The sequence below is a fragment of the Abramis brama genome (genome assembly GCF_963993115.1).
Source record: "Abramis brama genome assembly, chromosome: 13".
In the NCBI taxonomy this organism is placed as follows: Eukaryota; Metazoa; Chordata; class Actinopteri; order Cypriniformes; family Leuciscidae; genus Abramis; species Abramis brama.
In genome coordinates, this window is record NC_139975.1 from 37,665,731 (window position 1) to 37,809,909 (window position 144,179).

At 43.1% G+C, this 144,179-nt stretch overlaps 2 protein-coding genes and 2 long non-coding RNA genes across 7 annotated transcripts; 1 reads left to right on the plus strand and 3 right to left on the minus strand.

Moving 5' to 3' along the window:
* Positions 1 to 53,842: 53,842 nt before the first annotated feature.
* LOC311095595 lies at positions 53,843 to 56,404 on the minus strand. 2 transcript variants are annotated; one of them, XR_014608869.1, is made up of 7 exons: positions 56,246 to 56,404; positions 56,054 to 56,121; positions 55,739 to 55,782; positions 55,226 to 55,609; positions 54,872 to 54,952; positions 54,684 to 54,764; positions 53,843 to 54,464 (listed from the first exon to the last, which is right to left on the minus strand). It is a non-coding gene; the product is annotated as an uncharacterized lncRNA (long non-coding RNA). The 2 variants fall into 2 exon arrangements; XR_014608870.1 differs by having other exon boundaries at positions 54,872 to 55,609; positions 56,246 to 56,372.
* Positions 56,405 to 78,203: 21,799 nt separating this feature from the next.
* Positions 78,204 to 80,782, minus strand: LOC311094558. Its single transcript, XR_014608686.1, has 3 exons — positions 80,683 to 80,782; positions 80,522 to 80,604; positions 78,204 to 78,287 (listed from the first exon to the last, which is right to left on the minus strand). It is a non-coding gene; the product is annotated as an uncharacterized lncRNA (long non-coding RNA).
* Positions 80,783 to 87,456: 6,674 nt separating this feature from the next.
* LOC311095084 (uncharacterized protein) lies at positions 87,457 to 90,154 on the plus strand. The gene is made up of 3 exons (XM_084133415.1): positions 87,457 to 88,296; positions 88,580 to 89,106; positions 89,329 to 90,154. Exons 1-2 carry the CDS (start codon positions 87,479 to 87,481, stop codon positions 88,800 to 88,802), a joined length of 1,041 nt encoding a protein of 346 aa, XP_083989541.1. The 5' UTR covers positions 87,457 to 87,478; the 3' UTR covers positions 88,803 to 89,106; positions 89,329 to 90,154.
* A 3,111-nt stretch (positions 90,155 to 93,265) lies between these two features.
* LOC311095068 (uncharacterized protein) lies at positions 93,266 to 95,675 on the minus strand. Of its 3 annotated transcripts, none has more exons than XM_084133403.1 (7): positions 95,315 to 95,675; positions 94,978 to 95,019; positions 94,708 to 94,872; positions 94,273 to 94,584; positions 94,036 to 94,080; positions 93,800 to 93,880; positions 93,266 to 93,658 (listed from the first exon to the last, which is right to left on the minus strand). In XM_084133403.1, the coding sequence occupies exons 1-7, from the start codon at positions 95,388 to 95,390 to the stop codon at positions 93,621 to 93,623; spliced, it is 759 nt and encodes a 252-aa protein (XP_083989529.1). In that variant the 5' UTR covers positions 95,391 to 95,675; the 3' UTR covers positions 93,266 to 93,620. The 3 variants fall into 3 exon arrangements, with proteins under 3 accessions (XP_083989529.1, XP_083989528.1, XP_083989527.1); XM_084133402.1 differs by having other exon boundaries at positions 94,708 to 94,875; XM_084133401.1 differs by having other exon boundaries at positions 94,708 to 95,019.
* Positions 95,676 to 144,179: the final 48,504 nt, after the last annotated feature.

Here is a 144,179-nt window from a genome sequence, read left to right on the forward strand (position 1 = left end):
ACTTTTAATGAATAAAATATCTCTGAAGTATATTCCCATTAATATTTACCTTTTTTTTAGCACACCAGGGTGACTAGGAACATGAAATTGTCCAGCCATGACTTCTTGTTTCACAGGAGTTTAAATATGAGGAAACACAAAGGCCAAATTAGTTGAGTCAACAGAGATTAGTTGAGTCTTGGGGTCAGAAAGCCTATTAAAAAAAAATCAAACAACCCCTACATCCCCACATGTTGTTTGGGAGGTTTTCAAGAAAAATGCTCCTCACTCATCCAAAAACAAACTCCAGCATATTCAGTTGTCAGACACGACTGGATCTTGAGACGGCACAGGGTTCTGTGGTCAGATGAAACTAAAAAAAGAGCTTTTTGGCAGCAAACACGCTAGATGGGTTTGGTGAACACAAGGATAAAAAGTACCCCATGTGTACAATTTAATATACCATTTGATCTTTAATGTTGTGGGCCTATTGTTCTGCTGGAGGTCCTGGACTTCTTATTCAGATACATGGCATCGTGGATTCTATCAAATACTATCAGATAAAAAATCAAAACCTGACGCCTTCTGCTAGAAATCTTATAATGGGCCGTGGTTGGATCTTCCATCAGGACAACGATCCAAAACAAACATCAAAATCAACACAGAAATGTGTTAGGGAGCACAAAATGAAGCTTCTGCCATGACTGTCCCAGTTCCCTGACCTGATGAGTGGAGTGAACTGAAGAGAAGAAGCACCAACATGGATCTGGGAATCTGAAGGATCTGGAGAGATTCTGTATGGAGGAATGGTCTCTGATCTCTTGTCAGGTGTTCTCCAAACTCATCAGGCATTATAGGAGAAGACTCAGAGCTGTTATCTTGGCAAAAGGAGGTTGCAAAAAGGTATTTAATAAAAGGGTATGAATAATTGTGGCCAACGTGTTTTGGAGAAAAACATTTATTGTATAATGGGATTCCCCCTTCACTTTCAATTCTTTTACTTCAATGAAAGGTTAGGATTTTGCCCATTTTTTGAATGAAAGATCAAAAGGATAAACGATGCAGATTTATTTTTTACAGCCATTTTTGATCATATTTACCAGGGGTATGATTAATTCTGAGTACGACTGTATATTTATATATATATGTGTGTATGTGTATATATATATATATTCGTTGAATGCTTGAATCTGATTGGTTGACGAACGTTCTAAGGTGTGCATTATTTTCAGGGAAACGCACGGCTAAAGTAGTTCCAGGCAGGTCTTGACCGCATTACAGTTCCATATCACTTCGCCTAGTCAACTGTAATAACGGAAAATAGGATTCAATTCATAACAAGAAAAAGCATTTAGCCCCATGCTTTTTCTATTGATTATAGATAGGACTATATACTTTATTTATTAAAATTAAACTGCATGTTTCTATTGATTGTGAAGCTAGACATTGAAAATTGCAGATCAACCATCTGCAATTTTCAATGTCTAGCTTCACAATCAATAGAAACATGCAGTTTAATTTTAATAAATAAAGTATATAGTCCTATCTATAATCAATAGAAAATTAAACTGAATATAGGCTAAATAAATGGATAGTCCTGCAGCACGGATTTTTATTGCAGATAATATAACAAATAAATAATTATTGATAGGCCTACTTGTTAAAATGGCTTCGTGTTTCATTTATTTGGCTATAGTCTACTGTCATCTGTCAATAATGAAAAAAAAAAAAGAATGAACGAATTAATTAAACCGAATTGAATTAATAAATAAATAATAATATTGACGCACATGCTTTTCTGTCTCATTATTGCAACATCTCTCTCTAATAACTGCATTAATAACCGCATGATGAATGTAATTTGATACTTATGACTGATCATGCCCAATGCGACTTTTCAGTCTGTGCTCAAAGTCGGTGTTTAAAATCTGCTGCAGTCGATGAAAACAGTCAGAGAATGTGTCAGCTAGTCGTGTGTCCCCAGCATTAGTCTGCTATCAGTGGCTCAAACCTCCGTTACTAACTCTGAAATGACGTTCTCTTACGAAAGGTTCTCTCGTATTGCGTAAGTTAGCTTACGCTACGGTAAAGTCATCTTTTCTCGAGATATGAAGGCAAAAAATTATCCTTAATTTTTGATATATTGTCAAAGCAGTGCAGCAGCTAGCAGACCTAGAGCGGGCTATCTAGCGCGCTCATTGGCTGCTCCGCGGCAACTGCAGCAGCCTACCACTGAGCCTGGTGTGACGTCACGGCCAAAACGGGAGTGGCTTAGCGTATATAAGGAAGGGCTCGGGGGCTGCTAACCTGATTTTCGTCTCTTCAGCGAAGCTCTTCGCATCGCTGGACTCTGAGAGAAGCCACTGTCGAAGCAAGCGACCAGCAAGCTTAGGACAGTGTCTGAGGAAGCCGGTCGTTTTCGCCGCCTTCAGCCATCCGTGCCTGCTACGCTATCCGGCGTCATATCCTTTTTCTGCTGTCTCTAGACACTCTGTCTAAAAGAGATATTTCCATCGAGGTGTTGTTTCAAATGCCTCGCACCAACTTCTCACTCTCCCTCCCTCTGTTAGAGCCGCGCAAACTGCGCCGTTCACAAGGGATGTCAGAAGCGGACGGTCACGAGGCTAGCTTTCTTTACGTTACAAGAAAGCTACCCCGCCCTCGCGTGCCATTCGCGCGCGAAAGGAGGAAAGAGAGTGTTTTGGTCCCGCCGAGGCCGGACTAACCTCCATTTCTCACACATTTCTCAGTCCCCTCTTGGTCAAACTGCTGATCGCTGCCTTATCTGCCCCTTAATAGAACATTCACATTAGAACAGTTCTTCAGTTAATCATGTACACTGAAAAATTTCCACAATAAAAGAAAATAAAAAAATGAGGCTGGTAAGTTTCTGAAAGTCTCTTTCACTCACCAAGCCTGCATTTATTTGATCGAAAATACAGTAAAAACAGAAATATTGAGAAATATTATTCTAATGTAAATCAGCTGTTTTCTATGTGAATATACAGTACAGGCCAAAAGTTTGGAAACATTACTATTTTTTATGTTTTTGAAAGAAGTTTCTTCTGCTCATCAAGCCTGCATTTATTTGATCAAAAATACAGAAAAAAATGTAATATTGTAATATATTATTACAATTTAAAATAATTGGTTTTCAATTTATTATACTTTAAATTATCATTTATTTCTGTGATGCAAAGCTGAATTTTCAGGATCATTACTCCAGTCTATCACATGATCCTTTAGAAATCATTCTAATATCCCATACTTTTTTTCTTTGTTTGTCTTAACGGCCCATAAAACTGTACATTCGTTTTGTTTTGTTCTGCTTAATCGGCGGCGCTGGGTTAGTGCCGGTGTAATGCATTGGTCAAAAAAAGTCCGCGTTAGTTTTTTTTCTGAAACACCGGCCCATGAAACAAGTAGATCAGCGGCCCATTGGTTCTTTGGAACTATACGGTTATCCGGACCAGTGACGGGTAGGTTTAGGGGCGGGGTTAGGGGTAGGCCATCGTATGGTCCAGATAACCGTATAGTACCGGTTCTTTTCTTGATGGTCACTGGGCTGGCCCAATCACATCTTTAATGTGAAGTATAGAAATATACTCTTTCAAGTATAGAAATTAGTACAAAACTAATTATGAAAGTTTCCTTTATTTTTCAGTGCATTTGTTTTACAATATATGGCTATTATATCATGGGATTAATATTATAACTATTATCATGTAGTAGTGTAATGTAGACAGACACTGTAACTAAAAGAGGTTTTAATTTTTAATTTGCACACTGAATATGGGTTGGAGTTTTTCATTTTGAACTCTCAAAGTGCACCAGATTGAAGAATTTAACATTAAAAAGCACAACATTTTCTTACGGGGGGTGCCCCCCTACCCCCCTACCCCCCTAGAGGTACAGAGGTCCACTCACCACAGCTTTACCAAAAATCCTGTAAGAAACACTGGTATTGCTATGGCAATGCAGTTTATATATTTATTTATTTGATTCATCACTGTGGAGTATAGTTCAATTGTATTAATAAATTACATTTCTTTACTTATTTCATCTATTAACTCTCACTCGTTCCTACTCACTCATTACATGGCACACTTATTTATTTATTTGTTGTTTTTTTTGTTTTGTTTTGTCACTCAGTGACAGCAAAATTGTTGCTGCATACCCTTCTGACACGGGGTAGTTGCGCCCCTGAGTCTCTCTCAGTTAAATGTATGTGTTAATGTAGAAGAGAGAGAGAGAGAGAGAGAGAGAGAGAGCACACGCATGATATGAGTAGCCTATAGCAGATTTGGGGAGGGCCCATTCACTGGACCTTTTCAGGGGCCCAGTCATTTCTGTGGGCGGGCCTGGCCACATCCATGAGTAACTTACACAAGCCCGTAGGCAGGGGGGGTTCGGGTGGTTCGAACGAACCCCCCCTCACTGCCAAAGTGAGGTCCAGTCGTTTTTTAACGGGGGGTAATTCTCGCTAATTGGGCTTAAGCCCCGAATGTTTTGTCAAAAGCCCCGAATCTTTTAGGTTTTTAAAATAACTTCAACTTTGTTTCATTTCCTCTCAGTCTTTCTGACTGGAGCGGCAAAAAATGAAACACAAGCTCCATTACCGTGCGTGGTGGCGGACGGTAATGCATCGCGCATCACTCAGCTTGTTTGCCAACTGCCATAAAAACTAACGAACGTCGTTGTCATCAGGGGCTGGCGGGCTGTTGTATGTTTCACCGGCGTCGTAGCGAGCTTACTGGCTAACCAGCTGAAGTTAATATGGACATATCAAAGTTTTTTATACGGAACACTAACAGTAAACCTCACCGGCCGGAGAGAGATTCAGAAGCAGCGTCAGACGAACCGCGGACAATGTAATGATATGATGTAATGATGTTTACACCAAATTCCAATTTTACCTATGTAGGCTAACTTAAAAATAGTCAGATAATGGTTGCCTCTTTTTAGTTGCCAGGGGTGAAAATGAGTCATCCTTAACATTTTTGGTGTTTTGGATTCACTACAGCTGAAGAACAATTAAATACAAAATAGGTTGTAGGCTCTACTGGGTGATTTTTTTTTTTTTTTTTTTTTTTTTTTTTTTTTTTACTGAGTAACTATCATCATTTTCCCAGATAGTGTATAGATTTTTAGGCATTCTATTATCTAAAACAGCCTGAAAAATAGTGCATTTAGCTGACGTAAATGGGAAAAAAATCTCCCCGGGGAGTATGCCCCCGGTCCCCCCTAGGTTTGGGCTGAGCCCCGATTGTTTACATCGTCTGGCTCCGCCCCTGGGTTTATATATATATATATATATATTTTAATTAAAAGGATTTCTATATTTTATCCACTCAATAGTCTACAATATAATAGCCATATAAACGTAGCATAATTATAATAATAAAACATAGTGGGATATTCAGTGATATTGGCTGTGCAATATGATTGGAACTGACCAGTGTACTAAATCCATAAGTGTCAAGACAAATACAGCAACAAGCAAAGAGGCATTGACAGAGAGTCAAGAAATGATGATGAGAAGAATTATTATTAATATTTCAGTAAAGTTCATTAAATCTATTCTGTTGTTAGTGTGGTCTTTAAACTTAAGAACTGTGTATGGACTGACAAAGGTGTTACATGAGGAAGCAATTTGACAACAATGCAGTAAATATTTTAGGTGCATCAAAAAGAGTGCTCGTTAAGATACCAGCAGACAAGCTAATCCAGCACAAATTAGTGCATAAAAGGTCACCAAAATGAAGTATTTGAACCTCATAATTAAATACTAAAGGAGGAGAAAAACTGCAAAAAGGTCCACTTTTTTAAAAAAAGAACCCCCCCCTTTCAATAGGCTGGCTGCGGACCTGTTACATGTCATAAACTATGGTGTAAAATCTTGGGGAAATCACCATAAAATCTTCTCTACAGAAAACTACACAATCAAACATTTTCCTGCAGGAATCCTATCCGAAGTAGAGAAACATTAACAGCGGCATCCAAGATTCCAGGTGTAATGGCTACGGTAAGTACTCCGTGTAACTGCTGTTTATACCTGTCTTATAACGTTAGCTAATGTTAGCTTAGTGCATGAACTCTGTAAACCGTTAACATATAACGTTATTCCGTTTTATGTTTGTATTTACAGGTAACGTTACACTTATATATATATATATGTGTATGTATGTGTATATGTGTATATATATGTGTATGTATGTATGTATATGTGTATATATATGTGTATGTATGTACGTGTATGTATGTACATATGTATATGTGTGCGTGTGTGTGTGTGTGTGTGTTAATTGACGACAGGCCGTTGAATTATTAGAAAAATAATGTTACTGCTGAGCCCTAATGGTATGCTTTTATTATTCATATTGATGCAAGGTGTGATTACTGTATGCATTTTAATCTGGGCTCATCTAGTTACTCTTACTTTTTTTTTGTAAGTGCCTCATAAATGTAAATCCTCATTTATTAGACCGTGAACCAATAATTTTACTACACTGTTTACAACTCTGCTAATCTGTTTCCCCAGGTAATCCCAGATCCTCAGCCCTGCTGTGAGACGACATCTTGACCTGATCTAAGCCCTGACACATCTATTCTGCTGAAACAATGAAAATGCCCTTTGTTTTTCACGGTTCATCATAAAACTCCTTTAAAGGGTTAGTTCACCCAAAAATGAAAATTCTGTCAGTATTCACTCGCCCTCATGTTGTTCCAACCCCGTAAGACCTTCGTTTACGTAGTGTTTTAGCGCAGCGTTTCTGTGTTACACGTCACCACGTAGGCTCACTATTGGCCGACGCTGGTCATGTGTGTGATGTGTGTGACGTGCAACACAGACGCGCTACGCTAAAACACTACGTGAACTAACTCGAGGCCTAGAGAGAAGGAAATGAATAGTGGAATAAAGTCGTTATTTTTGGGGGGTTTTCGCGCACAAAAAGTATTCTCGTCGCTTTATATACTTAAGATTGAGCCTCTGTAATCACTTGGACTATATTAACGATGTCTTTAATAACTTTTCTGGGCCGGCAAGTTTCGATCACGTAGAAGCCTTTCATCAAAAATATCTTAATTTGTGTTCCGAAGATGAACGAAGGTCTTACGGGGTTGGAACAACATGAGGGTGAGTAATTACTGACAGCATTTTCATTTTTGGGTGAACTAACCCTTTAATGTTTTGCTCATCTGATTGGTGGAGCACATTTTCAGTCGCTATATGTTGAAAAATGTGTCCACTAGATGTCGCTGTGTCTATAGTAGCCTTTTATAAGAATAAATATATAATAATTAACTTAATATATATGTTATTACATTATATAATTATATCTGTATGATTTTTCACTATTTCTGAGATGTAAATATCAATAATTTGTTTGGGGTTAAAAAGGATTCTAAGCATTTACACCATGATTTATCCAAACGTATGAGGTCAAACAACTACACTTAGGCTAACCACTATAATCCTGAGACCCAGAAAAAAAAAGTTTTTGAATTTAGGTTTTTTCATGTCATCACATTGTTTAGAGCATAAGAAACAAATGGTAAAAAAAAAAACATTTTTGAAAAATAATATTTTATTCATACGTTATGCTATGTCCTCTGTAGTGGACACCAGGACGAAGTTGTTTTAAAAATAAAATGACATAATTATAATGTATAGGCAAAAACAATGGGATTTTTTTTTCAATCACCAATAAATTTTGGGGTTTCAGGATTTTTTTACAAAAAAATTGTATAAAGATAATTCTCAACTATGTTATGAAAGATATAACGGAATGCATTGATACACCATTTTACTTTATGCAATATGTGGGTAAAATGGCCGTAAATTAATATTCCCATTCAATGCAATGTATACACTGTATCTAATGCGCACATTGATGTGTTCTTGGAGCAACATTTAATGAATAAAGAAGTGTAATAATTGGAGTAATAATTAGCAACATTTTAATAATAATATATTTCATAGGAATATTGACGTATAATTTATTTCCATATTCACTTGTTGTGTCTCACAAAATGCTTGATAAACAACATTTAAGTCCTGGTGTCTCTACAGTGGACATGTGTGAAATCAAAGCCCTGTTCTGTAACAGAAAGTCATTTTTTGATTTGAAACCCCATAACGTTTTCCTGAGATGCTGGTTTATGAAATACAGTTTGAAAAGTAATCCGATTTAAATTATAATTACAATATATCATCATATTTCCATACATGTGCTACATTTGATCACTAAATAAATGTCAGACATTTTTAAAGACAAAGGAGAAGTTGTTTTCATGGTGAAACCTCCAAACATTTGGTATCTCTGAAAAGCCCTGAATGTGCTCTTTACAGGACACCCAGGTTGTGTCATGTGACATGTATGATGTCAGAGAAATTCACTAAAAAATAATGTCCACTACAGTAGACAAAAGTCTATTCCTTGGTCCCAGGAGGATAAAGATGCTTTACAAACCTTAAGCTTCCTGTACTGTCTTTTCTTTCTTCTTGCTGGCTCTCTCAATATTTCTTTTGTTAGCATACTGCATGTAGCATTCTCTATGGTAGCCAACATGAATTGGCACATCTGGAATGTGGCCTTCTGTGATTTTATATTTTTCCACAGATTTTTGGGCGATTTGGCTTTCTTTTGTATTTAAATTCACCCACTCTAAAGAACATTGTACAAACTTGATCCAACTTGTTACTGAAAAGGGTATGATGTTTGTTGATGTACAGCTAGTAACATGCACACAACACTCCATATCCAAGATAAATCTAGGGTTGTTCCGATACTAGTATCGGAAATACCGCCGATACCAATAAAAATTCTGGCATCGGTATCGGCGAGTACATCTACCCATGTACCGATCCGATACCATTTTATTAAACAATACCTAGTTATGCACGCTAGCTTTGCTTAACGGTGCAAATCGGAGATCAATTCTTCTTCGCTGCTCTAACCCAGTTAACAATTTTTGGTTCCCAGAACGTTATTTTCAGGTTCCCATAACGTTCTCAGAACAAACATTCTAACGTTCCCCGTTAGTTAGCTAGGAAAGTTTTCTTTACGTTAATAGAACGTTCCCTACAGGTTAGGGGAATGTTCCGGGAACGTTGCCGAAAGGTTCTCGGAACGTTATAAAAAATAAATTAAAAATCTTTAATATTTATATAATTTCTATATTATAATTTATAATATAACATAAATTATAAATCTAAATTAGGTTGTAAAGTGAGTGTCTTTTTCAGGCCTAATTTCAACCGTGAATAAATGATTATATTTAATATTCATAATAAAACAATTCATAAAAGATTTGCAGACCATTTATTGACACATCAGATACATCTTTCACATAAAAAACACTTTCCTGATCACATCTTAAGCCTGCATTTGATCAAGCATACCCTAAAAACAGTTATATTGTGAAATATTACTACAATAAAAATAACTTTTCATAAATATACATGTAAATATATAGTAATGTGTAATTTATTCATGTGATGCAAAGCTGAATTTTCAGCATCATTACTTCAGTCTTCAGTGTCACATGATCCTTCAGAAATCAGTCTAATATGATGATTTGATTCTCAAAAAAAATTGATTATTATCAGTTGTACGGCTTCATATTTTTGTGGAAACTACGATACAGTTTTCAGTATTCTTTGAATAGAACTTTCAAAAGAGCAGCATTTATTTGAAACAATTTTTTTTAAACAATTTTAAAGTTTTTACTGTGACATCAAATTTTTCTTTTCTGTATAAACATTTTTTCAAAACAATAAAGCTTAAAAATATTGAAAATGTTTATAAAACAGAACAATGACCAATTATAACCACATTAGAAAACAGTAAAGGGATAGTTCACACAAAAATGTAAATTCTGTCATTAATTACCTCATGTCGCTCCAAACCCATACGACTTTTGTGGAGAACACAAATGAAGATATTTTTAACAGATGCCTTATGTGTGCGCAAACAAACAATTACGTCTTTATTCACAAATGATGTATCTCCGACACATGAGATCGCCGGCTCTCTCGCCAACACAACCCTGATGAATTGTGGTGCTCCGTGAACGTGTCAGAGATGTATATTTTGTGAATAAAGATGCAATGGGTTTTTTTTGCACACACAAAGCATTCACTTCGCTTCATAAAGTTGAGGTTAAACCACTGGAGTCATATTGATTATTGTTATAATGTCTTTACTACCTTGAAAGTTGTAGTTGCATAAACTGTGAAATGGAGGGACAGAAAGCTCTCAGATTTCATTAAACATTTGTGTTTCACAGATGAACGAAAGTCTTACAGGTTTGCAACGACATGAAGGTGAGTGATGAAAATGTTTGGTAATGTTTGACGCATTAGGTAAATCAGTTCCTCAGGGGCTCGAGTAGATCTCTTCCTGATCTCTGATCTGCTCCTTCCACCATCCCAATCCTGGATTATTGAGCCACGACAGAAGTTTCCACTTTGAATGCTTTAGCCTGGCTGTTTTTTCTCCAGCATCTAAAGTGAGAAAGAGAACAATAACCAAAATGTAAAAAAACAATGGTTGTCCAAAATGTGAAGTATTTGGAGTTTTCTTGAGTTTTCCCTCTACATATTTGTGCAAGATTTCAGTCATAGATAAATTGTGAATGTTAACTTGATTAGACATTATGCCGAGTTCAGACTGCACGATTTTAGCCCCGATTTTGGCTCGCCGACAGGTTTTGAGAAATCGCCGACAAATGCCCGAAATCACAGGCAAATCGGTGCTCGTTCACGCGAGTGACAATCAGGCAGTGTGAATGAGCAAAGACGCGATCTGAGAGAATCACCGACGAGTCGCCGACGCCCGTGAGATATTTGGCATGCTAAATATCTGGATCTGTCGGCGATTCAAAATCCTGCTGTGTGAAAGTGTTCTGACCATAGACTGTAAAAAGATATGGACGTAGTGTCCGTGACGTCACCCGTAGGTTTCTGAAGAGCATTTTTGAAGCCTAAAGTAGGCGGAGCCGGCCGTCGCCATCTTGGCCTCGCGTCACTCCCAGATAACAGAAAATAGGCAAACAGGCTTATGTGAGTGGAGCTGAGGAGCCGAAATCACCTAGCTCGACGTCATAGATATAAACACTGTTTTATATCTATGATATATCTATAAACACTGTTTTATATCTATGATATATCTATAAACACTGTTTATATCTATGGCTCGACGTGATCGAGTTAGCTGATGATGTAAAGCCAATTAAAAGTTCTACCAGAAAGACTCGGGAGAATTAATACTGTGACAATAAACATTTATTTAAGAGCTCAGCAAACAATCAAATTCTTTGGCGTAGGCCCCGTCCATAAATCGCATTCCGAGGGTACGGAATCTGCATATCCTGCCTGAAGACGAAGGCAGGGGCGCAGCTCACCCCCAAGATAGGTGGAATTAAGGATCCACCGGAACGGGGCCCACCCCCAAAGAACGGTTTAAAAATGAACTCACCGGTCATGAATCCTGGAGTTCCTAACATAGATGAGAAAGGAAGAGAGAGAGAAAAAAAAAAAAATGTTAGATTTAGACGAGTACCATCCTTGATTATATCGAATAAGCCACTGCCGTCATGGTTCTGACATATTATTATTATTATTTTATTTTTTTAAGTAATATATATATCAACTATCGTGATACATGGACATATGCTGCTGGTATTTTTGGTTGCACGCATGAAACAGAGCCGCCTTTAGATGGACCTATAAGCACAAGCCGTCCTTTGATAGAACACATGGGCCACAGGCCATCTTTTGATAGGACACATGGCCACAGGCCGTCCTTTGATAGAACACATGGGCCACAGGCCATCTTTTGATAGGACATATAGGCCGCAGGCCATCTTTTGATAGGACACATGGCCACAGGCCGTCCTTTGATAGAACACATGGGCCACAGGCCATCTTTTGATAGGACACATGGCCACAGGCCGTCCTTTGATAGAACACATGGGCCACAGGCCATCTTTTGATAGGACATATAGGCCGCAGGCCATCTTTTGATAGGACACATGGCCACAGGCCGTCCTTTGATAGAACACATGGGCCACAGGCCATCTTTTGATAGGACACATGGCCACAGGCCGTCCTTTGATAGAACACATGGGCCACAGGCCATCTTTTGATAGGACACATGGCCACAGGCCGTCCTTTGATAGAACACATGGGCCACAGGCCATCTTTTGATAGAACACATGGGCCACAGGCCATCTTTTGATAGGACATATGGCCACAGGCCGTCCTTTGATAGAACACATGGGCCACAGGCCATCTTTTGATAGGACACATGGCCACAGGCCGTCCTTTGATAGGACATATGGCCACAGGCCGTCCTTTGATAGAACACATGGGCCACAGGCCATCTTTTGATAGGACATATGGCCACAGGCCGTCCTTTGATAGAACACATGGGCCACAGGCCATCTTTTGATAGGACATATAGGCCGCAGGCCATCTTTTGAAAGGACACGTAGGCCGCAGGCCGTCCTTTGATAGAACACATGGGCCACAGGCCATCTTTTGATAGGACACATGGCCACAGGCCGTCCTTTGATAGGACATATGGCCACAGGCCGTCCTTTGATAGAACACATGGGCCACAGGCCATCTTTTGATAGGACATATAGGCCGCAGGCCATCTTTTGAAAGGACACGTAGGCCGCAGGCCGTCCTTTGATAGAACACATGGGCCACAGGCCATCTTTTGATAGGACACATGGCCACAGGCCGTCCTTTGATAGAACACATGGGCCACAGGCCATCTTTTGATAGGACACATGGCCACAGGCCGTCCTTTGATAGGACATATGGCCACAGGCCGTCCTTTGATAGAACACATGGGCCACAGGCCATCTTTTGATAGGACATATAGGCCGCAGGCCATCTTTTGAAAGGACACGTAGGCCGCAGGCCGTCCTTTGATAGAACACATGGGCCACAGGCCATCTTTTGATAGGACACATGGCCACAGGCCGTCCTTTGATAGAACACATGGGCCACAGGCCATCTTTTGATAGGACACATGGCCACAGGCCGTCCTTTGATAGAACACATGGGCCACAGGCCATCTTTTGATAGGACACATGGCCACAGGCCGTCCTTTGATAGAACACATGGGCCACAGGCCGTCCTTTGATAGAACACATGGGCCACAGGCCATCTTTTGATAGAACACATGGGCCACAGGCCATCGTTTGATAGAACACATGGGCCACAGGCCATCTTTTGATAGAACACATGGGCCACAGGCCATCTTTTGATAGAACACATGGGCCACAGGCCATCTTTTGATAGAACGCATGGGCCACAGGCCATCGTTTGATAGAACGCATGGGCCACAGGCCATCGTTTGATAGAACGCATGGGCCACAGGCCATCTTTTGAAAGAACACATGGGCCACAGGCCATCTTTTGATAGAACACATGGGCCACAGGCCATCTTTTGAAAGAACACGTAGGCCACAGGCCGTCCTTTGATAGAACACATGGGCCACAGGCCATCTTTTGAAAGGACACGTAGGCCACAGGTCGTCCTTTGATAGAACACATGGGCCACAGGCCATCTTTTGATAGGACACATGGCCACAGGCCGTCCTTTGATAGAACACATGGGCCACAGGCCATCTTTTGATAGGACACATGGCCACAGGCCGTCCTTTGATAGAACACATGGGCCACAGGCCATCTTTTGATAGGACACATGGCCAAAGGCCGTCCTTTGATAGAACACATGGGCCACAGGCCATCTTTTGATAGGACACATGGCCGCAGGCCGTTCTTTGATAGAATACATGGGCCACAGGCCATCTTTTGATAGGACATATAGGCCACAGACCGTCCTTTGATAGAACACATGGGCCACAAGTCATCTTTTGATAGGACACATGGCCACAGGCCGTCCTTTGATAGAATACATGGGCCACAGGCCATCTTTTGATAGGACATATAGGCCGCAGGCCATCTTTTGAAAGGACACGTAGGCAGCAGGCCGTCCTTTGATAGAACACATGGGCCACAGGCCATCTTTTGATAGGACACATGGCCACAGGCCGTCCTTTGATAAAACACATGGGCCACAGGCCATCTTTTGATAGGACACATGGCCACAGGCCGTCCTTTGATAGAACACATGGGCCACAGGCCATCTTTTGAAAGGACACGTAGGCCACAGGCCGTCCTTTGATAGAACACATGGGCCACAGGCCATCTTTTGATAGGACATATAAGCCGCAGGCAATCTTTTGAAAGGACACGTAGGCCACAGGCCGTCCTTTGATAGAACACATGGGCCACAGGCCATCTTTTGATAGGACACATGGCCACAGGCCGTCCTTTGATAGAACACATGGGCCACAGGCCATCTTTTGATAGAACACATGGGCCACAGGCCATCTTTTGATAGAACACATGGGCCACAGGCCATCTTTTGATAGGACATATAGGCCGCAGGCCATCTTTTGAAAGGACACGTAGGCAGCAGGCCGTCCTTTGATAGAACACATGGGCCACAGGCCATCTTTTGATAGGACACATGGGCCACAGGCCATCTTTTGATAGAACACATGGGCCACAGGCCATCTTTTGATAGAATACATGGGCCACAGGCCATCTTTTGATAGGACATATAGGCCGCAGGCCATCTTTTGAAAGGACACGTAGGCAGCAGGCCATCTTTTGATAGAACACATGGGCCACAGGCCATCTTTTGATAGAATACATGGGCCACAGGCCATCTTTTGATAGGACATATAGGCCGCAGGCCATCTTTTGAAAGGACACGTAGGCAGCAGGCCGTCCTTTGATAGAACACATGGGCCACAGGCCATCTTTTGATAGGACACATGGCCACAGGCCGTCCTTTGATAAAACACATGGGCCACAGGCCATCTTTTGATAGGACACATGGCCACAGGCCGTCCTTTGATAGAACACATGGGCCACAGGCCATCTTTTGATAGGACAAATGGCCACAGGCCGTCCTTTGATAGAACACATGGGCCACAGGCCATCTTTTGATAGGACATATAAGCCGCAGGCAATCTTTTGAAAGGACACGTAGGCCACAGGCCGTCCTTTGATAGAACACATGGGCCACAGGCCATCTTTTGATAGGACAAATGGCCACAGGCCGTCCTTTGATAGAACACATGGGCCACAGGCCATCTTTTGATAGAACACATGGGCCACAGGCCATCTTTTGATAGAACACATGGGCCACAGGCCATCTTTTGATAGAACACATGGGCCACAGGCCATCTTTTGATAGAACACATGGGCCACAGGCCATCTTTTGATAGGACACATGGCCACAGGCCGTCCTTTGATAGAACACATGGGCCACAGGCCATCTTTTGATAGGACACATGGCCACAGGCCGTCCTTTGATAGAACACATGGGCCACAGGCCATCTTTTGATAGAACACATGGGCCACAGGCCATCTTTTGATAGAACACATGGGCCACAGGCCATCTTTTGATAGGACACATGGCCACAGGCCGTCCTTTGATAGAACACATGGGCCACAGGCCATCTTTTGATAGAACACATGGGCCACAGGCCATCTTTTGATAGGACACATGGCCACAGGCCGTCCTTTGATAGAACACATGGGCCACAGGCCATCTTTTGATAGGACACATGGCCACAGGCCGTCCTTTGATAGAACACATGGGCCACAGGCCATCTTTTGATAGGACACATGGCCACAGGCCGTCCTTTGATAGAACACATGGGCCACAGGCCATCTTTTGATAGGACATGTAGGCCACAGGCCGTCCTTTGATAGAACACATGGGCCACAGGCCATCTTTTGAAAGGACACGTAGGCCGCAGGCCGTCCTTTGATAGAACACATGGGCCACAGGCCATCTTTTGATAGGACACATGGCCACAGGCCGTCCTTTGATAGAACACATGGGCCACAGGCCATCTTTTGAAAGGACACGTAGGCCGCAGGCCGTCCTTTGATAGAACACATGGGCCACAGGCCATCTTTTGAAAGGACATGTAGGCCACAGGCCGTCCTTTGATAGAACACATGGGCCACAGGCCATCTTTTGATAGGACACATGGCCACAGGCCGTCCTTTGATAGAACACATGGGCCACAGGCCATCTTTTGATAGGACACATGGCCACAGGCCGTCCTTTGATAGAACACATGGGCCACAGGCCGTCTTTTGATAGGACACATGGCCACAGGCCGTCCTTTGATAGAACACATGGGCCACAGGCCATCTTTTGATAGGACACATGGCCACAGGCCGTCCTTTGATAGAACACATGGGCCACAGGCCATCTTTTGATAGGACACATGGCCACAGGCCGTCCTTTGATAGAACACATGGGCCACAGGCCATCTTTTGATAGGACATATAGGCCGCAGGCCATCTTTTGAAAGGACACGTAGGCCGCAGGCCGTCCTTTGATAGAACACATGGGCCACAGGCCATCTTTTGATAGGACACATGGCCACAGGCCGTCCTTTGATAGAACACATGGGCCACAGGCCATCTTTTGATAGGACATATAGGCCGCAGGCCATCTTTTGAAAGGACACGTAGGCCGCAGGCCGTCCTTTGATAGAACACATGGGCCACAGGCCATCTTTTGATAGGACACATGGCCACAGGCCGTCCTTTGATAGAACACATGGGCCACAGGCCATCTTTTGATAGGACACATGGCCACAGGCCGTCCTTTGATAGAACACATGGGCCACAGGCCGTCTTTTGATAGGACACATGGCCACAGGCCGTCCTTTGATAGAACACATGGGCCACAGGCCATCTTTTGATAGGACACATGGCCACAGGCCGTCCTTTGATAGAACACATGGGCCACAGGCCATCTTTTGATAGGACACATGGCCACAGGCCGTCCTTTGATAGAACACATGGGCCACAGGCCATCTTTTGATAGGACATATAGGCCGCAGGCCATCTTTTGAAAGGACACGTAGGCCGCAGGCCGTCCTTTGATAGAACACATGGGCCACAGGCCATCTTTTGATAGGACACATGGCCACAGGCCGTCCTTTGATAGAACACATGGGCCACAGGCCATCTTTTGATAGGACATATAGGCCGCAGGCCATCTTTTGAAAGGACACGTAGGCCGCAGGCCGTCCTTTGATAGAACACATGGGCCACAGGCCATCTTTTGAAAGGACACGTAGGCCACAGGCCGTCCTTTGATAGAACACATGGGCCACAGGCCATCTTTTGATAGGACACATGGCCACAGGCCGTCCTTTGATAAAACACATGGGCCACAGGCCATCTTTTGATAGGACACATGGCCACAGGCCGTCCTTTGATAGAACACATGGGCCACAGGCCATCTTTTGATAGGACAAATGGCCACAGGCCGTCCTTTGATAGAACACATGGGCCACAGGCCATCTTTTGATAGGACATATAAGCCGCAGGCAATCTTTTGAAAGGACACGTAGGCCACAGGCCGTCCTTTGATAGAACACATGGGCCACAGGCCATCTTTTGATAGGACAAATGGCCACAGGCCGTCCTTTGATAGAACACATGGGCCACAGGCCATCTTTTGATAGAACACATGGGCCACAGGCCATCTTTTGATAGAACACATGGGCCACAGGCCATCTTTTGATAGAACACATGGGCCACAGGCCATCTTTTGATAGAACACATGGGCCACAGGCCATCTTTTGATAGGACACATGGCCACAGGCCGTCCTTTGATAGAACACATGGGCCACAGGCCATCTTTTGATAGGACACATGGCCACAGGCCGTCCTTTGATAGAACACATGGGCCACAGGCCATCTTTTGATAGAACACATGGGCCACAGGCCATCTTTTGATAGAACACATGGGCCACAGGCCATCTTTTGATAGGACACATGGCCACAGGCCGTCCTTTGATAGAACACATGGGCCACAGGCCATCTTTTGATAGAACACATGGGCCACAGGCCATCTTTTGATAGGACACATGGCCACAGGCCGTCCTTTGATAGAACACATGGGCCACAGGCCATCTTTTGATAGGACACATGGCCACAGGCCGTCCTTTGATAGAACACATGGGCCACAGGCCATCTTTTGATAGGACACATGGCCACAGGCCGTCCTTTGATAGAACACATGGGCCACAGGCCATCTTTTGATAGGACATGTAGGCCACAGGCCGTCCTTTGATAGAACACATGGGCCACAGGCCATCTTTTGAAAGGACACGTAGGCCGCAGGCCGTCCTTTGATAGAACACATGGGCCACAGGCCATCTTTTGATAGGACACATGGCCACAGGCCGTCCTTTGATAGAACACATGGGCCACAGGCCATCTTTTGAAAGGACACGTAGGCCGCAGGCCGTCCTTTGATAGAACACATGGGCCACAGGCCATCTTTTGAAAGGACATGTAGGCCACAGGCCGTCCTTTGATAGAACACATGGGCCACAGGCCATCTTTTGATAGGACACATGGCCACAGGCCGTCCTTTGATAGAACACATGGGCCACAGGCCATCTTTTGATAGGACACATGGCCACAGGCCGTCCTTTGATAGAACACATGGGCCACAGGCCGTCTTTTGATAGGACACATGGCCACAGGCCGTCCTTTGATAGAACACATGGGCCACAGGCCATCTTTTGATAGGACACATGGCCACAGGCCGTCCTTTGATAGAACACATGGGCCACAGGCCATCTTTTGATAGGACACATGGCCACAGGCCGTCCTTTGATAGAACACATGGGCCACAGGCCATCTTTTGATAGGACATATAGGCCGCAGGCCATCTTTTGAAAGGACACGTAGGCCGCAGGCCGTCCTTTGATAGAACACATGGGCCACAGGCCATCTCTTGATAGGACACATGGCCACAGGCCGTCCTTTGATAGAACACATGGGCCACAGGCCATCTTTTGATAGGACATATAGGCCGCAGGCCATCTTTTGAAAGGACACGTAGGCCGCAGGCCGTCCTTTGATAGAACACATGGGCCACAGGCCATCTTTTGAAAGGACACGTAGGCCACAGGCCGTCCTTTGATAGAACACATGGGCCACAGGCCATCTTTTGATAGGACATATAGGCCGCAGGCCATCTTTTGAAAGGACACGTAGGCCGCAGGCCGTCCTTTGAAAGAACACATGGGCCACAGGCCATCTTTTGATAGGACACATGGCCACAGGCCGTCCTTTGATAGAACACATGGGCCACAGGCCATCTTTTGATAGGACACATGGCCACAGGCCGTCCTTTGATAGAACACATGGGCCACAGGCCATCTTTTGATAGGACACATGGCCACAGGCCGTCCTTTGATAGAACACATGGGCCACAGGCCATCTTTTGATAGGACACATGGCCACAGGCCGTCCTTTGATAGAACACATGGCCACAGGCCGTCCTTTGATAGGACACATGGCCACAGGCCGTCCTTTGATAGAACACATGGGCCACAGGCCATCTTTTGATAGGACACATGGCCACAGGCCGTCCTTTGATAGAACACATGGGCCACAGGCCATCTTTTGATAGGACACATGGCCACAGGCCGTCCTTTGATATAAAACATGGGCCACAGGCCATCTTTTGATAGGACATATAGGCCGCAGGCCATCTTTTGAAAGGACACGTAGGCCGCAGGCCGTCCTTTGATAGAACACATGGGCCACAGGCCATCTTTTGATAGGACACATGGCCACAGGCCGTCCTTTGATAGAACACATGGGCCACAGGCTATCTTTTGATAGGACACATAGGCCGCAGGCCATCTTTTGAAAGGACACGTAGGCCGCAGGCCGTCCTTTGATAGAACACATGGGCCACAGGCCATCTTTTGATAGGACACATGGCCACAGGCCGTCCTTTGATAGAACACATGGGCCACAGGCCATCTTTTGATAGGACACATGGCCACAGGCCGTCCTTTGATAGAACACATGGGCCACAGGCCATCTTTTGATAGGACACATGGCCACAGGCCGTCCTTTGATAGAACACATGGGCCACAGGCCATCTTTTGATAGGACATATAGGCCGCAGGCCATCTTTTGAAAGGACACATAGGCCGCAGGCCGTCCTTTGATAGAACACATGGGCCACAGGCCATCTTTTGAAAGGACACGTAGGCCACAGGCCGTCCTTTGATAGAACACATGGGCCACAGGCCATCTTTTGATAGGACACATGGCCACAGGCCGTCCTTTGATAGAACACATGGGCCACAGGCCATCTTTTGATAGGACATATAGGCCGCAGGCCATCTTTTGAAAGGACACGTAGGCCGCAGGCCGTCCTTTGATAGAACACATGGGCCACAGGCCATCTTTTGAAAGGACACGTAGGCCACAGGTCGTCCTTTGATAGAACACATGGGCCACAGGCCATCTTTTGATAGGACACATGGCCACAGGCCATCTTTTGATAGGACACATGGCCACAGGCCATCTTTTGAAAGGACACGTAGGCCACAGGCCGTCCTTTGATAGAACACATGGGCCACAGGCCATCTTTTGAAAGGACACGTAGGCCACAGGTCGTCCTTTGATAGAACACATGGGCCACAGGCCATCTTTTGATAGGACACATGGCCACAGGCCGTCCTTTGATAGAACACATGGGCCACAGGCCATCTTTTGATAGGACACATGGCCACAGGCCGTCCTTTGATAGAACACATGGGCCACAGGCCATCTTTTGATAGGACACATGGCCACAGGCCGTCCTTTGATAGAACACATGGGCCACAGGCCGTCCTTTGATAGAACACTTGGGCCACAGGCCATCTTTTGATAGGACACATGGCCACAGGCCGTCCTTTGATAGAACACATGGGCCACAGGCCATCTTTTGATAGGACACATGGCCACAGGCCGTCCTTTGATAGAACACATGGGCCACAGGCCATCTTTTGAAAGGACACATGGCCACAGGCCGTCCTTTGATAGAACACATGGGCCACAGGCCATCTTTTGATAGGACAGATAGGCCGCAGGCCATCTTTTGAAAGGACACGTAGGCCGCAGGCCGTCCTTTGATAGAACACATGGGCCACAGGCCATCTTTTGATAGGACACATGGCCACAGGCCGTCCTTTGATAGAACACATGGGCCACAGGCCATCTTTTGATAGGACACATGGCCACAGGCCGTCCTTTGATAGAACACATAGGCCGCAGGCCATCTTTTGATAGGACACGTAGGCCGCAGGCCGTCCTTTGATAGAACACATGGGCCGCAGGCCATCTTTTGAAAGGACACGTAGGCCACAGGCCGTCCTTTGATAGAACACATGGGCCACAGGCCATCTTTTGAAAGGACACGTAGGCCACAGGCCGTCCTTTGATAGAACACATGGGCCACAGGCCATCTTTTGATAGGACACATGGGCCACAGGCCATCTTTTGAAAGGACACGTAGGCAGCAGGCCGTCCTTTGATAGAACACATGGGCCACAGGCCATCTTTTGATAGGACACATAGGCCGCAGGCTATCTTTTGAAAGGACACGTAGGCCGCAGGCCGTCCTCTGATAGAACACATGGGCCACAGGCCATCTTTTGATAGGACACATGGCCACAGGCTGTCCTTTGATAGAACACATGGGCCACAGGCCATCTTTTGATAGGACACATGGCCACAGGCCGTCCTTTGATAGAACACATGGGCCACAGGCCATCTTTTGATAGGACACATGGCCAAAGGCCGTCCTTTGATAGGACACATGGGCCACAGGCCATCTTTTGATAGGACACATGGCCACAGGCCGTCCTTTGATAGAACACATGGGCCACAGGCCATCTTTTGATAGGACACATGGCCACAGGCCATCCTTTGATAGAACACATGGGCCACAGGCCATCTTTTGATAGGACACGTAGGCCGCAGGCCGTCCTTTGATAGAACACATGGGCCACAGGCCATCTTTTGATAGGACACATGGCCACAGGCCGTCCTTTGATAGAACACATGGGCCACAGGCCATCTTTTGATAGGACATATAGGCCGCAGGCCATCTTTTGAAAGGACACGTAGGCCGCAGGCCGTCCTTTGATAGAACACATGGGCCACAGGCCATCTTTTGATAGGACACATGGCCACAGGCCGTCCTTTGATAGAACACATGGGCCACAGGCCATCTTTTGATAGGACATATAGGCCGCAGGCCATCTTTTGAAAGGACACGTAGGCCGCAGGCCGTCCTTTGATAGAACACATGGGCCACAGGCCATCTTTTGATAGGACACATGGCCACAGGCCGTCCTTTGATAGAACACATGGCCACAGGCCATCTTTTGATAGGACACATGGCCACAGGCCGTCCTTTGATAGAACACATGGGCCACAGGCCATCTTTTGATAGGATACGTAGGCCGCAGGCCGTCCTTTGATAGAACACATGGGCCACAGGCCATCTTTTGATAGGACACATGGCCACAGGCCGTCCTTTGATAGAACACATGGGCCACAGGCCATCTTTTGATAGGACATATAGGCCGCAGGCCATCTTTTGAAAGGACACGTAGGCCGCAGGCCGTCCTTTGATAGAACACATGGGCCACAGGCCATCTTTTGATAGGACACATGGCCACAGGCCGTCCTTTGATAGAACACATGGCCACAGGCCATCTTTTGATAGGACACATGGCCACAGGCCGTCCTTTGATAGAACACATGGGCCACAGGCCATCTTTTGATAGGACACATGGCCACAGGCCGTCCTTTGATAGAACACATAGGCCACAGGCCATCTTTTGATAGGACACATGGCCACAGGCCGTCCTTTGATAGAACACATAGGCCGCAGGCCATCTTTTGATAGGACACGTAGGCCGCAGGCCGTCCTTTGATAGAACACATGGGCCGCAGGCCATCTTTTGATAGGACACATGGCCACAGGCCGTCCTTTGATAGAACACATGGGCCACAGGCCATCTTTTGATAGGACACATGGCCACAGGCCGTCCTTTGATAGGACACATGGCCACAGGCCGTCCTTTGATAGAACACATGGGCCACAGGCCATCTTTTGATAGGACACATGGCCACAGGCCGTCCTTTGATAGAACACATGGGCCACAGGCCATCTTTTGATAGGACACATGGCCACAGGCCGTCCTTTGATAGAACACATGGGCCACAGGCCATCTTTTGATAGGACACATGGCCACAGGCCGTCCTTTGATAGAACACATGGGCCACAGGCCATCTTTTGATAGGACATATAGGCCGCAGGCCATCTTTTGAAAGGACACGTAGGCCGCAGGCCGTCCTTTGATAGAACACATGGGCTACAGGCCATCTTTTGATAGGACACATGGCCACAGGCCGTCCTTTGATAGAACACATGGGCCACAGGCCATCTTTTGATAGGACACATGGCCACAGGCCGTCCTTTGATAGAACACATGGGCCACAGGCCATCTTTTGATAGGACACATGGCCACAGGCCGTCCTTTGATAGAACACATGGGCCACAGGCCATCTTTTGATAGGACATATAGGCCGCAGGCCATCTTTTGAAAGGACACATAGGCCGCAGGCCGTCCTTTGATAGAACACATGGGCCACAGGCCATCTTTTGAAAGGACACGTAGGCCATAGGCCGTCCTTTGATAGAACACATGGGCCACAGGCCATCTTTTGATAGGACACATGGCCACAGGCCGTCCTTTGTTAGAACACATGGGCCACAGGCCATCTTTTGATAGGACATATAGGCCGCAGGCCATCTTTTGAAAGGACACGTAGGCCGCAGGCCGTCCTTTGATAGAACACATGGGCCACAGGCCATCTTTTGATAGGACACATGGCCACAGGCCGTCCTTTGATAGAACACATGGGCCACAGGCCATCTTTTGAAAGGACACGTAGGCCACAGGCCGTCCTTTGATAGAACACATGGGCCACAGGCCATCTTTTGATAGGACACATGGCCACAGGCCGTCCTTTGATAGAACACATGGGCCACAGGCCATCTTTTGATAGGACACATGGCCACAGGCCGTCCTTTGATAGAACACATGGGCCACAGGCCATCTTTTGATAGGATACGTAGGCCGCAGGCCGTCCTTTGATAGAACACATGGGCCGTAGGCCATCTTTTGAAAGGACACATGGCCACAGGCCGTCCTTTGATAGAACACATGGGCCACAGGCCATCTTTTGATAGGACAGATAGTCCGCAGGCCATCTTTTGAAAGGACACGTAGGCCGCAGGCCGTCCTTTGATAGAACACATGGGCCACAGGCCATCTTTTGATAGGACACATGGCCACAGGCCGTCCTTTGATAGAACACATGGGCCACAGGCCATCTTTTGATAGGACACATGGCCACAGGCCGTCCTTTGATAGAACACTTGGGCCACAGGCCATCTTTTGATAGGACACATGGCCACAGGCCGTCCTTTGATAGAACACATGGGCCACAGGCCATCTTTTGATAGGACACATGGCCACAGGCCGTCCTTTGATAGAACACATGGGCCACAGGCCATCTTTTGATAGGACACATGGCCACAGGCCGTCCTTTGATAGAACACATGGCCACAGGCCATCTTTTGATAGGACACATGGCCACAGGCCGTCCTTTGATAGAACACATGGGCCACTGGCCATCTTTTGATAGGACACATGGCCACAGGCCGTCCTTTGATAGAACACATGGGCCACAGGCCATCTTTTGATAGGACACATGGCCACAGGCCGTCCTTTGATAGAACACATGGGCCACAGGCCATCTTTTGATAGGACACATGGCCACAGGCCGTCCTTTGATAGAACACATGGGCCACAGGCCATCTTTTGATAGGACACATGGCCACAGGCCGTCCTTTGATAGAACACATGGCCACAGGCCATCTTTTGATAGGACACATGGCCACAGGCCGTCCTTTGATAGAACACATGGGCCACAGGCCATCTTTTGATAGGACACATGGCCACAGGCCGTCCTTTGTTAGAACACATGGGCCACAGGCCATCTTTTGATAGGACACATGGCCACAGGCCGTCCTTTGATAGAACACATAGGCCGCAGGCCATCTTTTGATAGGACACGTAGGCCGCAGGCCGTCCTTTGATAGAACACATGGGCCGCAGGCCATCTTTTGATAGGACACATGGCCACAGGCCGTCCTTTGATAGAACACATGGGCCACAGGCCATCTTTTGATAGGACACATGGCCACAGGCCGTCCTTTGATAGGACACATGGCCACAGGCCGTCCTTTGATAGAACACATGGGCCACAGGCCATCTTTTGATAGGACACATGGCCACAGGCCGTCCTTTGATAGAACACATGGGCCACAGGCCATCTTTTGATAGGACACATGGCCACAGGCCGTCCTTTGATAGAACACATGGGCCACAGGCCATCTTTTGATAGGACATATAGGCCGCAGGCCATCTTTTGAAAGGACACGTAGGCCGCAGGCCGTCCTTTGATAGAACACATGGGCCACAGGCCATCTTTTGATAGGACACATGGCCACAGGCCGTCCTTTGATAGAACACATGGGCCACAGGCCATCTTTTGATAGGACATATAGGCCGCAGGCCATCTTTTGAAAGGACACGTAGGCCGCAGGCCGTCCTTTGATAGAACACATGGGCTACAGGCCATCTTTTGATAGGACACATGGCCACAGGCCGTCCTTTGATAGAACACATGGGCCACAGGCCATCTTTTGATAGGACACATGGCCACAGGCCGTCCTTTGATAGAACACATGGGCCACAGGCCATCTTTTGATAGGACACATGGCCACAGGCCGTCCTTTGATAGAACACATGGGCCACAGGCCATCTTTTGATAGGACATATAGGCCGCAGGCCATCTTTTGAAAGGACACATAGGCCGCAGGCCGTCCTTTGATAGAACACATGGGCCACAGGCCATCTTTTGAAAGGACACGTAGGCCATAGGCCGTCCTTTGATAGAACACATGGGCCACAGGCCATCTTTTGATAGGACACATGGCCACAGGCCGTCCTTTGTTAGAACACATGGGCCACAGGCCATCTTTTGATAGGACATATAGGCCGCAGGCCATCTTTTGAAAGGACACGTAGGCCGCAGGCCGTCCTTTGATAGAACACATGGGCCACAGGCCATCTTTTGATAGGACACATGGCCACAGGCCGTCCTTTGATAGAACACATGGGCCACAGGCCATCTTTTGAAAGGACACGTAGGCCACAGGCCGTCCTTTGATAGAACACATGGGCCACAGGCAATCTTTTGATAGGACACATGGCCACAGGCCGTCCTTTGATAGAACACATGGGCCACAGGCCATCTTTTGATAGGACACATGGCCACAGGCCGTCCTTTGATAGAACACATGGGCCACAGGCCATCTTTTGATAGGATACGTAGGCCGCAGGCCGTCCTTTGATAGAACACATGGGCCGTAGGCCATCTTTTGAAAGGACACATGGCCACAGGCCGTCCTTTGATAGAACACATGGGCCACAGGCCATCTTTTGATAGGACAGATAGGCCGCAGGCCATCTTTTGAAAGGACACGTAGGCCGCAGGCCGTCCTTTGATAGAACACATGGGCCACAGGCCATCTTTTGATAGGACACATGGCCACAGGCCGTCCTTTGATAGAACACATGGGCCACAGGCCATCTTTTGATAGGACACATGGCCACAGGCCGTCCTTTGATAGAACACTTGGGCCACAGGCCATCTTTTGATAGGACACATGGCCACAGGCCGTCCTTTGATAGAACACATGGGCCACAGGCCATCTTTTGATAGGACACATGGCCACAGGCCGTCCTTTGATAGAACACATGGGCCACAGGCCATCTTTTGAAAGGACACATGGCCACAGGCCGTCCTTTGATAGAACACATGGGCCACAGGCCATCTTTTGATAGGACAGATAGGCCGCAGGCCATCTTTTGAAAGGACACGTAGGCCGCAGGCCGTCCTTTGATAGAACACATGGGCCACAGGCCATCTTTTGATAGGACACATGGCCACAGGCCGTCCTTTGATAGAACACATGGGCCACAGGCCATCTTTTGATAGGACACATGGCCACAGGCCGTCCTTTGATAGAACACATAGGCCGCAGGCCATCTTTTGATAGGACACGTAGGCCGCAGGCCGTCCTTTGATAGAACACATGGGCCGCAGGCCATCTTTTGAAAGGACACGTAGGCCGCAGGCCGTCCTTTGATAGAACACATGGGCCACAGGCCATCTTTTGAAAGGACACGTAGGCCACAGGCCGTCCTTTGATAGAACACATGGGCCACAGGCCATCTTTTGATAGGACACATGGCCACAGGCCGTCCTTTGATAGAACACATGGGCCACAGGCCATCTTTTGATAGGACACATAGGCCGCAGGCTATCTTTTGAAAGGACACGTAGGCCGCAGGCCGTCCTCTGATAGAACACATGGGCCACAGGCCATCTTTTGATAGGACACATGGCCACAGGCTGTCCTTTGATAGAACACATGGGCCACAGGCCATCTTTTGATAGGACACATGGCCACAGGCCGTCCTTTGATAGAACACATGGGCCACAGGCCATCTTTTGATAGGACACATGGCCAAAGGCCGTCCTTTGATAGGACACATGGGCCACAGGCCATCTTTTGATAGGACACATGGCCACAGGCCGTCCTTTGATAGAACACATGGGCCACAGGCCGTCCTTTGATAGAACACATGGGCCACAGGCCATCTTTTGATAGGACACATGGCCACAGGCCGTCCTTTGATAGAACACATGGGCCGCAGGCCATCTTTTGATAGGACACATGGCCACAGGCCGTCCTTTGATAGAACACATGGGCCACAGGCCATCTTTTGATAGGACACATGGCCACAGGCCGTCCTTTGATAGGACACATGGCCACAGGCCGTCCTTTGATAGGACACATGGGCCGCAGGCCATCTTTTGAAAGGACACGTAGGCCGCAGGCCGTCCTTTGATAGAACACATGGGCCACAGGCCATCTTTTGATAGGACACATGGCCACAGGCCGTCCTTTGATAGAACACATGGGCCACAGGCCATCTTTTGATAGGACATATAGGCCGCAGGCCATCTTTTGAAACGACACGTAGGCCGCAGGCCGTCCTTTGATAGAACACATGGGCTACAGGCCATCTTTTGATAGGACACATGGCCACAGGCCGTCCTTTGATAGAACACATGGGCCACAGGCCATCTTTTGATAGGACACATGGCCACAGGCCGTCCTTTGATAGAACACATGGGCCACAGGCCATCTTTTGATAGGACACATGGCCACAGGCCGTCCTTTGATAGAACACATGGGCCACAGGCCATCTTTTGATAGGACATATAGGCCGCAGGCCATCTTTTGAAAGGACACATAGGCCGCAGGCCGTCCTTTGATAGAACACATGGGCCACAGGCCATCTTTTGAAAGGACACGTAGGCCATAGGCCGTCCTTTGATAGAACACATGGGCCACAGGCCATCTTTTGATAGGACACATGGCCACAGGCCGTCCTTTGTTAGAACACATGGGCCACAGGCCATCTTTTGATAGGACATATAGGCCGCAGGCCATCTTTTGAAAGGACACGTAGGCCGCAGGCCGTCCTTTGATAGAACACATGGGCCACAGGCCATCTTTTGATAGGACACATGGCCACAGGCCGTCCTTTGATAGAACACATGGGCCACAGGCCATCTTTTGAAAGGACACGTAGGCCACAGGCCGTCCTTTGATAGAACACATGGGCCACAGGCCATCTTTTGATAGGACACATGGCCACAGGCCGTCCTTTGATAGAACACATGGGCCACAGGCCATCTTTTGATAGGACACATGGCCACAGGCCGTCCTTTGATAGAACACTTGGGCCACAGGCCATCTTTTGATAGGACACATGGCCACAGGCCGTCCTTTGATAGAACACATGGGCCACAGGCCATCTTTTGATAGGACAGATAGGCCGCAGGCCATCTTTTGAAAGGACACGTAGGCCGCAGGCCGTCCTTTGATAGAACACATGGGCCACAGGCCATCTTTTGATAGGACACATGGCCACAGGCCGTCCTTTGATAGAACACTTGGGCCACAGGCCATCTTTTGATAGGACACATGGCCACAGGCCGTCCTTTGATAGAACACATGGGCCACAGGCCATCTTTTGATAGGACACATGGCCACAGGCCGTCCTTTGATAGAACACATGGGCCACAGGCCATCTTTTGATAGGACACATGGCCACAGGCCGTCCTTTGATAGAACACATGGCCACAGGCCATCTTTTGATAGGACACATGGCCACAGGCCGTCCTTTGATAGAACACATGGGCCACAGGCCATCTTTTGATAGGACACATGGCCACAGGCCGTCCTTTGATAGAACACATGGGCCACAGGCCATCTTTTGATAGGACACATGGCCACAGGCCGTCCTTTGATAGAACACATGGGCCACAGGCCATCTTTTGATAGGACACATGGCCACAGGCCGTCCTTTGATAGAACACATGGCCACAGGCCATCTTTTGATAGGACACATGGCCACAGGCCGTCCTTTGATAGAACACATGGGCCACAGGCCATCTTTTGATAGGACACATGGCCACAGGCCGTCCTTTGTTAGAACACATGGGCCACAGGCCATCTTTTGATAGGACACATGGCCACAGGCCGTCCTTTGATAGAACACATAGGCCGCAGGCCATCTTTTGATAGGACACGTAGGCCGCAGGCCGTCCTTTGATAGAACACATGGGCCGCAGGCCATCTTTTGATAGGACACATGGCCACAGGCCGTCCTTTGATAGAACACATGGGCCACAGGCCATCTTTTGATAGGACATATAGGCCGCAGGCCATCTTTTGAAAGGACACGTAGGCAGCAGGCCGTCCTTTGATAGAACACATGGGCCACAGGCCATCTTTTGATAGGACACATGGCCACAGGCCGTCCTTTGATAGAACACATGGGCCACAGGCCATCTTTTGATAGGACACATGGCCACAGGCCGTCCTTTGATAGAACACATGGGCCACAGGCCATCTTTTGAAAGGACACGTAGGCCACAGGCCGTCCTTTGATAGAACACATGGGCCACAGGCCATCTTTTGATAGGACAAATGGCCACAGGCCGTACTTTTATAGAACACATCAAATGGCCACAGGCCGTACTTTGATAGAACACATAGAACTCACATAGAACACTCTATCTTTGATAGAACACCTATCATCTTTTGATAGGACACATAAGCCGCAGGCCATCTTTTGAAAGGACACGTAGGCCGCAGGCCGCCTTTGATAGAACACATGGGCCACAGGCCATCTTTTGATAGGACACATGGCCACAGGCCGTCCTTTGATAGAACACATGGGCCACAGGCCATCTTTTGATAGAACACATGGGCCACAGGCCATCTTTTGATAGAACACATGGGCCACAGGCCATCTTTTGATAGAACACATGGGCCACAGGCCATCTTTTGAAAGAACACATGGGCCACAGGCCATCTTTTGATAGAACACATGGGCCACAGGCCATCTTTTGATAGAACACATGGGCCACAGGCCATCTTTTGATAGAACACATGGGCCACAGGCCATCTTTTGAAAGAACACATGGGCCACAGGCCATCTTTTGATAGAACACATGGGCCACAGGCCATCTTTTGATAGAACACATGGGCCACAGGCCATCTTTTGATAGAACACATGGGCCACAGGCCATCTTTTGATAGAACACATGGGCCACAGGCCATCTTTTGATAGGACACATGGCCACAGGCCGTCCTTTGTTAGAACACATGGGCCACAGGCCATCTTTTGATAGGACACATGGCCACAGGCCGTCCTTTGATAGAACACATGGGCCACAGGCCATCTTTTGATAGGACACATGGCCACAGGCCGTCCTTTGATAGAACACATGGGCCACAGGCCATCTTTTGATAGGACATGTAGGCCACAGGCCGTCCTTTGATAGAACACATGGGCCACAGGCCATCTTTTGATAGGACACATGGCCACAGGCCGTCCTTTGATAGAACACATGGGCCACAGGCCATCTTTTGATAGGACATATAGGCCGCAGGCCATCTTTTGAAAGGACACGTAGGCCGCAGGCCGTCCTTTGATAGAACACATGGGCTACAGGCCATCTTTTGATAGGACACATGGCCACAGGCCGTCCTTTGATAGAACACATGGGCCACAGGCCATCTTTTGATAGGACACATGGCCACAGGCCGTCCTTTGATAGAACACATGGGCCACAGGCCATCTTTTGATAGGACACATGGCCACAGGCCGTCCTTTGATAGAACACATGGGCCACAGGCCATCTTTTGATAGGACATATAGGCCGCAGGCCATCTTTTGAAAGGACACATAGGCCGCAGGCCGTCCTTTGATAGAACACATGGGCCACAGGCCATCTTTTGAAAGGACACATGGCCATAGGCCGTCCTTTGATAGAACACATGGGCCACAGGCCATCTTTTGATAGGACATATAGGCCGCAGGCCATCTTTTGAAAGGACACATAGGCCGCAGGCCGTCCTTTGATAGAACACATGGGCCACAGGCCATCTTTTGAAAGGACACGTAGGCCATAGGCCGTCCTTTGATAGAACACATGGGCCACAGGCCATCTTTTGATAGGACATATAGGCCGCAGGCCATCTTTTGAAAGGACACGTAGGCCGCAGGCCGTCCTTTGATAGAACACATGGGCCACAGGCCATCTTTTGATAGGACACATGGCCACAGGCCGTCCTTTGATAGAACACATGGGCCACAGGCCATCTTTTGATAGGACATATAGGCCGCAGGCCATCTTTTGAAAGGACACGTAGGCCGCAGGCCGTCCTTTGATAGAACACATGGGCTACAGGCCATCTTTTGATAGGACACATGGCCACAGGCCGTCCTTTGATAGAACACATGGGCCACAGGCCATCTTTTGATAGGACACATGGCCACAGGCCGTCCTTTGATAGAACACATGGGCCACAGGCCATCTTTTGATAGGACACATGGCCACAGGCCGTCCTTTGATAGAACACATGGGCCACAGGCCATCTTTTGAAAGGACACGTAGGCCACAGGCCGTCCTTTGATAGAACACATGGGCCACAGGCCATCTTTTGATAGGACACATGGCCACAGGCCGTCCTTTGATAGAACACATGGGCCACAGGCCATCTTTTGATAGGACACATGGCCACAGGCCGTCCTTTGATAGAACACATGGGCCACAGGCCATCTTTTGATAGGATACGTAGGCCGCAGGCCGTTCTTTGATAGAACACATGGGCCGTAGGCCATCTTTTGAAAGGACACATGGCCACAGGCCGTCCTTTGATAGAACACATGGGCCACAGGCCATCTTTTGATAGGACAGATAGGCCGCAGGCCATCTTTTGAAAGGACACGTAGGCCGCAGGCCGTCCTTTGATAGAACACATGGGCCACAGGCCATCTTTTGATAGGACACATGGCCACAGGCCGTCCTTTGATAGAACACATGGGCCACAGGCCATCTTTTGATAGGACACATGGCCACAGGCCGTCCTTTGATAGAACACTTGGGCCACAGGCCATCTTTTGATAGGACACATGGCCACAGGCCGTCCTTTGATAGAACACATGGGCCACAGGCCATCTTTTGATAGGACACATGGCCACAGGCCGTCCTTTGATAGAACACATGGGCCACAGGCCATCTTTTGAAAGGACACATGGCCACAGGCCGTCCTTTGATAGAACACATGGGCCACAGGCCATCTTTTGATAGGACAGATAGGCCGCAGGCCATCTTTTGAAAGGACACGTAGGCCGCAGGCCGTCCTTTGATAGAACACATGGGCCACAGGCCATCTTTTGATAGGACACATGGCCACAGGCCGTCCTTTGATAGAACACATGGGCCACAGGCCATCTTTTGATAGGACACATGGCCACAGGCCGTCCTTTGATAGAACACATAGGCCGCAGGCCATCTTTTGATAGGACACGTAGGCCGCAGGCCGTCCTTTGATAGAACACATGGGCCGCAGGCCATCTTTTGAAAGGACACGTAGGCCGCAGGCCGTCCTTTGATAGAACACATGGGCCACAGGCCATCTTTTGAAAGGACACGTAGGCCACAGGCCGTCCTTTGATAGAACACATGGGCCACAGGCCATCTTTTGATAGGACACATGGCCACAGGCCGTCCTTTGATAGAACACATGGGCCGCAGGCTATCTTTTGAAAGGACACGTAGGCCGCAGGCCGTCCTCTGATAGAACACATGGGCCACAGGCCATCTTTTGATAGGACACATGGCCACAGGCCGTCCTTTGATAGAACACATGGGCCACAGGCCATCTTTTGATAGGACACATGGCCAAAGGCCGTCCTTTGATAGGACACATGGGCCACAGGCCATCTTTTGATAGGACACATGGCCACAGGCCGTCCTTTGATAGAACACATGGGCCACAGGCCATCTTTTGATAGGACACATGGCCACAGGCCATCCTTTGATAGAACACATGGGCCACAGGCCATCTTTTGATAGGACACGTAGGCCGCAGGCCATCTTTTGAAAGGACACGTAGGCCGCAGGCCGTCCTTTGATAGAACACATGGGCCACAGGCCATCTTTTGATAGGACACATGGCCACAGGCCGTCCTTTGATAGAACACATGGGCCACAGGCCATCTTTTGATAGGACATATAGGCCGCAGGCCATCTTTTGAAAGGACACGTAGGCCGCAGGCCGTCCTTTGATAGAACACATGGGCCACAGGCCATCTTTTGATAGGACACATGGCCACAGGCCGTCCTTTGATAGAACACATGGGCCACAGGCCATCTTTTGATAGGACATATAGGCCGCAGGCCATCTTTTGAAAGGACACGTAGGCCGCAGGCCGTCCTTTGATAGAACACATGGGCCACAGGCCATCTTTTGATAGGACACATGGCCACAGGCCGTCCTTTGATAGAACACATGGCCACAGGCCATCTTTTGATAGGACACATGGCCACAGGCCGTCCTTTGATAGAACACATGGGCCACAGGCCATCTTTTGATAGGACACATGGCCACAGGCCGTCCTTTGATAGAACACATGGGCCGCAGGCCATCTTTTGATAGGACACGTAGGCCGCAGGCCGTCCTTTGATAGAACACATGGGCCGCAGGCCATCTTTTGATAGGACACATGGCCACAGGCCGTCCTTTGATAGAACACATGGGCCACAGGCCATCTTTTGATAGGACACATGGCCACAGGCCGTCCTTTGATAGGACACATGGCCACAGGCCGTCCTTTGATAGAACACATGGGCCACAGGCCATCTTTTGATAGGACACATGGCCACAGGCCGTCCTTTGATAGAACACATGGGCCACAGGCCATCTTTTGATAGGACACATGGCCACAGGCCGTCCTTTGATAGAACACATGGGCCACAGGCCATCTTTTGATAGGACATATAGGCCGCAGGCCATCTTTTGAAAGGACACGTAGGCCGCAGGCCGTCCTTTGATAGAACACATGGGCCACAGGCCATCTTTTGATAGGACACATGGCCACAGGCCGTCCTTTGATAGAACACATGGGCCACAGGCCATCTTTTGATAGGACATATAGGCCGCAGGCCATCTTTTGAAAGGACACGTAGGCCGCAGGCCGTCCTTTGATAGAACACATGGGCTACAGGCCATCTTTTGATAGGACACAGGCCGTCCTTTGATAGAACACATGGGCCACAGGCCATCTTTTGATAGGACACATGGCCACAGGCCGTCCTTTGATAGAACACATGGGCCACAGGCCATCTTTTGATAGGACACATGGCCACAGGCCGTCCTTTGATAGAACACATGGGCCACAGGCCATCTTTTGAAAGGACACGTAGGCCACAGGCCGTCCTTTGATAGAACACATGGGCCACAGGCCATCTTTTGATAGGACACATGGCCACAGGCCGTCCTTTGATAGAACACATGGGCCACAGGCCATCTTTTGATAGGACACATGGCCACAGGCCGTCCTTTGATAGAACACATGGGCCACAGGCCATCTTTTGATAGGATACGTAGGCCGCAGGCCGTCCTTTGATAGAACACATGGGCCGTAGGCCATCTTTTGAAAGGACACATGGCCACAGGCCGTCCTTTGATAGAACACATGGGCCACAGGCCATCTTTTGATAGGACAGATAGGCCGCAGGCCATCTTTTGAAAGGACACGTAGGCCGCAGGCCGTCCTTTGATAGAACACATGGGCCACAGGCCATCTTTTGATAGGACACATGGCCACAGGCCGTCCTTTGATAGAACACATGGGCCACAGGCCATCTTTTGATAGGACACATGGCCACAGGCCGTCCTTTGATAGAACACTTGGGCCACAGGCCATCTTTTGATAGGACACATGGCCACAGGCCGTCCTTTGATAGAACACATGGGCCACAGGCCATCTTTTGATAGGACACATGGCCACAGGCCGTCCTTTGATAGAACACATGGGCCACAGGCCATCTTTTGAAAGGACACATGGCCACAGGCCGTCCTTTGATAGAACACATGGGCCACAGGCCATCTTTTGATAGGACAGATAGGCCGCAGGCCATCTTTTGAAAGGACACGTAGGCCGCAGGCCGTCCTTTGATAGAACACATGGGCCACAGGCCATCTTTTGATAGGACACATGGCCACAGGCCGTCCTTTGATAGAACACATGGGCCACAGGCCATCTTTTGATAGGACACATGGCCACAGGCCGTCCTTTGATAGAACACATAGGCCGCAGGCCATCTTTTGATAGGACACGTAGGCCGCAGGCCGTCCTTTGATAGAACACATGGGCCGCAGGCCATCTTTTGAAAGGACACGTAGGCCGCAGGCCGTCCTTTGATAGAACACATGGGCCACAGGCCATCTTTTGAAAGGACACGTAGGCCACAGGCCGTCCTTTGATAGAACACATGGGCCCCAGGCCATCTTTTGATAGGACACATGGCCACAGGCCGTCCTTTGATAGAACACATGGGCCACAGGCCATCTTTTGATAGGACACATAGGCCGCAGGCTATCTTTTGAAAGGACACGTAGGCCGCAGGCCGTCCTCTGATAGAACACATGGGCCACAGGCCATCTTTTGATAGGACACATGGCCACAGGCTGTCCTTTGATAGAACACATGGGCCACAGGCCATCTTTTGATAGGACACATGGCCACAGGCCGTCCTTTGATAGAACACATGGGCCACAGGCCATCTTTTGATAGGACACATGGCCAAAGGCCGTCCTTTGATAGGACACATGGGCCACAGGCCATCTTTTGATAGGACACATGGCCACAGGCCGTCCTTTTATAGAACACATGGGCCACAGGCCATCTTTTGATAGGACACATGGCCACAGGCCATCCTTTGATAGAACACATGGGCCACAGGCCATCTTTTGATAGGACACGTAGGCCGCAGGCCATCTTTTGAAAGGACACGTAGGCCGCAGGCCGTCCTTTGATAGAACACATGGGCCACAGGCCATCTTTTGATAGGACACATGGCCACAGGCCGTCCTTTGATAGAACACATGGGCCACAGGCCATCTTTTGATAGGACATATAGGCCGCAGGCCATCTTTTGAAAGGACACGTAGGCCGCAGGCCGTCCTTTGATAGAACACATGGGCCACAGGCCATCTTTTGATAGGACACATGGCCACAGGCCGTCCTTTGATAGAACACATGGGCCACAGGCCATCTTTTGATAGGACATATAGGCCGCAGGCCATCTTTTGAAAGGACACGTAGGCCGCAGGCCGTCCTTTGATAGAACACATGGGCCACAGGCCATCTTTTGATAGGACACATGGCCACAGGCCGTCCTTTGATAGAACACATGGCCACAGGCCATCTTTTGATAGGACACATGGCCACAGGCCGTCCTTTGATAGAACACATGGGCCACAGGCCATCTTTTGATAGGACACATGGCCACAGGCCGTCCTTTGTTAGAACACATGGGCCACAGGCCATCTTTTGATAGGACACATGGCCACAGGCCGTCCTTTGATAGAACACATCGGCCGCAGGCCATCTTTTGATAGGACACGTAGGCCGCAGGCCGTCCTTTGATAGAACACATGGGCCGCAGGCCATCTTTTGATAGGACACATGGCCACAGGCCGTCCTTTGATAGAACACATGGGCCACAGGCCATCTTTTGATAGGACACATGGCCACAGGCCGTCCTTTGATAGGACACATGGCCACAGGCCGTCCTTTGATAGAACACATGGGCCACAGGCCATCTTTTGATAGGACACATGGCCACAGGCCGTCCTTTGATAGAACACATGGGCCACAGGCCATCTTTTGATAGGACACATGGCCACAGGCCGTCCTTTGATAGAACACATGGGCCACAGGCCATCTTTTGATAGGACATATAGGCCGCAGGCCATCTTTTGAAAGGACACGTAGGCCGCAGGCCGTCCTTTGATAGAACACATGGGCCACAGGCCATCTTTTGATAGGACACATGGCCACAGGCCGTCCTTTGATAGAACACATGGGCCACAGGCCATCTTTTGATAGGACATATAGGCCGCAGGCCATCTTTTGAAAGGACACGTAGGCCGCAGGCCGTCCTTTGATAGAACACATGGGCTACAGGCCATCTTTTGATAGGACACATGGCCACAGGCCGTCCTTTGATAGAACACATGGGCCACAGGCCATCTTTTGATAGGACACATGGCCACAGGCCGTCCTTTGATAGAACACATGGGCCACAGGCCATCTTTTGATAGGACACATGGCCACAGGCCGTCCTTTGATAGAACACATGGGCCACAGGCCATCTTTTGATAGGACATATAGGCCGCAGGCCATCTTTTGAAAGGACACATAGGCCGCAGGCCGTCCTTTGATAGAACACATGGGCCACAGGCCATCTTTTGAAAGGACACGTAGGCCATAGGCCGTCCTTTGATAGAACACATGGGCCACAGGCCATCTTTTGATAGGACACATGGCCACAGGCCGTCCTTTGTTAGAACACATGGGCCACAGGCCATCTTTTGATAGGACATATAGGCCGCAGGCCATCTTTTGAAAGGACACGTAGGCCGCAGGCCGTCCTTTGATAGAACACATGGGCCACAGGCCATCTTTTGATAGGACACATGGCCACAGGCCGTCCTTTGATAGAACACATGGGCCACAGGCCATCTTTTGATAGGACATATAGGCCGCAGGCCATCTTTTGAAAGGACACGTAGGCCGCAGGCCGTCCTTTGATAGAACACATGGGCCACAGGCCATCTTTTGATAGGACACATGGCCACAGGCCGTCCTTTGATAGAACACATGGGCCACAGGCCATCTTTTGATAGGACATATAGGCCGCAGGCCATCTTTTGAAAGGACACGTAGGCCGCAGGCCGTCCTTTGATAGAACACATGGGCTACAGGCCATCTTTTGATAGGACACAGGCCGTCCTTTGATAGAACACATGGGCCACAGGCCATCTTTTGATAGGACACATGGCCACAGGCCGTCCTTTGATAGAACACATGGGCCACAGGCCATCTTTTGATAGGATACGTAGGCCGCAGGCCGTCCTTTGATAGAACACATGGGCCGTAGGCCATCTTTTGAAAGGACACATGGCCACAGGCCGTCCTTTGATAGAACACATGGGCCACAGGCCATCTTTTGATAGGACAGATAGGCCGCAGGCCATCTTTTGAAAGGACACGTAGGCCGCAGGCCGTCCTTTGATAGAACACATGGGCCACAGGCCATCTTTTGATAGGACACATGGCCACAGGCCGTCCTTTGATAGAACACATGGGCCACAGGCCATCTTTTGATAGGACACATGGCCACAGGCCGTCCTTTGATAGAACACTTGGGCCACAGGCCATCTTTTGATAGGACACATGGCCACAGGCCGTCCTTTGATAGAACACATGGCCACAGGCCATCTTTTGATAGGACACATGGCCACAGGCCGTCCTTTGATAGAACACATGGGCCACAGGCCATCTTTTGATAGGACACATGGCCACAGGCCGTCCTTTGATAGAACACATGGGCCACAGGCCATCTTTTGATAGGACACATGGCCACAGGCCGTCCTTTGATAGAACACATGGGCCACAGGCCATCTTTTGATAGGACACATGGCCACAGGCCGTCCTTTGATAGGACACATGGCCACAGGCCGTCCTTTGATAGAACACATGGGCCACAGGCCATCTTTTGATAGGACACATGGCCACAGGCCGTCCTTTGATAGAACACATGGGCCACAGGCCATCTTTTGATAGGACACATGGCCACAGGCCGTCCTTTGATAGAACACATGGGCCACAGGCCATCTTTTGATAGGACATATAGGCCGCAGGCCATCTTTTGAAAGGACACGTAGGCCGCAGGCCGTCCTTTGATAGAACACATGGGCCACAGGCCATCTTTTGATAGGACACATGGCCACAGGCCGTCCTTTGATAGAACACATGGGCCACAGGCCATCTTTTGATAGGACATATAGGCCGCAGGCCATCTTTTGAAAGGACACGTAGGCCGCAGGCCGTCCTTTGATAGAACACATGGGCTACAGGCCATCTTTTGATAGGACACATGGCCACAGGCCGTCCTTTGATAGAACACATGGGCCACAGGCCATCTTTTGATAGGACACATGGCCACAGGCCGTCCTTTGATAGAACACATGGGCCACAGGCCATCTTTTGATAGGACACATGGCCACAGGCCGTCCTTTGATAGAACACATGGGCCACAGGCCATCTTTTGATAGGACATATAGGCCGCAGGCCATCTTTTGAAAGGACACATAGGCCGCAGGCCGTCCTTTGATAGAACACATGGGCCACAGGCCATCTTTTGAAAGGACACGTAGGCCATAGGCCGTCCTTTGATAGAACACATGGGCCACAGGCCATCTTTTGATAGGACACATGGCCACAGGCCGTCCTTTGTTAGAACACATGGGCCACAGGCCATCTTTTGATAGGACATATAGGCCGCAGGCCATCTTTTGAAAGGACACGTAGGCCGCAGGCCGTCCTTTGATAGAACACATGGGCCACAGGCCATCTTTTGATAGGACACATGGCCACAGGCCGTCCTTTGATAGAACACATGGGCCACAGGCCATCTTTTGATAGGACATATAGGCCGCAGGCCATCTTTTGAAAGGACACGTAGGCCGCAGGCCGTCCTTTGATAGAACACATGGGCCACAGGCCATCTTTTGATAGGACACATGGCCACAGGCCGTCCTTTGATAGAACACATGGGCCACAGGCCATCTTTTGATAGGACATATAGGCCGCAGGCCATCTTTTGAAAGGACACGTAGGCCGCAGGCCGTCCTTTGATAGAACACATGGGCTACAGGCCATCTTTTGATAGGACACAGGCCGTCCTTTGATAGAACACATGGGCCACAGGCCATCTTTTGATAGGACACATGGCCACAGGCCGTCCTTTGATAGAACACATGGGCCACAGGCCATCTTTTGATAGGATACGTAGGCCGCAGGCCGTCCTTTGATAGAACACATGGGCCGTAGGCCATCTTTTGAAAGGACACATGGCCACAGGCCGTCCTTTGATAGAACACATGGGCCACAGGCCATCTTTTGATAGGACACGTAGGCCGCAGGCCGTCCTTTGATAGAACACATGGGCCACAGGCCATCTTTTGATAGGACACATGGCCACAGGCCGTCCTTTGATAGAACACATGGGCCGTAGGCCATCTTTTGAAAGGACACATGGCCACAGGCCGTCCTTTGATAGAACACATGGGCCGCAGGCCATCTTTTGAAAGGACACGTAGGCCGCAGGCCGTCCTTTGATAGAACACATGGGCCACAGGCCATCTTTTGATAGGACACATGGCCACAGGCCGTCCTTTGATAGAACACATGGGCCACAGGCCATCTTTTGATAGGACACATGGCCACAGGCCGTCCTTTGATAGAACACTTGGGCCACAGGCCATCTTTTGATAGGACACATGGCCACAGGCCGTCCTTTGATAGAACACATGGCCACAGGCCATCTTTTGATAGGACACATGGCCACAGGCCGTCCTTTGATAGAACACATGGGCCACAGGCCATCTTTTGATAGGACACATGGCCACAGGCCGTCCTTTGATAGAACACATGGGCCACAGGCCATCTTTTGATAGGACACATGGCCACAGGCCGTCCTTTGATAGAACACATAGGGCCCTATCTTGCACCCAGCGCAATTGACTTTGTACACCGACGCATGTATCATTCCTATTTTGCAACCGTGCAAAGCGCGCTTTTCCCTCCACAAAAGCACGTCGCTAAACTAGGGAATGAACTTGCGCTCCCTGAGCGGTTCAGCGCAAAAAAGGAGGCGTGTTCCGGCGCAAACGTTCCTTCATGCTATTTTGCAGGTTTAGAAAACAATTGCGCCACTAACCAGGAAAAAATAGTTTAAAGTCAGTGTCGGGTTGCGCATGTTATTCATATGCTATTTTAAGGGCGCATGCTTGGCCATAATCAATGTAGCGTGTGCACAACGCGCATACACTTTGATTCTCTCATCTACACAGAAGCAGCAGTTTTCATTTTTGCAAATCATATATTATTACGATAGATAGATAGATAGATAGATAGAAATATAGATAGACAATTTGTTATAAAAGCATACATCTAGCTTACACATTTACCCAAATTATCATACGCCTTTTTAACCGAAGTTAATTTGGGTGGGTTTCTCCATCCCCAACGTCCCTGACGAGAGCGTTGCTCTCCTCGGCTGTGAACCGCTCCTGGCGCGCGCTTGGCAAATCCGCCGTTATAATAGGAATCCGCTTTAGAACAAAGCGCGCCTGCTCTTAAAGGGAATGTGAGATGTCGCTCTGATTGGTTTATTTCACGATACGCCCAAACCACACCTATGAATAATGAAGCTACTTCAGACCAACCCATTTTAGATTTGCGCCTGGCGCAAGAGTCATTTATCCCGCCGGTATAATAGCAACAGCGCCAAGACCCGCCCACAAAGTTACTTGCGCTTTGACACTTGCGTTTCAGATCGTTAAAATAGGGCCCATAGGCCGCAGGCCATCTTTTGATAGGACACGTAGGCCGCAGGCCGTCCTTTGATAGAACACATGGGCCGCAGGCCATCTTTTGAAAGGACACGTAGGCCGCAGGCCGTCCTTTGATAGAACACATGGGCCACAGGCCATCTTTTGAAAGGACACGTAGGCCACAGGCCGTCCTTTGATAGAACACATGGGCCACAGGCCATCTTTTGATAGGACACATGGCCACAGGCCGTCCTTTGATAGAACACATGGGCCACAGGCCATCTTTTGATAGGACACATGGGCCACAGGCCATCTTTTGATAGGACACATGGCCAAAGGCCGTCCTTTGATAGGACACATGGGCCACAGGCCATCTTTTGATAGGACACATGGCCAAAGGCCGTCCTTTGATAGGACACATGGGCCACAGGCCATCTTTTGATAGGACACGTAGGCCGCAGGCCATCTTTTGAAAGGACACGTAGGCCGCAGGCCGTCCTTTGATAGAACACATGGGCCACAGGCCATCTTTTGATAGGACACATGGCCACAGGCCGTCCTTTGATAGAACACATGGGCCACAGGCCATCTTTTGATAGGACATATAGGCCGCAGGCCATCTTTTGAAAGGACACGTAGGCCGCAGGCCGTCCTTTGATAGAACACATGGGCCACAGGCCATCTTTTGATAGGACACGTAGGCCGCAGGCCGTCCTTTGATAGGACACATGGGCCACAGGCCATCTTTTGAAAGGACACGTAGGCCGCAGGCCGTCCTTTGATAGGACACATGGCCACAGGCCGTCCTTTGATAGAACACATGGGCCACAGGCCATCTTTTGATAGGACATATAGGCCGCAGGCCATCTTTTGAAAGGACACGTAGGCCGCAGGCCGTCCTTTGATAGAACACATGGGCCACAGGCCATCTTTTGATAGGACACATGGCCACAGGCCGTCCTTTGATAGAACACATGGGCCACAGGCCATCTTTTGATAGGACACATGGCCACAGGCCGTCCTTTGATAGAACACATAGGCCGCAGGCCATCTTTTGAAAGGACACGTAGGCCGCAGGCCGTCCTTTGATAGAACACGTGGGCCACAGCCACTTTTGGTAGTACACTTGGGCCGCAGCCACTTGAAACCATAACGTGTAACAACTGTTTAAACAGACATGTAACCCGCAGGCCATCTTGGTTTAGTAGCTAGCCATACGATCATAAAGTGCCAATCCGCTTTGGCAAAAACACCACCACCAGTAGATAAACAGGAATTTACCTAGATCAAGACTGGAGAGCTTGCTGGGCTTCGAGGATAGTTTAAATCTGGTCTTATTTAGGACTCAAGTGCAGAAGAGGACCATTTGCCTGGCATCTTGATAGCTGGAGTAGAAATGCCACATTCGTCTGCTGAAGTGGCTGTCCCGATCCTGAAGAAATGACCAGTATACTGGGAGGGAGATAACTGCAGCTTTTGAGGACAGAAACTAGATGAGTCCTGAACCAGGCTTAAGAGAGAGATGCTTCGTTAGGTAGGAAAATAGGGGAAGTGATCAGAGGATCTAGGGCAGGTTTTTAAGGATTTAATCATAGATGAGAAGGGACAAAATGTTTTGCTTATTTTAGAAATTGTTAGTGTGAAACCAGAAACTTGAGTCAGTTGGAGTGCGTAGAAAGAGTAAAGAATTAGGTGAGAAGGTGAATCAGAAAAAGAAAGACCGCGGCGAGATCGGAGTGTTTGAACTGAAGTAAATTCCCCTGGAAGCATTAGCCTAGCCTGACTACGTGAGACTTTATACTTCCGCTCAATTTCAGTTCGCTTCTGTGCGCAGTCTGAGATAGCGACCTAACTCTCAGATTTCCTCCGGCCGCAAAACAGCCGGCCAAGCAACGAACAAAGGGCGGGCTGAGAGCCGTGACGTAGATACTGATTGTACCGTGGATGCGTAGATTACTTCACTTACTACAATATCGGCAAAATTACAATGCACGATGTTCAAGCATTGAATATTTAGTTTAAAGAGATTGCTTTTTAAGGACTACAACAACGCTGAGAGGGACTGCACGGCCTTCCTTCTGGATTAGAGGCATCACAAACCCTAAAGCTACATGAATCCAGCTCCCGGAATATGATTTATAGCATATTGGGACAGAATGAGCTAATCAATAACTAGAAGATAACTACGCACAAGCTATATAATTCATCAACTAACCATCCGGAAATGGGGTCTACATGTTGACGCTTCTTGATTCTCTCCATCTTTGTCTGACTCAGGTTTAAATATAAAGCTAAACGATTTGAAATTGTCTGTGAGGTAATCAAAGCTGCAAAACGAGCTGTTGAAACTCACCCCCCGTGCCGGGAGCAGCAGCCCGACTGCATCCAAAGGGACAGACAAAAACCATGCGCTTTACTCACCCTCAAAGACAATTCCAGCATAGAATATTAACATATATTTGGGGCATTCCAAGCCAAACCCCTCAAACACACCCTGGGGACACTGAAGACCCACCACACGTCGATTTCGTAATTTGTAGACGAGCGAGGAACAACTGTCCGTGATCAGGATGGGAAATAAGGAATCTGAAAAGAAAGCAAAACATTATAATCAATTCTGCAGAAATATGAGCTTTTAAGGTGTAGGGAGTCATGCCATCGGTGATACACTGTCTAGCTGGATTGAGCATAGTGACTAATTTACATGATCACTGTTAGAGAAGGGCAGGGTGATGGATAAGGGTTGCTGAAGGGCAGAGCCGCCTGAAAACTAAAGTGCGTAGCTATAGCATTGCAGAGGTCAGAAATGTGCTTGCGTGACCTTAATCATGAAATTGGAGACTACTGATTGCCAGATGAATGTCTCAGGAATAGCATGATCGTCTAACAAGAAGATCTGCCTAGTGATGCAACCGAGCTCGTTAGCACGTACAACATAAATTTTGCCACTACATCGAACCCAAAAGATGTTAGCAGCCACTATAAGATAATTTCGGTAAAGCGCTAATGAAAGAAGCCTGACCAGGCTCTGCAATTCATCTAACCTGCTGTTCCAATTGTCCAAATCTGAACGGATATGCATCCTTCGTCTAGATGATCGGATCGCTTAATTAGGCACTGAGTGGCCATTGTTAACAGAGGAGAGATAAATGTCCTGTCTAATGAGATACTTATAGTGAATTTTTTTTTTTTTTTTTTTTTTTTTAAATCTTAATACAATACTTACTTGAAGTAAGGTGACCGCATACCAATAAGATACAACCTCAATCACACTTGATATCCTGATGTGACTTTTGAGCATAGAATCTAGTACACCTGACATCGTGTTGCTCTTGTATGAATGAGTTTTATACACGACCGAGAGATCACTGCCATGGCAACCAAGTGAGTCCCTTGAATAGAAAAATAGGTGAACATTTAAATCATACAGATGAGTAAATGTAATGTCATTCGAGTCTTCTTGACTGTGATTTGTCTGGTGATTGGTTTGAATTAGTCTAAACTTATACTGAAAGTTCTACTGTGTTAAGCACATTTGGCAAAGTCTGTGACCTTTGACCTGAGCATTCTTAGTCTGCCTTAGTACATATAATATCGAATACCTATAATGTAAATATTTCTAATGACACATATCGGTGGCACATATTAAAGGAGTCGCCAAGAAAAATATTTAGTGTTATGGCGGTTGTACCATATTTCTGTTAGTGAAGAACTTAAATGCAGTATTAAAAGATCTTGATGATATGAAAATCATATCATTGTAGGCCTGTATGCCACACTCAAATTGTATAGAGATATAGAGAATTATAATCACTGTAAGTGTACCATTTACTTCCTTTGTATTAAATACTCCTGCTACATATGGTTGATTCTTAGACTATGGGCACTTGTATGTACTTGGTCTTTTTTTTATAACATATAATTTTGGACAAATTCCTTTTTCTCCTTTTTCAAACTACAATAAAACCTCCTTAAAAACATTTTACTACCTTCCTATTATGATTTTTTCATACTTTTCAACCTCTTTATATGTGTCAAAAACACTGTTTTCTCCTTGTCGCACACCCGGGTTTTTAAACTTCAACAATGAAAATACAGTTTAAAAATATGACTTAACTGGTAACTATTAATATGCAAAATTAAGCACTGGTAAAATAATTAAGATGCATTATAGTATTTTATATGAGACAACCATCAATACTTTTATACAAAATATAGCTGTCGCACGGTATTGGTGTCATTTCCACCACAACACTGTAATGTCCCTTTAAAAGTTTGTGTAAAAGATTGTTTAGGTCAGGGATGGGCAACTTCGGTCCTGGAGGGCCACTGTCCTACAGAGTTTAGCTCCAACCCTGAAAAAATCACCTGCCTGTAATTTTCTAGTAATCCTGAGGACCTTGATTAGCTTGTTCAGGTGTGCTTGATTAGGGTTGAAGCTAAACTCTGTAGGACAGTGGCCCTCCAGGGCCAAATCATAGTCTCTGCTGCACCAAATTAACTGATATAAATAGTGTAGAACATTGCATAGAAACTGTGTCTATTCCTCGTTTAGTGAGATCAAATAATAAATCTACTGCAGGATCTAGAAAAAATCTAATTGTTATTAAACCAGAAAATGTTGCTATTAGTAACCAAAAACAATTTCTAAAGCTAGGTCTTCTAAACATTAGATCACTCACACCTAAGGCAGTTATTGTAAATGAAATAGTCACGGATAATAGCTTCGATGTACTTTGCCTTACTGAAACTTGGCTTAAACCTAATGATTATTTCGGTCTAAATGAGTCTAGGGCGATTCCACAGTTTAGGGCTAACTGCAAGGACAACAGCCTGCAAAAATCAATCTTCATGGAGAAAGCCATTGTCCTCAGGTTAACATCCTGAGAAAACCTGGGGTACAGCTGTGTGAAAGGCAGGATAAATCTGGCAATGGTAAACTAGTAAACTTTGATCAAAGTTGAGTTGATGTCAAATTTAACGTATGTAACATGGACGGAAAAACAATGTAAGTTCAAGCAGAAAGTGTACTTAATCTAATTCAGTTTAATAAAATCTGGTTGAATCCCAGTTCATGTTTTACTTTGTTCCTAATTTGGTATAGTTATGAGTCATGCGTTGTGTATGGTTCACAAAACTGGTAATAGGACTTCCATGCAGGCAGGGTGGCCATCTAATATTATCTGTTCTATAAACTTAAAGGTGCATTTTTGAGTCTGGTATGTTCATAAACTGAAAGCCAGCAAAATTACTAACAAATACCACAGGTATATTTTTCTAATTTATTTGCCAAATGTAGAAGACAAAGGAACTCCTACAAGTGTGCTAAGTTATAACGTGTGTAACGTGGACGGAAAAAATTAAACAATCCTGCAAGATTGCCTCTGTAACACAAAATAATACCATTTCATGAAAACTGGCATAGAATAGAACAAGTTCATAACACATTAAAATAACCTGTCATCATACTATCAAATTTAAAGATCATACAGATTGTGTTAACGCACTATTAACGTGTTAACTTCGTCAGCCTAAGCTATATTCTTACGAACATTGGACAGAAAAAAAAAATCATCAAAAAAAAACAAACAGAAAAATGTCATAGACGATGTTGACTTTCATGAACAGCTTATTGAGTCAAAAATACGCAGTAAACAACGTTGGAAGTTGGACAGACTGAAAATTTCCGTCTAAGTTACGAACAAGATGTGCAGAATCTGTCAAAATGTATAAAACCACCATTCATGCATGCGCTTTCACGATGAACGACGCTTTCGGTCCGAAACCACTCGCAATCATCCGACTTGCACACTCTTTTATCCTTTCTCACCACAATGATTTATGTTTAATGTTTAATGTTTACTTAACCAAAGTTTACCACGTTCGTATCATTTTAACGTTCGTAACCTTTTGGACAAAATCCACAAACTTACCCACATTTGTCGAAATCCGTGAAATCATGTTAACACTTTCTCACACGCAGAGCGGCCGTGACCTAGACAATCTTATTTCTGACATGAGAACCGTTGAGACATTAGGAGATGGAAATTCAGCGTCAGAATAAAATGTTCGAGCGTTATGATTTTTGGACAGAAAATCTCGGCCCCTGTTTTATCCCGATTTATTAACAATTTATCATGTAGCAACGCATATGAGAATTTAACCCACACAAGATGGTTGTATCGTTATGCTACTGATAGAATTACATGGAAAAATTATATCTCCGCTTCCTTTAGAATCATAGTTTAACGTGCGTAACTGCTTGGACAGAAAGTGTAACGAACGTTAGTAAATTTTTCCATTGCATCGTGGTGGATTAAGGGAATTCTACTTTCAGTGTTAATAGTAGTATTTTGTAGAAGACACTCCAAAATAAATGTTTTGCGCCAAAATTCTGGATTTTATTAAAGGAAATGAAAGAAATGACTTAGGAAAAATCCAGATGCACTGAATGTCCCACCGTGACATCCGCAATTTCTGGGGACGGAAATAAAATAAAGTCTCATTACACGATAATGCCAAGGCCTAGTGGGATAAAAGTAACTTTATTATTTCTTACATCTATCTTTAACAAAATAGTGAACTAAAAATAAAAAAATGACAACAACTGGGTATTATTCAATCTATATTGTTCATTACACCCCTTGTGGACAGATACTGTGGAATCGCCCTCTACTCCATCAGGATACTCCTATAAGCACGAACCCCGTCTGATTGGTTGTGGCGGCGGTGTTGCAGCGGTCTATAGAGATATTCTCAATGTTACTCAGAAAACGGGTTATAAGTTTATTTCGTTTGAAATACTTGTACTAAATGTTACGCTCTTAGATGTTAGAAAAAAATCCATATTATCTCTAGCCTTGGCTACCGTATATAGACCGCCTGGGCCTTACGCTGATTTCCTAAAAGAGTTTGCAGATTTTCTCTCAGATCTATTGGTCAATGTAGATAAAGCATTAATTGTTGGAGATTTTAACATACACGTAGATAATCCAAATGATGCGTTAGGGGCTGCGTTTATAGATTTATTAAATTCCTTTGGGGTCAAGCAAAACGTCACCGGACCAACTCATCGTCTTAATCACACACTCGATTTAATTATATCATATGGAACCGATCCAACCGATATAGATATCATTCCACAAAGTGATGATGTCACTGACCATTACTTGGTAACTTGCATATTACGTACTGCTGTAATATGTCATGCGGCGCCGCGTTTTCGACCAGGCAGAACAATCCTTCCATCCACCATAGATAATTTCTCGAGTTGCTTGTCTGATCTGTCTCAGCTGCTGCCTGAACCCAAACAAACAGATGAACTAGAAGAACTAACTAGCACTATGAGCACCATTCTCTCTAGAACATTGGATGTTGTTGCACCCGTTAGATTAAAAAAGGTCACAGAGAAAAGTAAAGCACCATGGTACAATAATACTACGCATGTTCTAAAGAGAGAAACCCGTAATTTAGAGCGTAAATGGAAACAAACTAATTTAGAGGTCTTTAGAATCGCGTGGAAAGACTGTATGTCACGTTATAAAAAGGCCCTAAAAGCGGCCAGGGCTGAGCATCTCCGCAAACTAATAGAAAACAACCAAAACAATCCTAGGTTTTTATTTAACACCGTGGCTAGACTAACAAATAAACAGACGTCACCCGAACAAAATATACCGTTACAGTTTAGTAGTAATGATTTCATGAACTTCTTCACTGAGAAAATAGAAAGCATCAGAACCACAATTGTAAACGTTCAATCCTCAATCGCACCTTATAATTCAGCCTCAATTTTCCCCCCGCAAGAACAATTACAGTGCTTTACAACTATAGAACAAAAAGAGTTAAATAAACTTATCACTTCATCTAAAACAACAACATGTTTATTAGATCCTATACCAACTAAACTACTGAAGGAAGTGTTACCTGTAGTGGAAGAGCCTCTCCTCAATATTATTAACTCGTCTTTATCTTTAGGTCATGTTCCAAGAACATTTAAACTGGCAGTGATAAAACCTCTCATTAAGAAACCACAATTAGACCCACATAATCTAGCAAATTATAGACCCATTTCAAATCTACCTTTTATGTCTAAAATACTAGAAAAAGTTGTGTCCACTCAACTGGGCTCTTTCTTGCAAGAAAATGATATCTATGAAAAGTTTCAGTCAGGATTCAGGCCGCATCATAGCACTGAAACTGCGCTCGTTAAAATCACAAATGATTTACTCTTAGCTTCTGACCAAGGCTGCATCTCAATACTAGTTTTACTTGATCTAAGTGCTGCGTTCGATACTATAGATCACACAATACTCTTAGATCGACTACAAAATTATACTGGTGTTCAAGGACAAGCATTAAGCTGGTTTAGATCATACTTATCAGACCGCTACCATTTTGTCTATTTAAATGGAGAAAAATCGATCATAATTCCAGTAAACTATGGAGTGCCGCAGGGATCTGTGTTGGGCCCTCTGTTATTCTCAATATATATGATGCCACTTGGAAATATTATAAGGAAACATGGAATTAGTTTCCATTGTTATGCTGATGACAGTCAAATATATATTTCATCACGGCCGGATGAAAACGCTAAATTATCCAAATTGACAGAGTGTGTTAAAGATATAAAAGATTGGATGACGCGTAATTTTCTATTATTAAATCCAGACAAGACAGAGGTAATACTTATCGGTTCAAAAAACCACCGACTACTTTGAAAATCGTGCAGTCTGAACTCGGCTTTACCTGTCTAGTGACGTATGTTTATGCTGAAATATAATATTGGTTAATGTTTTAAAATCAGCTATCACATGTCATTTTGTAGCGAACTGTCTCTTGTGATAAAGTTTTGAGCTTCAGAACTTCTGTTATCATAGTGAGTTTTTAGGAAGCGAATGTTTCAGTGCACTGTAAGGATTTTGTGATTAAGACGGCCTTTAACCACTGACTACTGAGCTAGAGACCTGAGTGATATGCACCCAGAGTTTAGCACCTTGATTAGCTTGTTCAGGTGTGCTGGACTAGGTTGGAGTAAAGCTCTGCATGTAAGTGGACCTTGAGAGACAATGTTGAGATCTCCTGCAATATATTCTGAACTTACAACACTGGTGTCCAGACCAAAGTCCTGCAGAGTTTCTGGTGGTCCTGGATCAGCTGCTCAGGTCTGCTTAACTGGGTTTGGAGCTAAACTCTGTGATCAGGACTAGATGGCAAACAATACTGTAAAAGACAAACAATATTATTATGTTATAAATAATTTGTTCTGTGTTCATCTGCTTACCTGTACAAAGTATGCATCATGAATAAGCGGTATATTGAATTTGATCTTTTAATAACACTGTTTTACTACATTAATACTAACTACAAACCTGATAAAAATGACTGGGCAGTGGAGGAAAGCCTTATTTTGCCCTCCAGGTGGGCGTAATGTTGTGACGTCACGTGATAACTGAATTTACCATACAGTGCATACTTTTAGGTTAAAGAGGCTACATGCGATTTTCTCAAATTTAAACTCGCGACTGACACCTGTGGCCAAAAAACGGAACTGCTCTTCCTTTCTGCTCGCTCTCGTACGTGCACACTTCACAAGTCATCCGCTGCAAAGAAGTCAACATTATGTTTACAGAGGTAAGAACAGTCAAATACATATATTGTTTGAGAAACTAAGTTTGTTTGCTGACTAGCGGTGGTGGCAGAGTGATCTGAAACGTTTAACATGAACGCGCTTGACGTCACATCCGCAGACAGCGCGCGAAAAATCTGACCCGACAGAAAATAGGAAAAATAGGATACAGGCTTATAGGTGCACCCACTGTGAGCGGACAAGGTGTCAGTATGCTCATCAGGAGATGTTTGAGTCATAAATGGTCAAATAAAAAGGCTATTGTTACGTTTATTTTGGGGGAAAAGTTGCATATAGCCTCTTTAACATTACATAAATTAGCTTATTTCCATTCATCCATTGACCAATTGTCAGCAAAACCTTTACAAAACTACAGCTCAAGTCTATAGTTTACCTAAATTAACGTTACCTTTACTAAAGGTAACTAAGTTAAAGGCTTTAGTTAGCCTAACAGTTGAGATGCTAACGGACTTTTGCGAAGACACTAAACCATTTCTATAAACTAAATATTCAACGGTAACGAGTCATTTACATCAAAGAAAGTATCAGAAACATTTGTATGTACTATTTGTGTAATTTTATGGACTAAACTTACCTTAAAGTAGTTAAAACAACAGTGAGAGACGGAGTTTCGCTGATTGTCAGTTGAGTTGCTGCCTCGTTTCCATGGTAACGCCCTCCGCTCCAGTTCAAATGCGGCTCGAATGTTCAGCGCGCGCGCCCATTAAAACACGTAGAAGTCACGCAGCATTTACATTAATTTTGAATTGATGGAGTGAATTATTTGATAATCAGCTAAAATATACTGAAACTTGATACATTATTAAGTGGATAGGCCTGTGGCCATCGCAAACTGTAAATGGAATGAGAATATGAAAGCATTGAAAATGTAAAACAATGTTTGAAGTCATTTAGGCTACATTATAATATAATATAGGTCTACCTTTAGAAAAGGTAAACGTGGTGTAGAAACAAAATAGTAAAAACTACATGATATAATAATTTTAAACATTCTCATACACAAATTTACAGTAACACAAGGAACAATTGATAAGCTTTATGTTCTAACTAAGTATTTTTTAAATGTATTTCAAATATACAAAATGTATTTCAATATATTTAACAGTGCTTCACATATACAGTATGTGAATATGTTAATATGCAGTTATTAATAGGCTATTTAAGTGCTGTTGTTTCGGTGTTTAAACTACTGTGATGTTTAATGTTTTTATGGATGCATTATAGGCATATTTAATGTAGTAATTGTTAACAAAATGTTTAGAAATAGGTGTAATAATATTCAGCACAAGTGTTTTCTACGAGATATAAACCACTAGGGAGCACTTTTTGCTGGATTTATGCCATATCATGTAGGTATTGCGAACGTATGATATTAAAATAATAACCTGGAGGGAACGTTCCCAGAACGTTCTTATTTGGTTCCCAAAAAAATAACCAAATGGGAACCATATGGGAACGTTAGGGGAACGTTCTGTGTTTACTGGGAAACAGTGGTTGCTTGTGGCAACACAGGAAGTTGTGCTGTTGCCAGACACACACACACAAACACACACGCGCACACACATGTACGCACGCATACATACACGCACAGACACACACACACACACACATACACAAACACACACACATACACACACACACACAGACAGACATGCACATACTACTACTTTTTTTAGGTATATACATAAACACGCAATACAGCCAAATTGCTCCACGTAATTTATTTTTGTGGAAAGCCAGTGCAGGCCTGAGCGGCGGTCATATTTTCTAGTTTAGTTTTTAGTTTATTCTAGTTTAAGATATGGTTTATAATTATATCGGTTATTGGTCCATCTCATGTGCAATTATGTTATATGAACCACATCATTCAATGACAAACGATTAAAAGTGTAATTATACAAAATATATCAAAAATGTGTACTTCTGACCCCTGTTGCTAGGCAACACCCTGCACAGCTTGGCTAAAGAACAATAAACAGGCTGCATGAAACTACATAACCTTATAATATGCATTGAATTATAATGCATAAGAATCATGAGATTGTTATCACCCAATTACGCAGTAATTCGAGTCATTGTTAGAAGGAAATAATTTTTATTGTTACTTATGCTATGGATTATCAATACATGAACATTCAATCAGAGGAAGAGTGTCCACTCCACACACATTGGGGGCACACCTGGAGTAGTGGGAATAATCTATTTGACTGTAAACATCAACAACCATCAAATAAACTCAGATCACAAACTGCACAACTACCTTTAACAATAAAACACTGTTAACATACTAAATTTAAAAACTATTCCATATTTATTAATGTAATGCATACTAATTTCATTTACAGACATTGCTTCTTTTAATTAATTTGTACTTTGTTGAATGTTGTCTATTTGAAAGTGACAAAGGTATCTCACAATTATTGTCTTCTCTATGCATATGTATGTATGAAAGTGACAAAAATATCTCAATATTTTGCAAAAATTTAATTTAATATACATTTAATGGAAAGTACAGGGATGCAAGCAGATGACAGGTGGACAGGTGTGTGGAGTTGTGTTTAGGCTTAACAGGCTGTTTGATTGGACAGCCGTGTGCTAAAAGCGGCACCACCACCACCATTGTCCACTGGAGCATTCTTATCGTCTTGGGTCTTCTTTTTGGGTCCTTCTACGGTCTCACCACCACAATATAACAGGAGAGCCTAAAAATCAAATTGGAAAAACATAGATTTATGGCCAAAATGCCAGTCATTATTGGGAAATAAGTCCCTTCAGAATGAAGCAAGACCTGTTCGCTTTGTAGGGAGTTATTTTCATTATAATGACTGGCGTTCTACACATGATCCCTTACTTATTAAATTACTGCAGTCATTCACAGACATATTGTGTGGCTGTGAAATGAAAGTGAAAGATGTGCTTACCAAGGATCAACGACCAAACAGTGGAGAGGTACTTCTACAGGGAAGTGGGACACGAGAAAGACCGTCTTCTTCAGCTTGCTTCTGGTTGGGGGGGGCAAATATGTAATGCTCAGCTGACATTTTCCAGTGGGTGTACAGAAGTTGGTAAAGTAAAAAATTGAGGATGTCCAAAACAGTACAACACTTACTTATCTACCTTACCAAGGACCACTGATGGAACTGAAACCAAATAATGGAGTGGGACCACATCAGCCTATCAGGAGCAGTGACTGGTAAAACATCAGTAAAGGGACAGATGTAAGGTCATTTTTTAAACCACCAAGAATATAAAGTTTCAGCTAAATCGATCACACACACAACCCCCCAAAACAATCACAAATTATCAAATATTGTAAATAATCACACTACATCACCTTCTATTGTATGAATGTTGGAAACGTGTTTGTGATGACCATTATGGATATTGCACATTCATTTTAAATAATTAACATCATATGTCTATCATATCCCTCATCTGTGACAATAAATTGCATCTGACTTACAGCATGTATTGAAGAGTCTTCATAGAGAGAATGAAGAGTCCTGCTTCCATTTGTGCACACATTTTGCTCGGTTGAATAATTTACTAACCTCTTGATAAACCACATATCAAAAGAAGAACCTGTTTCTGTATGGAGTTAGGCATTCTTGAATTATCCAGTTCTGAAATGGCAGAAAATGTTGAACATCTACCATCTTCAACTCAGGGCTTGTAAACAACACTTTATTTTGAATAGAAATATAACAAAATTACTATAAAAAAACATTAGTGAATATGGAATGTACAATAAAAATAAATAAAACGACATATATTACAAAATTAACAAAATTAAAAAGCTTAAACAAATGACTCCTTGGGCTCCCAAGTAGGAGTCCACTGTTTCCCACTGAAAACAGAAGGGAAAGAATGACGTTACATGTGACATTTCAATTATTAGATTGGGAATGTTAATGAGAGTGAAATAGAGAGTCAGAGCAATCTTATTTCTGTATTTGTCATATAGTAAAACACATACCATGCTGCACAAGGCTCCCAGTCAATAAGTAATTCTGTTTGGCCCTATGACAGGAACAACAATACATGCTTACACATTTTTTGCATCAGGCTTTGGTAACAGCCACCATGTTTCCTGTTTCATGTTTTACCATGATATTTAAAGTATTTTAGTCAAGAGACTGTAGTATATACTTTATACAATATTTACATTATTTGACTATTTGCCATCTTTACTTCTGTGATTGACGGGTATTTTAACTTGACATTTTGACTTTATTTTGACGTAAATAGAACAAATAAAGAGTAGTATGGTGTTCAGTTATGCATGTCTTACCTTTCTCACTCTTTCTTTCAGAGCACTCCTAATTGGATAAATACCCAGGCCTGTGTGGTAGGAGCAATCTGAAGGCATCAAAACTCAGATTAGGAACACAACAACATCATTAACATATCCAGGTCAAGCATTCACATCAAAGTGATCAAATATCAAGTCTGAATGCAAATGTATTAATTCATTTAAACTTACTTTTTTGTTTTTGTTTTTTGCTTTTATCCATTTCTGCCTCTGTGGGATAGAAAAATACATATATCCACTCTGCAAAAAGGCAAACAATTCAGAAACGGTCTTGCTCATCATAGAATTTATTACAAATAACAATATCATTAAAAAAACCTGACAAATGCAAAACATGCCTGACTTCCGCTTTCTCTTCCCTGTTGACCCTGTGGTTTTGAAGAAATCAGATGTCAAACTAAGTATGGAATGGCAAACAATTAAGGACTATCTAGGTATGTCTTTTTATACATGTTCATTAAAACAGGCACACATTCACACACTCACTTGCTCGCTCACACACACACACACACATACACACACACACAAACCCTCATGTGTAACCTATGTCCTACCACAAAAATGATCATGAACACCCAATCAGAACTAAATCAATCGGTTGAGAAGTTGCCCAGCAAAATTGCTGAAAAAGTTGTTGGATACAGTACATACCATAATCTTTCTTATGTGTGCAATAAACTCCATTGTAACAACTGACATCATTAGCTTAGCTTGGCCAAATCACAGGAGTACTTGGGCCAATCTAAGCTAATGATTTCAGTTGGAGACAACTAGCCTTTAGCTTACATGCTAGTCGGCCCCTCCGACTTCAATTGAATTAGGCTAATAGGGGGATATGTTGAACTGGGATGTTGCATGCAAATACAAAAAAATTATATGTCCCTGCCTAATCTAACTCTCTGGTAGACAGCAAGTGAGCGAATTAACTAAAACACAGTGGAATGTTGCTTTAAGAGCTTTGTAGTTAGCTGTAAGAGTTACCTTTTTTAGGTAGATGTATTTCACCCGCCTTCTCCAAAAGGCCTGCCGTCACCACAGCGGGGCCTTCCAGCCCCGCCTCCTCCACGAGGCCTTCCAGCCCCGCCTCCTCCACGAGGCCTTCCAGCCCCGCCTCCTCCACGAGGCCTTCCAGCCCCGCCTCCTCCACGAGGCCTTCCAGCCCCGCCTCCTCCACGAGGCCTTCCGGCCCCTCCTCCTCCACGAGGCCTTCCGGCCCCGCCTCCTCCACGAGGCCTTCCGGCCCCGCCTCCTCCACGAGGCCTTCCGGCCCCTCCTCCTCCACGAGGCCTTCCGGCCCCGCCTCCTCCACGAGGCCTTCCGGCCCCTCCTCCTCCACGAGGCCTTCCGGCCCCGCCTCCTCCACGAGGCCTTCCGGCCCCGCCTCTCCTGAGGTGCCCTGCTCGTCACAGGGGGTGAGGGTCAGGGTGAGGACAGTGTCCTCACTCGCCTTCCAACCTGTTCAAATTTGATTAGAAAAAAAAGTAGGAATGAGGCTGAAATATAATGTATTATAAAAATTCAAACAGGCATATTATTTGACATTCCCACACAAAAGAATTTTAAGACTATATTTCTTATCTTGTATGCATTTACATATTTCTGAAACACAGGCAAAAAATGGGCTATAGGCTATTTTTCACACTGGATGCAAGTTTACATGATTTTGGTTAAGGCGTGAATAGCTAAAGGCAAAACAATGGGGAAAACAGGGAAACTTGGTGTAACATACACCGAACTGCCATCTAAAGAAAACCCAACTATGTTTTACCAAATTTTCAGACTACACTTTGTAACCTATATTAACAGGGCTATGTATTAAACATGGCTGGAATTATAACCTTAAAACATCAGAGTATTGTTTATTTATTTATTTTTTGACTTCGTTTCTCCACAACAAAAAGTAGTTCTACCTTCAGTGGACAGTGGCTTGTTTGCCACGATTGTCTTGCCATGTAACCAACATTCCACAACACTGAAATGTAATAAGGTTGTCATTTGTTTTATAAAATATAAATATTTGATAAGTGCTGAAAAAATAGGGAAGGATTGACAATCAACTGTACACTGTATGGCGACTGAAAAAAAATATACTGTACATCTCACCTGCACAAACCAACTCATAAAATGCTGTCATTTTACTGAGGTGTTGTGTAGCCAGCGGGTCCAGTTCACATCTTGGGGTGAGGGAAGTTATTTTAGGTTTCTTCCCATTGCCTTCCTTCTGAAGGAGGAGGAGTGGCTTGTAGCCCATTGCATGTAGCTTCTCAAGCTGCAAAGACATTTATTTGTAAAGGATAAAAAATGTATGTTATCAAAAAACCCGAGTGTAAATTCAGTTTGAGGCAAGACTTGAAATTTGTTGTAAGACCAAACATTGACAAAAAAATGCACATTATTACATGTCATATTATACTAAGTTCCTCTGATCATATTGACATAATTCGAATGCACTTATGACCAGCAAAAGCAAAATTACTGAGTCATCCTCAAAAGTGAAGTTTCTATTTTGTCAAATTTACTGTGTATGAACAATAATCTCTGGCTTGAATGTTAGAATTATTAACAGATCAAGGACTCAACGTTAAATTTTAAAAGTGGTTAAAAGTCAAAATCTGGTTGCCACTTGTATGAATTTGGTAGCCAAGGGCAAACATTAATGTTCAGCCCTGTATATGATTTTTTTCACCCATCTTTCATGTTTACCACGCCAAATGAATAGGTTTACACTGAAAATCAATGCATTTCAATACATTGCAAATACATAACAGGATTAGTTCTACGAGGAGGAAGGTGGGACATCTAGGATCCAGGATTTAGTAAGATATATAGCTTTGTTCTTTACTTTGGTGAACCTATTCATACTGTATGTTTTTTTTAAGGTTAAGTGCTCACGAAATAAATGAATTTTCGGTTGTCTTTTGAATGTTGTCAGGGATTCTGCATCCCGGATGACGTGGGGAGATCATTCCACCAGCATGGAACCGTGAATGAGAATGTTCTGGAGAGTGATTTTTTGGCAAAGGTTACTTATGGCGCTTTTCCATTACCAGTACCAGCTCGACTCGACTCGACTCGGCTCGGCTCGCTTTTCGCTCCGTTTTCCATTGCAGATAGTACCTCCACAATAGTACCTGGTCGTCATAGCGACGCCGCAGGAAACTGCCGTGACTTAATCTTTTACGCGAGACGCGCGAGACACACCCGCTACCCACACACACAGGACAATGGAGGAAATCGAGTGTATGCTGTTTTTGGATGTTTTTATTTTTGTTTTTGCTGTTTTTTTATTCAGGATACTGTGTCTGGCGCGCGCAATGATGACGCAATGAATAGTGACGATTCTCTCTGACCAATCAGCAATCTGTCGTGTTTTCACATCACATTTTAGTATCGCCTCAGCTCGCCTCAGTCCGCTTAGAACCTCGCCGGAGGTGGTACGAAAAAAAGTACCTGGAAGCAGGTACAGGTACAACTTTTACACAGTGGAAAACCAAACAGAGCCGAGTCGAGTCGAGCCGAGGCGAGCTGGTACTGTGTAGTGGAAAAGCGCCATTAGTTCATTAATGCCTTTCAAGTTAACAGTCAGTGACCTTAAAGGTTAAATCTGCTGGCCTGTTCCCAAAAGCCATAACCAATTTGAACTCACGCAGGCACTGACTCCACACTCACCCCCCGATCCCCGGACTTTCTTCTACCCACCTACTGTGCAATATTTAACATTTAATACTTTTGATAACACTGATATTCTGTGCAATTTCATTACTGTTCAATATTTAATACTTAATATTTAATACTTCTGATACAATCAAAATCAAACAGTATACAAACCATATTTATCTTTCTATTTTAATGTATATAGCTTCTTAGAACTGTGCACCTTGGGGCATTTCTTTTGATTAGAAACCATGTTGTCTGAGGAAAAAAAAGAAAGAAAAAAGAGAAAGTTATTTATGTATAATATAGGCATAAATACCGATAGAAACATTCTGATTTAACCCTCTGGTGTCCTTCGGACCAAATGGTCCCAAATTGTTTAAATAAAAAAATGTATAAAATCATAGCTTCATCGGAATGGTCCGAAATTTGGTGACTTTGTTGGTACTCACCCAAAAAAATTGGTGACAGGATTTGAATAGTCTAAGTGGTTGTAAAAAAAATAGTCACACTCAAGGTCTTCGGGACCAAATGGTCCGCCATAGGAAATGAATGGGAAATTGGCAAAAATGTGAAAATACAGAGTTTGTATGCACAAAAAATCTACAAATCAGCCACGATCCAGAAAAAAAGCACACAACAGTGAAGGGGTGAATCTATAAAACATCAAGAGTGCAAAACAGACACATCCACACACACACACACAAACACACTTTTATACACATACACACTAATAAATTCAGATTACATAAATCTATTTTGAATTTTTAAAAATCACAGCTTCTTCGGAATGTTACGAAACTAGGTGCCTTTTATGGTATTAGGTATGTGAACACACAAAAAATATTGAGGTCATGATCCAAGCATGCTAAGTGGTCATCACACTTCTGCTCTTTGGTCAAAAATGACCCCCATAGGAAATGAATGGGAAATTGTCAAAAATATGAAAACACAAGAGTTTTTTTGTGCATACAATCTACAAATCAGCCAGGATGAAGAAAAAAGGACTCAACAGTGAAGGGGTGAATCTCTAAAACATCAAGAGTGCAAAACAGACTAAATCTGTTCAGGCAAAAATCACTAGAATTCGCAAGCCTTTCTACAGAGAGCTGTAAATCCACTAGTGGTAAAAATGTACTATTGCGTGATAAAAATGCTCAGTGTGTCCACCAGTTGGCGCCCATCTCATTTCAAAAACTGTTTTCATGAGGCCTAGGCTTGACTCTAAAATGAAATACAGCTTTAATAAAAAAAATAAAAAAATTACATATATATAAAAAAATTCTATTATATTCATTGGGAAAAAATTGGTCATAATTATTGCATAAATATTAATTATAAATCATAAAATTATCTCAAAACACCAAAAAAGAAAAGAAAAAATATTATAAAAAACAAGTAAAAAAAAAAAAAAATGATGATTTTTTTTTATAAATATTATTCCCACCCTCCCGGACCATTTGGTCCCGAAGGTCCTGAGTGTGACTCTGAAATGAAGGACACCAGAGGGTTTTAATATCACACTATGATTTAAAATCACACTATGCAAGGGATGCTATATGTTTTCTTAATCTCAATGGTCAAATTGTCTTAACCAGTCATTCTTCTGAGTTTTGAACTTTGTTCGTGATGACATTGTGATAAGGGTAAACATTTCTCTGATTTTTAACTGCCATTTACACAGTAATACTGTGTGTGTATGTGTATGTGTATGTGTGTAATGCATGTCAAATGTTAATATCACATTATTAAAATACACGAAAAGTGAGTTGAGAAAAAGTTTGTGAACTAGTACGTTAGGCTACACTAATGCTGCGTTCCAGGCAACCTGTAACCCGTGTTTTTCCAACCTTATACCCGTGAAAGTGCACTGGAACGGCAGTCAAACCCGTGACTTCCCACCCGTGAACTCGTACTAGATCGATGTACTCCCAGTTACGAGTTGGAAAAACACGGGTTACAGGTTGCCTGGAACGCGGCATAACATGTGACATGCTAGGACATGCAGTTAGCACTTTATAGGGTTTTATATCAGACAAATGGAAACACCAAAGCAATGTCACAAAAAAGTTAAAATAGGGCATAAGGCAGTCATGATCACCCCAGCAACATAACGTTACATACTTGACTACACTTTTGCATGTATATTTATAGGCTACTTGTTCATGAGGTAATAATTTTAGCCTACCTTAATCAACGACTCCAGAGAAGTAATTGGAGCGAGCTCCGTCATCCGGATATTGTGGAAAAATATATATAAAAAATAATAATAATTAAACAAATTAAAAATTATTTTTATTATTTCAACAGAGCATCAGAAGAAACTCCCTGGAACTTTTAAAATATATATTTCGGAGCTTAACTTACTGTAAAAAAAAAAAAAAAAAAAAACTTTTTTTTTCAAAAAAAAACAATGGTTCTTTTTTTTTTATTGAATTTTTTTATTGAATTTTTAAAATTACAGAATTCAATATCAAGTCCTTGACACATAACATTTTCACATTTCGTAACAATATAGTTTAAATAAAAAGAACCAAAAAATAAAATAAAAATAAAAATAACAAAAAATATAAAAAATAAAGGGGCATCACAAACGTGTTAAATTCATTTATCAGAGATAGGCCTACAGATCTTTGGACTTTTCAATTTTTAAAAAACTTTTTCTTTTTCAGTGCGGGCGCACTGAAGCGGTTTTTTATATATATAGTTCAAAGTTACTATCAGATTTAATGTTATACCTTGACAAACTATACATCATTAAAAAGATATAAGACTCAAGTTTCAGTATTTGACCACTATTGTATTCTGAGAAACTTATAGCGACAGTTATTTCTTAATTTGTGTCAGGAGTTATGAAATGAAAAAATGAGTCGATACCTTTGATATGAATTATGCGCGTCAGCCGCTTTCATTCATAAAAAAACTCCCCTGCTGTCGTCATGACAGCGATTCACAAAACAACGTCCTTCAGGGCTTTTAGCTCAAAAATGTGCAGATTTGGAGAAATATTGATATATTCTCATAGGTTTACATCAGATTTCTATAGACAGGAATAATATTTATTGAATTTATACCCAAATGCGTCGATGTAATCATTATGAGCGCTTGGATACTCTGATACTGTGTTTTCAATTCATACCAATAGCCTGAGGGCGCCCTCGCCGCCCTGTGCACAGTATTAGTCCATATATAGAACATGAAGAAGAGCCATGATCATGTGACATTCCTGGACGTCACTGATACACACAAAGCTAACAAGAGATCGCGCTGTAACATGCAGATACAGACGTTTTGAAGACAATAAACATGTTTGCTATGATATTTGAGTTACCTGTGTTTTTCAAGCCATGCCAGGTATTTCCATAATAATAGATTATATTTATAATGTAATGCTAATCTATATAGAATCATTGTGCAGAATACTATAACAATAGTATATTTTCTGTCTGATTTTTTTATCTGAAGCCAAATTAGATCACAGAATTTTATTTAAAATACTCTACTTGGGTTATAAAGTAAGTTTGGAACACAAACATGGTTTTAATCTCATAAATTGTCGTGTATTGATGGTGTGCTAAGCTAACATGCTAGCTAGCCCTAGGTGCACCTGCCAGGCTGCCACCTAGAAGTTATACTTTTATGATTTTTTGAACGCTTACTGAAATGTTTCTTTATTCAAAAAATGCATTTGATACAGTTTAAAATGTGAGGTGAACTTTGAGAAAAGAAATTAGGGACTGAAACCCTATGAATAGCCTACGAGTAGCCAGTCGTTAGTAACTATAATGCAGACAAAAGAAATGCATATTTAGAGCCATAACCGGGCTGGAGAGGTGTGAATGTGTGCAGGGGGAGACTGACACTGAATGGGGATCGTTTGCACCACAAAACAATAGAGACGATATACTGGATAGATGCTTAGAAGATGACAATAAACATCAGTTGCATTTTAGAGTCAAATCAAAATAAAGTCACATGACATGGTCTTGAAAAACATTTAACTAAATACAGAGTTTTGGACTTATTATCTTCAGATTTTAAACATAAAATGTTTAGACATGTGGCTTTAGCTGTAGTGCATTTCTAGATTGCTACAGTGCCAACTTCAATTTTATTTTCATGAGGATATTTCATAAAAATTAATTTCTAATAACTTTACAAAACTTTGAAGCTATTTATAACAATTTTTTTCATTATGACAATAATTAATTCTACATTTACAATAAACTGCCAGGTGTCAGCTTTCAAATGAGACCATACTTGTGCTTTTAGTACAAAGGGTTCATGAACTGCATCTGTTTCAGTTTGGGTATGTCGTTTCTGGGGATTTTTCAAAAGTGGGGTTGCAGCTTAACAGGATCACGCAGCACAAACATAATGCCTATATTGGATACTTAATTAAAGTCTTGTGCTGTTTTATAAAGCACAAAACCATATCACGGTTTCGATTTTAGTTCGTTGGCAAAATATAACGCATTATAATATATATATGACTTACAAATTGACATCAACTACGATGTTGTTGCATCATGCTTGTAGTTTCTTTTGCGCTTTATTTATAATAAAGTGACATAAAGCGCTCTGCCGCATTTGCGCGTGTAATTGAAGAGGACGCGCAACGAGACTGGCGGGACAGGAAAGTACGTTTTTTTTAGGTGAGAGACTTTATTTCAGCGTACACTTATGTCACTGCCTGGTAGTTCCTATTGTGCTGGGTTTTCTGAAGTAGTCATGAATCGCCTCTCATAACATAACATGCTCTAAACCAGTGGTTCTCAAAGTGGGGTCCGCGGACCCCTAGGGAAAGTGCAGGGCCCATTGTCATTCATTACTCCCGCGTTCTGTAACGTTAAACCAATGAACATTCGGCTTTTACATTACGTCAATCTACCAAAACATTTCCCTTATTCTTTAACTTCACGTCTCACAGCTAATAAATGAATAAATGAAAGCCAATTAAACAGGCGCATTGTGTTCAGCACTCCCCCCGCTTTAACTTTGAGCCAATAGAAACTCTGTTGTTACATTACGTCAATCTGTCAAAGTCGTTATTTCGACATCTCGTAATTTCGACATAATAAGGGGACATTATAATCTGCATTAAGCCACATTAAGCGTTCTTATAATGGTTTTCTAAGGGAGGAAAATGCTTTGCGCAACAGAAAACAATCTCACAGCAATAAAAAAAAAAAGAAGAATAAATAACGCAGTCAGCACCGCCGCACAGTCCTCTGTCAGACCAGATGTTGTCAGGCTATATGTCAGTAAATCTTTCCTGTCGTATCAGCCGTGTGCTCGCGGCGCGCACTCTTCAATATCAAGCGCAAATGCAGCGCGCCCTGTATCACGCAAAAGAAACTACGAGCATGTACGTCGTGTTCTGTCGTCAATTAGGCTAAGTATTGAAAACCAAAAGGGAGAATAAAATTGTGCCATTTTTCATTATTAATATTCTAACATTTTATCAATATTGCAAAGCCATCAAAACTGACTCGTGTCATAAAAAATATATTTTGTGACCAAAAATGTGAAAAATACATCTAGCCTAAATGATCCCAGCAAGCAATTTTGCGTCTAATAGCCGTCAAAACACAGCCCAGACGTCTAGGCTAAAACGAGGCTAATTTTGGGCTCTCAGTGAAAATCTAATAGACGTCTAACCATAGCCCAAGAATAGACAGCTATTGAATGACTACATATATACGTCTAATAGACGTCTAACCATAGCCCAAGAATAGACTAGTCATCAATTACACTACATATACATGTAATAGACAACAAAATGAGGCATAAGGATTCTTTTCACTCAAATATAACAGGTTCTCATAAATGAAAATCCATCCAAACTAACTGATTATAAAGGGATTAATTTAGAACAATTATATTAACAACTTAGACAAAATTCAAACATAAAAATGAACACATAAAATATTGGAAAATATGTAAAACAACTTAAGATACTAACATTTTTAAGAATTAATTGTTAGCTTTATATCCATAACCACCACCCCCTGCTCTCCCTGGTGCTTGTTTAAAATGACCAGAAATTGCATTTTTTATTTCCCATTCAGTCGCCGAAGGAAAGTTGGTCATCACTGCGTCTGCCAAATGAGAAAAAGAAAAAAATTATTGCTCAAGAAAAGCATTGTTGACAATCATTTTTAACTAATTACAGTCATTCACTTTTGCTAGGATGCACACTAGAGCTGGCCAATATAGAGTTAACGGAATATAGATTGAGACTATATAATTTATATCAATATAGACAATAATTTATATCAATATTATTAATAAATTAATATCAATAATTGAACATTTTTGCCTGCATAATGGTGATGCACTAATTATATATATATACACATACATATATTTTAGGGGTGTAACGATACACGTATTGAACCATTCTGTACGAGGCTTTCGGTTCGATTTCAGTACGGATTTTTAAACAGAACTGTTCGTTAGACAATTTTTCCTACTGACCAAAATATTTTAATTACAAATGTAGGCACGTCAAAAAGCGCGCTCAAATGTAAGAGAAATCATAACAAATCGTGACAACAATCGTGCTCTTTCAGGTAGTGACCATATAGACCTGCATTATATGACTGACTGACTGTCGGACAAGAACAGTTTGACTTAAAAATATCAAAATTGAAACTACTTCAGAAACAAAGACACCTACATCGTGGATGCCCTTAAGGTAAGCTAAAACATACCAAAATTTAATTTCAAAGTGAACTATCCCTATAAATCATTCTTTATCACTTACTCATATAACTCTAATGAACATAAAAAGATACTTTCATGCACTGCCTGGCAAAAAAACTACAATTAATCAGTTTTGACTAAAAGTGGGCTACAATAGCCGGGTCTGAATGCGAGCTAAATCGTGGCTACGCACAGCCTACACATATAACATGTAAAATAAAGCAAACCAAACAACTTGTAATCACAGTTGACTTTGCTTACATGATGGAATATCATACATCTCACAACTTATTTTGGAAAAAAATACATTTATCCAGATTAAATGTTATTTGGGCTAAAAGTGGGTTACACATAGCCGGACTATATCGGGTCTATATTTAACCGAGACGTTGAAATGACGGCTATTGCTTGCTGGGGAGCCTTGTGGTACGCCATACTGAACTTCTGATCGATGAGACATCTCTTCATTTACTGCTACAAACTGATAACGGTCAGATAAGTATGATTTACATCATGCTAATGCAATTCCACTAATGCCAACATAATTTTCGAGTCTATTTAAAAGAATGTTGTGGTCGATAGTATCAAATGCAGCACTAAGATCGAGTAACACTAATAGAGAGATACAACCACGATCAGATGATAAGAGCAAATCATTTGTGACTCTAACGAGAGCTGTCTCGGTACTATGGTACGGTTTAAATCCTGACTGAAAATCCTCACAGATATCATTTATATCTAAAAAGGAACACAGTTGTGAAGATACTGCCTTTTCTAGTATTTTTGACAGAAAATGTAGATTCGAGTTCAGTCTATAATTGACAAATTCTTTAGGATCAAGTTGTGTTTTTAAAAAAAAGAGGTTTCATAATAGCCAGCTTAAAGTTTTCGGTACATATCCTAATGACAAAGATGAATTAATGATATTAAGAAAAGGATCTATGACTTCTGGAAGCATCTCTTTCAGTAGCTTAGTCGGTATAGGGTCTAACATGCATATTGTTGATTTTGATGATTTAGCAAGTTTAGACAATTCTTGATCTCCTTTAGCAAAGAATGAATGGAATTTTTCGGTAACACTTTATAATAACTCCACGCAATTAAGCATTAGTAAACAATTAATTCATCATTTATAAAGCATTAATAGACATTAAAGGCAGGGTAGGCAGGATTTTTCTAAAAAAAACTTTTTCCAAAATTTGTTTAAACTGTCTTTATATACCAATACATAATTAAAATGTAAGTACTCTGAAAAAGAGAGTATAAAAATCGAGTGTCTATAGTCCTCTCAGAACTGCAATAAACACAGCTACTTATTCCATTAACTCCACCCCCTCTCTTCTGGGCTCCTTCCAAAGCCACACCCCCAAAGCACATGAACGCGCGATGCCGACCGCTCAGCTGGAGGACGCGTTTGCCAGCGCCGAGCGGAGAGGAGCGCAGTGCATGTAGTGACATCATGTCAGAATCACATGTAATAAAATACCTAACTTTATCATTATGAATATAAACATGGCTGTTAGTACTCACTATCAAGCTAGCATATCCATACTGGTAAAGTTTAAAATATATTGAGTTTGATTCGGTAACGAGCTAGTAACATAAGGCAAAGCTAACAACAGGTTGCATTGATACTCGTTTTCCCATTACCATCAGTTACACTGTGATGAAGGTGAATGTCGTGTAAGATTCATAACATATACGGTGTTTTGCATGTAAGAGCTTCCACGATGAAAGCACTGTTGGCTCTGATGAGGAGGACTACACTGTATTGACTCTCGTCTGACTTCTTGCTTTATCCAAAGAATTTTGGCCATAGCCTTTTCGAATATTGTCTTCCTTTTTTTGCCTTGTTTGCCTTCGCTGACTGTATATGCAGGTACTGGGAATTTTGACTGCTCTTTCTCTGCCATAATTGTGATTCTTCCTAGCTTCCGTGCCTCTCTCCGTACCTCTTCCCCTCCTCGAGTCAAACGGGTGCGCGCATGTGGGCAGCTCCTGTAGCCGCGGGGGTGGTAGCCATGGTAGCGAGGGAGAGTGACAGTCGCCCAGCCAATCATTTCATTCGTTCTGAATGGAAATAAGTAGCTGTGTTTATTGCAGTCCTGAGAGGACTACAGACACTCAATTTTTATACTCTCCTTTTCAGAGTACTTACATTTTAATTATGTATTGGTATATAAAGACAGTTTAAACAAATTTGGGAAAAAGTTTTTTAGAAAAAACCTGCCTACCCTGCCTTTAAACACAGTTGTCTCTTCTGAAACTCAGCAGTGTTTACCTGGCCGCTGGTCCTCTTTGTAGCAGCATGAAAAATAGGCTAAAACTTTTATTCAAATTGTGAATAGCTAAATTAAATACAAAAAGCGAGATCCCTTTACTATAATCACTATAGCTTTCAATCAGATGCAGCGCGATTGGCTACAGCGTTCAGCGCTACAAATCGTGAACGGTCTTCAGGTCTTCAGACAGAGCATGAACACAAATAAGCACGGGACCATTTGAAAGCAGCTGTCAAATGCACCGAATTGAGCTGAAATAGTCTTGGTGATTGGACCCGAAATCCACCCGTGCCTACTGCGCATCCGACCCACAGCCGCACCGCACACATTATGCCACCTGTTGCATCAAATATTAGCGGGTCGCCCGACGAATACTCGCGGGTACCCGCCCGCATGCGGGACTCTGATCTAGACCCCTTGCATTCTTACTATCTTCGATTTACTTTACTTTACTTTACTGTTTATTTTTACAGGGACAATGCACAATTAAGAGTAATTGCACCAGAGTTAGCTAACAGCTAATTTAGATCTGCTGTCCCTGGGCAGGTAAAAAAAATAAAAATAACAATACACTATTATATATACACCACATAAAACATCACAATACATATGTCCAGGAATGTAAGATTTACAAAATCAGTATATAAAACAAAGAATTTACTACACAGTCATTAGTGGGTGCAGATTTGTTCTGATAGTAGCCAGTACTTAAGCTTGGTTTTAAAAACTGTGAAGCTATCAATAATTCTGGGTAAGGAATTCTATATCCCTACTACTCTACCCGAAAGAATCTGTTTGACCAAAGGCTGTTTTTCTATACTGCGGTACCAAATCTCCATTAGCAGATGCTCTAGTCCTACCGGCACTTCCGTTATGGGCCAAGCATCTCTTAAGAGTTTTGTACATCAGGCATACATCAGTGTAAAATACAAAATAGTAAATAAAAAAAAATAAATTTAACTTTTTCAAGATAGTACAATGATGATAGTCCCTTGGTTTAATTAAAGTTTGGATGCATGTCCATAGTTCTGAAATGATGAATGTGGCACAATGAAATGTGGCAGGCAGTGCAAGTGACAATAACAGGAGAAGATGACATGACTTATCGTGTTTGTTGACTGATCCAACTCACCACAGTTGTTTGACTGACTCATAAAAAAGTACATACGGTAAGCACGGATGGCAGGTTAACAGGCTAGCGAAATGCTAACATGCTAGCAATACTGATTTAGATTAAAAGCTAGCGATGTCAGATTAATGTTATAGGCAATATTAGACTATACCAGATATATGTTGATGAGTAAGTTATATTTAGCAATATAAATGACAAGGAATAATAGTAAATTGAGATTCAAAACAAAGCTATATGGAGCTACAAACAAGAACCACTCAGCAGTGAGGCAAGGGACCTTCTGTCACAGGTGATAAAGAAGTTGTGGGTTTCCTGAAGTCTAGTCCCTCAGCCAAGGTTGTCGAGACCATTTTAAACTATAGAGCTGTCTCCACGAGGAGACTTTATGCCTTACGCCCGGTTCACCCACACTTTCACTCTGCAGGAGAATGTGGTCCAGCAAAGCGCTCCAGGAGCGGACCGCATACAGCAGTGCAGTGATCGTGGAGCAGATGGGGAGTCGGACTGATGCTGGGGAGAGATCTGTGTCATTGTGGATATCAACCTACAGTCATCCAGAGGAGCAGTCCAGAGCTGCGGCCAGAGAATGGGCTTGGCTGTGGTGGGGGAAGAACTCTGTGGCTGGGACTGTCAGGACTGTCAAAAAGGAGATGGATGAGTTTCTTTATGCCCCAGTGAAACCAAAAGTCCTGTTCAGGGCTGCTGTTACAAATATACATCACCAGTGTTCTAGTGTGGCCACGTAAGCGGAGATAATGTTTATACTAGCCACTGTTGTTATCATTTTCATATCCATGTCTGCCTTTATGTATATGTTCTGTTCTCTATCTGTAATTCAGTTCTCTAGAATCTATTTACTAGAAATAGAGCCGGCATTCTGGAAGAGGCAGCAGCAGCAGCAATGTTTCTTTTGCTTGCTTTTAGTAATCTAAAGCATATGCTTTGTGCCGGCTGTTTTGGATAATTATTCCAGATCGTCTCATTGTGGAGTATATTGGACATTGTGGATTCCTTCCGAACAGTGCTGCATGGATTTAAGCTCTTAGACTCTCCATCCCTACCGGTGAGGTCGACCTGAACTCTCAGTTGTATATAGACATTGCGGCCACGCCACATGTTGGAAAGCCACACCGTATCCTGACAGAACACCAAGAAAGGATTATAAAAACAGAAATGGATGAAATTTGTGAGACAAGGTGTGTGAGCTGGCAACAATGTCCGTTGAGGAGGGAATCTTAGGGGAGTACAACAGCATGGAATGAAGCCCTGCCTATACTCCCGCTGCTGAGGCTGAGCTGTGCCAGGGCCCTATAAATGGTTTGATAAATGTTATCATTCCCCAAAGTCTGCCGCCGCTGATGGTTTCACCAAACTCCAAGTCTCCTTCGTCGCTGATGGCCCACCAAGCCTCCTTCTCCCGCCTCCTCTTCCAAAGCCATCCTGTTGCCCGGCCCTGCCTCCGCTGGCTGCATTCAGGCCTTCGGCTCCTCATTTGGCGGCTCCACTCTGCTGCTTAGATTTGCCTCGGGCCTTCCATTCTCCAGCTCCACTTTGGCCACAGAGTCCATTACTCCACCTTGGCCCATCAACCAGTCCGCTCCACCTTGGCTCCTCGCTCCCTCTGCACCTTCCGGCTCCACCTTGGCTCCTCGCTCCCTCGCTCTGCCTACGCCATGGACGTCCCGGCCTTCGGCTGCGCATCGTTATTATCGCTACTAATTATGGTTTCATTGATACTTATTCATTCAGTCATTAAAATGAGAGTAAAACCCTTGTTAATTTGTATAATTTCCTCATGCTACAAGTGGAGTGTTACAGTGTCACCTGCGCAAAAAAGGATAAAGGCTTTTGAAACCGGCCTCCCCAGAAAGTCTGTTGCTCATTAAAGGGGTTATATGTCCCAGAGACTGGTTTATGTTGGTAGATTTGAAAGATGCATATTTTCACATAGGCATCTAGCCATCACACAGGAACTTCCTCAGGCTTACCTATCAAGGGACAGCCTACACATTTTTGACTGTTCTTTTTGGCTTTCATTAGCCACAAGAGTGTTAAGCAAAAGTGCTGAAGCAGCCCTAACACTGAGAATTGCGGGTCTCAAAGTATCAGCTTATTTTGATTGCTCCTCTGCCCTCAGTCACAGCAGCAAGTGAAGATGGATACAAAGGTTCTAGTGTCTCATTTAGGAGAGCTTAGGCTTCATAATAAACAAGACTAAAACACTGAAACATTTTGTGCAAACTGATTGTGTTTTCATTAATTATGGGCAATGCATATCTCAGGAATAATGAATGCTGGGATGGCTCCCCTGTCCAGTGGGAATCCTCTGTATGGAGATCGGACTCTCCATCCCAGGAGGTGAGCCAATTGTGGGAGAGATTTGGTTGAGCTGCCGTAGATTTCTTCGGCATAAGTTTTCTGCAGAAACTTATGGGGATTGTCACTAATTCTATTGGCCAAGACCCACTCGTACAAAGGTTTATGAGAGGTGCGCTGCATATGAACTGGGTTTCAAAGCCACTGATTTCACAGTGAGATTTGTCTGTGGGCCTGAACACGTTGTCTCAGCCTCTTTTTGAGCCTATAGACAGTATTGATTTAAAGCTCCTTTTGCTAAAGCTTATTGGAGCTTGGATTCATAACGCCTGAGGAGGTTCCCATAGTGAGATACCCCATTCATTTTATCAGAGAACCTAGTTTATGTAAGTAACCTAAAGTTTGTGTTCAGGAGGCAGATAAGAGGACAGATCCTGCATAAGACAAACAGCAGTTTCATTCCTCCTACTGTTGATGTTCATGTCAGTAAACAACAATTTAATAATATAGCCATAAAGTCTGAATTTGTTCACCATTTTATCTATTTAAGTAAGTAAATGTAAGTAAAGATCCCAGTCCTTTTTTTTTTTTTTTCATTTCTGTTCCATGACCACTGTCTTTTGATAACAGATCATTTTCTTTTTCAGTGAAATATGAATCTCTGTATTCTGATGTCTGTTTTGATACCTGCTGTTCATTGACTATATCTGTGTAAATTATTCAGGTTTAGTCTGATGATAAAGGGATGATATACGTTGCCATAAGGGGAGCAAAAGCTGAAGGCCATCGAGATCTTTTCTCATCCACCCAGATAAATATCAAAGAGCACAGTATTCAATTAACCATCACAACAATTTAACATTTCCTTACATTTTCCAGTAATTCCCAGTATTTCTTTTTCCAGATAATTAATTGCATGCTACTACAGTATCATTTTTGATAATTTATTAAAATATAAATGGGTTCAAAAAATATAAAAATATAAAAGCTCAAACTTTCAAAATAAAAATATATATAAGCTATCCATTGCTAAGTAACCACAGCACTAGTTCATCACATACTGAGAATATGAGATGCATTTTTGACACAAAAATAATGTTGGAAATGTCTTCATCACACAGTCATAATTTAACATAACAGAACTATAACAAGAACCAACAACCCCTTTAACCAATAATGCCGTGCAGTAACTTTTCGTTCGTGCAGTAAGTCGTGAATTACTGCTCAACCGTCTGGACAGCCAGAGATGACCACTGATTGAGAAAGTGTGGTCAAATTAAGGAAGTTTTGAGCATAACAGATTTCTCAACAGTAAAAAAAAAAAAAGAGGACCTGCAACAAGAAATAATATTGCAAATACTAGTCATTTACAAAATGTTCAGCACAAATGAATTTAACAGTAGTTACTTGAAACTCTTTTTAAGAAAAAAAAAATGGTGTCATTTGGGAACTTTGACTTAAAACATACTGTTATTTAATATATTTTTTACAAGCTATGAGAGTTTGCAGGTTGCTATATGTAAATGTACAAAGTGGAATAATGAGAAGTATGTAGTTGTATGCAGAAGTATGCAGTAGGTGGTAAAATGAGAACATTTACTGCGAACTTCACTTGAATTGCTCTGATGGTAGGAAAAGCCTTTTTCACAGAAAGTATGTACAGCTTGATTACATTAGATGCATAAACAATATATTTTTTATATAATTACATTAAAATAACAACTCTAATACTGCCACGGGACCAATCTTCAAATCAGTCACTTCAGCCAGTTTGATCCTGTTTTCTTTTGCATGTGGTGCAACTGCATTATATTGATACATTACGCATTATTTGAACCATTATTACAAATAATTTCATAAAAACATTTCATGCTGTAGAAATGAAGAAATATAGACTAGATTACATTTTTAAACATTTTATTTATAAACATACAGTATATTGTAAAGCCGTTGCGTTTGAACATCAAATTAATCTATTTTTGGATAGTATAGATTTGGGATTTGAATAACACAATAAATATACCTTAGATGTAATATATATTTTCCAAGGTAACTATTTCCCTCCTAAACAACATATAACTTGCCTGGCAAACGCCTCAGCCCTGTGTCAATCTAAAGTTATGATGAAATAAACATAAAATACATGACCAGACCCGAAGCACAGAAACGCGGGCTAAATAAATCATGACAGAAGATTAAACAGCCAACGTGGTCAAACTGTTTTCCACAATCATAAAAGCCTTCCTTTCACCCTTCTGTTCGGGTACACATTATGAATGTGCTAACATTGCTAGGCATAAAACTACAGAGCCACTAAAGGGACATGTATATTTAAATGCTTCTACGTTCTCTCGCAAATGTTTGTGTTCCAAATGTTTGAAACTCAAAAGTTTCTTGGGGCGACACAAACATTTGCAAGAGAACGAAAAAGCATTAACATTAAGTTTCCTCCCATCTCATATTCTTTCATCTCATGTCCCTTTAGAGGCTCCGTATAAAACACGTTACATTAGCCAGTGAGTGTGTTATGATAAACTAAAATAAGATAGTTATTTTATATACATATTTATGTGAGTTTTTCCAAAACCAGGCTTAGGTCTCTTTATAGCCAAAACACATTTTGGATTTAAGGGGGGAAAAAAATTCAGAAAAGGATTGTAGTTTTGGCCATACATTTAAATTTTGCATAATACTATTGCTAGGAAAAAAGATGTACAATGTGCTGTGAAAAGGGCAAAACTGAGATATTTAGGCAAACACTCCATTATTTCAAAGAGCAAGGTGCAACTTGATCCATAAGATCATAAATGAGCAAAAATATATTCCATTTTTCATATGAGCGTAGAAACAGTCTTTGCATCAAACACTTTCTCGTAGACGTCGCATCTCTCCTAAGGCACAACTTCCCAAACATCAATGTATGAATATGTCTGTTGTCTTAACCAGCAGTCAGTTCACATGCATTTGCATTTTTATCAGCTCAAATTTACTTTTTATGTATAAAAATACATAATTTCCTCCATATAGTTCATAGAATGATTACAGTGACTGTGTTCCCATGATTACAGGCTTTCTTTTATCACGAGGCACTATGAATGCTAACATGTTATGTTTTGAAAATGAAGACAATATAACTTGCAGACAGGAATTCTTGTGATAGTTTGGACAGATTTTGGTGTTTTAATCCACACAGAAAAATAACTATTAAAAAGCCATCACTCTGAATGTTCAGCTGTAGTTGAAGAGCAAATCAAGCCAGATTTAATAGAATACTCTGATGTAAGAAACATTTTAAAACTAGATGCGTTTACAGCATGAGGATGAATGGATTCAGACAAATTTAAAGCGAAGTGGAGTCATAGCAGGAATTCCTCATTAGTGTTAATGATCTATAGGTGACTCCAGCCGTCCACATGTCATCAAGAGAACGCTCTTTTCAGCTAAAACACTGTCAGTTCAGCCAGAAGCGTGGTTTTCACTGCAGCCGTGTTGGACTTGAAGAAGTTGAAGTGGTTTGATTTTAAATGTGCTTGTATTCACATACGTGAAGATTGTGAAGATTGTGGGCGAGAGAATTATGGGTAGATTTATTTTGCTCCTACAATCAATGACTTCATAGAGTGGTGGGCTGACCAGCAGCTAAAAGACAAGAGGAAGACAAAACGATAATGAGACATTAACAATGATCTGAACTCTGAATTCAATACATCATACATTTATCATGTATTTGAGGATATGCCATGACTTTTCCTCATCTGCTACCCTGAAGGAATGTCAGAATGGATAGAGAGAAAGAGTGAAGCGAGCGTGTGTAACTCACAGCGGGAGCGGATATAGCACTGATGGCAGTTGAGCAGACCGTTCCTGATCCGCACATCTGTTCCTGTGCTGGTGTCGCCCAGCTGGCCCTTACAGATCCCACACTGACAGAGAGAGAAAAACACTTCAGAGGATGAAAACACACACAAACACTGTAAAGAAAATGTTCTCATTGCTTCAACCTGCTCCATCCAGCAATCTGTTATTTTCAACCTTCAAATGTCATCACTTCCTTCATAAAGGAATACATTGAGAATGATTTCTGAAGGATCATGTGACACTGAAGACTGGAGTAAGGATGCTGAAAATTCAGCTTTGATCACAGGAATAAATTACACTTTACTATATATTCACATAGAAAATGTCTCGGTTACGTATGGTAACCCTCGTTCCCTGAAGCAGACATACAGCAGACATACGTCGGAGGAGACCGACAGAAATGGGATCTTCACAGAGAGACCAATCTACTTTGAGTGTAACGAAACAAGCCAATGCACATCGGCATACGATAATTGCGCCAGCTGCTTCTATCACGTAGTGTGGGTATATAATGAGCAGCAGGTGCAACGCATCTTCAGTTTTCGCTGAGGATCCGAGACAGAGACCCGGCCGCCAAACGGTGGTACAGCAACATGAGGCGTACGTCTCAGTTCCCTCCTTCAGGGAACAAGGGTTACCATACATAACAGAGACCTTCCCTTTCAGTCGGTATCTCCTACGTACGCCGGAGGAGACCGACAGAAATGGGATCCCTACTCAAAATGCCATGCTCTTGGCCCTTCCAGTGCCCTGCATAAGCCTCACTCTCCCTCTGTTGGGGGCAGAAGCTTATGCGGGGAGTATCAACCACTGATGTTCCCTATGACCCACTCAGTGAGAACATTGGATAACACTGGGAAAGCGTGCCATTCCCAGGGGAAGGGGAACACTGCGGACACCACATCCTGCCCGGAGGGAGGTAACATGTGGAGAATACACAAATGGATTAGCCAAGCAGGGTAGTACAACATATGGAAGTCTCTGGGGTGGTTCCAGCCTAAGTCTAGGGGGGAAGCGGACCGACAGAGAAGGTAGCCGTACCGTGTAAGAAAACACATATGGGGTCACCGCAGGGACCGCTACATATGGGACCCAGCCTAACAAAGGTTCCTCAATGCATGTGAGTGTTAGGCCTGGCGTCTGACTGCCGCAGGGGTGACGAAGGAACTCAACAGGGTTAGCCGTTTCCGGGTAACTTGCTGGAGCAATAAACGCATGTATCTGGCCCACCAGGCGAGAATGGCATAATAAGCATAATAGCATAATGGCATAATAACCCCCCCCCCCCCCCCCCCCCCCAAATAATTTAAATTAGGTTAAAAATAGAGCAAAGGTATTTAAAATCCACTGCATGGAAGGCTGATTGAAGACATTTGATGGGAGAAATCAAGGAAATCACATGTAATATCATGATGTCACCACTAGATGCCTGTATAGCCCTATATTAATATACATACAGGGCTGTGTATTGCATTTGGAGATGTACTGTATTCAGACAATTCAGATAAAGTAGTACATTTTAAAAATGTCAAAACATAACATTTTCGGTCTAAAATGACCAAAGACCACCAGAGGATTCAGTGAAATTGATCATTTATTTGAAAGATTAACACATATTCAGTTACTGTTCTTTTAGTAAACCTAGTTAGTCGTCTACCTAGATGGCATCTGAAGTAATCGCAGGCTCACTCTCGACACAAAGCCTTTTCCAGCCAGTTAAGATCTTATTTTGGCTCAATTCCTTAACTGAGAAAGTAATCCCATAATGCACTGGGACAAGCTCAGTGAATAAAATAATCCAAGATGGAAATAGTTCTATTCCATTCACATTTATTAATATACCCATAAAAAATGCATATCTGATTAAAATGAACGGATGGAACAAGTACTGATATTTTGTATATTAGTTTTGCTAGTTTAGCAACACGTAAAATTCAAACTGTGTACTTCAACCAGAATAGACAGAAACTTGGACAACACATCTACAGACTCAAAATGTTGATATTAAATGCACTGTAGTAAGATATTTTAAATAACTAATTTAATAACAAAATAATAATAATATGTTATCCACATTTTACTGTGAAATTTCCTCCCATTTAAAAACAAAAGAAAAGACATTGTGTCACCCTCAGAGTGTCATCATTCAGCCTTTCTAAACGAGTCCTCAGCGAGACGAGACTCACCCTGAAGAGACTGCAGTGGCTCCCCTCGTCCTCGTCCTCTCGGACCCACCGACACACAGCCTGGCTGAGGAGAACTGCTGTGGAAACATACAGAAAACAAGATCTTTAGGTATTATGATGAGTTTGAAAAAGTTTTAAAATGTTTAAGTTCACTCAAAAATTCTTCATGTTGTTCCAAACCCATATACTGTTATTTTCCATGCAACACAAACTCTTCATGTGGCTCTTTTCCATTAAAGGTCACATGTTATGCCCCTTTTCACAAAACGTAATATAAATCTATGGTGTCCCCAGAATGTGTCTGTGAAATTTCATATAGCTCATTTATTATAGCTTGTCAAATTTGCCCCTTTTTTGGGTGTGAGCAAAAAGGCTCAGATTTTGTGTTTGTCCCTTTAAATGCAAATGAGCTGCAGCTCCGCCTCCGTTCAGAAGAGGGCGGAGTCTTTACACGAGCTTCAGATACTCTGGCAATAACAAAACACACCAGTGCAGCCTTACGGAGAGACTCGGGAAGAGTTTCACTTTTAGGGGCCGTTCACGTATCACGTTTAAAAATGTGTGGAAGGTGCAGCTATGCTTCTGTCTCCTTCTTTCCAAAGCGCTTGTGCTCCCGTGGCGTCTGCCATTGCTATGCAACCATGAACAGCGACGAGGAAGTTTCTGTAATGGATTTCCACCCCCGAAAAACTCTTGCTGTAGCTCTGCTACAAGATTTATTTACAGAGAAGAGAAAAAAACCCTGTAATGTTTGGGTGAACCCCATCCTTCCTGTTGACTGAGCTTTTAAAGGAGAAGTTCACTTTCAAAAAAACTTTTGCTGATAATTTACTCACCCCCATGTCATCCAAGATGTCCATGTCTTTCTTTCTTCAGTCGCAAAGAAATTAAGGTTTTTGATGAAAACATTCCAGGATTTCCCCCCATGTAATGGATTCTATTGGGACCCAAACGGTAGAAGGTCCAAATGACAGTTTAAGTGCAGCTTCAAAGGGCTTTAAACGATACCAGATGATGAATAAGGGTCTTATCTAGCGAAACGATCGGTCATTTCCAAAATAAATAAAAAAGTTTAAGTTTTATAAGCACAAATGTTCGCCTTGCTCTGTTCTGTGATGCGCGTTCGTGACGTCACGTAATACGCAATTACGTTGAAAAGGTCACGCTTGAAAAATTTCTGTCCTGAAGAAAATGTTCTTTTTGGCTTTTTAATATTAAAACACCGAGGATACGCACACGAAATGGGCATTTTAAACGATAAACTGACACAAATACATTTGAAAATGTGTATATGGTCCTCCTTCTGCACATTTGTAAACACGTCAAGCGTGACCTTTTCAACGTAATTGCGTATTACGTGACGTCACGAACGCGCATCACAGAACAGAGCAAGGCGAGCGTTTGTGCTTATAAAACTTAAACTTTTTTATTTATTTTGGAAATGACCGATCGTTTCGCTAGATAAGACCCTTATTCATCGTCTGGTATCGTTTAAAGCCCTTTGAAGCTGCACTTAAACTGTCATTTGGACCTTCTACCGTTTGGGTCCCAATAGAATCCATTACATGGGGGGAAATCCTGGAATGTTTTCATCAAAAACCTTAATTTCTTTGCGACTGAAGAAAGAAAGACATGGACATCTTGGATGACATGGGGGTGAGTAAATTATCAGCAAAAGTTTTTTTGAAAGTGAACTTCTCCTTTAATGTTGTTACTGAAAGGGTGAAGCTGATTGGTTGGTTCTTGTCACATGACTGGCGGCAAACTGAAACCAAACATTTTCAATAAAACATCAATATCTAAAGCTCTGTTAATTCTCAATAAGAACTTCTGCAGATGAATGGCAGAAATAAAGTCAGTCAGGTCATTAATAAGTGAAGCTGGTAATGCTGTTTGTGGAGTTGTTTAATCCTCCTCTGCTGAGATCTTCACAGATGTAATGTCTTCTTTTATCTTCAGTTGATGTAATCTAAGGCTGGTTGAAGTCAGTTGTAGTTCTTGAGTTTCTCTTTTTCTGTTCTTGTTGTTTCTCTTTCCTTCAGTGATTCTGCTTGTTAACAGCAGGTGTTCATCACTAATGCTCAATCATCACTTAATTAATCTCTTAATTATCATTAACTTTAACTCTGATCAGAGTTACTTTGACACTCTTTAGAGTGGGACCATATGTACTCTGAGCAGAGTTAATTTAACTCTTTGCTGTGTAGAAAAAAGTAACAGCTTGAAAGTGTGGAATGACAAATAATGGCAGAATTCAAATTTTTGAGTGAACTTTTCCTTCTAGTTGACTGCTGGAGTTGTTGTCCCAGACCTTACTGTCATCTGTAAACTCTGTGTGTGTGTCTGCGCTGCTTCAGCGATGCCGTTTTCCCTTTGTCTGCAGTTCTCAGAGCTCTGCTGGAGGAGAACACAGTCAGTGTCGTCTACACACACATTAAGCTCTTCATTTAACGTCATTCATTGAAGTCTCACCGTCTGGTTCTCCACTGTTCCCAGCCTGTGTTCCCGCTCGGACTGCGAGTGCAAAGTGTTTTGTGTTTTGGGAAGGACTGGCGGTGCCGTCGGTGAGTGATGATGAATGGCAGGTGGAGGGGTCAGGGGGGTCAGCGGGGTCAGCGGGGTCAGGGGGGTCAGCGGGGTCAGCGGGGTCAGGGGGGTCAGCGGGGTCACAGGGGTCAGGGGGGTCAGAGGAGTCATAGGGGTCACGGTCTCCTCCAGAATCTTCCTCTACTGTATCGACCACACAAACACAATCAGTGGCAAAGCTTCTATGAGCAAACAAGTAGCGAAACTTTTCACATTTCAGTGGTGTGATGATCTGTAAAGTATCTTACAACGATTTACCATGGTAAGCATGCTTTCACACTGTTTGAGGATCTCAGATTCATGTATTGGTCTACTCTGCTCTGATTGGTCAGATGACCCAGTCTGTTGTGATTGGTCTACTCTGCTCTGATTGGTCAGATGACCCAGTTTGTTGTGATTGGTCTACTCTGCTCTGATTGGTCAGATGGTCCAGTCTGTTGTGATTGGTCTACTCTGCTCTGATTGGTCAGATGACCCAGTTTGTTGTGATTGGTCTACTCTGCTCTGATTGGTCAGATGGTCCAGTCTGTTGTGATTGGTCTACTCTGCTCTGATTGGTCAGATGGTCCAGTCTGTTGTGATTGTCTACTCTGCTCTGATTGGTCAGATGACCCAGTTTGTTGTGATTGGTCTACTCTTCTCTGATTGGTCAGATGGTCCAGTCTGTTGTGATTGTCTACTCTGCTCTGATTGGTCAGATGGTCCAGTCTGTTGTGATTGTCTACTCTGCTCTGATTGGTCAGATGGTCCAGTCTGTTGTGATTGGTCTACTCTGCTCTGATTGGTCATATGACCCAGTCTGTTGTGATTGTCTACTCTGCTCTGATTGGTCAGATGGTCCAGTCTTTGTGATTGGTCTACTCTGCTCTGATTGGTCAGATGACCCAGTTTGTTGTGATTGGTCTACTCTTCTCTGATTGGTCAGATGGTCCAGTCTGTTGTGATTGTCTACTCTGCTCTGATTGGTCAGATGGTCCAGTCTGTTGTGATTGTCTACTCTGCTCTGATTGGTCAGATGGTCCAGTCTGTTGTGATTGGTCTACTCTGCTCTGATTGGTCAGATGGCTCAGTCTGTTGTGATTGGTCTACTCTTCTCTGATTGGTCAGATGGTCCAGTCTGTTGTGATTGGTCTACTCTGCTCTGATTGGTCAGATGGTCCAGTCTGTTGTGATTGTCTACTCTGCTCTGATTGGTCAGATGGTCCAGTCTGTTGTGATTGGTCTACTCTGCTCTGATTGGTCATATGACCCAGTCTGTTGTGATTGGTCTACTCTGCTCTGATTGGTCAGATGGTCCAGTCTGTTGTGATTGTCTACTCTGCTCTGATTGGTCAGATGGTCCAGTCTGTTGTGATTGGTCTACTCTTCTCTGATTGGTCAGATGGTCCAGTCTGTTGTGATTGGTCTACTCTGCTCTGATTGGTCAGATGGTCCAGTCTGTTGTGATTGTCTACTCTGCTCTGATTGGTCAGATGGTCCAGTCTGTTGTGATTGGTCTACTCTGCTCTGATTGGTCAGATGACCCAGTCTGCTATGATTGGTCTACTCTGCTCTGATTGGTCAGATGGTCCAGTCTGCTATGATTGGTCTACTCTGCTCTGATTGGTCAGATGGTCCAGTCTGTTGTGATTGTCTACTCTGCTCTGATTGGTCAGATGGTCCAGTCTGTTGTGATTGGTCTACTCTGCTCTGATTGGTCAGATGGTCCAGTCTGTTGTGATTGTCTACTCTGCTCTGATTGGTCAGATGGTCCAGTCTGTTGTGATTGTCTACTCTGCTCTGATTGGTCAGATGGTCCAGTCTGTTGTGATTGGTCTACTCTGCTCTGATTGGTCAGATGACCCAGTCTGCTATGATTGGTCTACTCTGCTCTGATTGGTCAGATGGTCCAGTCTGTTGTGATTGTCTACTCTGCTCTGATTGGTCAGATGGTCCAGTCTGTTGTGATTGGTCTACTCTGCTCTGATTGGTCAGATGGCCCAGTCTGTTGTAATTGGTCTACTCTGCTCTGATTGGTCAGATGTCTGAGTATCGGCGCGTCCCTAGCAGGAAGTAAGGCTGGAATTACTGATGACACGTTTCAGACAGTTCAGAATCATTTTTTTCTTTTGGGAGGCAATAACTTTATTTATCTGAACTTTTATCTTTAAAACTTTACAGACCTTTTACATTCACAAACAGCTCTATGACACACTGCATGAAAGGTCATATCTGAGAAAGCATAATAGGTGCGCTTTAAGTATGTGAAAAAAAGTATGGAAGAAAACCAATATCTATTCAGTATGCAAATATTACAATGCCGTCAGAGCTATCGTTTACATTTTGAATGGTGGTAAATATTGTAACGATGTCAGTCAATGGGAGATGTGTAAACTTCAAGACCTGCAAAGAGAGAAACTTCACCTCCTCATGGTAGCGCCTCTCCTCCTCTTCCACTTCCTTCTGCGCCTGCTCCCATTCCTGCTTCAACTTCTCCTGTTCACGCCGATATTTCTCCTGTCATCACACACATGCATTTCATCCATTAATGCAGAATACACAAATGCCTTTAGGAGACCCTCTAACACTTGAAACTCCAAATGGCTCTTTAAAGCTACAATATGTATTTTTTCGCCGCTAGGGGTTGCTAACCTCTTACAATAACAAAGGCGTAGGCTGATGACGCAGTGATAAGCGGAATTATGCATCTTGTCGTCATGCTGAAGGATCTAATAATGTTTATGTATGAGTGAATACATTGTTGTTTTTAACATGACTGTGGAATGAAGCAGAGCGCGAGTGCTAATGGTAGACAGATATCAGCGCCACACGCGAGTCCCGCGGATATAAAGGAATGAGGACATTTGATTCTACCGAAATAACTTACCCGCAAGTGCTGAATAAAACTCACACAGGCCAGTTTATCAGACGAATGAAACTTGTGAGGTAACGCAGCGCTGCTTCTCTTGCTCTACACTATCACACTAAACTGCATTTGAGTGTGTTGAAAGTTATAATGTTATTCTGTGTGTTAGTTTGTCTGTATGAGACTAGCAGTGAGCTAGATCAACATTAGAATAACATACTGATCATGTTATAACATTTCATCATGTTGAGCTATATAACATTGATTAGTTTTATGTATATTTGCTCACCTGTCTAATAAAGCACATGCAAGAGCGGCGTCTCTGTCGAGTCGAAGTTAGCCGCGGACGCTAGCTCTCGGCATCTCGAAAACGCTACGCTGATATTGATCCTCGTTTTAGTTCTCCTTTTGTCCCAAAGTCTGCTTGCCATGGTCCATAATGTCTGAACGAAACTACAACAGCGTGAGCGTGCCGCTAGACGTAATGCAGTTGTCCACGTCTGTCGCCATGGTTACTATGGCAGTACGAGCGGAAACCAGGGATAACGTGGATATTACGTCATTGACAGGCGACACTGAACATGGACGAGCCATTATTTAAAATTGTGAATTTTCTGAATTTACAAATTCTTGGAAACATTTAGGATAATGTAAGAACACAACTGAAAGAAATATATAACTCTGTGCAAGTGGTTTTTGGATATTTTGATACAAAATTCTTACATATTGTACTACCTTTAATAGCCGTGTCTTCTTTATATCATTAAGCTCTTTTACATCGGTATAGAGTAAACAAGGTTAAGGCAAAGTGCTACTTTTTTTACTTTGTTTGAAAAGATTGACAAGACAGCAACATTTTGACACCCAAAAAATATGTAACACTTGAAAAAATGATCTCTATTTAAAAAACAACAACAACATTCTAAGCAGTAATATATATCTGTGTGATTGTGCGTTCAAATATCTTGGCATCTGCAGTGAAAAGCTATTTTCTCAAACAGGCAATCATTCCCCCTGTACACACTCACTCACGCATGCACACACACGCACACACTCTCTCTCTCTCTCTCTCTCTCTCTCTCACACACACACGCAGGGGTGTCTTTATCTTAAGCAGCGACTCGTGTATCATGCTGGGTTTTAGTTATGCTTTGTGTTTTGCTGCTGTTGGAAACTTTTACTTCGTCAAAGCAGAGACCAGGAGACGTTGGGATATCTTTCAACAGAAGTTACTCTTTATTGAGAACTCGCTGTGTGTTACTGTAGTCATCAAGTCAAGTCTAACTCAAACAGTATACATTGTAGTTTATATACATTCCAAGGGGGAGGGATTTACATAAAGGGGGCATGTAAATGAAATAGCCTACATGAGTCAGCTCGTTTACAGAGATCTCATCAGCATAACAAATGACATCTCACGGCAGTTCGTGATGTGGTCACGTAATTTAATCTATTTATTCGTGGCAGGGACACGTTAATTTCGTTATTTTCGTAACTCCAGCACGTTTTTTAAACTAATGCATTTCAACTGGATGAATCTTTCGTGCAACAGCACGATTCTTTCTGCCAATCGGGCTGGAGCACAGAAGCTGTTTAATCAACATTTATTCACGAGATCTTATCACGGTTTATATATTAATTATGTATCATTATTTCGGTCTTTTTCGGTTATTATTTCAAAGCTGGATTGCTTTGCTGTTTATTTATTTAACTTATGTTTATTGATATTTATAAAACTATAACGCTACATCTATCAACATTTATTTAGATGTCACCATTGTATTCATTAATTTCTTTATTTTAATAATATTATTTCGGTCTTGAAATATTACAGTAAGCCAGAACACGGGCCGAGCGTTTTAAAGAAAAGTGTGCACTTTGCTCATGCGATCAAAGGGTTTATTTCTTGCAAGTGAAGACATTAGGACAAAAGTATTGTAATTTTCCTATAGTGTAATGTAAAATATACTTTTGAAATATTAATGTTCATTTATTAGGCTATATGGATTTTATATAGGAATAATTATATAAATCATTATTATATTATTATACTAATTGTTTGGCATACTAAAACACCAGTGATAATGTAGACTGAAACTCTATATCATAACTAAAAAATATGTTTGAGCAGTGGTGGACAGTAACGAAGTAAATGTAATTCGTTATTGTACTTAAGTAGCTTTTTTGCGTATCTGTACTTTACTGAAGTATTTCAATTTGGGGAGACTTTTACTTTAACTCCACTACATTTCAAGGTCAAATATCTTACTTTTTACTCTATTACATTTTCAAAATCAGTCGTTCCTTTTTATTTATGAGTGGATAAAAACGTAACTGGTCAAACGAGCCACCAATCACAGCACGCGTTTAGTTTTGAACTTGTTTTACTTGCCCCTGTTGGCGCCTTGGCAACAGCGCGAATATAGGGTTCAACGTGAGTGACGTGACATCACATCAATGCAACAGGCATAACATTGAGCGCCAGTGTCTTGATAAATGATGGAAGAAACTAACGTTACTGACTCTAACATGCCACAACACCCATGGCCTTATTTACGCACTTTTTTTGAAGTTATTGAAAAGAAGAACGAGTCCTTCATTTTTAAGTGCCTTCTCTGCCTGCCTCGGCCCTGTACAATTTCGTCATACAAGAATTCTCCTTCCAATCTAAGGAAACACGTAGAGGTAAGCCATTTTTTTTTTTAACAAGAAATCTAACAATAGCTTGCAGAAAACCGTTTCATTGTGTATGTTAAAATTATAGACTATGTGACGTCACGTCACCATGAACATTGTACACGTCGTCAGCCAAGTTAGCTGTTTCACCGTATTTCATAGTATTTGTTTTTGAAACTTTTCAAGCTGAGGGCTCTGATATTGTGAAATAGCAATCAATCGATGTTAACATGTTATGTTGGAATATAAATTCTATTTTGAATAGTTTTACATGCAGCGTATTCAATTCCATTTATTTGTATTAGCATTTTTCACAATACATATAGTTTCAAAGTACCTTTACATAAAGTATGTGTCTACATTACAATTTAGAGTGATCTGTTATCAGAGGTGACTGTGTCCAAGTTATCTATGTCAGAAATTTACAGTTCTAAGATAATAAAAATCATGCTGTTATTAGCTAACATCTTATTTTAATTTAAAGTAAACAATGAGCTAATTAAAGTAATTATTACAAGTTGGGAACATAATGATTACATTATACGAAGATTTAGCATTGGTGCATGTATGATGCTAAAACAGTTGACTGGTGGAGTGCTCCTTATTAACAGTGATTGTTATTTTCAAAAGTTCAGCTTCCAAAGACTGTGATCTAACTAAGCCTATTCTGAAAATAATGTACACTGTAGCATACATCTATCGTATGACATGCTAAAAGCACATGAAATGCTTATTTTATTTAATCAAAGAGAGGAGACTGATCTCTGGTTTAACTTAATGTTTTGAATGTTTCCTTATTGCAGAGAAAACATGGTAGCCACATGCAGAGATATATTGCCCTAACAGCGCCAAGGAAAAGAGAAATGGAGAGCGAGGAGGCTCCTTCAACCTCCAGACAGTTGAAGTTGAGAGAAACCAAGCTAGTCACACAGAAGAATGTTGATCATGCAGTGTTGAATTTTGTGACCCAGACTCTACAACCCTTTAGTGTGGTGGACCAGCCATCATTTCAAGCTTTAGAATAGAATAGAATAGAATCTGGCATTTATATAGCGCTTTCATATGTACTACTGTACACCCAAAGCGCTTTACAATCATATCAGGGGATCTCTCCTCGACCACCAAGCTTTCTTGCATGAACTTCAGCCTAACGCCTCTCTCATGTCAAGGACCACTCTGCGACGTAAGATGGATGAGGCAGTACTTGAAATGAAGAAAAATCTAAAAAGAGCAATGTCAGGGATCGATTTCATAGCAACGACAACAGATTGTTGGAGTTCAAGGAGAAGAGGTTTCATCGGTGCCACTGGCCACTGGGTTGATCCTAACAGTCTGGAGAGGTGCTCAGTAGCACTAGCATGCAGGCAGCTCAAAGGTTCGCACACTTTTGATGTTTTGGCTTGCACACTAAATGACATACATTCTGAATTCGGCATACAGAATAAGGTTGTTCGAACTACTACGGACAATGGGTCAAATTTTTTAAAGGCATTTCGTATATATGGACAGCAAGATGAGAACAATAACTCTGCTTCAGGTGAGGCTGAAGATGATGAGATCAATGACGAGATGTGTGGTGATGATGAGGACGTGGATGGTGTTGAGGTGGACTTTGTAGAGGTCACAGCTGTTTTAGATGAAGATGATGGCTTACAATTCCAACTTCCGAAACATCATCGATGTGCCTGCCATTTATTAAACTTGGTTTCCACAGTGGATGCAGCAAAAGCCTGTTCAAATGAAGCCTACAAGAAGCTGTCCCGATCAGCATTCGCTAAGTGTCATGCACTATGGAATAAGTGTGGCAGATCTGCTGCTGCTTCAGAGATTATAGAAGACACTTGCAAAATTCAGCTGATCCGCCCCAACGCAACAAGGTGGAATTCCTTATTTCTCGCCATTGAGAGAATTCTTCGAATAATTAAAGATCAGGGAGAGGGGGCTATCAGAACCGTCTGCACTTCATTCAAGTTGCCAGTGTAAGTGCTGTTGTTTTTTCTTCTATTTCTTTAAATTCATGTTCCAGTAATGATAATGGTAAACACCATGTTTGTTTTTTTAAACGCATTACTTTGAATAGTTGTTTGACTACTCCATGCTCAGTAAGGATTGGATAGGAGTAGATACTGGGAGAAGTACAAGAATTTATGACTCTTGAGGGCCTAGTAATTCCACTGTTTGTAAAATGACACACACACACACACACACTTAAAATTGTAATGACATGAAATTATTAATTGTTGTTGTTTCAATGTGTGATAGGCTGAGTCCAGTTGAAATGGCCTTTCCGGAGGAGTATGCCAGGACCATGAGCCCCGTTGCCAAAGCCCTCAACATTCTTCAGGCTGAAATCGATGTTCAGATGGGATGGCTTCTGCCTACTCTGACCCTCCTCATCTCGAAACTTGACCGAACTGGCATTACCTCCAGGTACTGCAAACCTCTGGTTGGTGCCCTACAACAGTGGTTCCCAAACCTGTCCTGAAGGACCCCCAACACTGCACGTTTTCTTTGTCTCCCTAATCAAACACACCTGATTCAACTCATCAGCTCATTATCACATGGGTTAATGAGCTGATGAGTTGAATCAGGTGTGTTTGATTAGGGAGACAAAGAAAACGTGCAGTGTTGGGGGTCCTTCAGGACAGGTTTGGGAACCACTGCCCTACAAGAAGGCCTGCAGCAGCGGTTTGGAAACATGCTGGTAGAGCCAGAGTTTATTGCGGCTGCAATACTTGTCCCGAAATTTAAAACATCCTGGACATCGGATGAAAACATTGTCAAACTAGGTAAGATTATTTTATTTTTATTTTTAAAAGTGTCATTAGTTAAAGATTCAGAGAAACTGAGCCAAATGTTTTTTTTTTAAGATATCCAACTAAAATTTTATCTTGACATTCTCAATTTGTTTAGGTTTGTTTAAATACTGTTCTTTTGATATTTTAATCTGGAGAAATGTGTGATTATAGTAAAGTTTTGATTCTTAGCATCTATGCAAATGTCCATTTCAGGCCTGGACTACATCAAGGAGCATCTGGAGGAAGAGACTTTGAATCAGCCGCCAGCTGATGGTTCCAGTGGCTCTGAGGAAGAGGACTTCTTTGCGAGCATGAAGCCTACTCATGGTCAGGAAGGTATCAAGCAGTTAGATGGCTACCTTGCCTGCAAAGCTGATGACAAAGACATTCTCAAGTCCTTCCCATCAGTCTGTAAGTTGTCTTTGAAGCTCAACACTGCTTTACCCGCCTCTGCAGCTTGTGAACGTCTTTTCAGCACAGCAGGGCTTATTTTCAGTCCCAGGAGGGCAAGAATGGACTCACACAACTCTGAGAATCAGCTCCTTCTCAAGCTGAATAAAAGATATTGCCACTTTAGTTAGATCATCAGTGCCATACTGTACTAGCATGCTCACCAAAAGTACACTTAATGGAATGCTGATTAATAATGTTTACTGCCACAACTATTGTTCATTGCCATTTGAGGCTTGTTATTTTAGTACGTCACTTGTGATGACAGGTTATGTCATTTGTTTTGAGATTTTCACACTATGCTGAGGTCACCTTAGTTGATATATTTTATTCATTTATTTAATTGAATTTTTTTACCAAGTATCACCAGGTTTCATGTGAAGCAGTATAGAGTTAATAATACACAAATACTGACAATTACATGTAAAAGCATTACTAAATATTGTTCCTGACTGTGTGGGGAAATTCATAACTGAAATAGTATTATATACACCTACTGTATGCAGTTGTGACTGGCAAGTGCGTTTCTTCTGATCACAAACACTAGTTCCTATTACAGTGAATCTGATATGGCCAGTTTATATTTATACACAGAGACATTCAGATATGATAAAGTAAAGGAAAACTCATGTGAACCTGTGTTTTGCAAGTTTAAGTTTAAATTAAAACTTGGATAACTGTTACAAATAAATGTTAAACTGAAACTACCTGCTCTCAAGTCCTGTTATTTCATTTAGTTCTAAAGGAATTTTTTGTGCTTATGAATTTTTTTTATAGACATCAGTGTCTGACTAATTAATGTCATTTTATTAATAGATTGGTGTGCCAAGAGTGACATTAGAGTCTTTATGTAGACTGAGTTAAGGAAGAGTCTTGTGACAAAAATGATAATAGGACATTATAGCCATAAAAAAAGCATTGTACTTGGATACTTAAGTACATTTGAAGGCAAATACTTTTGTACTTTTACTCAAGTGAATGTTTAAAGGCAGCACTTCTACTTTTACTTGAGTAATATTTTACCTTGGGTATCTATACTTTAACTCAAGTACATGGTATGTGTACTTCGTCCACCACTGTGTTTGAGCCACCTTCAATGTCATACAAGTCAATGTTTTTTCTTTGTGCACAGTTCATGGGTTGAAGCCCGTTGAAGCTCTTAATTTTGAGCTCTCAAAGAGCATCAGATTGATGCATTTAACCTTAAAATGTACAAAATTTTCTTGCGGGGGAGCATGCCCCCGAACCCCCTAGAGGGACAGAGGTCCACTCATCATAGTTTTACAAAATCCTATGGGAAAGAATGATCATTTATGAACTTTACTCCAGCATAGTACAACAAAGATCCTTTTAAGTCAGTAAACTAAAACTGTTAATGCAAAATTAAAATGTCCTTGGACAAACTATACATTTGGCATGCCTAAGGGGGGGCCTACAAGACATTAATTTTCAAACCCTGGTTACGGCCTTGATATATATATATATATGTGTGTGTGTGTGTGTGTGTATGTATATATATAGGCAAATTTTACACAAAATTTGTTTATATATATTCATTGTAAACTTTGATAATCATAATTAATAAATCGCAATTACAATTCGAAGGGAATAATCGGCAATTATGATTTTTGTCATAATCGTGCAGCCCTAACTTAGGTGAAGAAACCTGTTTATTGTTTATTCATTTGATTTTGCAACTGTTCACTGAAATAGCTGGTTTCAATAAAACTACTTGTGACATGTCATGTTTGGCTTTGACTGAACATTTGCTCTCACTTTGCGGAAAAAATATCGGGATATATATCGTATATCGATATTCAGCCTAAATATATCGGGATATGACTTTTGGTCCATAGGAAGGCTCCGATGTATCGGAGATCGATGGAAGTTTAAAAAACAAATGGAGATGGGCTTGGCTTGGCTCAGCGAAATGGGGGGATAATGGCAAGCCTTTTAGTTCGTGGACTAAAAAAATCAAACAGCCAGGTACGTGTCTTTGCACAGTATGTCACAGGAGACTTCAAATATGGCAATAATGGCAAAAAAGTGCTAGGTCACCATCAATCAGAAGCTAGTCACAATTAATGCTGCCGTTCGTGCTCTACAGTAGCCTACACATGCTCCCTGCCTGGTTTTCATAGATTAAAATAGCTTTTAAAATACGCCTACTGGCAATATTAAAGCGGTTTAAAACGTCTTCCCTTAAAACGCTATTGGTCTCGACTATGTAAAAAGTTAAAGGAATATGACTTGTCCTAAAAAAAAATTTCAGTCAGAAGAATTTTTTTCACTTTAATCCCCGGCGCGGATGACAGTTCACCTCTGGGTCTCTCCCAAATGGAACGGACAAGGGGGGGAACGGGGGATCCATATAGTTATCTAAGTCAGTCACACCTCGACTTTCTTCCAAATAACGCACATTTCATTCAGAATATTATAAATATTATAAATACAGGCCTCTATATTTTAGAGGAAATCTGTTGATTGTCGATGTCGAGTGCCAAATAAGAGATGGACAAGAAAGGTCAAAGCCATCAGGTGCCCAATTTAGAAACGAGCGAAAGATAAAGGTATGCAACTATGTTTTCTCTGTATGATTACGGTATCCATGTCATGAATGAAGGGGCAATATTAATTGGTGGGTATAACTCTTATTTGTTAGCCTTTTTGCTATGATTCTTGCTATGCTTAACAATAATTCGGTTTTAACTCAAACACGAGATCTAATTTCACCATAATATTGTGCTTTGCAACAAAACTGTTACAAGTTCAGTTATTACACTGCAAAAAATGCTTTTCTTACTTAGTATTTTTGTCTTGTTTCCAGTCCAAATATCAAACATTTCTTAAATAAAGATGCATAACGTTATTTTACTAAAGTAGTAAAATGACATAAGATATTAAGTATAAAAATTGAGTTTGGATTGGGGGGCGCTCGAATGGGGTCTCGCCCAGGGTGTAATTCAATGTAGAACCGCCACTGGGAATGCATAGCTGATATAAAAAATTGGATGACTCGTAATTTCCTACTACTAAACTCTGAAAAAACAGAGATTCTAACTATTGGACAAAAAACTTCCTCACGTAATAATCTAGAATACTGTCTAACACTTGATGGCTGCTCTGTTAAGTCTTCGTCGTCAGTTAGGAACCTGTGTGTGTGTGTGTGTGTGTGTGTGCTCTTTGATACCAATCTTTCATTTGAAAGCCACATTTCTAGCATCTGTAAAACTGCATTCTTCTATCTTAAAAATATATCTAAACTATGAGATATGCTTTCAATGACAAATGCAGAAAAGTAAGTTCATGCGTTCATGACCTCAAGGCTAGATTATTGTAATGCTCTACTGGCTGGTTGCCCTGCACGCTTAATAAATAAACTGCTCAATTCATATGGATTAGTTTTACGATCTCTTTATGAACCTTTTGAAGCATCAAAGTGTCAGTTGCATAGATGTCTATGAAGGGACAGAAATCTCTCAGATTTCATCAAAAAGATCTTCATTTGTGTTCAGAAGATGAACGGAAGTCTTACGGGTTTGGAGCGACATGAGGGTGAGTAATTAATTTTTGGGTGAACTAACCCTTTAACGATAACTGCATGTGAATGAGGAACAGATGTGACATCCCAACAGTCTTGGATTTTAGCAGAATATATTAAATATATCTGATATATATAAATAAAATAAAAAGGCTGAGATGAATTTTGACAATTTAGTGGAATAATGACAGACAAAATCAAAAAGTCATCAAAAGACATAAAAATCAAGCAGTCAAAAAGATTTACATTCATGTCTATGAATTATAAACAGGCCTATAGCTTTAATTGAAGTATGTCATAAGCAATAGATTATGAATTCAGAGTAACAATGTTACAGTGTCCTTTTTATACATTTTACATGTACTTACAATCTATCTCTCTCTCTTTATATATCATTTTACATAACTTTTAATAATTCAGTTTAAAGCAGTCTATGCCTTTAAAATTCCTATCTATAAAAATTCATATATTTATAGTTGCCAAGAGGGTGGTTCAATCAGTATTATTTACATCACTATGTCTTCTGGGTGTCCTGACCTCTTCTTCTATTATCTGTGAATAAAAGCACACCGTTATATCAAACCTCTCATATAGTATCATGTGGTAAGAAGACTGATTAACTCTTGAATATATTTCAGATGGTGTATCTGTGACTTTCTGATCACAGATGTTGTAAAGAGTCTCAAATCTCACCAGCTCTCCTTTCACAGATGATCCATAGGAGAATAACAGTAGGAGTAGTTAATACTGCGATCTCAATGACAAGTATAATCACTACAGCAAAGAGACAGACTCATTCAGATAGAGGTTACAGCACAAGACAATAAACAAACTCAATCCATGAAACTGTAAATGATGATAAATGAAACAACAATGACAACAAAAGTTCTCAGTATAATGTACTGCAATGTGTTAAAGACATTTCATACCTCTGAGTGATAATCCAGCTAAAGTCTTGTTGTCTGGTGAATAGACTAAGAGGAGAAAAGAGTTGCATCAGACACAGAGATGGAATAATATAATAATAGTATCACAGGATAAATATGATTATAACTGATCTCTTCAGAACAGCATTATTTATATTTACAGACTTACAGAGGAATATTCATACAGCATGTCCAGCATTGAGCTGAATATTGACATTGGCAGACATTTCGTTTTCTTACCCAAGTACGTGACAGTATATCTGACTGAGGTCTTGACTTTAGTTCCTTTAGTAATCTCACATCTCCACTCTGTGTTGTTGTCTTCATTGAGGAGTGTTGTAGTCAGAGAACTGGTACAGTGTTTAGGAGAGAATGAGATCTGATATCTGGAGTCTGACTGCAGATCCACATCAGTCTTATTCTTCCAGACCAGCTTAATTCCCTCATGTTTGAAGAGTTCAACACATCTATATACAGCATGTACATACAACTGACAGGAGAGAGTGAACGAGCGTCCAGGTCTAATCTCAGTCTGTGTGGATGATGGAGAGACTGAAACAGAAATTAAACATTAGACATTTCAGAAATAAGACATTTATTTCAGTAAACACGTGTTTAAAGAGAGAATTATGTTCTTTTATGTTCTTTTATCATATAATGAACAGAAACACTGACCATGAAGAACATGCAGATTAACATTGTCCTCAGTATTTGTCTGTGTATTCAGTTGCCAGCAGGTGTAACATCCATGATCTTCAGTTGTGGCTTTATAGATGTTCAGAGAGCAGTCAGACCCCAGACTCAGTCTCTCACGTCTCTCTGTGTCTTTCTTCTTCATCCCTTCTTTAAATAATATAACTGTCACTGAACGTTCTCTATTATATATCCATGTAGTTGATGTGCAGTCAGTAAGAGCATTTCTACAGGGCAGACTGACGTTCTCACCATCACTGCTGAACACACTGAGAGGTGTCTTTCCACTGGTATCTGAGACAGAGTAGATATGAGTGTTCAGATTGTGCATCAGATACTTTTTCACTCTTAAACACGGCTTACAATTACAGTTATAAAGTAGACGACATAAATCTACATGTAACCCGGTGTTGACCACATTAATATCAAAGAAAAGTGCTCTTATATATTCACCAATCCAAATTAAATCATCTTAACATGAAATACTTTTCTATGACAGGATCAAGGATCAAATCTGACAGACTAAAGTACAAACTATGATCATAATCACATTTTAAATATCTTGTATGACACATGCAGATTCATTTACCTTTGAGAAATGAGCAGAGAAAAATCAGTGCCAGCAAACTCTTATCAGCCATTTTCTGTCTCTGTCCGTCTTCCATGGTTCATTATTCACTCAGTTCTTCTTTTAAACAGCATCAGTTCCTGTGGTCATAACTTCATGTCATCAGCCTAATGTGTTTAGTCCTGAATCTGCTACAGCTGCTCCTCAATGACACGAAGTGTTGACCTGCATTACATTTAGATGGAAAATCATGTTCATAAAGTTTTAGAAAAACTCAGACGAACGGATAGATTAAAAAAAAAAAGATTAATTTAGCAGAAACTGAGGAAGTTGCTTCAACATTGGCTGATTCACTGGAACACATCATGGTATTTCATCATGGTATTTCATCATGGTATTTCATCATGGTATTTCATCATGGTATTTCCAACGACATCAGAAACCCTGACCCAAACCACCGTCCCACAGAAAACACCAGCCAGCGGTTAATCATCGGCAGCCAGGACCACAGTACGAGGCTTAAGTGCAAAACAGTGGAGAAAAAGAGCCAAATATTTTAGTAATATATCAGAAAGAGACATAAATATGGTCATAATTTACATTAGGTGTTTGAAGAAGAACTCTGTCTTCATATGTTCTGGAAAACTGTAATTCTTGTAGAAGTTTGTAGGGATGGGAGAAGAGGCGTTAGGAGACGTCAGCTCTGTTTGAGGGGTAAGAATACATCATTAATGTGTTTGTTGTGGACCGCTGGATGTTGATATCACTGGGAAAAGAGTCATCAGCGGGTGAGGAGAGCAGAGGCGAATCATCTCAACAGTTCGTGAGCGTCTGAAATGCAGATCTTCTCGTCTTGGTAGTGCATGCTCTGGGAAGCAGGACTGTAGACAGAAATGTTTGGGTCAGTGGGTCAACAAGAGAGACCGTTAAAAGCAAGAGATCTGTATATATACAGTATGATGATGATGAATTGTTGAATTCTATAGGGATGCAGAAACTTATGGACTCTAGAAGGCCTTGAGACTGAGAGGAAATATTGAGGATGAGATGGAAGGAAGAGGAAGACACAGAAGAGAGCATTAAATAGAGAGTGGCCAGAGACTGAAAGAAGATTGAGTAATTAATAATCAATATATTATCTGATCAAAAAGATTTATTTAATGCAGTCCCAGACAGCAACATAGTGTCGGCCCAGATCCAGGCCACATCTGTATTCCACACGGCCCAGATGTGGGCCGACACTATGTTGCTGTCTGGGGTAATTCTCAAACTTTTTTGGGTCAGTGACCCTCTATCCATATCATCCTTACTGACCCCATCAGAACGTCTTTCCTGGGTGATAATGTTGATTATTATGCTGTGTTATTAATGATAACTACAAGATGAGTGGTGCTTACTAATAATAATAATAAGAATTAATAGGCTACATATTATTATAATCAACAATGCTTGACCGCATAAACAACACACAGTTACACTACACAGTTGAGTACATAGTGTATAGTGTGTGACTTGGACACATCTAAGTGCACTGATGCCCCGCTCTATCTCTGACACACTCCACACGCTTGCGCTTCTTCAACAACAGAGCGAATAGATCTGGAGCGTTCACTGTCATGCGTCCAGTGTTGACACGCTTAGAATGCTGCAAACCATATTCTTTTACAAGAAGTTTCGAGTTTCATCTCATCTCGTCGTGAATCTTTAGTGTAAACTCGTTATCCATGTTATATTTGTTTATTATATATATTTGACTCTGTTTATTGCTGCCTGCCTTGACCACTGCCTGTTTACTGGATTACGAGTTTGGATTACCCTTATTTAATAAAGCTGCGTTTGGATCGATCTTCGTGTCTCACAGCATTCATAACAACTGGTTTACTTAAGTTGCAAGCCAAGTTTGTTACAAGATGACACCCGAAACCCTCACAGTCTTCCTCCGAGTCTAGACTTTACTGATGTAATAATATAGTCCAGGCAAAGTAACTCATTTTGGAGCCAAAAATAGAACTAATTGTAAAATAATTTTTTTCAGCATAGATCATTTCTATGAGGTGTCCAGAACAACATACTAAAAGTCCTAAGAAATCCTAGTTGAGGAAATATGTTGAATTCTCATCAATCCGAGATGTGTGCCAATAAGGCCAGGCAACAATACACCCCAATGGGGCTATTTTTTTCCTTTACTCCTATCAAAATGAAACTTTACACAATGAAAGTACCCATGAAAAGTAAAAAAAATTGTATTACAAGTTTCTTTAAAAATTCATTTGAATATGCAAATGAGCTATAGACTAATCGAATATGCCCAAAATACACCCAAATAGGCTTAATTTTTTCCTTTACTCCTACCACAATAAAACTTTACATAGTAAAAGTATACATGAAAAGTAACTTTTTTTGTATTACAAGTTTCTTTTGAAATTAATTTGAATATGCAAATGAGCAATATACTAATCGAATATGCCCAAAATACACCCTAATGGTAGCCTGGGTTTCCCCCTGCTGCCTTGAGCGCAGCGATTTTATTCACGCTGCTAGGCAGCCTGGATACCATGGACCAGATTTTCCCCTCAAAAAGGGAACCAATCACAGAACGGGGAGGGAGCAGCAAGACGATGATGATGTCTATGCGACACACCGAAGCAGTTTGTTTATATCTATGGAATTCAACATGGCATCAGACGCGAAGTTGCCTTTCGATGCAGCCTTAGATAGTGTTCTTAGTAGTTTAGAACGCAAGTTTATTTTGTCTTCCTCCTCGTCGAATTTCTGTCGCTCTACATACGTCATCTGGTATAATTTAAACGATTGGCTATGAGCTACGTACAGGCGCATTTGATAGACATTCGTAGCACCCAATAAACGGCTCTGGGCATTCGTAAACCACGCCTCAAATACGAGAAAATGAACGTGTGGTTCCCAGACCACATCTCAATGAGAAGAGGTCTGACGTTAGCCAGGCTACCCTAATGGACTTATTTTTTCCTTTACTCCTATCACAATCAAACCTCACACAGTGAAAGTATACATGAAAAGTAACATTTTTGTTTTACAAGATTCTTTGAAAAATCTATTTTAAATATGCAAATGAGCTCAACACTAGGCCTAATTGACTTATGGCCAAGAAACCATAAAGTCACAAGTAGAAAAAACAGGGGCCAAATAACTAACACATTCATGTCCATTCAGTAAGTTAACCTATGCATAAACACGATAAATTTGAAGTCACTTGCCACACTTACCTGGGTCACTTGCCACAAAAAGACTTATATTGACCTTAAAGGGTTAGTTCACCCAAAAATGAAAATTCTGTCAGTAATTACTCACCCTCATGTTGTTCCAACCCCGTAAGACTTTCGTTCATCTTCGGAACACAAATTAAGATTTTTTTGTTTAAATCTGAGTACTGTCTCACTTGCTGGCCCAGATTATTTATTAAAGATGTTAAAATAGTCCAAGTGACTCCAGTTGCTCAACCATTTGTTTATCAAATGACGAGAATACTTTTTGTGCGCAAAAACAAACAAAAATAATGACTTTATTCCACTATTCATTTCCTTCTCTCTGGGCCTCGAGTGAATTCACGTAGTGTTTTAGTGTAGCGCGTCTGTGTTGCACGTCACCACGTAGGCTCACTATTGGCCGACGCTGTTCATGTGTGTGATGCGTGTGACGTACAACACAAGCGCTGCGCTATTACACTACGTGAAGTAACTCAGGCACAAAAAGTATTCTCGTCACTTGATAAACATATGGTTGAGCCACTGTAGTACTTTGGACTATTTTAACGATCTCTTTGATAACTATTCTGGGCCAGCAAGTTTCAATCACTTAGAAGCCTATGGAGGAGTGATCAGCTCTCAGATTTAATAAAAAATATCTTAATTTGTGATCCGAAGATGAACGAAAGTCTTACGGGGTTGGAACAACATGAGGGTGAGTAATTACTGACAGAATTTTCATTTTTGGGTGAACTAACCCTTTAAGAATTGATTGCACAATCTTGCCTCCAGTTTTTTTGTGAACAAGCCTGACATCCCCCCACAGATAACATCAGAAGAAAGTCAGAATAGCCATCTTAGTCATTAGTAACATGGTGAGATTAAATTTTGGGCTGGTAGATTTACAAATGATTGGTATTGTTGGTAAGATTACGAGATTACAGGCAGAAGTCATTCTTACCAACTAAACGATTCACTCTCACACAGAAGACAGATGAAAAACCGGATAGACACACTTTCCAGACATTCCAGCTCTTTACAATAATTTTGCCAGACACCAAAACTGCTTCTCTTTTTGTAGTTAGCAAGTATTTCAGACCAGGCGGGCCACACATCAGACTTCCACCGTTTGTAAAGCAGCTTTGCAGTGTTATGAGAAGCTAGCAACAGCAATATCTAGTTAGTTAAAGAGAAGCAAAAAAAACCTAAAATAAAATAAAAAAACGCACAAAACAAAACCTCCTCTTGTTGTTGCTAGCTTGTCGTGGTGGGGAGGCTTGTGTGCCTCCGTGACCCTGAAGACTACACCGGCGGGGGTTATACCCCTGGCAGGTACTACCAAGCCAGGCAGTTTTCAGGTTAGAGGCCGGTCTAAAAGCAGCATCGCCATCACCCATTGGCAGTAGGATGATTGGATGAAGATTGGGCCGATGTATTTGTCATAGATATGAATGGTGTTTCTGCCTATGCAAATTAGGACATATTCAATAAGTGTGGTGCTCATGTGCATATTCAAATTCATTTCAAAAGAAACTTGTAATACAAAAAAAGTTACTTTTCATGTATACTTTTACTATGTAAACTTTTATTGTGTTAGGAGTAAAGAAAAAAAAATAAGCCTATTTGGGTGTATTTTGGGCATATTCGATTAGTGTATAGCTCATTTGCATATTCAAATTAATTTTCAAAGAAACTTGTAATACGGAAATTTTTTCTTTTCATGGGTACTTTCATTGTGTAAAGTCCAAAAAAATTATTTTACAATTAGTCTGTTGTAAAACCCTATTTTGCCTGGACTAATAGCGCTCTGACTGTGCATCGATTGAACCCGCGTTAATTTATGTGTATTTTTTATTAATAATTGTTTGAAAAGTCAAAATTGAATGAAAACTTACACATATGTATGTGTTTATATATAAATAAAATAAATCTACAAATTCAATGACCGACTTTACAATATTTGTAAATATAAATACTGGGAATTACTTGGTTGCTGTCACAGATTGGTTGTGTAAAACACATAAAGAATAAAGGAGAATAAGAAAAATAAATTGTCATTAAAGAAAAATCGTCTTTAATGACAAGCTCAGGAGATCAGACAGAAAAACCAAACTAACACAACTTAACATGGATGAGAACAGACAGAGAATGAGGGAGAACACGGTATAAATACATGTACAAACAAAGGGAATTATTTATTGTAGCTCAAACAGTAGAGCGTTGGTACTTGCAACGCCAAGGTCATGGGTTTGATTCCCAGGGAAAGCAAGAACTGATAAGAATGTAAATGTGTAGCTTGAAATGCTTTGGATAAAAGCGTCTGCCAAATGCATAAATGTAAATGAATACAATAATCAAAAGAACAAATTAGAAACTAGCTCAGAGAAAAACAATGAAACAGTGCATACATATTACAGTTACAGTTACATAAATTCAAGAATGTGTGATTTGTCAATTCTCTTTAACCTTTATTTAACTGGAAAATGTACAAAGAAAATATTTCATGTTTCAAATATAATTTTTTTGAGTGTATTTTGTAAATATAAACATGATGGCTGCAACACACTCCAAAAACATTGGGACTGAGGCTAAATAAAAGTGAAAAGATTATAGAATATAGATTTTATTGCACTTTATAAAATGTTCCAACTTTTCTGGAAATCGGGTTGCAAGTCACGCCTCAAAAGCATTCAATAACTTATTCTTTGTTAATAATTTGGTCAGATTCTCGATCACACGGGTTTCAGCAGGACTTCATCCTGGCCTCCAGCTTTTGCTCCTCTGATGGCAGCATATGTCACTTTATCATCAGACTGAGCCTGAGTGAGCGACACACACAGAGTCAACCACCATGACAGACATTATTACAACACACCGTACTGACAAATGTTTCTAAGAATCAGATTTAGCATTGCATATTTAAACACCACAGTTTCGACATGTCTGCCACTTATGAAGTCAGTGTTATGCAGAAATATATTTCCAGCCTATTATTAGGAGAAGTTAAGAGAAGTTAACTGATTATCTGTTAGCAAACACACAGAAATGGAAGAAATTGGCCAGATTCCTTTACTCACGTTGTGTCTTTCAGTACTCTTGTTTCTGGAAATAATGACCTCAGCATAAGCCACATCATCTGGATTCTCCTAAACATCAACAGAAACATGTAATGTGTAGACAGTAGTGTAACTCATTTTTGATTTGTTGTATTTAATCAAAATGATGCTGTATATATTTTATAACTATTGTTCAGTTAAATTATATAGTAGTGTATAGCTGAACCAATGTTGCTTGTTCTGATGCGCTGTGGGTCAAATGTGTGTGTGAATCTATGAGCTGTGATCATCAGTGTTGTTCACTAACATGGACATCAGCAGCTGGCGGGGTCACCGGGGTCAAACTGCTGACCGCTGCCTTATCTGCCCCTTAATCAGAGATGGGGGACTCGAGTCACATGACTTGACTCGAGTCAGACTCGAGTCGCAAATTTAAGGACTTGAGACTTGCTTGACTAAATTAAGAAAATGACTCGACTTGACTTTGACTTGAGATCCAATGACTCGAGACTTGACTTGACTTGAACTGTATGACTCGAGAATGACTTGATATACATTTTTATATAAATCATCGCAACATCAATTGATGAACAAAATGAAAGCAACGGAACCATTGACGCCAGTCATCAGATTCTGCGCGATTGCGTGACGCTGCACAAGCCCAGAAAAAACACACATCGCGGTGAGCGCGCGCTAAATACAAAAACATCTCCCAGCATCGTTTCTTTTTAGATATAAACACTAGAAATTGACCATATTCATACAAGAAGATATGCTGTACGCATAATAACAGGCAAGGGATATCTGACGACCATCACAACCTCGAACCAGTCGAACTTCATTCACCACGTCTAAAAGTAAGCTATGGCTTGTTTAACCTGTTTGTTATAGTTAATTTGACTATCTTTAAATCTAGAGAGAATATTGGTCAAAACAGCATGCCTCTTTATACACAATTATGTTTTCAAATGTAGCGTAATGTTGTCAATATTCAAATGATAATCAATGATGGCATACGTTTTGTATAACATTTGCCACATTTCTTTCAAATCATGCTTTAAAGCCAAATATGTCGTTCTTTCCCATGACAAACAACAACATAGAAAACTGTTAATGTTTTGTCGTGTTTTATGTTTCTCTTAAAGCAGGGTTAGATGTTATCAGGGGGTTGGGGGCAAAATGGCAGCAGAATTAATATGCACCCAACATTCAAAATGTGGTGGAAAAATTGGTGGAAAAGTTATTTTTATAATTAGCCTATAACATATGATATTAAAAAATCTTTTCAGAATATTGGCGCGATTGCAAATGTGATAATGATTTTTATAAAACAGTTCAGTAAACAAAGAGTGAATATTGTGATGTGACATTTTAGACATAATATTCCAAATATTCTCTGTTTTTGCTCTTTCTCCAATGACAATAGTTCCAAACAAGCCACAGAAAGAGTTATGCATGCATATTTGTGATTCAGTGACCTAGTTGCTTAGTTCCAGAATGAATCTGCCGTTTTGAACAAATCAGTTGAATGAATGCTTCTATGACTAAAGGGGATGCCAGTTTGAAGAATGCCATTTGGTGGCATCATAGGAACCATTATACTTGAATTGTGAATTGTTTAATACCTTTTAATGGTCTTCTGAAATGTTTGAGGCATAATTATTTTTTCATGCTTTAATGTTGGCCTAATTTCAGTTACATTTACATTTTAGGCTATGTAGTTTGAAATTTTATTTATTTTAGATTGTTATTGTAGTAACCACTCAGCTGTATGTGGAAATGCATATTTAAAAAAAAATGTTGCAAATAAAACCATAGTCCACAACTTGTGTAGTTTTAACTTACTTTAATATATAAATTCAGTGAAATCATCAAACGTTTGTATGACTTGCCAGTGACTTGTGACCCAAGCTACGACTTGACTTGACTTGCTTGACATAAAGCAGTGACTTGACTTGACTTGACTTGCTTTTCACAAAATTGACTTGGACTTGCTTGAGACTTGAAGGTTAAGACTTGAGACTTACTTGTGACTTGCACATGTGTGACTTACTCCCACCTCTGCCCTTAATAGAACATTCACATTAGAACAGTTCTTCAGTTAATCATGTACACTGAAACATTTACACAATAAAAAAAATGAGGCTGGTAAGTTTCTGAAAGTCTCTTTCACTCACCAAGCCTGCATTTATTTGATCGAAAATACAGTAAAAACAGAAATATTGAGAAATATTATTCTAATGTAAATCAGCTGTTTTCTATGTGAATATACAGTACAGGCCAAAAGTTTGGAAACATTACTATTTTTAATGTTTTTGAAAGAAGTTTCTTCTGCTCATCAAGCCTGCATTTATTTGATCAAAAATACAGAAAAAAATGTAATATTGTAATATATTATTACAATTTAAAATAATTGGTTTTCAATTTATTATACTTTAAATTATCATTTATTTCTGTGATGCAAAGCTGAATTTTCAGGATCATTACTCCAGTCTATCACATGATCCTTTAGAAATCACTCTAATATGATGATTCATTATGAGTGTTGGAAACAGTTCTGCTGCTTAATATTTTTTCATAACCTGTGATACTTTTTAGGATATTTTGATGAATAAAAAGTAAAAAAATAAAAAAGAGAAGCAAATGTTTTAAAAATAGAAATCTTTTGTAACAACAATATACACTACTGGTCAGTAAGTTGGGGTCAGTAATTTTTTCTTTCTTTTTTTTGAAATAAATCAATACTTTTATTCAGCAAGGATGTGTTAAATTGATAAAAAAGTGATAGTAAAGAAGATTTATATTATTAGAAAATATATTTTTTTTAATTTTGAATAAATGCAGTTCTTTTTAACCTTTTATTCATCAAATATATTAGCAGAACTGTTTCCAACACTCATAATGAATCATCATATTAGAATTATTTCTAAAGGATCATGTGATAGACTGGAGTAATGATCCTGAAAATTCAGCTTTGCATCACAGAAATAAATGATAATTTAAAGTATAATAAATTGAAAACCAATTATTTTAAATTGTAATAATATATCACAATGTTACATTTTTTTTCTGTATTTTTGATCAAATAAATGCAGGCTTGATGAGCAGAAGAAACTTCTTTCAAAAACATTAAAAATAGTAATGTTTCCAAACTTTTGGCCTGTACTGTATAGTAAAGTGTAATTTATTCCTGTGATCAAAGCTGAATTTTCAGCATCATTACTCCAGTCTTCAGTGTCACAAGAACAGGCAAGACAGAGCGGAAAACAGACCTCAGAGTGGTGTGACGAATAACAAGCACTCCATAACAAACACTAAAACAGACTGAGTATAAATACACACAGAACTAACAATCATGATGGGGAACAGCTGGGTACAATGAACAGTGATGAGTGCAGACAAGGATTGTGGGAAATGCAGTTCCTAACGAGAATGACACCGTGGGGGAAGGGGACCTCTAGTGGACACCAGGGAACATAACACAACACTGTGGCATGATGTCATTACGCACACTATTTTATCTCTAAAAGACCAATTGGCTGGAGACAGCAAATTTCACAATCTTATTGTTAAACACATATTCACTTTGTCAATAACAAAACTGTGCAAAAAGTGGATGGAAACTTGTCGTGACTGAAAACTCACCGGCTCTTTTTCTACAGATGAACCGAAGAGCGATAAGAGCAGTAAGAGTAAGAAGAGCCGCTACCGTAGCAGTTACAGCAGCAATCACTGCAGGAGAGACTACATGAAGAACAGTCAAACACTGGACACACACTCACACACATTTAACCACATTTCACAGAATTACAGTGTGATTCTTCCTTCATGCCCTCACAGCGATAAACCAAAGATGTATTTGTGTGTCATTCGAGGTGGAAGAGAAAGTTGCATGAGTCAAAGTTTATTCTATTCTGTGAATATGAAATATTAGTACTTATATAGGTATTAATGTTGACTATCCAACCATCAGTCAGCAGCAATAATCTTATATTAATCATGAGTGAAGTGAGATTGAGCACCTTGTGTTGTAGAGTGTGTTGCTGGAGTTGAGGTTGTGTCAGTGTTTCAGGTCATGTGACAGTGCAGTTGATGTGTTAGGGGCCGATCACACCTAATAGACGGTGGGCCGAACCCTGCTATCTGCTTTAGTTTTTGAAATGATAGATCCTCGAGGATAGAGTAGCTGCTTTTTTCACATAAACTAAATCATTTTTTTCTGAACACGTATCCGTTTGTTGGCAGTGTCAAGTCGATCATATTTTTTTGAAAACTAAATTTACATTTAATAAATGGATTAGGCAAACGTGAGGGAGTACTATACATCTAACCAATGAAAAAACGAATTCTATCGTCACGTGACTAACGTCTGCCAATAATATTCGTTCAAAATTCGTGCCATTACCACGACTGTAGCGGTAGCACATGCGTTCTCTAGCTAGCCACATCCAGGGCCGTCCATAAGGGGGGATAAAGGGGAACGTTTTCTGGGGCCCAGCCGCTAGAGGGGGCCCATGCAGTCCAGCTATAATTATGTTCATCCTAAATATAAGCAAAAGTTACCATATTTTATTTTGAACCAAAATAGCACCATTAATTGTTGAAAGTGAGAAAAAAATGCATTTTATTTAATGTTGCTTGAGTAAAATGTAGCCTGTGTCATAATGAAACACCCCTTTCCTGAAAATGGTCTGAGCTATTTTTTGTTGTACTTAATATCGCGAGCGGGCGCGGGCGCCGTGAGCGCTGAGCGAGCAGCAGGTACGAGTAGTGAGTTGTCGTCGAAAAAGATGGATAAAGCAAAAAAGCTGGCGGGGGCTAAACATAGAAAAAGAAAGAGGGAAAAGGAGATGGCATGTCAATTGGTGAGACAGCAGCTAAATAAGTGGATGAAAGGCAACAGGTAGGATTTAAAGTGTGACGTCCAGGCATGTAGATCCATCTCTCCATCGGGACTACCGGGAGATTCCCAGTGGGCCGACGTGCTTTTTGGGCCGATGCATCCCATACTTTTTTTCTTTGTTTGTCTTAACGGCCCATAAAACTGTACATTCGTTTTGTTTTGTTCTGCTTAATCGGCGGCGCTGGGTTAGTGCCGGTGTAATGCATTGGTCAAAAAAAGTCAGCATTAGTTTTTTTTCTGAAACACCGGCCCATGAAACAAGTAGATCAGCGGCCCATTGGTTCTTTGGAACTATACGGTTATCCGGACCAGTGACGGGTAGGTTTAGGGGCGGGGTTAGGGGTAGGCCATCGTATGGTCCAGATAGCCGTATAGTACCGGCTCTTTTCTTGATGGTCACTGGGCTGGCCCAATCACATCTTTAATGTGAAGTATAGAAATATACTCTTTCAAGTATAGAAATTAGTACAAAACTAATTATGAAAGTTTCCTTTATTTTTCAGTGCATTTGTTTTACAATATATGGCTATTATATCATGGGATTAATATTATAACTATTATCATGTAGTAGTGTCTGTCTACATTATTGTATATTTGTATATTTTGAACTCTCAAAGTGCACCAGATTGAAGAATTTAACATTAAAAAGCACAACATTTTCTTACGGGGGGTGCCCCCCTACCCCCCTACCCCCCTAGAGGTACAGAGGTCCACTCACCACAGCTTTACCAAAAATCCTGTAAGAAACACTGGTATTGCTATGGCAATGCAGTTTATATATTTATTTATTTATTTATTTGATTCATCACTGTGGAGTATAGTTCAATTGTATTAATAAATGACATTTTTTTACTTATTTCATCTATTAACTCTCACTCGTTCCTACTCACTCATTACATGGCACACTTATTTATTTATTTGTTGTTTTTTTTGTTTTGTTTTGTCACTCAGTGACAGCAAAATTGTTGCTGCATACCCTTCTGACACGGGGTAGTTGCGCCCCTGAGTCTCTCTCAGTTAAATGTATGTGTTAATGTAGGAGAGAGAGAGAGAGAGAGAGAGCACACGCATGATATGAGTAGCCTATAGCAGATTTGGGGAGGGCCCATTCACTGGACCTTTTCAGGGGCCCAGTCATTTCTGTGGGCGGGCCTGCTTTTGTCTACTGTAGTGGACATTATTTTTTAGTGAATTTCTCTGACATCATACATGTCACATGACACAACCTGGGTGTCCTGTAAAGAGCACATTCAGGGCTTTTCAGAGATACCAAATGTTTGGAGGTTTCACCATGAAAACAACTTCTCCTTTGTCTTTAAAAATGTCTGACATTTATTTAGTGATCAAATGTAGCACATGTATGGAAATATGATGATATATTGTAATTATAATTTAAATCGGATTACTTTTCAAATTGTATTTCATAAACCAGCATCTCAGGAAAACGTTATGGGGTTTCAAATCAAAAAATGACTTTCTGTTACAGAACAGGGCTTTGATTTCACACATGTCCACTGTAGAGACACCAGGACTTAAATGTTGTTTATCAAGCATTTTGTGAGACACAACAAGTGAATATGGAAATAAATTATACGTCAATATTCCTATGAAATATATTATTATTAAAATGTTGCTAATTATTACTCCAATTATTACACTTCTTTATTCATTAAATGTTGCTCCAAGAACACATTAATGTGCGCATTAGATACAGTGTATGCATTGCATTGAATGGGAATATTAATTTACGGCCATTTTACCCACATATTGCATAAAGTAAAATGGTGTATCAATGCATTCCGTTATATCTTTCATAACATAGTTGAGAATTATCTTTATACAATTTTTTTGTAAAAAAATCCTGAAACCCCAAAATTTATTGGTGATTGAAAAAAAAATCCCATTGTTTTTGCCTATACATTATAATTATGTCATTTTATTTTTAAAACAACTTCGTCCTGGTGTCCACTACAGAGGACATAGCATAACGTATGAATAAAATATTATTTTTCAAAAATGTTTTTTTTTTTTTACCATTTGTTTCTTATGCTCTAAACAATGTGATGACATGAAAAAACTGTTGTAAAGTTTTTCCTGTTCGAAGCAGAGACCAGTGAGACAGTCGGGATCACGTTCAACAGAAGTTATTCTTTATTGAGAACTCCTCTGTACGTGGCTGTAGAAACTTCCAACATGGTCTGACTAACGTAACTTTACATGGTTTCTTTATAGGCATTTCAGTGGGCTGTCCCTAAAGGTGCTGAACTTATACACAGCCTTTAGGGATGACTACTGCTAAAAACAATAGAGGCAATTACCCCCAACTGAGCTGATGGTACCCCCCAAATTGTATAAATAATACATGGTCACGAGAACGAAGACTTTGTAACATTCACATATAGTTCAACTCTGAGTAGGAAAGATTAAAGACTTCCCCAAAAGGTATAAACAACAAATGGTCACGAGAGCTAAGACTATGTAACCTTCACACACAGTTCAACACTTAGTTGGAAGATCAAAGACTAACAAAACCCCTGACTATTACAAGGTTTAGACAGCTGACTTAAAGCTGACTTGCATTAAAGAGTAAATTAAATTTTAATCCTTCAAAACCTAAATTCAAAAACTTTTTTTTTCTGGGTCTCAGGATTATAGTGGTTAGCCTAAGTGTAGTTGTTTGACCTCATACGTTTGGATAAATCATGGTGTAAATGCTTAGAATCCTTTTTAACCCCAAACAAATTATTGATATTTACATCTCAGAAATAGTGAAAAATCATACAGATATAATTATATAATGTAATAACATATATATTAAGTTAATTATTATATATTTATTCTTATAAAAGGCTACTATAGACACAGCGACATCTAGTGGACACATTTTTCAACATATAGCGACTGAAAATGTGCTCCACCAATCAGATGAGCAAAACATTAAAGGGTTAGTTCACCCAAAAATGAAAATGCTGTCAGTAATTACTCACCCTCATGTTGTTCCAACCCCGTAAGACCTTCGTTCATCTTCGGAACACAAATTAAGATATTTTTGATGAAAGGCTTCTACGTGATCGAAACTTGCCGGCCCAGAAAAGTTATTAAAGACATCGTTAATATAGTCCAAGTGATTACAGAGGCTCAATATTAAGTATATAAAGCGACGAGAATACTTTTTGTGCGCGAAAACCCCCCAAAAATAACGACTTTATTCCACTATTCATTTCCTTCTCTCTAGGCCTCGAGTTAGTTCACGTAGTGTTTTAGCGTAGCGCGTCTGTGTTGCACGTCACACACATCACACACATGACCAGCGTCGGCCAATAGTGAGCCTACGTGGTGACGTGTAACACAGAAACGCTGCGCTAAAACACTACGTAAACGAAGGTCTTACGGGGTTGGAACAACATGAGGGCGAGTGAATACTGACAGAATTTTCATTTTTGGGTGAACTAACCCTTTAAAGGAGTTTTATGATGAACCGTGAAAAACAAAGGGCATTTTCATTGTTTCAGCAGAATAGATGTGTCAGGGCTTAGATCAGGTCAAGATGTCGTCTCACAGCAGGGCTGAGGATCTGGGATTACCTGGGGAAACAGATTAGCAGAGTTGTAAACAGTGTAGTAAAATTATTGGTTCACGGTCTAATAAATGAGGATTTACATTTATGAGGCACTTACAAAAAAAAAGTAAGAGTAACTAGATGAGCCCAGATTAAAATGCATACAGTAATCACACCTTGCATCAATATGAATAATAAAAGCATACCATTAGGGCTCAGCAGTAACATTATTTTTCTAATAATTCAACGGCCTGTCGTCAATTAACACACACACACACACACGCACACATATACATATGTACATACATACACGTACATACATACACATATATATACACATATACATACATACATACACATATATATATATATAAGTGTAACGTTACCTGTAAATACAAACATAAAACGGAATAACGTTATATGTTAACGGTTTACAGAGTTCATGCACTAAGCTAACATTAGCTAACGTTATAAGACAGGTATAAACAGCAGTTACACGGAGTACTTACCGTAGCCATTACACCTGGAATCTTGGATGCCGCTGTTAATGTTTCTCTACTTCGGATAGGATTCCTGCAGGAAAATGTTTGATTGTGTAGTTTTCTATAGAGAAGATTTTATGGTGATTTCCCCAAGATTTTACACCATAGTTTATGACATGTAACAGGTCCGCAGCCAGCCTATTGAAAGGGGGGGGTTCTTTTTTTAAAAAAGTGGACCTTTTTGCAGTTTTTCTCCTCCTTTAGTATTTAATTATGAGGTTCAAATACTTCATTTTGGTGACCTTTTATGCACTAATTTGTGCTGGATTAGCTTGTCTGCTGGTATCTTAACGAGCACGCTTGTTGCTGTATTTGTCTTGACACTTATGGATTTAGTACACTGGTCAGTTCCAATCATATTGCACAGCCAATATCACTGAATATCCCACTATGTTTTATTATTATAATTACGCTACGTTTATATGGCTATTATATTGTAGACTATTGAGTGGATAAAATATAGAAATCCTTTTAATTAAAATATATATATATATATATATATACACTGCTCAAAAAAATAAAGGGAACAATTTTTAATCAGAGAATAGCATCAAGTCAGTTAAACTCCTGGGATATTGATCTGGGCCCGGTTTCCCAAAGCGTTCTTATCTCTAAGTAGTTCTTAACCTATTCCTTAACCTCTCTCTTAACCTTATGGGACGGTTCCCGAAACGTTCGTACGCTAAGTATATCTTTTGTAAGTCACACTTTCGTAAGGTTGGTCTGGACCACTCTTAGCTTTACCTTATCACTGTTGCAGGTCTAAATGAATATAATTCTGAAGTTTTAATACACCCAGACAGTATTAAATTAGGCTAATTCAAGTGTTTTCATGCAAAGAATAAAATTGTCATTACACTGATTGTTGTTAGATTTTTAATTATATTATTATACAATATTATTAATTGAATTAAAACGCTCTTTTAAAGGCCAGTGAAAGCATAGGCTACTGTCAGTTAAGTCCTATTCGGACGTTAATATTGTTTCTCATGGGCTCGTCCGGTATTTTAAACATTTACAGGGGTAAGTCGGTGATTTTAGTGCCGTCCGAATCCATAATATCAGTGTTTTTCTCACCCAATCCGTGTAAAAATCCCTGGCCAAATTAGTACCTTCTGTTTTTTGACAAACAGGTCGTGTGGTAATTTAATTGCCGTCTGAATCCACATCTCCGAGTTTACAAGAGATTCAAAATTCACGGTTTAAATCCTTTTTGATCACTGCCGAGCACCGTACGCAAGATGTAAACTTTTATTACTGAAATGCTGGAAAGTATTTACACAAGAACAATATTTCATCGCAGCTCCACCTCAGCGAACAAAAATGGGAAAGAAAAGGCGGCATGTAAATTTTTGAAAAGGTTATTGTGGCAGCAATAGGCTATATGTTACAATTTTAAAATATGTAGGCTAGGCTATTATAGGCTATTATAGTTTGGATTGTTTTTAATAATATCCAATAATCATAATAAATTGCAATTTCAACTATTTCTGAAGTGCTTCTTTTATAAAGATGACCGCTTTCTCACATAAACAGCCCCTGCACGAGAGAATAATTGATTCTCGAGCCATCGATTTCAAACAATTCAGCACCATCGCCACGGACAGCGCCGGGTAACGTCGCACGTAAGAAGGTATTTTAGTGTCAAGGCTTTCTAAGGTATAGTTCGGGGAACACACTTAGGAAAATAAACAAATTTGGTAAGATATATCTTTCGAGTCTTCTTAGCAGGCTAAGAGTGAGCGTTATCGGGAAACCGGGCCCTGGTCAGTTAAGTAACAGAGGGGGTTGGTAATCAGTTTCAGCTGCTTTAGTGTTAATGAAATTAACAGCAGGTGCACTAGATGGGCAACAGTAAGACAACCCCCAAAACAGGAATGGTTTTACAGGTGGAGGCCACTGACATTTTTTCCCTACTCATCTTTTCAGACTGTTTTTCACCAGTTTTGCATTTGGCTAGGGTCAGTGTCACTACTGGTAGCATGAGGCGATACCTGGACCCTACAGAGGTTGCGCAGGCAGTCCAGCTCCTTCAGGATGGCTCATCAATACGTGCCATTGCCAGAAGGTTTGCTGTGTCTCCCAGCACAGTCTCAAGAGCATGGAGGAGATTCCAGGAAGACAGACAGCTACTCTAGGAGAGCTGGACAGGGCCGTAGAAGGTCCTTAACCCATCAGCAGGACCGGTATCTGCTCTTTTGTGCGAGGAGGAACATGATGAGCACTGCCAGAACCCTACAAAATGACCTCCAGCAGGCCACTGGTGTGAATGTCTCTGACCAAACAATCAGAAACAGACTTCATGAGGGTGGCCTGAGGGCCCGACGTCTTCTAGTGGGCCCTGTGCTCACTGCCCAGCACCAGGGAGCTCGATTGGCATTTCCCATTGAACACCAGAATTGGCAGGTCCGCCACTGGTGCCCTGTGGTTTTCACAAATGAGAGCAGGTTCACCCTGAGCACGTGACAGACAGGAAAGGGTCTGGAGAAGCCGTGGAGAATGTTATGCTGCCTGTAACATCGTTCAGCATGACCGGTTTGGTGGTGGGTCAGTGATGGTCTGGGGAGGCATATCCATGGAGGGACGCACAGACCTCTGCAGGCTAGACAATGGCACCCTGACTGCCATTAGGTATCGGGATGAAATCCTTGGATCCATTGTCAGACCCTATGCTGGTGCAGTGGGTCCTGGGTTCCTCCTGGTGCACAACAATGCCCGGCCTCATGTGGCGAGAGCATGCAGGCAGTTCCTGGAGGATGAAGGAATGATACCATTGAAGGGCCACCACGCTCACCTGACCTACATCCAATAGAACACCTCTGGGACATTGTGTTTCGGTCCATCTGACATCACCTGGTTGCACCTCAGACTGTCCAGGAGCTCAGTGATGCGCTGGTCCAGATCTGGGAGCAAATACCCCAGGACACCATCCGTCGTCTCATTAGGAGTATGCCCCGACGTTGTCAGGCATGCATACAAGCACGTGGGGGCCATACAAACTACTGAGAACCATTTTGAGTTGCAATGAAATTTCAGCAAAATTGACAAGCCTGCTGCATCATTTTTTCACTTAGATTTCCGGGGTGTCTTTGAATTCAATCCTCTGTAGGTTGATTATTTTCATTTCCATCAAACGATGTGGCATCCTTTTGTTCATAACACATTACCCAGTCCATATTAGTATAGATATCCAGCATGATATTTTTCCCCATTGAGATCTGATGTGTTTTCAAAGTGTTCCTTTAATTTTTTTGAGCAGTGTATATATATATATATAAACCCAGGGGCGGAGCCAGACGATGTAAACAATCGGGGCTCAGCCCAAACCTAGGGGGGACCGGGGGCATACTCCCCGGGGAGATTTTTTTCCCATTTACGTCAGCTAAATGCACTATTTTTCAGGCTGTTTTAGATAATAGAATGCCTAAAAATCTATACACTATCTGGGAAAATGATGATAGTTACTCAGTGAAAAAAAAAAAAAAAAAAGATCACCCAGTAGAGCCTACAACCTATTTTGTATTTAATTGTTCTCCAGCTGTAGTGAATCCAAAACACCAAAAATGTTAAGGATGACTCATTTTCACCCCTGGCAACTAAAAAGAGGCAACCATTATCTGACTATTTTTAAGTTAGCCTACATAGGTAAAATTGGAATTTGGTGTAAACATCATTACATCATATCATTACATTGTCCGCGGTTCGTCTGACGCTGCTTCTGAATCTCTCTCCGGCCGGTGAGGTTTACTGTTAGTGTTCCGTATAAAAAACTTTGATATGTCCATATTACCCTGATAGCAGTAGACTCCGGGGCGGATCCGCCCTCAAGCCGCTAGGTCCGCTCTGGGTCCGCTGTTCTTTCAGACTCAATTCGATCATGCGCACAGAATATGCCCCGCCTCCTGACAGCGCACTGTCAACTCGCGGGCTCGCTACAGACGCTGGGTGGACCCGCTGAACAAACGCGCCTATTTCAACTGTCGCCATTATCACTGAATCCCGCACTGTGAAAAACCTACAACGGCAGGTCGAGTCGACAAACACGGAACACGGTAAGAATAGTTCAAATATGCTTTATTTGTACAGTTAACTTACTTAACATGTAACTTAACATTACCGTTCATACTGTACAACATACCGATGATTTTATTTCTGATATGATTGTATCAAAGTACCATAACTTAGTTAGCAAATGGTCATTAGATTTGGCGGCGATTTGAGTAAAAATGTTTTTGGTAATTATAACTGAGTAAAAAGCTTTTTTTGGATGGAATTATTTCTCTCTGGGAGGTGTGGTGATTTAATGTGATTTAACATTAACGTTAGCTACGTTAGCTTTCTGTATTTTTATCAAACCCTGAGCACATATTTTCTCCCCTTTCCAGTAAAATATCAGGCGAGAAATTATCATGTTAGGCCTAACGTTACCTAACAAGTTACCTTTTTCACGGAATGTCTAGAATAAAGTTATAGTTTGTGTCGATTTTTGTTTCATTTTGATAGTTCCACCACCCCATGTAATATGTTAAGGTAACGTTACTCGAGACAAGTGCTGTATCGTGAATAAGTCACGGCTAAAGGGTTCGCGGAGTGCAACCCCTTCAGCCGTGATCACGATACAGCACTTGTCTCGAGTAACGTTACCTTATTGCTTTTATAAAACGGTTACCACACAATACAACTATTAAAGCCGAAAAACATGTCTCTATGCAACTTTTATGAAGTAAAATCACTAGAATAAGCCTTCCTTCCGCTGGAATAAATAGTCCCTGACCGTAAACTATTGACCAATCAGAATCAAGGATTGGAACTTCCCGTTTTATAAACATAATTAATATAATACTGTACGTGTGTGTGTGTTCTGTTTCAGCTTACAGTTCGTTCAAGTGCTACCAGTCTGATCTAGAGTTTCATCTCCGAATATCTGAGTAGGTAAGATTTAATACTTTTCCTACAAATATTTTAAGATCATTTACTCACTCTCATTTTATTTTATTTTTTTCATTATTGGGTGAACTAAAACTTTAAGGTTAAAGAGGCTTATCAGTTTTTCTTTTTTTATAATTACCAGTTAAAAGGTAAAGGCATTTACCGGGGAGAATGATAGTTTTAGTTGTAGCTCTTGTGTTCTAATAGCTGTAAGAATTGATGCGGTTGCACATTAGTTTTGATGACAGGTGTTTATGTAGAATTAGGACCAGATACAATGACAAAAAATGACATTACCATGCATCATCACAAACACTGCACTCTGAAGCTGGATAACAATTAACTGTAAGTACTTTACTTAACTGTAAGTTGCTTGTTCAATGTGTTCAAAGTCATGTTTGTTTATATAGCACTTTATACAATTTATTATTATTATTATGTCTATCCTCTAAATAACAACAACCAGCTTCAATGTGATTTCATGACATTTAATGAAATGCTTGTGTATTACAGGTGCTGTGAGAAAGAGCCATGTCTCCCGTGCCGCCACCGATGACGACATTACAAAACATGTAATCCGGTGGTTCAACCTGGCATCAGGGGAAGCTCAAGGAGCCGTCCCTCCTGTCAGCAAACCTTGACCCAACAGTAGTGACCCAACAGTAGTGACCCAAACAGTAGTGTAATGTTTTTCAATAAATAAAATGATGTTCTTGGTACAATTCATGGTTGATTTTTTTTCTTTTTTTCTGTAATGTCTATTCAATGTATACACAAATAAAACTATAAAAAAAATTAGTAAATACATTTATAGTCTGTAATAGCCTATTTTTTATTGTTACTGGCTAAAATGATTAATGTTTAATGATTTCATGTTTTATTCATATTAATAAAGGCAGATATATTAATAACTATTCAAGCTTTTATAGAGCAATCCAGTCTATCTAATGTTCGTCCACCATTAGATTTTAAATATATCTGTAGCTGTAGCTATAGTTTTGGCCAGATAATTGGGATGTGAAAGGTTTCCTGACCGAAATGAACGGGTCCAGATCGGATCCGCGGCGGTTAAGCTGCTTTATCAGCGGATACGGTTAGGGTCTGCCGCGGATCTGGTCTGGATCCGCAATCCTTATCTGTTCCGGATTCGTTGCGCTGTTCTATACGGTTATCTGGACCATACGATGGCCTACCCCTAACCCCGCCCCTAAACCTACCCGTCACTGGTCCGGATAACCGTATAGTTCCAAAGAACCAATGGGCCGCTGATCTACTTGTTTCATGGGCCGGTGTTTCAGAAAAAAAACTAATGCTGACTTTTTTTGACCAATGCATTACACCGGCACTAACCCAGCGCCGCCGATTAAGCAGAACAAAACAAAACGAATGTACAGTTTTATGGGCCGTTAAGACAAACAAAGAAAAAAAGTATGGGATGCATCGGCCCAAAAAGCACGTCGGCCCACTGGGAATCTCCCGGTAGTCCCGATGGCCAGATGGATCTACATGCCTGGACGTCACACTTTAAATCCTACCTGTTGCCTTTCATCCACTTATTTAGCTGCTGTCTCATCAATTGACATGCCATCTCCTTTTAACTCTTTCTTTTTCTATGTTTAGCCCCCGCCAGCTTTTTTGCTTTATCCATCTTTTTCGACGACAACTCACTACTCGTACCTGCTGCTCGCTCAGCGCTCACGGCGCCCGCGCCCGCTCGCGATATTAAGTACAACAAAAAATAGCTCAGACCATTTTCAGGAAAGGGGTGTTTCATTATGACACAGGCTACATTTTACTCAAGCAACATTAAATAAAATGCATTTTTTTCTCACTTTCAACAATTAATGGTGCTATTTTGGTTCAAAATAAAATATGGTAACTTTTGCTTATATTTAGGATGAACATAATTATAGCTGGACTGCATGGGCCCCCTCTAGCGGCTGGGCCCCAGAAAACGTTCCCCTTTATCCCCCCTTATGGACGGCCCTGGACAAAAGTCTATTCCTTGGTCCCAGGAGGATAAAGATGCTTTACAAACCTTAAGCTTCCTGTACTGTCTTTTCTTTCTTCTTGCTGGCTCTCTCAATATTTCTTTTGTTAGCATACTGCATGTAGCATTCTCTATGGTAGCCAACATGAATTGGCACATCTGGAATGTGGCCTTCTGTGATTTTATATTTTTCCACAGATTTTTGGGCGATTTGGCTTTCTTTTGTATTTAAATTCACCCACTCTAAAGAACATTGTACAAACTTGATCCAACTTGTTACTGAAAAGGGTATGATGTTTGTTGATGTACAGCTAGTAACATGCACACAACACTCCATATCCAAGATAAATCTAGGGTTGTTCCGATTCCGATACTAGTATCGGAAATGCCGCCGATACCAATAAAAATTCTGGCATCGGTATCGGCGAGTACATCTACCCATGTACCGATCCGATACCATTTTATTAAACAATACCTAGCTATGCACGCTAGCTTTGCTTAACGGTGCAAATCGGAGATCAATTCTTCTTCGCTGCTCTAACCCAGTTAACAATTTTTGGTTCCCAGAACGTTATTTTCAGGTTCCCAGAACGTTCTCAGAACAAACATTCTAACGTTCCCCGTTAGTTAGCTAGGAAAGTTTTCTTTACGTTTATACAACGTTCCCTACAGGTTAGGGGAACGTTCCGGGAACGTTGCCGAAAGGTTCTCGGAACGTTATAAAAAATAAATTAAAAATCTTTAATATTTATATAATTTCTATATTATAATTTATAATATAACATAAATTATAAATCTAAATTAGGTTGTAAAGTGAGTTGAAAATACGTCTTTTTCAGGCCTAATTTCAACCGTGAATAAATGATTATATTTAATATTCATAATAAAACAATTCATAAAAGATTTGCAGACCATTTATTGACACATCAGATACATCTTTCACATAAAAAACACTTTCCTGATCACATCTTAAGCCTGCATTTGATCAAGCATACCCTAAAAAGTTATATTGTGAAATATTACTACAATAAAAATAACTTTTCATAAATATACATGTAAATATATAGTAATGTGTAATTTATTCATGTGATGCAAAGCTGAATTTTCAGCATCATTACTTCAGTCTTCAGTGTCACATGATCCTTCAGAAATCAGTCTAATATGATGATTTGATTCTCAAAAAAAATTGATTATTATCAGTTGTACGGCTTCATATTTTTGTGGAAACTACGATACAGTTTTCAGTATTCTTTGAATAGAACTTTCAAAAGAGCAGCATTTATTTGAAACAATTTTTTTTAAACAATTTTAAAGTTTTTACTGTGACATCAAATTTTTCTTTTCTGTATAAACATTTTTTCAAAACAATAAAGCTTAAAAATATTGAAAATGTTTATAAAACAGAACAATGACCAATTATAACCACATTAGAAAACAGTAAAGGGATAGTTCACACAAAAATGTAAATTCTGTCATTAATTACCTCATGTCGCTCCAAACCCATACGACTTTTGTGGAGAACACAAATGAAGATATTTTTAACAGACGCCTTATGTGTGCGCAAACAAACAATTACGTCTTTATTCACAAATGATGTATCTCCGACACATGAGATCGCCGGCTCTCGCCAACACAACCCTGATGAATTGTGGTGCTCCGTGAACGTGTCAGAGATGTATATTTTGTGAATAAAGATGCAATGGGTTTTTTTTGCACACACAAAGCATTCACTTCGCTTCATAAAGTTGAGGTTAAACCACTGGAGTCATATTGATTATTGTTATAATGTCTTTACTACCTTGAAAGTTGTAGTTGCATAAACTGTGAAATGGAGGGACAGAAAGCTCTCAGATTTCATTAAACATTTGTGTTTCACAGATGAACGAAAGTCTTACAGGTTTGCAACGACATGAAGGTGAGTGATGAAAATGTTTGGTAATGTTTGACGCATTAGGTAAATCAGTTCCTCAGGGGCTCGAGTAGATCTCTTCCTGATCTCTGATCTTCTCCTTCCACCATCCCAATCCTGGATTATTGAGCCACGACAGAAGTTTCCACTTTGAATGCTTTAGCCTGGCTGTTTTTTCTCCAGCATCTAAAGTGAGAAAGAGAACAATAACCAAAATGTAAAAAAACAATGGTTGTCCAAAATGTGAAGTATTTGGAGTTTTCTTGAGTTTTCCCTCTACATATTTGTGCAAGATTTCAGTCATAGATAAATTGTGAATGTTAACTTGATTAGACATTATGCCGAGTTCAGACTGCACGATTTTAGCCCCGATTTTGGCTCGCCGACAGGTTTTGAGAAATCGCCGACAAATGCCCGAAATCACAGGCAAATCGGTGCTCGTTCACGCGAGTGACAATCAGGCAGTGTGAATGAGCAAAGACGCGATCTGAGAGAATCACCGACGAGTCGCCGACGCCCGTGAGATATTTGGCATGCTAAATATCTGGATCTGTCGGCGATTCAAAATCCTGCTGTGTGAAAGTGTTCTGACCATAGACTGTAAAAAGATATGGACGTAGTGTCCGTGACGTCACCCGTAGGTTTCTGAAGAGCATTTTTGAAGCCTAAAGTAGGCGGAGCCGGCCGTCGCCATCTTGGCCTCGCGTCACTCCCAGATAACAGAAAATAGGCAAACAGGCTTATGTGAGTGGAGCTGAGGAGCCGAAATCACCTAGCTCGACGTCATAGATATAAACACTGTTTTATATCTATGATATATCTATAAACACTGTTTATATCTATGGCTCGACGTGATCGAGTTAGCTGATGATGTAAAGCCAATTAAAAGTTCTACCAGAAAGACTCGGGAGAATTAATACTGTGACAATAAACATTTATTTAAGAGCTCAGCAAACAATCAAATTCTTTGGCGTAGGCCCCGTCCGTAACTCGCATTCCGAGGGTACGGAATCTGCATATCCTGCCTGAAGACGAAGGCAGGGGCGCAGCTCACCCCCAAGATAGGTGGAATTAAGGATCCACCGGAACGGGGCCCACCCCCAAAGAACGGTTTAAAAATTAACTCACCGGTCATGAATCCTGGAGTTCCTAACATAGATGAGAAAGGAAGAGAGAGAGAAAAAAAAAAAAATGTTAGATTTAGACGAGTACCATCCTTGATTATATCGAATAAGCCACTGCCGTCGTGGTTCTGACATATTATTATTATTATTTTATTTTTTTAAGTAATATATATATCAACTATCGTGATACATGGACATATGCTGCTGGTATTTTTGGTTGCACGCATGTAACAGAGCCGCCTTTAGATGGACCTATAAGCACAAGCCGTCCTTTGATAGAACACATGGGCCACAGGCCATCTTTTGAAAGGACACATGGGCCGCAGGCCATCTTTTGAAAGGACACGTAGGCCACAGGCCATCCTTTGATAGAACACATGGGCCACAGGCCGTCCTTTGATAGAACACATGGGCCACAGGCCGTCCTTTGATAGAACACATGGGCCACAGGCCATCTTTTGATAGGACACATGGCCGCAGGCCGTCCTTTGATAGAACACATGGGCCACAGGCCGTCCTTTGATAGAACACATGGGCCACAGGCCATCTTTTGAAAGGACATATAGGCCACAGGCCATCTTTTGATAGGACACATGGCCACAGGCCGTCCTTTGATAGAACACATGGGCCACAGGCCATCTTTTGAAAGGACACGTAGGCCGCAGGCCGTCCTTTGATAGAACACATGGGCCACAGGCCATCTTTTGATAGAACACATGGGCCACAGGCCATCTTTTGAAAGGACACGTAGGCCGCAGGCCGTCCTTTGATAGAACACATGGGCCACAGGCCATCTTTTGATAGAACACATGGGCCACAGGCCGTCCTTTGATAGAACACATGGGCCACAGGCCATCTTTTGATAGAACACATGGGCCACAGGCCATCTTTTGAAAGGACACGTAGGCCGCAGGCCGTCCTTTGATAGAACACATGGGCCACAGGCCGTCCTTTGATAGAACACATGGGCCACAGGCCATCTTTTGATAGAACACATGGGCCACAGGCCGTCCTTTGATAGAACACATGGGCCGCAGGCCGTCCTTTGATAGAACACATGGGCCACAGGCCATCTTTTGAAAGGACACGTAGGCCGCAGGCCGTCCTTTGATAGAACACATGGGCCACAGGCCATCTTTTGATAGAACACATGGGCCACAGGCCGTCCTTTGATAGAACACATGGGCCACAGGCCATCTTTTGATAGAACACATGGGCCACAGGCCATCTTTTGAAAGGACACGTAGGCCGCAGGCCGTCCTTTGATAGAACACATGGGCCACAGGCCGTCCTTTGATAGAACACATGGGCCACAGGCCATCTTTTGATAGAACACATGGGCCACAGGCCGTCCTTTGATAGAACACATGGGCCGCAGGCCGTCCTTTGATAGAACACATGGGCCACAGGCCATCTTTTGATAGAACACATGGGCCACAGGCCATCTTTTGAAAGGACACGTAGGCCACAGGCCATCTTTTGAAAGGACACGTAGGCCACAGGCCGTCCTTTGATAGAACACATGGGCCACAGGCCATCTTTTGATAGAACACATGGGCCACAGGCCATCTTTTGAAAGGACACGTAGGCCACATGGCCATCTTTTGAAAGGACACGTAGGCCACAGGCCGTCCTTTGATAGAACACATGGGCCACAGGCCGTCCTTTGATAGAACACATGGGCCACAGGCCATCTTTTGAAAGGACACGTAGGCCACAGGCCATCTTTTGAAAGGACACGTAGGCCACAGGCCATCCTTTGATAGAACACATGGGCCACAGGCCATCTTTTGAAAGGACACGTAGGCCACAGGCCATCTTTTGAAAGGACACGTAGGCCACAGGCCATCCTTTGATAGAACACATGGGCCACAGGCCGTCCTTTGATAGAACACATGGGCCACAGGCCATCTTTTGAAAGGACACGTAGGCCACAGGCCATCTTTTGAAAGGACACGTAGGCCACAGGCCATCCTTTGATAGAACACATGGGCCACAGGCCATCTTTTGAAAGGACACGTAGGCCACAGGCCATCTTTTGAAAGGACACGTAGGCCACAGGCCATCCTTTGATAGAACACATGGGCCACAGGCCGTCCTTTGATAGAACACATGGGCCACAGGCCATCTTTTGAAAGGACACGTAGGCCGCAGGCCGTCCTTTGATAGAACACATGGGCCACAGGCCATCTTTTGAAAGGACACGTAGGCCACAGGCCATCTTTTGAAAGGACACGTAGGCCACAGGCCATCTTTTGATAGAACACATGGGCCACAGGCCATCTTTTGAAAGGACACGTAGGCCGCAGGCCGTCCTTTGATAGAACACATGGGCCACAGGCCATCTTTTGAAAGGACACGTAGGCCACAGGCCATCTTTTGAAAGGACACGTAGGCCACAGGCCATCCTTTGATAGAACACATGGGCCACAGGCCATCTTTTGATAGAACACATGGGCCACAGGCCATCTTTTGAAAGGACACGTAGGCCACAGGCCGTCCTTTGATAGAACACATGGGCCACAGGCCATCTTTTGATAGAACACATGGGCCACAGGCCATCCTTTGATAGAACACATGGGCCACAGGCCATCTTTTGATAGAACACATGGGCCACAGGCCATCTTTTGAAAGGACACGTAGGCCACAGGCCGTCCTTTGATAGAACACATGGGCCACAGGCCATCCTTTGATAGAACACATGGGCCACAGGCCATCTTTTGATAGAACACATGGGCCACAGGCCATCCTTTGATAGAACACATGGGCCACAGGCCATCTTTTGATAGAACACATGGGCCACAGGCCATCTTTTGAAAGGACACGTAGGCCACAGGCCATCCTTTGATAGAACACATGGGCCACAGGCCATCTTTTGATAGAACACATGGGCCACAGGCCATCTTTTGAAAGGACACGTAGGCCACAGGCCGTCCTTTGATAGAACACATGGGCCACAGGCCATCTTTTGATAGGACATATAGGCCACAGGCCATCTTTTGATAGGACACGTGGCCACAGGCCGTCCTTTGATAGAACACATGGGCCACAGGCCGTCCTTTGATAGAACACATGGGCACAGGCCGTCCTTTGATAGAACACATGGGCACAGGCCGTCCTTTGATAGAACACATGGGCCACAGGCCATCTTTTGATAGAACACATGGGCACAGGCCGTCCTTTGATAGAACACATGGGCACAGGCCATCTTTTGATAGAACACATGGGCACAGGCCGTCCTTTGATAGAACACATGGGCCACAGGCCATCTTTTGATAGAACACATGGGCCACAGGCCATCTTTTGATAGAACACATGGGCACAGGCCATCTTTTGATAGAACACATGGGCACAGGCCGTCCTTTGATAGAACACATGGGCACAGGCCATCTTTTGATAGAACACATGGGCCACAGGCCATCTTTTGATAGAACACATGGGCACAGGCCGTCCTTTGATAGAACACATGGGCCACAGGCCATCTTTTGATAGAACACATGGGCCACAGGCCATCTTTTGATAGAACACATGGGCACAGGCCATCCTTTGATAGAACACATGGGCCACAGGCCGTCCTTTGATAGAACACATGGGCAAAGGCCATCTTTTGATAGAACACATGGGCACAGGCCGTCCTTTGATAGAACACATGGGCCACAGGCCATCTTTTGATAGAACACATGGGCACAGGCCGTCCTTTGATAGAACACATGGGCCACAGGCCATCTTTTGATAGGACACGTGGCCACAGGCCGTCCTTTGATAGAACACATGGGCCACAGGCCGTCCTTTGATAGAACACATGGGCCACAGGCCATCTTTTGATAGGACACATGGCCACAGGCCGTCCTTTGATAGAACACATGGGCCACAGGCCATCTTTTGATAGGACACGTGGCCACAGGCCGTCCTTTGATAGAACACATGGGCCACAGGCCGTCCTTTGATAGAACACATGGGCCACAGGCCATCTTTTGATAGAACACATGGGCCACAGGCCATCTTTTGATAGAACACATGGGCCACAGGCCATCTTTTGAAAGGACACATGGGCCACAGGCCATCTTTTGAAAGGACACATGGGCCACAGGCCGTCCTTTGATAGAACACATGGGCCACAGGCCATCTTTTGATAGAACACATGGGCCACAGGCCATCTTTTGATAGAACACATGGGCCACAGGCCATCTTTTGATAGAACACATGGGCCACAGGCCATCTTTTGAAAGGACACATGGGCCACAGGCCATCTTTTGAAAGGACACATGGGCCACAGGCCGTCCTTTGATAGAACACATGGGCCACAGGCCATCTTTTGATAGAACACATGGGCCACAGGCCATCTTTTGATAGAACACATGGGCCACAGGCCATCTTTTGAAAGGACACATGGGCCACAGGCCATCTTTTGAAAGGACACATGGGCCACAGGCCATCTTTTGAAAGGACACATGGGCCACAGGCCATCTTTTGAAAGGACACGTAGGCCGCAGGCCGTCCTTTGATAGAACACATGGGCCACAGGCCATCTTTTGATAGAACACATGGGCCACAGGCCATCTTTTGATAGAACACATGGGCCACAGGCCATCTTTTGAAAGGACACGTAGGCCGCAGGCCGTCCTTTGATAGAACACATGGGCCACAGGCCGTCCTTTGATAGAACACATGGGCCACAGGCCTTCTTTTGAAAGGACACGTAGGCCGCAGGCCGTCCTTTGATAGAACACATGGGCCACAGGCCATCTTTTGATAGAACACATGGGCCACAGGCCGTCCTTTGATAGAACACATGGGCCACAGGCCATCTTTTGATAGAACACATGGGCCACAGGCCATGTTTTGAAAGGACACGTAGGCCGCAGGCCGTCCTTTGATAGAACACATGGGCCACAGGCCGTCCTTTGATAGAACACATGGGCCACAGGCCATCTTTTGATAGAACACATGGGCCACAGGCCGTCCTTTGATAGAACACATGGGCCACAGGCCATCTTTTGATAGAACACATGGGCCACAGGCCGTCCTTTGATAGAACACATGGGCCACAGGCCATCTTTTGAAAGGACACGTAGGCCGCAGGCCGTCCTTTGATAGAACACATGGGCCACAGGCCATCTTTTGAAAGGACACGTAGGCCACAGGCCATCTTTTGAAAGGACACGTAGGCCGCAGGCCGTCCTTTGATAGAACACATGGGACATAGGCCATCTTTTGAAAGGACACGTAGGCCACAGGCCGTCCTTTGATAGAACACATGGGCCACAGGCCATCTTTTGATAGAACACATGGGCCACAGGCCATCTTTTGAAAGGACACGTAGGCCACAGGCCATCTTTTGAAAGGACACGTAGGCCACAGGCCGTCCTTTGATAGAACACATGGGCCACAGGCCATCTTTTGATAGAACACATGGGCCACAGGCCATCTTTTGAAAGGACACGTAGGCCACAGGCCATCTTTTGAAAGGACACGTAGGCCACAGGCCGTCCTTTGATAGAACACATGGGCCACAGGCCGTCCTTTGATAGAACACATGGGCCACAGGCCATCTTTTGAAAGGACACGTAGGCCACAGGCCATCTTTTGAAAGGACACGTAGGCCACAGGCCATCTTTTGATAGAACACATGGGCCACAGGCCATCTTTTGAAAGGACACGTAGGCCGCAGGCCGTCCTTTGATAGAACACATGGGCCACAGGCCATCTTTTGAAAGGACACGTAGGCCACAGGCCATCTTTTGAAAGGACACGTAGGCCACAGGCCGTCCTTTGATAGAACACATGGGCCACAGGCCATCTTTTGAAAGGACACGTAGGCCACAGGCCATCTTTTGAAAGGACACGTAGGCCACAGGCCATCTTTTGAAAGGACACGTAGGCCACAGGCCGTCCTTTGATAGAACACATGGGCCACAGGCCATCTTTTGATAGAACACATGGGCCACAGGCCATCTTTTGAAAGGACACGTAGGCCACAGGCCGTCCTTTGATAGAACACATGGGCCACAGGCCATCCTTTGATAGAACACATGGGCCACAGGCCATCTTTTGATAGAACACATGGGCCACAGGCCATCTTTTGAAAGGACACGTAGGCCACAGGCCGTCCTTTGATAGAACACATGGGCCACAGGCCATCTTTTGATAGAACACATGGGCCACAGGCCATCCTTTGATAGAACACATGGGCCACAGGCCATCTTTTGATAGAACACATGGGCCACAGGCCATCTTTTGAAAGGACACGTAGGCCACAGGCCGTCCTTTGATAGAACACATGGGCCACAGGCCATCCTTTGATAGAACACATGGGCCACAGGCCATCTTTTGATAGAACACATGGGCCACAGGCCATCCTTTGATAGAACACATGGGCCACAGGCCATCTTTTGATAGAACACATGGGCCACAGGCCATCTTTTGAAAGGACACGTAGGCCACAGGCCATCCTTTGATAGAACACATGGGCCACAGGCCATCTTTTGATAGAACACGTAGGCCACAGGCCGTCCTTTGATAGAACACATGGGCCACAGGCCATCTTTTGATAGGACATATAGGCCACAGGCCATCTTTTGATAGGACACGTGGCCACAGGCCGTCCTTTGATAGAACACATGGGCCACAGGCCGTCCTTTGATAGAACACATGGGCACAGGCCGTCCTTTGATAGAACACATGGGCACAGGCCGTCCTTTGATAGAACACATGGGCCACAGGCCATCTTTTGATAGAACACATGGGCCACAGGCCATCCTTTGATAGAACACATGGGCCACAGGCCATCTTTTGATAGAACACATGGGCCACAGGCCATCCTTTGATAGAACACATGGGCCACAGGCCATCTTTTGATAGAACACATGGGCCACAGGCCATCTTTTGAAAGGACACGTAGGCCACAGGCCATCCTTTGATAGAACACATGGGCCACAGGCCATCTTTTGAAAGGACACGTAGGCCACAGGCCGTCCTTTGATAGAACACATGGGCCACAGGCCATCTTTTGATAGGACATATAGGCCACAGGCCATCTTTTGATAGGACACGTGGCCACAGGCCGTCCTTTGATAGAACACATGGGCCACAGGCCGTCCTTTGATAGAACACATGGGCACAGGCCGTCCTTTGATAGAACACATGGGCACAGGCCGTCCTTTGATAGAACACATGGGCCACAGGCCATCTTTTGATAGAACACATGGGCACAGGCCGTCCTTTGATAGAACACATGGGCACAGGCCATCTTTTGATAGAACACATGGGCACAGGCCGTCCTTTGATAGAACACATGGGCCACAGGCCATCTTTTGATAGAACACATGGGCCACAGGCCATCTTTTGATAGAACACATGGGCACAGGCCATCTTTTGATAGAACACATGGGCACAGGCCGTCCTTTGATAGAACACATGGGCACAGGCCATCTTTTGATAGAACACATGGGCCACAGGCCATCTTTTGATAGAACACATGGGCACAGGCCGTCCTTTGATAGAACACATGGGCCACAGGCCATCTTTTGATAGAACACATGGGCCACAGGCCATCTTTTGATAGAACACATGGGCACAGGCCATCCTTTGATAGAACACATGGGCCACAGGCCGTCCTTTGATAGAACACATGGGCAAAGGCCATCTTTTGATAGAACACATGGGCACAGGCCGTCCTTTGATAGAACACATGGGCCACAGGCCATCTTTTGATAGAACACATGGGCACAGGCCGTCCTTTGATAGAACACATGGGCCACAGGCCATCTTTTGATAGGACACGTGGCCACAGGCCGTCCTTTGATAGAACACATGGGCCACAGGCCGTCCTTTGATAGAACACATGGGCCACAGGCCATCTTTTGATAGGACACATGGCCACAGGCCGTCCTTTGATAGAACACATGGGCCACAGGCCATCTTTTGATAGGACACGTGGCCACAGGCCGTCCTTTGATAGAACACATGGGCCACAGGCCGTCCTTTGATAGAACACATGGGCCACAGGCCATCTTTTGATAGAACACATGGGCCACAGGCCATCTTTTGATAGAACACATGGGCCACAGGCCATCTTTTGAAAGGACACATGGGCCACAGGCCATCTTTTGAAAGGACACATGGGCCACAGGCCGTCCTTTGATAGAACACATGGGCCACAGGCCATCTTTTGATAGAACACATGGGCCACAGGCCATCTTTTGATAGAACACATGGGCCACAGGCCATCTTTTGATAGAACACATGGGCCACAGGCCATCTTTTGAAAGGACACATGGGCCACAGGCCATCTTTTGAAAGGACACATGGGCCACAGGCCGTCCTTTGATAGAACACATGGGCCACAGGCCATCTTTTGATAGAACACATGGGCCACAGGCCATCTTTTGATAGAACACATGGGCCACAGGCCATCTTTTGAAAGGACACATGGGCCACAGGCCATCTTTTGAAAGGACACATGGGCCACAGGCCATCTGTTGAAAGGACACATGGGCCACAGGCCATCTTTTGAAAGGACACGTAGGCCACAGGCCGTCCTTTGATAGAACACATGGGCCACAGGCCATCTTTTGATAGGACACATGGCCACAGGCCGTCCTTTGATAGAACACATGGGCCACAGGCCGTCCTTTGATAGAACACATGGGCCACAGGCCGTCCTTTGATAGAACACATGGGCCACAGGCCGTCCTTTGATAGAACACATGGGCCACAGGCCATCTTTTGATAGAACACATGGGCCACAGGCCATCTTTTGAAAGGACACATGGGCCACAGGCCATCTTTTGAAAGGACACATGGGCCACAGGCCATCTTTTGAAAGGACACATGGGCCACAGGCCATCTTTTGAAAGGACACGTAGGCCACAGGCCGTCCTTTGATTGAACACATGGGCCACAGGCCGTCCTTTGATAGAACACATGGGCCACAGGCCATCTTTTGATAGAACACATGGGCCACAGGCCATCTTTTGATAGAACACATGGGCCACAGGCCATCTTTTGAAAGGACACATGGGCCACAGGCCATCTTTTGAAAGGACACATGGGCCACAGGCCATCTTTTGAAAGGACACATGGGCCACAGGCCATCTTTTGAAAGGACACGTAGGCCACAGGCCGTCCTTTGATAGAACACATGGGCCACAGGCCATCTTTTGATAGAACACATGGGCCACAGGCCATCTTTTGAAAGGACACGTAGGCCGCAGGCCGTCCTTTGATAGAACACATGGGCCACAGGCCATCTTTTGATAGGACACATGGCCACAGGCCGTCCTTTGATAGAACACATGGGCCACAGGCCATCTTTTGATAGGACACGTAGGCCACAGGCCGTCCTTTGATTGAACACATGGGCCACAGGCCGTCCTTTGATAGAACACATGGGCCACAGGCCATCTTTTGATAGAACACATGGGCCACAGGCCATCTTTTGATAGAACACATGGGCCACAGGCCATCTTTTGAAAGGACACATGGGCCACAGGCCATCTTTTGAAAGGACACATGGGCCACAGGCCATCTTTTGAAAGGACACATGGGCCACAGGCCATCTTTTGAAAGGACACGTAGGCCACAGGCCGTCCTTTGATAGAACACATGGGCCACAGGCCATCTTTTGATAGAACACATGGGCCACAGGCCATCTTTTGAAAGGACACGTAGGCCGCAGGCCGTCCTTTGATAGAACACATGGGCCACAGGCCATCTTTTGATAGGACACATGGGCCACAGGCCATCTTTTGAAAGGACACGTAGGCCGCAGGCCGTCCTTTGATAGAACACATGGGCCACAGGCCATCTTTTGAAAGGACACGTAGGCCGCAGGCCGTCCTTTGATAGAACACATGGGCCACAGGCCATCTTTTGATAGGACACGTAGGCCGCAGGCCGTCCTTTGATAGAACACATGGGCCACAGGCCATCTTTTGAAAGGACACGTAGGCCACAGGCCATCTTTTGAAAGGACACGTAGGCCACAGGCCGTCCTTTGATAGAACACATGGGCCACAGGCCATCTTTTGATAGAACACGTAGGCCGCAGGCCGTCCTTTGATAGAACACATGGACACAGGCCATCTTTTGATAGAACACATGGGCCACAGGCCATCTTTTGAAAGGACACGTAGGCCACAGGCCATCTTTTGAAAGGACACGTAGGCCACAGGCCGTCCTTTGATAGAACACATGGGCCACAGGCCATCTTTTGATAGGACATATAGGCCGCAGGCCATCTTTTGAAAGGACACGTAGGCCGCAGGCCGTCCTTTGATAGAACACATGGGACACAGGCCATCTTTTGAAAGGACACGTAGGCCACAGGCCGTCCTTTGATAGAACACATGGGCCACAGGCCATCTTTTGATAGAACACATGGGCACAGGCCGTCCTTTGATAGAACACATGGGCCACAGGCCATCTTTTGATAGAACACATGGGCCACAGGCCATCTTTTGATAGAACACATGGGCACAGGCCGTCCTTTGATAGAACACATGGGCCACAGGCCATCTTTTGATAGAACACATGGGCCACAGGCCATCTTTTGATAGAACACATGGGCACAGGCCGTCCTTTGATAGAACACATGGGCCACAGGCCGTCCTTTGATAGAACACATGGGCACAGGCCATCTTTTGATAGAACACATGGGCCACAGGCCATCTTTTGATAGAACACATGGGCACAGGCCGTCCTTTGATAGAACACATGGGCCACAGGCCATCTTTTGATAGAACACATGGGCCACAGGCCATCTTTTGATAGAACACATGGGCACAGGCCGTCCTTTGATAGAACACATGGGCCACAGGCCGTCCTTTGATAGAACACATGGGCACAGGCCGTCCTTTGATAGAACACATGGCCACAGGCCGTCCTTTGATAGAACACATGGGCCACAGGCCATCTTTTGATAGGACACGTGGGCACAGGCCATCTTTTGATAGAACACATGGGCACAGGCCGTCCTTTGATAGAACACATGGGCCACAGGCCATCTTTTGATAGAACACATGGGCCACAGGCCATCTTTTGATAGAACACATGGGCACAGGCCATCTTTTGATAGAACACATGGGCACAGGCCGTCCTTTGATAGAACACATGGGCCACAGGCCATCTTTTGATAGAACACATGGGCCACAGGCCATCTTTTGATAGAACACATGGGCACAGGCCGTCCTTTGATAGAACACATGGGCCACAGGCCATCTTTTGATAGAACACATGGGCCACAGGCCATCTTTTGAAAGGACACGTAGGCCACAGGCCATCTTTTGAAAGGACACGTAGGCCACAGGCCGTCCTTTGATAGAACACATGGGCCACAGGCCATCTTTTGTTAGGACATATAGGCCGCAGGCCATCTTTTGAAAGGACACGTAGGCCGCAGGCCGTCCTTTGATAGAACACATGGGCCACAGGCCATCTTTTGATAGGACACGTGGCCACAGGCCGTCCTTTGATAGAACACATGGGCCACAGGCCGTCCTTTGATAGAACACATGGGCCACAGGCCATCTTTTGAAAGGACACATGGGCCACAGGCCATCTTTTGAAAGGACACATGGGTCACAGGCCATCTTTTGAAAGGACACATGGGCCACAGGCCATCTTTTGATAGAACACATGGGCACAGGCCGTCCTTTGATAGAACACATGGGCCACAGGCCATCTTTTGATAGAACACATGGGCCACAGGCCATCTTTTGAAAGGACACGTAGGCCACAGGCCATCTTTTGAAAGGACACGTAGGCCACAGGCCGTCCTTTGATAGAACACATGGGCCACAGGCCATCTTTTGTTAGGACATATAGGCCGCAGGCCATCTTTTGAAAGGACACGTAGGCCGCAGGCCGTCCTTTGATAGAACACATGGGCCACAGGCCATCTTTTGATAGGACACGTGGCCACAGGCCGTCCTTTGATAGAACACATGGGCCACAGGCCGTCCTTTGATAGAACACATGGGCCACAGGCCATCTTTTGAAAGGACACATGGGCCACAGGCCATCTTTTGAAAGGACACATGGGTCACAGGCCATCTTTTGAAAGGACACATGGGCCACAGGCCATCTTTTGAAAGGACACATGGGCCACAGGCCGTCCTTTGATAGAACACATGGGCCACAGGCCATCTTTTGATAGGACACATGGCCACAGGCCGTCCTTTGATAGAACACATGGGCCACAGGCCGTCCTTTGATAGAACACATGGGCCACAGGCCATCTTTTGAAAGGACACATGGGCCACAGGCCATCTTTTGAAAGGACACATGGGTCACAGGCCATCTTTTGAAAGGACACATGGGCCACAGGCCATCTTTTGAAAGGACACGTAGGCCACAGGCCGTCCTTTGATAGAACACATGGGCCACAGGCCATCTTTTGATAGGACACATGGCCACAGGCCGTCCTTTGATAGAACACATGGGCCACAGGCCGTCCTTTGATAGAACACATGGGCCACAGGCCATCTTTTGAAAGGACACATGGGCCACAGGCCATCTTTTGAAAGGACACATGGGCACAGGCCGTCCTTTGATAGAACACATGGGCCACAGGCCATCTTTTGATAGAACACATGGGCCACAGGCCATCTTTTGAAAGGACACGTAGGCCACAGGCCATCTTTTGAAAGGACACGTAGGCCACAGGCCGTCCTTTGATAGAACACATGGGCCACAGGCCATCTTTTGTTAGGACATATAGGCCGCAGGCCATCTTTTGAAAGGACACGTAGGCCGCAGGCCGTCCTTTGATAGAACACATGGGCCACAGGCCATCTTTTGATAGGACACGTGGCCACAGGCCGTCCTTTGATAGAACACATGGGCCACAGGCCGTCCTTTGATAGAACACATGGGCCACAGGCCATCTTTTGAAAGGACACATGGGCCACAGGCCATCTTTTGAAAGGACACATGGGTCACAGGCCATCTTTTGAAAGGACACATGGGCCACAGGCCATCTTTTGATAGAACACATGGGCACAGGCCGTCCTTTGATAGAACACATGGGCCACAGGCCATCTTTTGATAGAACACATGGGCCACAGGCCATCTTTTGAAAGGACACGTAGGCCACAGGCCATCTTTTGAAAGGACACGTAGGCCACAGGCCGTCCTTTGATAGAACACATGGGCCACAGGCCATCTTTTGTTAGGACATATAGGCCGCAGGCCATCTTTTGAAAGGACACGTAGGCCGCAGGCCGTCCTTTGATAGAACACATGGGCCACAGGCCATCTTTTGATAGGACACGTGGCCACAGGCCGTCCTTTGATAGAACACATGGGCCACAGGCCGTCCTTTGATAGAACACATGGGCCACAGGCCATCTTTTGAAAGGACACATGGGCCACAGGCCATCTTTTGAAAGGACACATGGGTCACAGGCCATCTTTTGAAAGGACACATGGGCCACAGGCCATCTTTTGAAAGGACACATGGGCCACAGGCCGTCCTTTGATAGAACACATGGGCCACAGGCCATCTTTTGATAGGACACATGGCCACAGGCCGTCCTTTGATAGAACACATGGGCCACAGGCCGTCCTTTGATAGAACACATGGGCCACAGGCCATCTTTTGAAAGGACACATGGGCCACAGGCCATCTTTTGAAAGGACACATGGGTCACAGGCCATCTTTTGAAAGGACACATGGGCCACAGGCCATCTTTTGAAAGGACACGTAGGCCACAGGCCGTCCTTTGATAGAACACATGGGCCACAGGCCATCTTTTGATAGGACACATGGCCACAGGCCGTCCTTTGATAGAACACATGGGCCACAGGCCGTCCTTTGATAGAACACATGGGCCACAGGCCATCTTTTGAAAGGACACATGGGCCACAGGCCATCTTTTGAAAGGACACATGGGCCACAGGCCATCTTTTGAAAGGACACATGGGTCACAGGCCATCTTTTGAAAGGACACGTAGGCCACAGGCCGTCCTTTGATAGAACACATGGGCCACAGGCCATCTTTTGATAGGACACATGGCCACAGGCCGTCCTTTGATAGAACACATGGGCCACAGGCCGTCCTTTGATAGAACACATGGGCCACAGGCCGTCCTTTGATAGAACACATGGGCCACAGGCCATCTTTTGAAAGGACACATGGGCCACAGGCCATCTTTTGAAAGGACACATGGGTCACAGGCCATCTTTTGAAAGGACACATGGGCCACAGGCCATCTTTTGAAAGGACACGTAGGCCACAGGCCGTCCTTTGATAGAACACATGGGCCACAGGCCATCTTTTGATAGGACACATGGCCACAGGCCGTCCTTTGATAGAACACATGGGCCACAGGTCGTCCTTTGATAGAACACATGGGCCACAGGCCGTCCTTTGATAGAACACATGGGCCACAGGCCGTCCTTTGATAGAACACATGGGCCACAGGCCATCTTTTGTTAGGACATATAGGCCGCAGGCCATCTTTTGAAAGGACACGTAGGCCACAGGCCGTCCTTTGATAGAACACATGGGCCACAGGCCATCTTTTGATAGGACACGTGGCCACAGGCCGTCCTTTGATAGAACACATGGGCCACAGGCCGTCCTTTGATAGAACACATGGGCCACAGGCCATCTTTTGAAAGGACACATGGGCCACAGGCCATCTTTTGAAAGGACACATGGGTCACAGGCCATCTTTTGAAAGGACACATGGGCCACAGGCCATCTTTTGAAAGGACATGTCACAGGGTAAGCCTGTGACTATGCACGGACTGAACACGCACACACACACGCACATTTCATACATACATCGGCGTCATGTTAACACGGTCTGTTTGCCGGCACTGACAATCATGTATACACGGACTTGTGTAAAATTTGATGTTATTGTATGTTTAAAGGTGTGTTGTGGTGTATTATGTCCTGTATGTTAGTATTACCTGGTTTACGTGAGTTATATGGGGAATCAGTGGCTGTAACATCAGTGTATATAACATGATAGGATTGTTGTCTGATGTACAGAAATAAAACACCTCACCATTATTATTTGGTTTATATGATTTATTAAGTACAGTGTTAAGAGTCATACAAATATACTTACCACATTTGACGAGTCATTTGCCAAACCTGTTCAGTTAAAAATCCGGTTTATTTATACTTGGTGTTCGCGCCATCTTGGTAGCGCGTCCGTGTGTGTGACGTCACCGGGGGTTCCATCCGTCATAGCTGTACAAAATAAATGTTTTATGCGTTATTTGTTTTATTTATTTGTGTGTACATAATGTGTGTGTTATGTGTGTATCTGCAGATATGAGTTGTTGTATGTATTATTGTTATTATTATATGTATATGTGATTTATGTGAAACATAATTACCTTTTCAAATGGTATGTCCCGGACCATGGGAGGAGTTAGGCCTATAAAAAGGCTCCAGAAATTTAGTATGGGTTGGGAAGTGCTGTTTGTGTCGTGCGGCTGCACGTACAGGTCAGAGTTTGTCTTGTTAATATAATTTATTTTGATTATGTGTCTGGTGCAGTTTGTATTTAAGTTTTTTTTTGTTTTTGTGTTTTGTTTCCCAAATATTGAGTGACTCGTCGTGTGGCAAATAAAATGTATCCTTGAACCTGACCAACGGCTTCCTCTGTCACTTTGGGCCTCCATCCGCTGCTATCTTAACAGGACACATGGGCCACAGGCCATCTTTTGAAAGGACACGTAGGCCACAGGCCGTCCTTTGATAGAACACATGGGCCACAGGCCATCTTTTGATAGGACACATGGCCACAGGCCGTCCTTTGATAGAACACATGGGCCACAGGCCGTCCTTTGATAGAACACATGGGCCACAGGCCGTCCTTTGATAGAACACATGGGCCACAGGCCGTCCTTTGATAGAACACATGGGCCACAGGCCATCTTTTGATAGAACACATGGGCCACAGGCCGTCCTTTGATAGAACACATGGGCCACAGGCCGTCCTTTGATAGAACACATGGGCCACAGGCCATCTTTTGATAGGACACATGGCCACAGGCCGTCCTTTGATAGAACACATGGGCCACAGGCCGTCCTTTGATAGAACACATGGGCCACAGGCCATCTTTTGTTAGGACATATAGGCCGCAGGCCATCTTTTGAAAGGACACGTAGGCCACAGGCCGTCCTTTGATAGAACACATGGGCCACAGGCCATCTTTTGATAGGACACGTGGCCACAGGCCGTCCTTTGATAGAACACATGGGCCACAGGCCGTCCTTTGATAGAACACATGGGCCACAGGCCATCTTTTGAAAGGACACATGGGCCACAGGCCATCTTTTGAAAGGACACATGGGTCACAGGCCATCTTTTGAAAGGACACATGGGCCACAGGCCATCTTTTGAAAGGACACATGGGCCACAGGCCGTCTTTTGAAAGGACACGTAGGCCACAGGCCGTCCTTTGATAGAACACATGGGCCACAGGCCATCTTTTGATAGGACACATGGCCACAGGCCGTCCTTTGATAGAACACATGGGCCACAGGCCGTCCTTTGATAGAACACATGGGCCACAGGCCGTCCTTTGATAGAACACATGGGCCACAGGCCGTCCTTTGATAGAACACATGGGCCACAGGCCATCTTTTGTTAGGACATATAGGCCGCAGGCCATCTTTTGAAAGGACACGTAGGCCACAGGCCGTCCTTTGATAGAACACATGGGCCACAGGCCATCTTTTGATAGGACACGTGGCCACAGGCCGTCCTTTGATAGAACACATGGGCCACAGGCCGTCCTTTGATAGAACACATGGGCCACAGGCCATCTTTTGAAAGGACACATGGGCCACAGGCCATCTTTTGAAAGGACACATGGGTCACAGGCCATCTTTTGAAAGGACACATGGGCCACAGGCCATCTTTTGAAAGGACATGTCACAGGGTAAGCCTGTGACTATGCACGGACTGAACACGCACACACACACGCACATTTCATACATACATCGGCGTCATGTTAACACGGTCTGTTTGCCGGCACTGACAATCATGTATACACGGACTTGTGTAAAATTTGATGTTATTGTATGTTTAAAGGTGTGTTGTGGTGTATTATGTCCTGTATGTTAGTATTACCTGGTTTACGTGAGTTATATGGGGAATCAGTGGCTGTAACATCAGTGTATATAACATGATAGGATTGTTGTCTGATGTACAGAAATAAAACACCTCACCATTATTATTTGGTTTATATGATTTATTAAGTACAGTGTTAAGAGTCATACAAATATACTTACCACATTTGACGAGTCATTTGCCAAACCTGTTCAGTTAAAAATCCGGTTTATTTATACTTGGTGTTCGCGCCATCTTGGTAGCGCGTCCGTGTGTGTGACGTCACCGGGGGTTCCATCCGTCATAGCTGTACAAAAGAAATGTTTTATGCGTTATTTGTTTTATTTATTTGTGTGTACATAATGTGTGTGTTATGTGTGTATCTGCAGATATGAGTTGTTGTATGTATTATTGTTATTATTATATGTATATGTGATTTATGTGAAACATAATTACCTTTTCAAATGGTATGTCCCGGACCATGGGAGGAGTTAGGCCTATAAAAAGGCTCCAGAAATTTAGTATGGGTTGGGAAGTGCTGTTTGTGTCGTGCGGCTGCACGTACAGGTCAGAGTTTGTCTTGTTAATATAATTTATTTTGATTATGTGTCTGGTGCAGTTTGTATTTAAGTTTTTTTTTGTTTTTGTGTTTTGTTTCCCAAATATTGAGTGACTCGTCGTGTGGCAAATAAAATGTATCCTTGAACCTGACCAACGGCTTCCTCTGTCACTTTGGGCCTCCATCCGCTGCTATCTTAACAGGACACATGGGCCACAGGCCATCTTTTGAAAGGACACGTAGGCCACAGGCCGTCCTTTGATAGAACACATGGGCCACAGGCCATCTTTTGATAGGACACATGGCCACAGGCCGTCCTTTGATAGAACACATGGGCCACAGGCCGTCCTTTGATAGAACACATGGGCCACAGGCCGTCCTTTGATAGAACACATGGGCCACAGGCCGTCCTTTGATAGAACACATGGGCCACAGGCCATCTTTTGATAGAACACATGGGCCACAGGCCGTCCTTTGATAGAACACATGGGCCACAGGCCGTCCTTTGATAGAACACATGGGCCACAGGCCATCTTTTGATAGGACACATGGCCACAGGCCGTCCTTTGATAGAACACATGGGCCACAGGCCGTCCTTTGATAGAACACATGGGCCACAGGCCATCTTTTGTTAGGACATATAGGCCGCAGGCCATCTTTTGAAAGGACACGTAGGCCACAGGCCGTCCTTTGATAGAACACATGGGCCACAGGCCATCTTTTGATAGGACACGTGGCCACAGGCCGTCCTTTGATAGAACACATGGGCCACAGGCCGTCCTTTGATAGAACACATGGGCCACAGGCCATCTTTTGAAAGGACACATGGGCCACAGGCCATCTTTTGAAAGGACACATGGGTCACAGGCCATCTTTTGAAAGGACACATGGGCCACAGGCCATCTTTTGAAAGGACACATGGGCCACAGGCCGTCTTTTGAAAGGACACGTAGGCCACAGGCCGTCCTTTGATAGAACACATGGGCCACAGGCCATCTTTTGATAGGACACATGGCCACAGGCCGTCCTTTGATAGAACACATGGGCCACAGGCCGTCCTTTGATAGAACACATGGGCCACAGGCCGTCCTTTGATAGAACACATGGGCCACAGGCCGTCCTTTGATAGAACACATGGGCCACAGGCCATCTTTTGTTAGGACATATAGGCCGCAGGCCATCTTTTGAAAGGACACGTAGGCCACAGGCCGTCCTTTGATAGAACACATGGGCCACAGGCCATCTTTTGATAGGACACGTGGCCACAGGCCGTCCTTTGATAGAACACATGGGCCACAGGCCGTCCTTTGATAGAACACATGGGCCACAGGCCATCTTTTGAAAGGACACATGGGCCACAGGCCATCTTTTGAAAGGACACATGGGTCACAGGCCATCTTTTGAAAGGACACATGGGCCACAGGCCATCTTTTGAAAGGACATGTCACAGGGTAAGCCTGTGACTATGCACGGACTGAACACGCACACACACACGCACATTTCATACATACATCGGCGTCATGTTAACACGGTCTGTTTGCCGGCACTGACAATCATGTATACACGGACTTGTGTAAAATTTGATGTTATTGTATGTTTAAAGGTGTGTTGTGGTGTATTATGTCCTGTATGTTAGTATTACCTGGTTTACGTGAGTTATATGGGGAATCAGTGGCTGTAACATCAGTGTATATAACATGATAGGATTGTTGTCTGATGTACAGAAATAAAACACCTCACCATTATTATTTGGTTTATATGATTTATTAAGTACAGTGTTAAGAGTCATACAAATATACTTACCACATTTGACGAGTCATTTGCCAAACCTGTTCAGTTAAAAATCCGGTTTATTTATACTTGGTGTTCGCGCCATCTTGGTAGCGCGTCCGTGTGTGTGACGTCACCGGGGGTTCCATCCGTCATAGCTGTACAAAAGAAATGTTTTATGCGTTATTTGTTTTATTTATTTGTGTGTACATAATGTGTGTGTTATGTGTGTATCTGCAGATATGAGTTGTTGTATGTATTATTGTTATTATTATATGTATATGTGATTTATGTGAAACATAATTACCTTTTCAAATGGTATGTCCCGGACCATGGGAGGAGTTAGGCCTATAAAAAGGCTCCAGAAATTTAGTATGGGTTGGGAAGTGCTGTTTGTGTCGTGCGGCTGCACGTACAGGTCAGAGTTTGTCTTGTTAATATAATTTATTTTGATTATGTGTCTGGTGCAGTTTGTATTTAAGTTTTTTTTTGTTTTTGTGTTTTGTTTCCCAAATATTGAGTGACTCGTCGTGTGGCAAATAAAATGTATCCTTGAACCTGACCAACGGCTTCCTCTGTCACTTTGGGCCTCCATCCGCTGCTATCTTAACAGGACACATGGGCCACAGGCCATCTTTTGAAAGGACACGTAGGCCACAGGCCGTCCTTTGATAGAACACATGGGCCACAGGCCATCTTTTGATAGGACACATGGCCACAGGCCGTCCTTTGATAGAACACATGGGCCACAGGCCGTCCTTTGATAGAACACATGGGCCACAGGCCGTCCTTTGATAGAACACATGGGCCACAGGCCGTCCTTTGATAGAACACATGGGCCACAGGCCATCTTTTGATAGAACACATGGGCCACAGGCCGTCCTTTGATAGAACACATGGGCCACAGGCCGTCCTTTGATAGAACACATGGGCCACAGGCCATCTTTTGATAGGACACATGGCCACAGGCCGTCCTTTGATAGAACACATGGGCCACAGGCCGTCCTTTGATAGAACACATGGGCCACAGGCCATCTTTTGTTAGGACATATAGGCCGCAGGCCATCTTTTGAAAGGACACGTAGGCCACAGGCCGTCCTTTGATAGAACACATGGGCCACAGGCCATCTTTTGATAGGACACGTGGCCACAGGCCGTCCTTTGATAGAACACATGGGCCACAGGCCGTCCTTTGATAGAACACATGGGCCACAGGCCATCTTTTGAAAGGACACATGGGCCACAGGCCATCTTTTGAAAGGACACATGGGTCACAGGCCATCTTTTGAAAGGACACATGGGCCACAGGCCATCTTTTGAAAGGACACATGGGCCACAGGCCGTCTTTTGAAAGGACACGTAGGCCACAGGCCGTCCTTTGATAGAACACATGGGCCACAGGCCATCTTTTGATAGGACACATGGCCACAGGCCGTCCTTTGATAGAACACATGGGCCACAGGCCGTCCTTTGATAGAACACATGGGCCACAGGCCGTCCTTTGATAGAACACATGGGCCACAGGCCGTCCTTTGATAGAACACATGGGCCACAGGCCATCTTTTGATAGAACACATGGGCCACAGGCCATCTTTTGAAAGGACACATGGGCCACAGGCCATCTTTTGAAAGGACACATGGGTCACAGGCCATCTTTTGAAAGGACACATGGGCCACAGGCCATCTTTTGAAAGGACACGTAGGCCACAGGCCGTCCTTTGATTGAACACATGGGCCACAGGCCGTCCTTTGATAGAACACATGGGCCACAGGCCGTCCTTTGATAGAACACATGGGCCACAGGCCATCTTTTGATAGAACACATGGGCCACAGGCCATCTTTTGAGAGAACACATGGGCCACAGGCCATCTTTTGAAAGGACACATGGGCCACAGGCCATCTTTTGAAAGGACACATGGGCCACAGGCCATCTTTTGAAAGGACACATGGGCCACAGGCCATCTTTTGAAAGGACACGTAGGCCACAGGCCGTCCTTTGATAGAACACATGGGCCACAGGCCATCTTTTGATAGAACACATGGGCCACAGGCCGTCCTTTGTTAGAACACATGGGCCACAGGCCATCTTTTGATAGGACATATAGGCCGCAGGCCATCTTTTGAAAGGACACGTAGGCCGCAGGCCGTCCTTTGATAGAACACATGGGCCACAGGCCATCTTTTGATAGGACACATGGGCCACAGGCCATCTTTTGAAAGGACATATAGGCCGCAGGCCATCTTTTGAAAGGACACGTAGGCCGCAGGCCGTCCTTTGATAGAACACATGGGCCACAGGCCATCTTTTGATAGGACACATGGCCACAGGCCGTCCTTTGATAGAACACATGGGCCACAGGCCATCTTTTGATAGGACACATGGCCACAGGCCGTCCTTTGATAGAACACATGGGCCACAGGCCATCTTTTGAAAGGACACGTAGGCCGCAGGCCGTCCTTTGATAGAACACATGGGCCGCAGGCCGTCCTTTGATAGAACACATGGGCCACAGGCCATCTTTTGATAGGACATATAGGCCGCAGGCCATCTTTTGAAAGGACACGTAGGCCACAGGTCGTCCTTTGATAGAACACATGGGCCACAGGCCATCTTTTGATAGGACACATGGCCACAGGCCGTCCTTTGATAGAACACATGGGCCACAGGCCATCTTTTGATAGGACACATGGCCACAGGCCGTCCTTTGATAGAACACATGGGCCACAGGCCATCTTTTGATAGGACATATAGGCCGCAGGCCATCTTTTGAAAGGACACATAGGCCGCAGGCCGTCCTTTGATAGAACACATGGGCCACAGGCCATCTTTTGAAAGGACACGTAGGCCACAGGCCGTCCTTTGATAGAACACATGGGCCACAGGCCATCTTTTGATAGGACACATGGCCACAGGCCGTCCTTTGATAGAACACATGGGCCACAGGCCATCTTTTGATAGGACACATGGCCACAGGCCATCTTTTGAAAGGACACGTAGGCCGCAGGCCGTCCTTTGATAGAACACATGGGCCACAGGCCGTCCTTTGATAGAACACATGGGCCACAGGCCATCTTTTGAAAGGACACGTAGGCCACAGGCCGTCCTTTGATAGAACACATGGGCCACAGGCCATTTTTTGATAGGACACATGGCCACAGGCCGTCCTTTGATAGAACACATGGGCCACAGGCCATCTTTTGATAGGACACATGGCCACAGGCCGTCCTTTGATAGAACACATGGGCCACAGGCCATCTTTTGATAGAACACATGGGCCACAGGCCATCTTTTGATAGGACACATGGGCCACAGGCCATCTTTTGAAAGGACACGTAGGCCACAGGCCATCTTTTGAAAGGACACGTAGGCCACAGGCCGTCCTTTGATAGAACACATGGGCCACAGGCCATCTTTTGATAGAACACATGGGCCACAGGCCATCTTTTGAAAGGACACGTAGGCCACAGGCCATCTTTTGAAAGGACACGTAGGCCACAGGCCGTCCTTTGATAGAACACATGGGCCACAGGCCATCTTTTGATAGGACATATAGGCCGCAGGCCATCTTTTGAAAGGACACGTAGGCCGCAGGCCGTCCTTTGATAGAACACATGGGCCACAGGCCGTCCTTTGATAGAACACATGGGCCACAGGCCATCTTTTGAAAGGACACGTAGGCCACAGGCCGTCCTTTGATAGAACACATGGGCCACAGGCCATCTTTTGATAGGACACATGGCCACAGGCCGTCCTTTGATAGAACACATGGGCCACAGGCCATCTTTTGATAGGACACATGGCCACAGGCCGTCCTTTGATAGAACACATGGGCCACAGGCCATCTTTTGATAGAACACATGGGCCACAGGCCATCTTTTGATAGGACACATGGGCCACAGGCCATCTTTTGAAAGGACACGTAGGCCACAGGCCATCTTTTGATAGGACACATGGCCACAGGCCATCTTTTGAAAGGACACGTAGGCCGCAGGCCGTCCTTTGATAGAACACATGGGCCACAGGCCGTCCTTTGATAGAACACATGGGCCACAGGCCATCTTTTGAAAGGACACGTAGGCCACAGGCCGTCCTTTGATAGAACACATGGGCCACAGGCCATCTTTTGATAGGACACATGGCCACAGGCCGTCCTTTGATAGAACACATGGGCCACAGGCCATCTTTTGATAGGACACATGGCCACAGGCCGTCCTTTGATAGAACACATGGGCCACAG

Bases quoted from the DNA above. Each gene is read 5' to 3' on its own strand.
- LOC311095084 (XM_084133415.1), top strand. From the start codon at position 87,479: ATGTCAAGGACCACTCTGCGACGTAAGATGGATGAGGCAGTACTTGAA. The intron at 88,297-88,579 runs GTAAGTGCTGTT...AATGTGTGATAG, and splicing joins ACTTCATTCAAGTTGCCAGT to GCTGAGTCCAGTTGAAATGG.
- LOC311095068 (XM_084133401.1), bottom strand. From the start codon at position 95,390: ATGGAAGACGGACAGAGACAGAAAATGGCTGATAAGAGTTTGCTGGCA. The intron at 94,081-94,272 runs GTAAGAAAACGA...TTCTCCTCTTAG, and splicing joins ATATACTGTCACGTACTTGG to TCTATTCACCAGACAACAAG. The intron at 93,659-93,799 runs GTGAGATTTGAG...TTTTATTCACAG, and splicing joins CATCTGTGAAAGGAGAGCTG to ATAATAGAAGAAGAGGTCAG.